Source organism: Pararge aegeria, chromosome 2, assembly GCF_905163445.1.
Source record: "Pararge aegeria chromosome 2, ilParAegt1.1, whole genome shotgun sequence".
In the NCBI taxonomy this organism is placed as follows: Eukaryota; Metazoa; Arthropoda; class Insecta; order Lepidoptera; family Nymphalidae; genus Pararge; species Pararge aegeria.
The window spans coordinates 6,466,768-6,610,946 of record NC_053181.1 but is presented as its reverse complement, the minus strand read 5'-3'; the positions used below and the strand labels follow the sequence as shown (position 1 = coordinate 6,610,946).

Genomic DNA, 144,179 nt, shown 5'->3' with positions numbered 1-144,179 from the left:
CATATCAACTCATTACCGGCCTACCAAACGCTGTCTACACCCATCAGCTCAACTAACGATTTAATAATAAATAAATAATAAATATACTACGACAATACACACATCGCCATCTAGCCCCAAAGTAAGCGTAGCTTATGTTATGGGTACTAAGATGACCGATGAATACCCACATGAATAGGTAATATACATAAAATACTTTTAATATACATATAAACATCCAGACACTGAAAAACATTCACTTTCATCACACAAACATATTTTTGAGTTGTGGGAATCGAACCGGCCTTGGACTCAGAAAGATGGATCTATGAACCCAAAGCTTAACTTTTGACGACCTATCTGGCGCAGCGATAAGCGCTGTAGTTTAATTTCAAATTTCCGGTCCTAGGTTCGATGTCCGGCAAGGGCAATTTGGGAAATCATAATTTCCTCTGGTCTGGTCTGGTGAGAGGCTATGACCGTGTCTGGTTACACAAAGACGTGCCGCTGAGCGATCGAGCGTTCCGGCACGATGTCGCGTAGAAACCGATTAGATGTGTGGGTTTAGTATTGCTACTAGTGTTGCCCAAATGCAAGAACAAGACGAGACTTAGCCAGTCTTGGTCTTGGTCTTGCGCCAATACACCTGGTCTTGGTCTTGGTCTTGGTCTTGCGCTCCCAGTCTTGGTCTTGGTCTTGGTCTTGCAGCAAGAGTCTTGCAAGTCTTGCAATTACCTATTAGTCTATTACTATTTATTAAAGTTTACTTTAAATCTTAGAAAAACGTATTATAATTGGAACATTGTGAGCTTGAATTAACATAGCCATAGTAAAGATCAAGCAGATTAATAAATAACTGAAGATTTGATAAGAAATTCGAAAAATCAACTGACCTATATGTCGTTTTCCATGGAAGTAACTGTTTCTTAGTAAACATTTATGATTTATAAGCTTACATTTGCTAAAACATGTAAAAAAACAAATTAATTACAATAACTTGACTGTATTTTAAAGAACAATACTAATCTGTCTAGAAAGAGATTGAACCCTCAACTTATAAGAAATTTAATAAAAGAGTTTTACGATTTATCATTTATTTGAATAAAAAATAAAATACAACACAAATCAACAGCTTTATCATTAGGTTATGATACTTTATATCAATTCTTTTGACCAAGAATTAATACAAAGTAACCATCTGGCTGACTCATCACTTAACCTATTTCTATGTTTTCTAATTACTAATGATGCTTTAGAAAATAACCTCTCAGCAGGTACTGAAGTTGCAGGTATTGAGAGAAAATCACGGGCCATTTTCGATAAAATCGGATACTCTGTCTCATGCGTCCTCCACCAATCTAAAATCACCAATCTGAAACTTATTTATTCTTTGGAACACCTGTAGGTACTCTTAAAATTCGAAATTATTTTGCATGAATAGTGTCAAATGTTATGATTTCGGCGCGGCGGCAACGATTGTTTTAGATTTCAAAAGAAGCCGCCGGCGCGTGTATCATAACCATGTACTTCCGAAAAGCGGCAAATTTCTTTGAGAAGTAAGTACAAAACCTTTGATGCCGCATTATCAAAGTGCCGATGGTTAAAACATAACTATGCATGCACTCAGTTTGATTTTAATAGATATTTTTTTATTCGCTATGTTTATGGTATTAGTCGTAATGCGCATAGGTCCAGTTTTTCATATTCTTTGATATAGTTTTTTGCGTCTCATAGAATTCCTAAGCGTACCTACCTACCTATACACCGAACTGTTACACCTAACTACTCCGTGAAATAGCGCTAAGTCCTAGCTGCAAGACGCAAGAGTCTTGCAGGCTATGTCTTGTTCTTGCTCAAGTCTTGCACGGTCAGTCTTGGTCTTGGTCTTGCTAAAAATACGCGGTCTTGTTCTTGGTCTTGGTCTTGCAAAAACGCAAGAACAAGACCAAGACTGCAAGACCAAGACTGAATTTGGGCAACACTAATTGCTACCTTACCCCTAAAATGTTAGCCCTGTACTATTTTAGACTGTATCATCACTTACCACCAGGTTAACTTGTAGTGGAAAAAAATAAAGCCGGTTAGACTTTTTTAAGTTGTTACGATACAGAGATTTTGGTATAAAAGATTTAAAGGCTGTTTAAGGGTAATCACATAATCTATCAAAAAATATTTAGTTATTAAGAAAGAATTTGTTAAAAAAAATTAAATTAAAATTTTTCAAATTCAAAAATTCTGTATTCTTAGTAATTGTGAAGTGTTCATACATACATGTTTACATATTTATTGTACGGAGATCGTGACTACGTTCTCCAACTTAAACCAAAAGCTACGAGGGTCCCATATGCGTCCTGGTCTAAGCAGAGCCCACAACAAACTTAGGAAGATATTTTTTATTGTTATCACCATCTCTCAGTCACTTAATATTCAAGCTTTTTTGCCGTTTAAGTTATATCATAATAGGATTTTTCTAGAAGCTAACGTTTTATATAAACTTTAAAAAATATTGAGAGACATTTCAAAGAAATACCGTAATTTGTTTTAAAATATACAATTTCCCTTGAATGAACTACCAATTTTGTATGTAGTGTAGTGAACTTCACAACAAGTTTATTGTAAATACGAGTTCAGTGAGAAAAAAGTTATTTGATAAAAAAGCTATTCCTTGTTTTGGTAGATCTGTATTTTTCCTGCGATAAATGAATAGAATTAATTTTATTCTATACTACGCACGTAACTAACACGTTATAACGGTGTTTTACAAAGCTATTTATCAGATGACCAAACATAAATATCCGCTTTAACAACGTCATATTTGCTGATTCAAAAACCTGTTATGTGCGTATTAAAAACTGGTTTGATCTAATAAAACAATAAAGTGTTAGCGTAGAACCTGGTAGAAACTTAGCAAAAAATCTAGATTACATTATTTTGTATGGAAATTCAAAAAGCTGCGTAGTTAAGTGACGTAGGTACATAATGGAACTTTTAGAAGGTGATTATCTTAAAAAAATAAGTCATAAGTAATTCATTGATTTATTATGTTAGAATTTGTAAGCTCAGACCTCAGTGGTTAAATTACCATCAGACAACAAAGTTACCTACCTACAACGTTGAGCGCAGTGAATTGAAATTAGCAATTTGCAGTTTTGAGAGATTTCAAGAAGTTTCTAGTTTCAATTTAAATTTTTTTTTTTTTATAAAAATTGTTTAGTTGGAAATAAGTTCAAGTAACTAAAATACTCCGTCAACGTAATATATTGCATTTTTATAATAATAACCTAAGAAAAACTCTCTTCCCGTTTTCCGTAACTAAGTATCTTTTTTCTATCGTATTTTTTTTACTACAACAATCTCACCTGGTGATAAGTGATCTAAGATGGTAGCGGGCTAACCTGTTTGGGTGTGTGGTATTCATAGCCCTAATCGGTATCTACGCGACATCGTACTGGAACACTTCGGTAATAGTTGAATCAATTAGATAAATAAAATAATATTTTATTTTCTTTTGTTTTTATGTAACTAATTGATTAAAAAGAAGAAGAAAAATAAAACATAAATTAATAGTAAAATGCAGGATAATTAATGAGTAAAAGGTTCTCACTGAAATTCCCCCTACCCTATAAAGAAACATGTCCCAATTTTAAAAGAGCGTTGTTTTTCACACGTCCCAACGTGCGTAGAAGCGGAGATAGACCAGTGGTTAGGACTTCGAATCCCAGTATGCACCTCTAATTTTAATGAGTTATGTGTGTTTTAACCCATTAAAATATCACTCACTTCAACGAAGAGATTTCGCCATAATGTTATTAAAGGCGTGTGGAGTCCATCAATCCGCACTGGGCCAGCATGGTGGACTACGGCCTAAACCCTTCACTCTGTGGGAAGACACCCATGCCCTGAAGTGGGCCGGTGATGATGATGACGATGACGATGTTATTACGGAACCCTTCCTGTGTAAGACCAAATCGCGCTTAGTATGTTGTATGTTGAATGGTTGACGGCAGACTGGCGCAGTAGGCAGCGACCCTGCTTGCTGAGTCGATGGCCGTGGGTTCGATTCCCACACAGGTTTGTGTGATGAACATAGATGTTTTTTCAGTGCTAGGTGTTTGTCTGTATTTTATAAGTTTTTATATATATTATTCATAAAAATATTCATCAGTCATCTTAGTACCCATAACACAAGCTACGCTTACTTTGGGGCTAGATGGCGATGTATGCACTGTCGTAGTATATTTATTTATTACCCAAAGCTCCATACCAAAGCGATAGTATAAAATTATTGAATATTTATAAACTTATTTATGACAGATGGACAAAGTCACAGTGAAGATTATGATTATGTATGATGAAGATTATGTATAATGCTCATGTTCCGCTTCAACCAGTAATCGTTGAGAGCGTTGCACTCGAAATTGTCGAAGAATACGTACACTCGATCCAGGTAGGTAGGTCCAATTTCGAGAAGCAGGTGAACCGCGGAATCCAATTCGGCGTTCGGGAATGTTCGTGACATCTTTACGTCAAAAATCCCTCAGTGCCTGAAGAGCAAAGTCTTCCAACAGTGCCTGTTGACCACACCTGTGGTTCCGAATCATGGTCGCTAACTATGGGCCTCATAAGAAGGCTAAGAATCACTGAGCGGTTGATGGAGAGAGCGATGCTCTAAGTTTCTCTAGATGATCAAATCTATGAGGATATCCGTTTAAGAACCAGAGTTACCGACATAGCTCAACGAGTCGCGAAACTGAAGTGGCAACGGGCGGGGTACATAGCTCGAAGAATGGATGGACGTTGGGGTCCCAATGTGCTGGAATGGCAGCCCCACACTGGTAAACGTAGCGTTGGTCGACCCCGTACGAGGTAGGTAGTTTGACATAAAACTCGTCGCAGAAAGCCGCTGGACGCGAGCGGCACAAAACCTTGGAATTTTGAACTCCCTACAAAATATCTTTCTCCAGCAGTGGTCGTCTATCGGTTGACATGATGATAATGATGGACAAAGACACACCGTTAGTTTTTACCATTTTGAAAATAGATTCCACAAATGTTCAATATACTCGTATATGCAAGGTTGCATACCCCCCGATGTCGTCGGGCCCCGGGGCTCTTGTCATGGCGAGCTTTCGCACTCGCCCCTCTCATAGGTGTCCCCATAGCAACCCCTCAGGTGGTTATCTGCAAGCGTCCATCCGAATAACAAGGTTACAACCACGCAGTGAAATGTAACAAATACCGCTTAAGACGTAAGTTATAATGATTTCGTTTCCAGAACCGGTTTGTTATGACGTAAATAAAAAAGCTAAATTTCTCAATTCAAGCAGTTTGTCGACTTGAATATATTACAATTACCTATTAAAATCAAGTTGTGATTACAATAAAATATCGCACGTTCTAGCTTTATCTATAAATTAACTTAAATTAAGCATTAGGGAATATCCATCGTTATTTAAGTGCTTTATAACCACTTCAAAGCATGAAATTTACATGTTTATTTTAGGCCTATTAAGTTTGATTAAGCCTAAAATAAACTTATGTAAATTACGTGAAAATTATATGCCGTGTGGTGACGGCAGATCAGCATAAAGTTGTTACTACCCGTCCTCTTCCCGCAGATTTCGTACGAGGCGATTAAGCGAAAATAACGGATAACGGGCTGCAGCTTTCTTTTTGATACTACTACCATCTACTGCGATCACCAACCTGTCTGCCCAGCGTGGTTTTGGGACAACCCCTCCACTGGGAGAGGTCTTTAGCCCAGCAGTGGACTGAAATTGGCTATTGATGAAGTTTAAATAAACGGATAGTTTAGTGGACCTCTCTTTCCGGGAGACCGAGTTAAATCCCCGGCACGCATGCTCACTTTCAGAGTTATGTGCGTTTTTAATGTATGCAATTAAATATAATTTTACCGGTAAAGGAAAACATCGTGTGAAAACCGGCATGCCTGTTTTCTCCATAATGATCACAATGACATGTGAAGTCCACCAATTCTCATTGAAGAGGAGACCTGTGCCCATTGGTGGGCCCGTAATGGGTTCAAAATGATGAAGTTGTTTTTTTAAGAAGTTTATATAAATACATAGCCTATGGTAGTGGATGAAAAAATCTTTATATATATATTTCTTTTGTGCGTGTGTATGTCACTGACCTCCTCCTAGACGGGTGGACCGTTTTGAATGGATTTTTCGGTATGCGTTTGGGTGGCACCCTGGTTTAGATTCACAAATCAGCTCGACAGATGGCGCTGGGGTCAGCTAGTATGTATATAAATACTTGTATGTTACTTGTTTGTTAAAAAAAACTTAGGGTAGGTTTTTATACGATCTACAAAAACCTTTAACTTGCATTGGCGATTTTTTTATCATCTGACCGCTTAGTAAACCTTTTATGCACGCCAATGTCCAATAACCGTGTATTTTCAATCGTTGCTATAGGGATAGGTACAACCACATAGGTTAGTGAATAGCGTCAGCTGCACTAAAAATCGATATACCGTTACGTGGTAAGTTACACCTGGTTTATTATTGCGCGACTTGATTTTATTATATTGGATGTGTTTTAGATGTGTTGTTGATTTTTAATCGCTTGTAATCCCACTAATATTATAAATGCGAAAGTTTATATGGATGGATGGATGGATGTTTGTTACTCTTTCACGGAAAAACTGAAGATTTTGCCCTGGATTAACATATAGGCTGCTTTTTATCACAGTAAAATTTACGGTTCCTGCAGGATTCATGAAAGACCAAAAAACCGCTTACGAAGCCACGGGCAACAGCCGGTGTTACATAAAATACATATTGACTGATGATAAATGAAACTAAATGCTTATTCAGTTTGAATGTAAATATGTCAATAGGAACGAAATACGAACTGAAGCTATGGCATCATCATCACATTCGTCCCATAGGAGAGACGGTTTAAAAGCATAGACCCACCACGTTGCTACAATGTGGGTTGGTGGACTTTAACGATTATTATCACCAGTTATTTATAATAAACATGACCGAAGGCTTAACATGCTTTCCGAGGAAGTTGACACTGTAACTTCTCTTTCTCCGGGCTTGTACTGGAAATAAAATACATACCGAACAATTTTTCGGCTTGACCAAGGAGTCGAACCCAGGGCCTCGAGCAATCCATGGCCTGTGACGAAAGACCGAGAAAGCTAACTAGGTAACTCATGAAACTTATTCTACCTCTTTATTGACAACATCATTCATTATTAAGTATTATGGTTTTTATAATATTTTAAGTCAGTAATACGTGAACTAAATACCGTATACTTTTAAATAGCAATATAATTCTTAAACTTTATTTGAGATAAGACCTTCACGTAAAGTTTTTACTTGTTTACCTGAACCATATTAGGTTCGTATATCGAGCATTAAGTCCTACCTATCATTCAAGGGTTCCGCAACGTTCCTAGATACAACAATTTTTATCTCCGTTTTACTAAATCTAGGCATCGCCTAAATTGAATGCTCAATTTTGTCTATAGAAAAAAAACGTGTAACGAACTCTTAGGTGATAACTATTGGTGAACAGTTGATATAATTATAAAAACACAGATAAAATCTAGCTAGGGTAGCCAGTTCGTCAACTCATTATATGTGCAATTTTGATGAAAGAAATAAACGATATTATTATTATTATTTCTATCATTCATTCTTTTTCTTTTTTTTTTTTTTAATTATTAACAATGCTTAAAAATAAATTAAAAAACACTATTAAAAATTTATAAAAATAAAAAAACTTCCACCCTCCGCTTGCGGGGCTTTTGAATGCCCGGTGGTCATGGCTCCAGAGTGAGGAACCTCCTCACAATACGCGCCGTTTCAAGGACTACTGCCTTCTGTATCCGACCCTTGATCCAACAACCAAGCGAAAGCTCCTTAAGATGTTGGTCGAAGCTTTTCGCGAGAAGACCATTGACTGAAACTTAACTTATTATTATTATTAATTATGCCTAGGAATCGACTGGTCGTTACTTATTTAGGGATTATCTTGTTAGTGAAAACGGGTATTAGATACATAAAAACAGCATAAGTACATGTTTCGAATAGGTGAATAGACAACCGCGACAAGACAATATTACTAATAAAAAAATGTTTTTGGTTTTTCTTATGGAACCCTTGGAAATCCATCTTGTGGTAGCTCTTAACAAAAAATAATAAACAGGTTTTGCAAGCATGTGGTTCATTGCGTCATTAAAATAAATAACAAAATATTAACATATAATATGATAGTATGAAATTATTATTGATTCATTTTAATAATTACTAATTCATTTGAATTAATAAAATCATATTGACGTTTGATGTGTAACCGGGTGAAAAACAAACTAGTCTTCACAAACGCAAACGTAAAATAAGTAAATTGAAATTCTTCAATGTAACACCTATAGCAAATAGCGAATCTAGCAGTATAGCTCATTTATACAATACTAGTTCGGCTTTGCGGTGTTACCCTCGATGAATAAGTCATTTGGTTTTTGGGTATTTTTTTTTTTGTCATTTGTCCAATTCTTAGGACATCAGTAAAGGACGATATTTGGATTTAAAAAACAAATGATCCTGAAAATCCCCTTCGGAATTCCCGTTTTAAAATTACGTTCAGCTGCGGTTTTTAGAATGTAATTCCGTATGGGTTAAAAAAAAATCCGGATAAAACATTATGAGTTACTGTCCAAAATATCTTACATTATTGTATATGAAAAATAGATTTCACAACATTTTTAATTGTTTTTTCGTTAAATTTGATTTAAGATAACATCAATGGCTGAGTTTCTTGCCTGAATCTATCTTCCCAATTGGTAGAGCTCCTACAAACAGACAGAGTTGACAGTATAATAGTGCTTATAACGTAGGCCTACTTGTAGTTCATGTGTGGATATGTAATTTTTAGTAGTTTTAAAGATTCTTGTGACAGCGCTCGTCCAAGGAAGTACTACCACCATGCTTATTTCTGCCGTCGAGCAGCATTGTTGCAATGCTGTATTCCAATCTGAAGGGTGAGGTTTCCGGAGTATTACAGGAGCATGTGGCTTAACACTTACGCTTCGGGTTAATTAATGGACCCAAAATATTAACTATTAACTATTATTCGTTAAACAACGTTCTGCCTTAATATATTATTATTATATTAAGGCAGAACGTTGCAGGACGTGTTCTTTGCAGGCCCTTTAAAGTTTTGCTCTGTTTATAAGCAATGGTTTTTCATAAACCATCAGATGGGCTTGGTCCCTGCAATATTATTAATAAAAAAAAATGTTTTTGGTTTTTTTTACGGAACCCTTGGAATCCATCTTGTGGTAAGCTCTTAACAAAAAATAATAAACTGGTTTTGCGGGCATGTGGTTCATTGCGTCATTAAAATAAATACCAAAATATTGACATAAAATGAAATACGTATGATAATATGAAATTGTTATTGATTCATTTTAATAATTATTAATTAATATGAATATAAAAAATCATGCTGACGTATTGCCGGGTGGTTTTTTTTGCTTGAAAGTAGTAGAAGTCGAATAATGATTACCAACATTATCGAATTCTGAAAAAATATCTACAGTCTTCTCAAACGCAAACGCAAATCAATCATCATCTATCATGAATCTAACAACTGCATCTAGCAAATATTAAATTTAGTATTTCTCATTTATGTAATACTAGCTGGGCCTCGTGGTGTTACCCTCGACGAATAAGTCAATTAGGACTTTCTTAGGACTTTGTTAGGTCGATATTAGGTTTAAAAATACGATTGTTTCTGTAAATCCCCTTGGGAGTTCTATGTTTTTCCAACCAAAAGTAACCCATGATACTCTACTTCTTCTTTTTTGCCAAAATATAAGTTGATTTGTTACGAGTGTAAGTTAGGAGTGTAGGAAGGAAAAACAAAATTTTTCTGTTATAACTTCACTTCAACCGATTGAAGTCCACTGCTGGACATATTTTTAAGGGAATTCCAAAATCCACGTTCCATACTCCTAAACCGCTTGTTTCCAGCGGCTCCCAGGCCCAGCGACTCGTTTGATATCGTCTCTTCACCTCGTTGGAAGCCGACCAACGCTGTGCTTACTTAACGTCGATCGGTTCTCCGAGCTATGTGGCCATTTCCGATTCACATAAATGTGTTCAAACCAATAAATACAGTGCGAACTCTGTCGAAAGATCTAGATTGCACACCGACAATAGCCCGGCGTATCCCTATTAGACAACAATACATCAAATCGTTGCAGATTACGCCTCTGAAGCATCTAGACACATCGTATGATGTCCCGCCTCATATTACATAACCGCTGTCCTCATTTTATAACAATCTCAATTGAGGCGTCATCAGTGAAAAAGTCACGTCAAAACAACTCTAGATTCTCGCGAAGTAGATTTATGATTTCTACAGTTACACAAAAAAACCACAGTTTCCCTGACTGGTTTTCAGCCACGGTGGGCTATCTCCACATATGTTTTCCAACGTGGGAGATATTTGCAAACACAGTTTCACTCTCTATGCAGTGCAGCATGAGACGGCAGCTCTGACTCGTGAAACGTACTCTTCAGGGCACTTGGGTGAATAACCGCCAATTCCCAAACTGCGGGCTGGTAAATAAACTCAACATTATTCACTGGCCCGGCCCGGAACCTAATTAAAATAAACGGAACCCTTGTAGGATCAATTATGTCCGTTTTCACTAAAAACAGACCAGGCAATGCCTAAGTAAATAACGAAGATTCCTACGCACACTTTTAGCTTTCAACATTCAATTTCACTAGGTAAATCATATAACCTAACTTCTCTATGGTTCTTGCCACAAGGTGTCGTATTTTGTGTTTGTATCATTAAGTAATTCATTTTTCTTACGGTTTAAGGTTATCAAAAAAACCAAATTTATATTTTTTTTCATTTGTCAAGTAGGTACCACTCTACGTCAACTAAACTTTACGATCCGCCGAAACTGATGCAAAAATCCGATTAATAGTTTATCAGGAAAATTGTAACGGTGAAAAATTGTAAGTTCAAGCGGTGATACCACAGTAGGTAAGACTTTGACTTCACTTTCGAGTGGCCGAGTTCGAGACCCAGCACGCACCTCTTCTATGTATTTAACTTAATTGTATCACTGTTTGCACTATCCTGTTTTCCCTAACCTAATTCACTACCATAAAGGGTTGTCTGGAGGAGATCGCTTAAAGCGATAAGACCGCCTTTGCGCATCTTATATATATTTTTATTGTTTGGTTAGTTCTTGTATTCGCTTTTAATTTGTGCAATAAAGACTTTATCTATCTATCTATCTCTTCTAACTTGTCTAAGTTATGTGCGTTTTAAGCTATTAAAATATCACTTGCTTCAACGGTGAAGGAAAACCTGCATGCCTGAGAGTTCTCCATAATGTTCTCAAAGGCGTGTCCACAAATCCTCACAGGGCCAGCGTGGAGGACTACGGCCTTTAACGCTTTTCATTGTGGGAGGAGATCCGTGCACTGTAGTTGACCGGTAATGGGTTGATATGATGAAAGTTCCCATAAGTTTACAAAAATATAAACTTTAACTACTCTTACCTTAGTTAAGATATTTAAATTAGCAGGTAGAACATTGTATTTGGTTAAAATATACCGTTACAAACAAATACGCACGTCTTATAGGTACCTCATATCCAAAGGTACATAATAAGACACTGGGTTATCCTGCTTAACAGGTTACCTTAAAAAGGTTAAATAATTCCACGCGACCACAAATAAGTGCGCAGCAGGTATTAAGTTAAAATCTGTGAAAAATTTCGGCGAAACGACGACAAATATTATATTGGTATGGAAAAATATATGGGGCAGGTTAAGCCTCATTGTAAAAGCAAATAAAACAGCTCGCTGGTAAATTCAGCTTGACCCGTCTGGTATCTAGATGAGTGACTTAATTTCAAAGTCTAATTTGGCTTAACCGTTTTCTTTTGCTACACTACAAGTTAGCCCTTGACTGCAATCTCACCTGCTGTGTAAGTGATAACAGTTATATAAATTGCTTTCTACGCGACATCGTCCTGGATGCTAAATTTCTTAGTGGCACGTCTTTGTCGGTAATGTGGTCCGACAAAGACGTCAGAAAATTCGGAAATTATAAATTCTCAGATTGCCCAGCCACAGATTGAACCCTGGTACTCCCACTTAAAAATACAGCGCTCACCACTGCGCCTTTGAAGTCATCAAATTAAAACAGAAAATAAAGCATTTGACAAAGATAGGGCGGGGCGACATTATAAAACATCTCTGATATTCTATACTCTTATCTCTACACGCAATTAGTCTATACTGAAATATTATAAAGAGTGAAGTATTTTTCATATGATTAAGTACTATGTAATGTTCATACACCGAAGAAAGCTAGAGCTAGCTCATATAATATTTTATTTAAGTATTATTCAGATTTTAGCTTGAAATAATGTTTTTGTTATTGTTGTATTTATTTTGATTATTTGTAAAGCAATCCATAGGGAAAAGCATTTACGTATTGCTTTATCCGCGTGCACTTACTATATAATCCGTTATACATAAATATCTTCTATTGCGTAACACATAAATATCTGTCTTTAAAAAAATATCTGCATAGCCATACTATTCGAATTTTATATCGAAAATATGCTTTAAATCCTGGTTATTGGATATATAATAATATATTATTATCGAAAGAACCTAAGTTTCTATTACATAATTCTTTCACGCATAATTTTGGAGATAATATAAAAAAAATGTATATCATCGTATTCAATCTGTAGCGCTGGTGGAGTGGTAAGTTTACGTCTATGAGTACGTGACCCTATAACTATTATATTAAAACAGTATGTTATGACAACGGCTGAAAACAAGGCGAAAAAGTAGTAGGTAGGAAATAAAATAATTACTAATATTATAACTGCGAAAGTTGATTTGTCTGTTTGTCCTTTTTTCACGCCCTAACTTAGCACCCAATAGCCCTAACTTAGTACTATTTAAGCCCAGGAAAAAAGGGTACAGCTTGTAAAATACTAATTTTAAAAGTTACGTGTGCTGTGGTTTTGTTTTCTCCTGCTGCGGTTAATATAAACCGTAACAAATTGCACAACATTTCAATAACAATATAAGTTGAATGAATTCAATGTAGGGAATACCGCAGCTTCAGATTAGGTCCCTCACGTAACTAGTTGCCTACGTTATAGGTACTAACTACTAATGAATAGGTAGGTATGTAGGTATATATGAATGAGGTGTATTCTCAGCAAGGTTTTGTCCATCAATATTGCAAACTATGAATGTATTAATTAACTTCTATGTAATGACTGTATGTAATGTATTATCTACCTTTTAGGTACGTGCTAGAAAGGAAATGTTTGGTATTGTCTTTATAGTAAACTAGATTTTCCCGCTTCAACTTTAAATTACCGTTTGAGTGTTTGGCTATTTGAGTTTTGCATACAAAAATCCGAGTTTTTCAATAGATTTTTTACAAAATGTTTCCATTCGTCTTTTAATTTTTACTGTTCCGTCCCTACCTAGTTAAGAACTCTTCCTTTATAATATCGTCATATGCCCGTCCTTCTTTTTTGTTTTCTTCTCATAAAACCCTTTCATTTCATACCCATATCAAGGGCATGCACATAAAGTAATTAGCCCGCCATATTGGATTTAAAGTAATGTCATTTAGCTACCATGACTTCCATACCACACTTTTCTATCTTCCATAACACATATTATCTTTTAATTAACATGACATGATAATTATTATAAATTCTATTGATAAAAAACATATTTTCGCTTCTGCTAAATTTTGACGACCTCCGTGGTGGCGCAGTGTGCACGCTGTGGGCATGTCAGCGGAGGGCTTGGGTTGGATCCAAGGCAGAGTAAATTTGGGAAATTATAATGTCTGAATTGGCTCTGCTCGATGTCATAACCGATTAGGGTATCAGTGCAATACAACTTACCACCAGGTGAGATTGCAGTCAAGAACCTCTATATATAACAAAAAGATGCACAACCTGTATGTTATCCTTTTGTTTTCCTTATCCTAAGGTTGCCTGGAACAGATCGCTACAAAGCGATAAGGCCGCCTTTTGTATACTTCTTCTGTGTGTTTTTTTTTATTCTTCTTCCGTATTTTTATTTGTGTGCAAATAAAGAGTATAAATAAAAATGTTATGTTACTTTAAGATGCCTGTTAGTACATTTTTATATGCCTACGGTAAGTATGGTTTTGGAAAACCTGTGAAGGAAACCCAGCAATGATTAATGGGATTGTTTGGTTAATCATACCACATTCATGAACATGTGTATACGCACGTAGCTGTTTTATGTTTGGTTTCCAAATATTATCCATTCCAAATATTAACATTTATGGATGTAGGAATTTTTTTTGAACTTTAAACTATTTATTTATTGAAATGTAAATGTAAATATCTTAAAGCTCAAAAACATGCCCGTGATTTCGTTCGCATTCAGTGCGGTTAAATTTTATTTGTTTGTTTATTAAGTTGGAACTTAATCAGCATCATCATCATCATATCAACCCATTACCGACCCACTACAGGGCACGAGACTCCTCCCACAATGAGAAGGGGTTAGGTCTGTAGTCCACCACGCTGGCCCAGTGCGGATTGGTGGACTTCACACACCTTCGAGAACATTATAGAGATGTTTCCTCACGATGTTTTCCTTCCAGTTAATTGATATTTTAATTGCTTAAAACACACATGGGATTCGAACTCGCACCCCCCGAAAGTGAAGTCAAATTCCTCCCCACTGGGCTATCACCGCTTCAAACACGTAAATTTCAAATTTCCTCGCTCGTTTTTCTCGCACTTACGAAGGTTGGCTTTTAGGAAATGCCTTAGCATTTATGCCCCTTTCACTAACGAAAAGAAAAAAAGAAGAAAAGAAAGAAAAAAATTATTTTTACATTGCGCCATACATTACAATATTCACAACACCCCATATTTTATGTCACTAACGACGGACAAGCCAGTGCCTAAATAAGTAACGCCTGATTAGTGGCGTGCACTTCATACATGCACAAAAGCACTGCATAAAATATTTACAAAACTTGTATATATAGGTGGAGGATTCAATGCAATCTTCCTACTTTTTGCCTACCCCAGTCAAAAACCTTATGGACGCCATTGCGCCTAATCTATATAATTTTAATCCTAAAAAAGGTTTGAGAACATAGACCCACCATGCTGTTCAAATGCGGGATGGTGGCATCTTGATAAAACATACCCACGCAGATAAAGTCACGGACAATAGCTCGCTTAAGATAAACAAATCCCTACTAATATTATAAATGTCAATGTAAGTTTGTTTGTTACGCTTTCACGCAAAACTACTCAACCGATCCTCATGAAACTTTGTACACATATTCTTGGTAGTGTTAGAAGTAATATAGGATACTTTTATCCCGACATTAAGCTCGGTTCCTTTGGGAGAGGGGATGAGTGTTTGACGATTTTACACCATAACTCCGACAAATTATAACCGATTTAAATAATTATTTTTGTACTATAAAGGTTATTTTATATGTGTTTAATTTTGCCCAAACTGTGGTTGGAGATAGAAAACAGAACTCATCAGCGGACAGCACCAAACCCCTCATTCAAGTCTTAGCGATACTGAATACTTTATTTTTTTTTAGATCTTCAACTAAATTTAATGTCACATCTAAAAACAAAATCAAACGCAGACGAAGTTGCGGGCAACAGCTAGTAATAATATAACTAAAGGATATATAAAGGGAAAATAGTATAATTACATACCTACTGGTCCATTAGTTTTCCTTTAACGTGACTTTTCCGTTCAGTCATAGCTGAGAAAAAACGTTCATGCATATGAAGTCATGAGAGGAGTGATATAGTGTTAAACTTGAAGTATTGTTTTTTTTTAATGTATTTCCATAACAAGTTAGCGTTCCTCTGCTATTTCACCTGCTAATAAAAGATGATGTCAACCTGGACTAGAGTTCATTCAACCCATAGGTTTCTATTAATTATCATTTAATAGCAGATCGCCGCAACTTCTTTTGGGCGAAAGTTAGTAATTTTTTCCTTACAAACTTTCATCTGGGGTCCTCTCTCCAAAGGGGGTCATTGTGATGGTCTTAATATCCGTAAACCTTCCTCAAGAAACAGGCTATGGAGTACGAAACAGATTTTTTGAATCACACTGATAGTTCCTGAGATAGCCGCGTTCAAACAAACAAAAAAAGAAACTCTTTAGCTTTTCTTCATTTTAAACTGTTTACACCAGTAACAAACATATTGAATCAATTGTGGACACGTATACGTTTACTACCTGATAGAGGATATGAATTTTGTGACATTGAATTTGACAGTAGTAGAAGAACTGACAAGTTTAACAACAACGCAGCAATGAAGATTTCCATGTCAAAGAGAATCCGGGTTTTTGTCGTAAAAAATACTGTATATTAATGTGAATTTAGGAATGTATTCATGAAATTGTAATATTATTATTTTTTTCCCGTATGTTGTGCGTCATGACATGCGTTTGCGTCAGATGCGACTACTTTTGGGATGAAACGAGTTAGGCAGGCAGGCTCGTGAAATGTCGATATTTTACGAGTATCCCCGACGCCCATAAATTAAACATCATCAGTATGTAACCGACGTCGCATTTGAGTAACGTTTTTTAAATACAATTTTCTGAAAAAATGGAATGGCAATAATAGTCTGTTAAAATTTAGCTGTGCTTTTGGTTAAACCATTTAATAAATAATAGAATGATGCCATTAAAACTAAAAAATCGTTTGTCGAAAAGAGTGAAAAATATTTCAAAAGTATGACCCCTGTTTTCGCACATCTTGCGATATTATAGTAGTAGGGGATCGTGGAATTAGAACCATTCCAGGAAGATAAAAAAAACAAGCTAAAATGATATATTTTTTGCACACTATTCATTTATTTTAGTGAAAAAACAATTACAGCAAATAAATTTAGTAAAACGAAAAAATCACTTTTTATATAGAAGATAATTTCGCTAGTATTGGCCTTTTACCCCACATATTGGGTAATGGACCCAAAAGCCCTTGAATGAGTGCTCACTCCCATAATATTGAATGAAATTAAACTATCTTCTATCGGCTTCGCACGCTCAGGTTGCCATTAAAAGAACACTTTTAGTGATAAGGCCGCCTTTGCACCCTAGCACTAAATTTTCTATTGTGTTGTGTTGCAGTAAAATTTTTCTACTCTGTTCTATTCCATATTTGATAACGTATCGGAACTTAAACAGTAGTTTCTCTGGGCTGGCTTCCTGGGAGGTTTCGATCGTGGATAGATATCACCCTACCTGCACAAACGTATCGCAAAGATTAACCCCTTCTGGTATAAAGCCGCGTAGAAACCGATTTGAAGTATAGGTTTAAATATACCTACTAGTCATACAACGAATAGGTCAATTAAGGTTGCAGGCAAGAGCTAACTTGTAATGAAATTTAAAAAAAATCTGATGGAAATGATTACAATACTTATCTATGCCAGTCATCCTTCACCAGATAACATGGCCGTAAACCATTAGACCATAAATATATTTGATAAAGACCTGCTTTAATATCAAAAACTATTTTCTTCTGAGGTAGCCAATTTGGTTAAAGTTATTACTACGAGAACTTTTGAACCATCGTTATCATCATCACATCAACCGTTTAGAGACCCACTAACGGGGCACGGGTCTCCTCCCACAATGAGGAGGGTTTCTGCCGTAGTCCACCCCGCTGACCCAGTGCGGATTGGTGGACCCCACACGCCTTTGAGATCATTTTGGAGAACTCTCAGGCTTGCAGGTTTCTTCAAGACGATAGGTATCATCACGTTCCGTGATAAATATCACTATTACCAACCGTTTAACCCGTTACCGGTGTTCTAAATAATTATCATTCCAGAATGAGAAGGGTTCACAGGATGTCCACAACTACAAGCTAGCTAATTTTGGTGAAATTCACACGCCTTTGCGAACTTTATAATATAGTTTATTTATTTATTTAGATAAACCAACAGCTAGTACATTTTTTCATGTCCAAGTTTCTGCGTTGTGAGCTAAATGAAGTTCAGCTATTACAGGTTTTCACAACGTTTACAAATAATTTCAACATTAATTACATTTTAAATATAACTGCATTACAAAATAAATATCTAAAAATACTAATAATTAATAAGGTTATACCTAATGTTAAAAACTTAAATAGAATTAAAATAACATTAAAAATAAAATAAAATTCTCTCAGGCATGCAGGTTTTGCTAAAAACGCACAAAGCTTCACAAATTACTGGTAGGTACGTGCTGAGGATCGAACTCGATTCCCCCGCAAATGAGGCCGTAATCCACTAGGCATAACATAATCAAGAATGTAGTGAATTGGTGGTACAAAAAATACCTAGAGAAAAACATAGTAATAAGTGATGATCTTAGTCAGTCTCAATCTAAGATTAAAGCGGGCTAACCTGTTAGGGTTAAACCCATACCCAAAAAAGGAAAAGAAAATTAAAAATATAGAAATTAATAAATTTCCAATTTGTACCTGCCAGGGATTAAACCCGCGACCTGGCACTAACATCACCACTGCGCCAGAAGGTCGACGTAAAAATAGGCAAAGTTTTTTTTTTTTAACAACTGTATAACATATATATTACTAATATTCAGGTTGCCTTCAAAAGATCACTTTCAGTGATTAGGCAGCCATTGCACCCTGGCACTACGCACTAATTACTGTTTTTTCCTATTGTGTAGTGTTGCAATTTAATTTTTCTATTCTAATCTATTCTATTATATTGTAAAATATTTGGTATTTGAACTATTGACTTGCGATCGAAGTCCAGTATTAATAATTCCCGCAACTCTATAACATTAACATGACAAAGCAAAAGGGTCAGAAGGTGCGTATTAGCGTAGAATAGACGAAAGGGACCATAGTTCGCCCTATATACCCTTCAAGTAGGGCATACATAATATTCAATTCAATAAACAAAGCAATGTAACTATTAGTGACATAATAAAATTTCACACTATAACCGGGGCTAATAAGTCATAAATTGACAAAACATTTCCTTTAAATGGATTCTCAGTTACGTACAGTAGTATACGAACTACGAGGTTGATACCCATTATTCTTGAATACCACCAACGATTTTCATACCGTATATCAGGTATATTTTGTCATGCCGACGTATTCACAACACACTAGTCTCTACGGTCTTAGGTCTAAGTCGTTGTAAACGGTAATAAAAATAAAAATATCAATATTTCTTTAAAACTTGAAATATGTTATTAAGTAATTTACTAACTAGTTCGAACGGATACCTAACTGACAGTAAACAGAATAAATCTAGAAGGTAGTATCTACTTACGTAAGCGTATGCGTGAAAGTTATCAAAGAGAAGGAATAGACTCCTAGGTAGACTCTTAGTTTATTACTAGGTAGGTATAGGTTTGAATCCTAGGTTGGGCCGATAAATTGCTAAGACAGGCAATCTTCACTCCATCATCGTGCCTCAAAGAGCACGTACGGATTTCTACGGGAAGGCACTAAGAAGGCAGAAGGTATGAAATGAAAAAGAAATAAATAGGCTTTATGAAATCTTTGGGTACAGCTATGCGTTTATGCGTGTATAGAGTGCAAGCTACTAGTAACACACTTGAAATCTGTCAATGATGCGAAATAAAAGTACTAAGATCTCATAAAAAAAACTGATACAAAAATAAAAATTCTATAAGAGAAAATACTGTGGCTTTATACCACTATTTCCTAAAGAATTCTTGATGCGTCAAGAGCGCAGCATGTCCGTTTTTGATTAGTATGACCGTGAAGTGCTTTCATTGAAGTAGGTACAAATTGGAGTGTCATTGAACACTGAGAATCACCTGATGTTCGTTACATCATCGAGTAGGTAGTATTATCTACAATGTACAGACTTCTACAGAGTTGCAGTTGAAACTCTTTTTGCGTCAACTTTTTAATAGCATGCAATATAATATTATATAAATAAGCAAAAAAACCTTAACTTTCATGTGTATAATTCTACAAGTCACACCAATAAGTTGTTATCCGTAAAATATGTAATCCGCCATTTTATAGCGACGGCAAACTTGGACGATACCCGACTAATTCGAATTTCAAACAAAAAAATCAACACTAAAATCGGTTCATCCGTAAGAGAAGTACGATGCCACGGACAGACACGCACACAAGCACACATACACACACCCAAACACATTAAACTTATAACACCCAGTCGTTTTTGGGTCAAACTTCCTAACTCTGACAGGTGGACTGATTCTAAGACCTTGGGAGAAAAACTTAATACTTAACAATTTACCTTGTTTAGCTATATAGATTTTTTAGAAAAATAAAAATTGCTACATCCAAAACCACATAAACTATTTATTGAGGACACTAACAATATACATATTTACCATATAGTAATAAGCTTTTATAATATTCTACACATTCACTTATATGTACATCAATAACTACGTATTAAAAGTGGCCTGTAAAATGAGGAAAACATGGAACAGATCTAAAAAATTGGCAGATGAATTATTACAAGGACACAGATTAAAACAAAAAAACTTAATCTGCAAAAAACGTATATAAAAGTGGCGTGTAACCTTAAGTATATGTAAACACAAAAGAAGTGATAAACAACGTCTGATTTTATAAGCTACTGCCTACTATCAAATTCACATAACGTTACCTATATAATAAACTAGCTGTTGCCCGCGACTTCGTCTGCGTTTGATGTTTTTTGATGTGGCATTATTTAGTTGTAGATCTAAAAAAAATTAAAGTATTTAGTATCGCTAAGCCTTAAATGAGGGGTTTGATGCTGTCCGCTGAGGAGTTCTGTCCTCTATCTCTATCCACAAAATTAAACTATCTTATCTATAGTACCAAAATAATTTTGTAAATCGGTTATAATTTGTCGGAGTTATTGTGTAAAATCGTCAAACACTCATCCCCTCTTCCAAAGGAACCGAGCTTAATGTCGGGATAAAAGTATCCTATATTACTTCTAACACTTCCAAGAATATGTGTACAAATTTCATGAGGATCGTTTAAGTAGTTTTTGCGTGAAAGCGTAACAAACAAACTTACATTCACATTTATAATATTAGTTGGGATTAAATAAATATGTAATAAAACGTGCAGCAAATAACAATATCCATTCATACCAAGATATTAAATACCTATAGTATCAATGAATATTGTAACCTAAGCGTAATGTAGACTAACCTACCTACCGTTATATTATGTATATCTTATAATAATAACAATAATTATGTTAATAACAAATAACCCTATAAGTGACCCATTACACACCAATCGAGTTATTGTGGTAGGTCATTCGAGTATAAACCGACTTATAAGTATATAAATATTATGTTACTAGTTACCTAGATATATATTTAATTATTTACGTGCATTTTATGGCAACATTGTATATCTACAGCAAGATTTGTTCTTAGAAGTATATCCATCAATAGGGCTGTTTTTAATTAAGGAATCTGTAACATCTTCTTAGACAACGGCTTAATATGGATAGCATGTCTCTCGAATTAATCGAATTTGCTTTATAAATTAGATAAGTATATTGCCTTCTAGCAAAATATATAAAACATGTTCTTTTAAAATGGAAGATACGCACGACTAGTCGCGCAGTTGAAGTGACAATGGGCCCGCGATTGGAAAACCAAGAAACGTTTCGGTCCCAAAGTGAGGACTCGCTCCGGCCTCGGACAAGGCGGCCACGACATTAAGAGTTGCCGAAAGCCGCTGGCCACAAGCGGCATACGATCTTGTGCCCCTCACAAAACCTTTTTACAGCAGTGATCGTCAATAGGTTGTCTTGATGATGATATTGTTTATAGTGGCAGTTGTTTATTACTAAACCTTCTATAAAATATCATTCTGAAAATCATATTAATCATAATAAACAAATTTTATTTGAAATTTTGACTGTCGACGGGAGAGTAACGTCTTTTACAGATACTTTTAATGTTTGTTGAGTATTAGGATAGCTTTTCAAATGTAACTAAATTTCAAACCTTAAGGAATCGGGGGTGTAACTCAGTGGTAGAGTGTCTGCTTCGCATGCTGAAAGTCCTGGGTTCAAATCCCAGCTCCTCCAAAATCTTTATTTTATTTTTTTACCGATAACGGTAGCAATACCATGATATTGTTCATTTACTCTATCAACAATATATAAAGTCTAGTTGCTCCCTAAAGTTGAAGTGCTGTTGTTGTATGTTGGAATCGCTATATATTAAAATCCTTAAATATAATTAATCAGTAAGGTCAATGACACATGTTTATCAGAACTTTAAAAACTAAACCGTGAATTTTACATTTCCATCGCGTGGATATTGCAGAGTATTTATAATCAAGCTTTTTGTACAAGCACTTTTGAGGTGCTTGTATGCAATCATAATCTATGGCTAGAGTAAATTCTAGAACATATTATTTTAACAAGCTTTGTAACAAAGATAATAAATGCGTGCCTACCATAAAATCAATACATATTTATATGATTCTAACGCAAAGAAATACATGCCCCGCCACCTACATGTGATCAGAGAAAACATGCAAACAGCGCCATCTACCAGCGCTTGTAAAAAATATTTCATAAACTCATAGAGCAGTGCAGCAGTGTAAACAAGTCTAGAGATTTTATATCTTTCTTATTTAACGATTTTAAGATCTCTTTAATAAAATAGTTACGAACTGTTTAATTTCCGTTATTACAAATATTTTTACCATAACGAGTACCTATATAGATTCTGAGTGGAGTGTGGTGGTTCTGTTCTTCAAAAAAGGTGATAATACCTTGTTGAAGAATTACAGACCCATCTCGCTGCTGAGTCATATTTACAAGCTGTTTTCGAGAGTCATTACGAATCGTCTCGCTCGTAGGTTTGATGACTTCCAGCCTCCCGAACAAGCCGGTTTCCGTAAGGGCTTTAGTACCATAGACCACATTCATACGCTGCGGCAGGTTATACAGAAGACTGAAGAGTATAACCGGCCACTTTGCTTAGCGTTTGTGGACTATGAAAAAGCCTTTGATTCGGTGGAAACTTGGGCTGTGTTTAGGTCACTGCAGAGATGCCGAATTGACTACCGGTATATCCAAGTGTTGCAGTGTTTGTACAAAAACGCCACTATGTCAGTTCGTATACAGGATCAGACTACGAGACCAATCCAATTGCAGCGAGGCGTGCGACAGGGAGATGTTATCTCCCCGAAACTATTTACCGCTGCGTTGGAGGACGTCTTTAAGCTTCAGCAGGGCTAGCATGGGCGGGGGACACTTCTCCACGGGGAAAGGATATAACGTTTATCCCCTCACGCATTTATATCCACCCCCCGAGCATGGGCACACGGGTGGACAATATATCCACGGTGGATATAATAGGGGAAAGACGAACCCCCGGTAAATGTCACAAATTAATTATTCTAATCTGTGCTCATGGTTTTGACAAATAAATTTTTCGTTTTCTGTTTTGTTTTAGTTGTCTAAGTTTTTTATTGTTTTTTTTATCTATAAATGTTCCTCGTCTGCGGCTGTTTGTTTATATTATTTATTCTGGATTTTTCAAAGTGGTATAAAACCTACCTTTCGAGAAAATAAAATGAGTGCTAAAAAGTAAGTCTTCTATTATAAAATGTTTGAAAAAGTGACTACCTATTGATTTAGAAGCGTACCTAATGAATGAATGTTTTACAGTGAAAGTAAACAGAGACGTTAATCATCAAGATCCAATCCTGTTTACATATCAAATTATTGATCTTGTACTATTTTATTTAAAGTTGTGCTTGCCTTTTTCTATGGCCCATTAGTTGACAAATTTGTGTTTATTCAGATCAAGAAGTAATAAAATACAATTGCAAATGTTGGTAGATTTCATGCCAACCCACAACCACCTTGCCACTGGGGAATTCACAGGAACTCTTAGGAGCCAAAAGGGCAGACTCCCAGTGGCAAATCTTAGTCATTACTGAAGGAGCATGGGCCAGACGGGACGGTCAATCAGTGGAAACAGTTAAGTCAATTTTGCGGTAAAGTAAGCAAGTGCAAAAAATTTAAATTATTTATTAGTGTTGTTGGCATCAAACAAGTCTTGCATAATTTTTCTTTTATTTGCAGACGTGGCAGGACATTAAAAAAGCTGCAACCACAGGCAACATATACATGTTGCTGTAAAGTCAACCAAGTGAAGAATTTATTTATTTTCCAGAGTAGGTATAGATGGAAGAATGCAGGATGCTCATTTATCACACAAAAATAAATTAAAAAGGATGAAAAGGTTAATTTAGAAATTTTATTAATTAAAATATGTATTTATAAATCTTTCTCTTTTTTGTCGAGCAACTGTTAACAATCTTGTTTGATCCATATTTGATGTCTGATGTCGTTCTTCGCTCGTATTTACAAAATTTACTGTCATTTGCTCCATTAGAGTTCTGAAATATACAAATTATATTATGCTCAATACTGTTGACCCAAATTAGTAGGGCAAATTGTATGTGAAAATGCAGGATCAATGATTTATAAGGAACCATTATTATAAGATATAATTTTATAATATTACCAAACATTAATGTGCCCAATAATAATAAGTTATGGGAACTTAAATATTATTTAAAGTATATATTTACAATACACGCCTATAATGATGCATAATATTATAAAGTGTTATGCAGGCATATATAAGTGGAGATGCTTTTTCGGGACTGTAATGAAGCACCCAGTCAATCCCCAAGCTGCGAAATGTGTCTTTGAGGTACCTATTGGCCCTTTCCACACAGTTTCTTACTTGGCAGTGCCAGTTTGTGTACTTCTCTGCAGAACTATTTGGTGCAGCTTCTAAATCCGGAGTCATCATCCAAGGCTCTAGAGCATACCCTGAGTCCCCAATAAAATTCTACTTTGTTATTTAAACATGTAAATTAATTCCTACTTGTTTTGCTTTTTCAGATTTTCTCCAAGATTTTAATAAAATGTTGAATAGAAATATATGCACAATCCTACATTGTAATTTGGACGTGATGATTAACCCATGCCCATGTTAAATAATTTATCAGACATTTTTTTTTGTATTTTCTTATATTTCATTACTAAATACAGTATCTACTGCCAAGTTTTTGTACTAATTCCTCAAATAAACAATTTTATTATAATGAGACATTGTTTTTTGTATATTCATATAAATAATTTACCAGACTAGTCGTATACAACATATGCAGCAGAATCCTAGGCATGTAATTTCTAGGTAATTATGAGGAGTATAATAAAATGATATAGGTAGGTGTGTAACTTTTTTTGATTTGCATTGTTTCCCTTTTATACTAGTAAATGGCAACAATAAGTAAAGTTTTGAAAGTTTGCACATTTTATTTAAAACATACATAAGATGTAGTACTGTCCGATTCTACTTTCATACAGCTGTATCTTTTCATATTTTACTTTAGAGTTAATAAATATGAATTGGTCATGGACACACACCACAATCTGTAAAACATATTTTAAAATTATTAACTTACTTGATTGTTTAAGTTTTTGATAAACTCTAGATCTAAATAATTTGTCTTTACCAGTTGAACATCTATCGTGGATCTCCAGAGTCTGTTCCCGGGAATAATATCTACTTTGGCATTAGTCTAAAATGAAATGAAAAATAATTAAAGTACCTAGCATTGAATATCTTTGCTATGTACTTATACTGAAGTACTAAGTACTGACTAATAATTTTATTATTAAAGTAAGTATATCTATATTTGATGAGGGGATGTCTGCCATTGCCAGACGGGTGATCAGTCCTATGTAAGGACCATTCCACCCTATTCCCCATGTTTGAGACAGGTTTTACTGGTGTCCCGGCAGGGTCCCCCCTGTAACCTACCAGTCTCTGTGGTGAACCTAACAATATCCCCTAAGGTGAGGTTTGCTAGGTCTTCTTCACTTATTCTATCCTTACCTTGTAGTTCCCATCTTACCAACACGTACAAGGGGCACTCGGCTATAAAATGAAAACTAGTTATCACATCACTGCACTTTGAACAGGATGGGATTTATATTTACTAAAGAGAATTATTAGGAAGTAAGTACCCATATATACTCACATACTGACAATAGCTCCAGTAATTTGGGCCAGTTATTTGCTGACTGTTGTTTGAGCAACAGCCATGGTCTTGACCTGTCCCCGCTGATAACTACCGTCCGCTAATAGCCTTAAAGATGTGAGAACCTAGACAAAAAGTGATTAGCCATGCTTTTTTTTAAACCTACGTTCATATATAGATGATGTCTTTAAACAAGATGATTTTAGGTACTTAATAACAACTTACTTTTATGTGCACTGGTAGTCCATCGACAGCATTTAGTGGTTAGTGCCTCTTTAAGGTCCTCGCACGAGTACAGCACACAATTTTTACCCATCCGAAACAAGTGTTGGAACTCTGCATCGGGAAATTCGAACGGATTACTGGCGTCACGTATAGATCGCCGGTGTAATTTTCGTTCAGATTTCTCCATTTCACTTGAATTATAAGAGCCCCAGAAAGCACGAGACATGTTTTTTTTCGACTTTAATTCGTTAACAGAATTTTAAACCCACGTCTAAGGACGGGGATAAAATTGTCTCTTTCAAATGTCAAAAAAGGATAGTCTTTCCCCTTTCATTTCTTCCCATGCTATGGGCGGGGGATATATATCCACGAGAAATGTCAAACGGGGATAAATTTATCCTCTCCCCTGTTGCCGTGCTCTGGCAAGGGGAAAAGATAATTATATCCCTTGATAGAGGATATAATCGGGGGATATAATTTATATCTCCTGCCCGTGCTAGCCCTGCTGGATTGGAACGGACTTGGCATCAACATTAACGGCGAGTACATCACTCAACTTCGGTTTGCCGACGATGTAGTCATAATGGCAGAGACTCTGGGAGACCTAAATACGATGCTCAATGGCCTCAGCAGAGCTTCTCAACAGGTTGGCCTACGAATGAACATGAGCAAGACGAAGATTATGTCTAATGCTCATGTTCCGCTTCAACCAGTAATCGTTGAGAACACTGCACTCGAAATTGTTGACGAATACGTATACCTAGGACACACGATCCAGTTAGGTAGGTCCAATTTCGAGAAGGAGGTGAACCGCCGAATCCAACTCGGATGGGCAGCGTTCGGGAAACTTCGTGCCATCTTTTCGTCAAAAATCCCTCAGTGCCTGAAGACGAAAGTCTTCGAACAGTGCGTGTTGCCAGTGATGACCTATGGCTCTGAAACATGGTCGTTAACTATGGGCCTCATAAGACGGCTTAGAGTCACTCAGCGGGCGATGGAGAGAGCTATGCTCGGAGTATCTCTACGCGATCGAATCAGAAATGTGGAGATTCGTAGAAGAACCAAAGTTACCGACATAGCTCAACGAGTCGCGAAGCTTAAGTGGCAATGGGCCGGGCACATAGTTCGGAGAAAGGATGGACGTTGGGGTCCCAAGGTGCTGGAATGGCAGCCCCGTACTGGTAAGCGCAGCGTTGGTCGACCCCCAACGAGGTGGACAGACGACATTAAGCGCGTCGCAGGTAGCCGTTGGATCCAAGCGGCTCAGAATCGTGGAACTTGGAACTCCCTACAAAAGACCTATGTCCAGCAGTGGACGTCTATCGGTTGATGTGATGATGATGATGATATAGATTCTTATTATTTTTTCAAATTTAACTCAACTAAATGAGCAAGTCGCAGAGAAAGATAGCGCTACTATAAACCTGAAACTATAATGAATAAATAAGTACTTTGTTACTAGATTCCTTACAACCTAATTAGCATCCATTTATCGATATAGTCTTACCCATAAGTATTAATTAAATAAGGAAACGGAGGTTAAGAATAAAATTCGCATATTTTTTTTATATTTTAATGAAAATTCAACTAAACGTATAAATCTTATTTATACTTACAATAAACAAGTAAGCCTAGAACTCCACTAGAGACTCTTATGATCACGCGATAATTGTACCATTTATGTGAATGGAAAACTTATAGTAGTGAGACAGCAACATCATCATTCCATAAAAAATAGAAGGGAAATATCTATCACGGTATAATAATAATATCTAACGGTCGCTAGTGGTGTGCCAGGCTAAATGAGTAAATATTTACATTCGGCAGGCGATAGCGTTATATCACGCGTTTCGCCCAATATTGCACTAACAAAAATATGGGACCGACTGAGGGCACCCTTATTACTCGACCGATGATTGCTAAAAGCGAACCATTTTCAATAAATAACATAATAAATATCCATATAATTTAATTTACGACCATCTCTCGGATTCAATTTATTATTCTTATACAATTCATAAAAAACTTAGTATCAAGGTAGTAGCGCGCGTTCTGATATCTTCGAGATGGTAAAGTAAATTTTAGGTATTATTAAATATAATTACAACAATGTGACTAATATTTCTGTTTTAATAATTGAGCTAACACACACACTTAGTGGCCAAATTAATGCAAACACGTAAGTATTAATTTAACAAATATACTTTATACACTATTACATAACGACACTAATATGAATATCGTAATATCAATAGTTATTTGACGAATTTGAATTTACAACAAAAATTAACCTATACGTTTCACTTTTTTTTCTCGTATTTAGTTTTTTTTTTGTTCCTTCTGCTTGAACCATCAGTCGAGTGCCTAAACAGTAAAGCTAAAGACCGTATCACGAATGTAACCGCTACGAGTTAATATAAGATCGTCATAGAACCAAATGCAATTGTGATACGGCCATAGCCCAAATCGTAACGAGTAAACATTGTATATGAAGTAAAGGCAGTCTTACGCCGTGGCCACGGTTGCTTACGCTAGGGAGACCGCTAATACTTGTCTAGTACTACGCTACAATACTTGATACATGTTCTAATGCCCTAAACAGAACGGCTGTTGATGTGATAAAGAGCTATAATGGCACATATTAATGGGCTATATAAAATGCTGTAAATCCTGCCGTTGCTCAAGCCATGGCTCAGTAACAAAAAAATCCACTTGTATGAACAGAGTTTCCAATTTTATTTTATTTGGTAAATCCAAACTTCTGTCAGTACCTACTTTATATCTAGAAAATAATTAAACTTAGGTGTAATTTCAAAATTATATAACTCGTATAAAAGTGTTAAATTTCTCACTAATTTGCAAAAATCTAACAGCCGTTTACAATCTAACTATGAATAAAATGTCACTACAAGTTTTAAGTACCTATTTGCAATAATAATAAAAATGGCCTCGCCTATACGAAACGATAACAACACTACTAACTATTTACTAATAATATGAAGACTAGACTAGATCTTTGGAGGGATTTGTCTAGGAAATATGGAAGAACTACGGACCCCAATAACACTTGCGTACAGAAAACCAACTTGTATGAGATCAACTTTGGTCTATTTCGTCCACTACATAATGAATTATAGTAACATAATGTTAACTTAATCAATGCTTTTATTACGATATCTTCCGTAACTTAAAATCCAGGTCGCATTATTTTAATAAAGTGAAGATTTCAACTGAGAACTGGCAAAACATAATGTTCAAAGGAAATCTATATATATATAAAATAAAGTTGTGTTAGTTCCGCCGTTCTTGAGTTATAAATAGCATACACCATTTATAACTCAAGAACGACTGGACCAATTTTTATGATATTTGATTTTTTTTGATTCCTCTTAGACCGGAATAGGATAATAAGTATTAAAATATAACATTCATCAAAAAATATATAGGTATACTAGCTGTTGCCCGCGACTTCGTCCGCGTTTGATATTGTTTTTAAAGTATTCAGTATCGCTAAGCCTTAAATGAGTATAGTTGTATATATATATAACATGTGACTGTCAATTAATTATAGACAAATAATTTGCAATAAAATAAAATTGCGACTATAATTAAAGATCTAAGCTATCCTATCTCTTAAGTTGGACCAGACTGCTCACGGTGTGTCAATTTAATTTAAAATCGGTTAAGTAGTTTAGGAGTCCATCGCGGACAAACATCGTGACAGGAGATTTATATATATAGGTATATTAGCGGTACGAAGTTCGCCGGGACAGCTAGTGACGAATAAGGCGAAAATAAACTTGTTTATCGCACCCTGTCGTTATGAGAGCTGCTTTCAAGTTTCATGGAAATAATTATGGTTTACCAAAAAAAGTGAATTATAACGGTGAAACTCGTTATTTAAATTGCAGGGTTCAAGTTCTGTATCATCGATCTTTTAGGAAGGAAGTCGTCTGATTGGTTTCCTTGAAAATTTGTAATTTATTGATTTTTACGAAAATATAGCATACCTACTTAATTATTATTCTGACAGAATATTTTCATATTAACAATATGCCTGATATCAATAAAAGCCCATATCCAGTATCTAATTCATGTAGTCACACTTGGGGCTAATTTCACTATTCGCTTTGGAAACCAAGTTGCATAAAACCACGTTTTCCCATATGCAAATATTCAAAATGTAGGCCTGAACCCAACTAGATGCGTAAACTGAGCTTAGCTTTATGGCATCCCACATTTTAGTTATTATTCTTTTGTCGCGTTAGGTAAAAATGACGCGCGCACACCTCATGCTGCTCATTCCGGTGATTTAATTGATTCAATTGTACAAAAATCTCAAATTTTAATGTCGAGTGAAACTTGTTTGTCCGATAATTACTCTATTAGTATTACAATTTTTATTTATGTTGAAATATTTTTTATTTAACAAGATAATTCGTTATAAAAAACTTTCAATCTATGGAATACCTTTTTTCTATTGTTAGTGTCGTTATTTTGCAAACGTAGAATAAGAGGAAAGAAATTTATCTTGCTACGCCAAAGTATAACTTCTAACGAGTGTACATAACACACGTGTTTTTTATTATTACACATCACATCTCCAAGATTCAAGGTCCGATTGACCGTACAAATCGAGGTGAAAGAAAAATGATCTAGGAGACAAACGTCTTGACTAAATTCTTCACAAAAACTGTACTCGAATATTTCGAACATATAGCAGCAGGCAGGAGGTAATATGACCCTAAAATGACGTCTGTCAATGATTGACATTTGTAACATTATCATTGCAGCCCACAACATTATTTATTGTTCCTAGTACGAACACTTTCATGAGTGAACGATTACGAATAAACTAAAGGGTTTTAGCAAACTGTACGCAACTGTGTGGGCTAATAAAGAAGGATATGTAAACATAAGGATCTACTACTATTTGGCAATGAGGGTTATGTACGTTTTGGTAACGCGCGATTGCTGGACCACAATCATCCGAGCGCCACCAAAACATTTCTAATTACTACTTTAGAGGGAGTCAAGACGCGTACGTTGTACTGCTAGTAACGCCGATTGTTGCTGTAAACTTTTCCGCAGACCCTCCAGTGTCTGTAGCACCTGTAAAATAACATTAGTTCACTGTAGAATGTTTTTGCTATATTGCGATTCTTCTTTTGTCTATGATTATTAGTTAAATCCATTTGTTCTTTACAATGGTGAGTCCCTATGTTACTTAAGTACCCATGCAATACTGTTACCCATGCGAGATTGTAATCAAAATTTCGATGCAAAATTAATTTTCTGCCCCCTGTTAAGAATATTGTTCCCGAAGGACCAACGATTGGATTTAGATAATATGGAAAAGATACAATTTTAATTGCTGCTTATGTATCGAGATAATCCATAATGTCATTACGAACAAGGTACGCGGGTTTTTGTCCGGAATAACCTTTTCCTTCCAAGCATTCATGGTTATAAACAATAAATTGAATCAGAACATATTGCTCGGCTCGTTAATTTGCTCTTTCATTAAGTGACAAATTAAAAAACCAATTTAAATCGGTGCCGAGTCGCCGTTGATGCGCAAAAAGAAATTAAGTGTCTAATGTAGAATTCCACTTTGATATTGATACAGTCATTAAGTAATAATAACTAGTAAAAAAATCTATTTATTTTTAAGTGAAATGGCCGCCTACCTTAAGATAAGGTCATACCGACTTAAAATTGTGATGACTGGTCAAATTTATGAAAATTTCTGTAGACCTTCTGTATTACGTAACTTTTAAAGATTATTCAGAAACAATGTTTTACGCAGCAAGTGAAACAACGCTTTCTAAAGATGAATAAAAAGAAGAAACTATAATTTTTTAGATTGTAGGTACCCTAGTTATAAACAGACAAAACAATGCTATCATCGCTTCACAAAGTTTTAGTCATTGTATAGTTTCTAACTGAAAAGAAGAAGAAGTTCACTTTTTTTTAATTTCAAAATTAGGTAAGAAAGATTTTTTAGTTCGTTGCAAACTTCAGCCATCGTATAAGACGCAAATTGTGTGTGAGTTTAGTTTTATTTTTCGGACACCTACCTCATCTCGCGCGTAAGCTTTCCTCTTTGGCGGTTCAGAATGCGGCCTATCGGTTGGTGAGGGAGGTTGTATTTGGGGACGGGTAGGTGGAGGTGCGGCGAGAGGGGAGCGGCGTGCTACTGGTGAGAGACGACGGGGGGGCTCGGGGGAATTAGCTCGGATGAAGTTCGTCACGTGAGTGCGCTCTGGGCTCCGTCGGGGTGCGTCCACCTTTAAATGATGGGAGTTAAGGTTAACTCTGTATAACTTATTAGGTCCAAGGAAATTGATAGAATAAATGAAAGAGTATAATGGAATATTCAAAAATAACATGCTCATTAGAATCGCTACGTTAAAATATAGCTTACAAAAATTATAGGAAAGAAACACGCACACACACATAAAGTAATTTCTTTCTTTCAAATAATTAATCTAAGTTAATCTAAGTAACTAATGAGAATTTTTATATGGCGCTACATTAAATACATTGTCTTTACCGCATGCGTGTTTGTTTTACATTTTCACAACTTAAGTAGTGAACTCGTTTCTTTTCCAACGGACGGAAGTATTTTTATTTTGGAATATTTAAGATCTGCATACCTGCACTTACTAAATTACAACATATAGATAATCTCTCTTATCACCATATAAGTAATATTAAAATGTAACAAAGTTGTCATAACTCGTGTAGACTTAGATATACTACCTCGGTTGCTCTAAGCTCTCTGACTCTAGGATTGTGGGGTGGCTCGAGAGGCGATCGAGAGACGGTGACAAGTAGTTTCTCGGCCTCTCGTATTAGCTCTCGGTACTTCCGTTCCGCTTCCCTATCCGCTTCCAGTAGGGGGTCCCGTTCTCTTACAGGAGGGGCTGAGGGTGCATGGCATCGACGACGCATTCTGGGTGGAGTTGTTCCTGAAAAATTATTGGAATAAATAGAACGTCTTCGGGCTTAGTCTTTGATGCTGTCACGATCATTATAGTACTAATGATCACCGAATGATATAAGATAGTTGATTATTAGGTAAACTAAGGTATTCATTTTACCTGATAGGCAAAGATGTCAGGGTAATTAAACTTTTAATTTCCTTCATATTACTAAATGATTCGATGATATCAGGATCATCTTTATGTCAGTCCTGCATCCATCATCTTCATATCAACCGATAGACGTCCACTGCTGCAAATAGGTTTTTTGTAGGGAGTTTCAAATTACACGGTTTCGTGCCGCTTATGTCCAGCGGCTCCCTGCGGCGCGCTTGATGTCGTCTGTCTACCTCGTTGGCTGTGGGCCCCACCCATTGCCACTTCAGCTTCGCGACTCTTTGTGCTATATCGGTATCTCTGGTTCTTCTACGGATCTCCTCATTTCTGATTTGATCACGTAGAGAAATCCCAAAATCAACTCTCTCCATCGCCTGCTGAGTGACTCTGAACCTTCTTATGAGGCCCATTGTTAGCGACTAGTTTTGGAACATCACTGGCAACCCTGTTCGAATACTTTGGTCTTCATGCACTGAAGGATTTTGGACGAAAAGATGTCACGAAGTTTGCCATGCCACCCGAGTTGGATTCGGCGGTTCACCTCCTACTCTGTATCTAAATAGACTGAATAGTTTGATTTATAATCTCAAAAAACAACTACACCAACCTGCAGATCGTGGAGTTCTTCGAGGAGGCCTTCGTCTTCTTGCCCTCCTTTTTCCAGGTGACGCGGTACTATCAGGTTCATCCTCATCCCCTCCATCCAATCCCGTATCGCCATCTGAATCTACATCCGCATCAGATAAGATGGCCGTCTCACGTCCACGTGGTTTCATGCCACGACACTCTTCATCACTCGACGCACCACCTCTGTAATACGGTGTTCTATAGGGTTCTGGAGAAAGGTGAGGCGAAAGATGTGGTGATAGGTGCGGTGAACAATGCGGTGATCTGGAATTAATAAGTATGATATTTAAATATTAGTTTAAAGAAAAAATAATATACGCAAGGCGCATAGAAAAGAGATCGTTCCATTTGCATTAACTCTCGTGTCTCGAGACTAAAGTCGATTAAGTTTTATTGTAAAAATTCAGCTATAAAAATATTTTAGTTACGATGGAAAGTTGTGTTGAAATTGTATTTTATCAAGGTAGTTAGAATAATAATGGAAATGTGATTTACGTAACGAAAGGAGTTTCAGGCCTGCCTTTTTTTTACTGAACTACTTTCTGAAGTTATACAAATGTTTCCGTAGAAGTGAGATACATGATAACAATATTCGACAACTTATAAGTTAAACAAGCAAGCACGACGACAGGTGTCATTACTCCATTATCCCAAAATTAGAAGACAGTAGACATTCAGAAATTGCAGGTCAATAATGCCCACGACTACACTGACATGAGTTTTCGTACACAGTTCAACTATACGCCTCTTTTCTGCCGTAACACCATATACAACGTGTAACCGAATTACGAAATAATGTTAAAGGGTGCATAAGTATATTTCATACGAACCCTGTAAAAATATTAAACAAAAATACCATACAAACCAATTCAGAACATTCCAAGTGGTTACTTATGACAATTCTATTAGAGATAAAAGTCTGACATGTGCATAGTACCTAAGCTACGCGACGCGTACCTAATAAGGTGACAGGTGTCACTTGATGATAATTTTGCATGTAATGTTAGACCTGCATTTCTTTCAGTACAATTATAGCAATGGTTTACTCAAAAACTATTAGGTTTTCGATTTTACTGATAGGTCTCAGTAACAGTACATAATGTACTACTAAAGCCGGTGAAGTATTATTTCGGTTTTCATTTACACGTTGTATATGAGGTCTCGTGTTCAGATTATACTACTTTGTGATCGCTGTACCTGGACACATATTTAGGGTGGGAATCCAACGAGTAAGGCGCATGATGCAGCGACGGTGCTTGCGGACACTGCAGGGACTGCTGATGTACCACGCTGGGAGCCCTTTTTCTGGCGTTAGGGGACGTCCCTCCCAGCCACGGGTTAGTCCGGATACGACATCGCGGGCGAGGCGAGGGGGTAGCACAAACCGTGGGTTCGGGTACAACTCGACGTACTGCGATACTCGAACGACGCTGAAAACATTTTATTGTAAAACTTTAATACATTCTTTCTCTTAAAAATAAGTAACGGTACTTTCCTGTTTATATATTATATTTGTTTTACTTTGCTTAAATTATATGTGCAATGTCTGAATTCGGCGAAAAGCTAAAAGGTTATGGTTATATTAAGCCATTTAATTGTTATTGCCTTGGAGAGCACGGTAATCCTTGATGTCCTATTATCCAAGTATACTTTATATATAATTTTATAAATGTGAATGTGGACGTTTGTTTATCAATCACGCAAAAATGGCTGAACGGATTTGGATGAAATTTGGCATGCATGTAGCCTTTGATATGGAAAAGAACATAGGCTACCTTTTATCTTGATTCCTTATGTAGTTCCCGAGGGAAAATGGAAAACTGTTAACGAGCGAAGCTTTTTGCCAATTCTGAAGTCACGGGCCGCAGCTAGTATCCAATAAAGTTAAAAAGTAATTCAAAAGTGGCTTGTATATATAACACTAGCGAAAGGTAGGTACTAATGTACGAGCTAAGGCAGGCGATGTACTCAAAATGAAGGAATCAAAATGTAGTTACCGAACTATATTTCTGCTAAGTTCCAGTGTGCAAGCAACTTGAAATAACCCTTGGTCAAGCGAGTTTCGGAACAAAACCTATCTATTCTGTAATAAAAGCTCAGAATAGGTTACCTAGAAACAACTATACGGCTCCCAAGTTTCAATAGATATACTAAACTCAGTTCCTACGTACTGAAATTGCATCCTGACCCCGATTGCCATGTAGGTACGTAGCCATATATATCGATATTAAATTGTAGTTGCAGCTATCTACATGGTTCTGCTATATATATGGTTAAATAGCAGTTTTTGTGACGGCTTAGATAAAAAGTTCGATAAATAGCTTTAAATATACTTATGCGTTGATTTCAAGTTATAGTTACATTTACGTACATTTATATTTTGCATTTTCATCCGATGTGATCCCTACCCAGAACAGACCTCCTCTCCGATAGTAGAGTTTCCGAGTGTTTTAACCCTCCACGCTGTTATAATGTGGGTTGGCGGGCATTACTATTGAAATAAGATGACTTAACGTGCGTTCCGAAGCACATTTTCTATCTCCGAGCTCGTACTTGAAATTATGTGATGTAAGGATATTTTTTGGCCGGACCAGGAATCGAACCCAGTTAGGGTACCGTTGCACTATTATAACTCCCCAGCGCCTTTTTTATTCGTTATTTTGAATATTTCGCATTAAAAGAGCATTAATTTTGGTAGGTTGTAAATCCGCAATGATGGGTATACTTTCAAAGAAATTGTTATATTATAATAATTTGAACCCACAGCTTTTATTTTAAAATACATAGGTAATCCACTTACATTATTAGTGGATTTAAAGTTTAATTTTACGTAACGATTTTAAAATCATAGTAAATGGAGGAAACGCATAAAAATAAAAGTAAAACCAGGAGATAGTAAAAGCATATACTGCGTACGCATCTGGATCTCTGTGCCATAAGACGTACTCGTATCTGTGACATTTATTATTTAATCGACTTGCAAATAAGTCTAAGTTTGGAGAACCGAACTGGAATAAATTTTTTTCTATAAGCGAAATTCGCAAGTTGAACAGTAAGATGGCACCTGCCACCCGTCGAATATGTCGGTTTGTAACTAATAATGAAAATTGGTAGGTTGAAAATCCGCAATGATGGGTATACTTTCAAAGAAATTGTTATATATAATAATTTGAACCAACAGCTTTTATTTTAAAATACATAGGTAATCCACTTTCATTATTAGTTAACCTCATCACCTATTTTTCCATGTTTCAATTAGTAACAACGTGTCAACGTTTCAAGTAGTTCCATGCAATTGCAAGCACTAGGTAGCCCTTTATAAAGTAAAAAGGCCTTTCAAAAATTGCGCTCAGACTCCCTTTACGGCAGCCGGGCGCGGGTATGTTATACAAGTATAACTGGGTGTCAGCATCAGTGCTCTCACTTTACGATCACTGCGCACTATGCTCCCCAAGACAAGGAAGTGTTTAATTCCAGCCGCGGACTGGTCTTATATTTTTCTGCCGTACTAACGATAGCGCGATTCAGCAATTTAGCAGCGCCATCTATTAGCGTGTTCAAAAACTACTTCTTAATATGGCTGCCAGCAAACACGTCACGTTATTATTGTCAATTTTCTGCATATTGGCAATAATATTGTCTGTTTTACTGACGAATTGATGAAGTATTTGTAAAAACTATTGGCAATATTTATATTGTCAATAATATTGACAGTGGATCGGGAGTTGTCGAGCTCCTTGTACCGCATAGCCTACTGTTTCATACACGGTATGTAACCTTAGATTTATCGTCGTTGTATGTAACAATTCTAAATAACATAATTCCGAAAAGATTCACATTCAGTTCGATTTTTTTTATTTAGGACATTATTTATAATTCTTTCTTTTTTACCAACTTATAATTAAAGAAACAGTTTGTTAGCTCAGAACTCTGTCATTTATAACCGATATAAAAATTGATTTTATTCTTTGAGATGGTATATTTCCATTTTCATCAAGTCAAGATCTGTTGAATGGATCCTGGAGAAATTGAGACAACGATTATATTTTAAACTAACTTTAACATTGGCTATCGAAAAGCACCATTTGTTCAAGTGAAACCGATAATGGACCTCGGATGGCAATCTACTACTGAACTACTGAATTTTGATTATGAAGGAGATAAAGGAGCTGATGATGAAGTGCAGGGAGAACTCCTCAAGCATTAATTCCTTCCTTGTAAAATCACAACTTATTCCATATTAGCTATATTCCAATTTTCGGTTTGACCATTGGAAATTTTAAAAAATGTGCAATATAAAATGGAAAGCCTGGTTGGTAACTTATAATGAGAGCTCACGTCCAACGTGCAGCGCTAATGGGCGATCGGGCTTTTTTTAGCTCAGATAAAACTCTCCCCTATTAATCCGTACGCTCCAATTAATTAATAAGCTAAATTCAAAAACCTGTGAATACACGAGCCAGTTATGATAGAGAAAATAAATCTGAATCATTTTCTGAATGGAATTATATTTTTGAATTACATAGCTGTTATCCACGATATCACATACATATCCTGATAGATAAATAAGTTGCAAATACAAATATTCATGCTACGACCTACAACGTAAGGCTCGTGTCGTGTCTCATGGTAAATGAAAAATTGGGTTACAATATTTAAAAAATCTGACTGGTATTTCCAGAGCTTACAGCGTTCAAAAAAACCAAACAAAAGATAGATGAAATAAGAGGCTTTGCTAGTAAGAAAACAATCAGTTTCGCCCATCAACATTAGCATCACCCTCAGATTATAAATTTTAGACTGCTAGGTACGGACCATTGAATTAAGAACATACAGAATACTCATTTAGCCATCCCTCCCTTTACACCCGCGGAATGTTGCTAGCTCACAAACGTTTTCCAATTTTCCTATTTTGTCGTGAAAGTTTAGAATAGTAGAGGTAAAATAATTACTGTCAACTGCTAAATGCTATGAAGTGACTAACTGTTTTTTCGAGAAATCATACTAAAGTGGAGTGGTTTTATGCTTCAATGTTAGTCGTGTTCACGGTTTCTGTATGTTCTTAATTCTTTTGCACGGAGCTCCACTCTACTGGATACTCTCTCTCTCGTAGGAGAGAGAGTTTCTAGTTTGAAACCGATTATTTTCACGTTATGTTAATGAAAGTCAGTATGAAATGGTTCAATTGCAATCAAAATGGTTTATGTGCTAAACGAGAAAACGAGATGAACAGCGATAATTTTGTAACTTCAGTCGGTTCTGATCTAGACAGAAAACCAATTTCGTTACCAGGCCCTGCGTCGTTGCTTTTTTTTTTTGGAAGGCTCTTGTTTTAGTACCATTAAAATATATCGTTATGGTAGCTTTAAGTACATTCAATGATAGGAAGTTAAACGCACAGACTATAGTTAAACCTCTCAGGTTAAACGTGTAGAGTTTGTTACGCGAAAACGACTCCGCTGGGCCAGTTAAAAAATTATAAATTCCCATATTACCCCTATCGCCTTCACTCTTGATTCAACGGGGTGTGATCGACTGTTCCGCGTTGAGCAACAAGCTCTGCTGCGTTTACGCACCTACAAATTACAGCTACCTTCGTCGCCGCAAATTGCTCATTTAGGCGCACTTTGGCGCGCGCTAGCCGCTAGGTCAACCGTACCACGCACTTTGGCTAAGATAAACACGCTGTTGATGGACACCCCTCATTGTGACATATTTGCGGATAAATGGGCTGAGCTTATAGATCATATCACACAGTTTTGTGAGAATTTATAACATACTAGCGGACCCCAGCGCCATCTGTCGGGCTAATTTGTGAATCTAAACCATCCAGGGTGCCACCCAAACGCATACCAAAAAAATCATTCAAATCGGTCCAGCCGTTTAGGAGGAGTTCAGTGACATACACACGCACACAAGAAATATATAAAGATATACCTACATTTTTTCTTTTCTTTCTTAATTTATAAATTTGTTCATCTAATTTATGTTATGCTAATATATGGCATACAATCAATTGGATAAACAAATTTATAAATTGTAAAGTTATAATAACATTAATCAGGTTCAGGCTATTAAATTATGGAACGCCTTGCCGTTAGATATCCGTGAGGCACAATCGATTGGGACCTTCAAGAAACTAGTGAAGGATCATTATTTGTCTCTTTCAGCCGAACATCGCTGAAGCGAATCATTTTAAGTGTGTAATTTGAATTATTTATGTATTTCATACAAATTGAGGATGTTATATGTTATATATTTATGTTATATATTTTATTTGTATTTATATGTAATATATTTATATATATATATATATTATAGTTATATTTATATATATTTTATTTGTATTTATATATTTGTATAATTTTTAAATCTTATTTATTGCACCACCTACCTCTTTTCTATGTTTTTTCCTTTTACGCCATTGGTTGCCTGGAAGAAATCGCTATGTAGCGATAAGGCCACCAAATTGTACTCTCTTGATATGTATTTATATCTTTGTAACTACTTTTTTTTCTTTGGTGTACAATAAAAGTGTATTCATTCATTCATTCATTAATCACTTTACAATTTAGAAATTTAAATTGTATAGTGTAATTCAGAAATTTATAGTTTGTGTCTAATTTAGAAATTTATAAAGTGTTGTATTATCAATTAATTTAATTAGTGTGTTTGGGCTTGGTTCGTTGTAGTGAATAACAATAAATAAATAAAGTGTTATTTGGTTCACACACTGACATAAATAACACTCCACTTGCTCAGTTTATCTCTCGCTAACTCTTTAATCACGCCTAGCTTGAATGACACAAACAGGCCACACACACAATCTTTTCCCGATCCGTCCGTTAATTCACATGGTCATGTCTGAAAATCAGCCTATGATATTTAACGTCCTTATCTTGATGCCTTGGTTAAGGCAGCGCCTAGTTCAGCCAACTTAAAATAAGCTAGAAATAAGTAAAAGGTTGTCTTTATTTTTATAACAAGAGTGAATAGGCATCTTCTAGGCAAGCGCGTTCCATTTTAAGCCACATCTACACTTTTCATCAGGTGAGATTATGGTCAAGCGCTTGTCTATTATAGTTTAAAAAAAAAAACGTGTGTGTACACCCGTAACAAGATAAAAATCGATAAAAATACGTTTAACTTCAGGGAGTCGGTTTTTTGTGACGGCGCATCGTACAAATTTACTCCCATAACTTTTCCCAAACGCGCCAAAAGAAGTATCACTTATATAATTTTTACTAAGTTTTATAGCAGTTATTTCTTTATTTTAGCCAAATGATATTCCATTTTTAAATTAAAAATGCCACAGCGCTACTGCGCCAGGGTCGTCGTCAGAACCATATAATACCTTCGCAGGCTCGTGGTAAAGGTGGGTGGTTGGTGGCGCGGGTGGCGGGGGCGGTGGTACAAGCGGAGCGGCGAGAGTCGAAGGTGGGGCGCCCGGAGACGTGCCATCCGTCGAATAGCCCGTACTGTAGGCGCTCTCGGGGGATGACAGGTGCGGCGGAGGCACGGGCGTACTTGGCGTCGGCTGCCTGCTTTGCTTCTGTTTACGCTTCTTCGCCCGCCCCAGCTGAGCTTCCATCCATGACTTGAGCCGTGCGCCCAGCATGCCGCCTTCGGCACCTGCAGGCGACGTGCGTGCAACAAAGAATACTGAGTCTGAAATGCATTGTTTCTTAAAATATAATAAGGGATTCTCAGCCCTTTATTATGTCTCAGGCAGAATAAAATATGGCGGAAAGATAAACGTCAACGCAACGTGAAGTTAAAATAAGTTCATTGTTATAGAGTTACTAGCTTTTGCCCGCGACTTCGTCTGCGTTTGATTTTGTTTTTAAAGTATTCATTATCGCTAAGCCTTAATGGTTTGCTGTTGTCCGCTGATGAGTTCTGTCCTCTATATCCAACCACATTCATCAGATCTACACAAAGTTTGGGGAATTATAAACACATATTATAACCTACAAAAATAATTATATAAATCGGTTATAATTTGTCGGAGTGATGGTGTAAAATCGTTAAACACTTTCATCCCCTCTCCCAAAGGAACCGAGCTTAACGTCGGGATAAATAGTATCTTATATTACTTCTTACACTTCCAAGAATATGTGTACAAAGTTTCATGAGGATCAGCTAAGTAGTTTTGGCGTGAAAGCGTAACAAACAAACTTACATTGGCATTTATTATATTAGTAGGGAGAGGGATAGGGATAGGGATTATAAACGGACAAAGCAGATTTCCTACTCTATGATAAGTGGAAAACCAAGGCATATAAACAGAGCAACACTTCGCAAAGGCATGCAAAGTGCACGTCTTACATAATGCCGCCCAGTGTCCATAAACCTGCTGCACACTAACTTCTCTTACAACAAAGTAGCTAAGCGGTGGCCATGTTATCCCCATACAAAATATCCGATGAGTTGACAACTGTCAAATTCAAATTCAAATTCAAAAATGTTTTATTCATGTAGACCTTATCATAGGCACTTATGAAGCGTTCATACATTTAACATGTTAACACTTATGTTAGGTGATGGAGATAACTGCATTCGTTAACTTAAAACTAAAGCTATGAGAGCTCCAATCGCGCCCTGGTCTAAGAAGAGCCCACAACAAACTAAGCCGGGTTTTGTTTTGTTATCACCATCTCACAGTCGAATTAATGTTTAGCTGTGAAGTTAGAGCAATTCATACCCTAGCTTTTTTATCATACATGTAATCATTAATATTTCGCCATCTGTATGAAAAACGACAAGTTAGCAACCCGCTGAAAATAAACAATTTTTCAAATAAACACAAATTTTCAGTTCATATTTGCCTCTGAAGTTGAAGGTAAGGAAAATCTTGAGAGATAACCGTAAGAAATACCTATAGTCACCGCAAATGGCAGGGTAACCGTGTAGCGGCGTGAAAGGGGAGAATTTATTTTCATATCAGTCTAAACGAGCGCTTTCATAACCCACAAAGGATTTTCAGAGAACTGTTATGTTAAACACGAGTATAGAGCGGCGCAATTGTTTTCCCTCCCAACATTTCCCTGTCATCGAAACCCTCTCTTTGAAGTAAACAAAAGTACAGTGAAATAAAATGTTTTATCGCCGCTTCGTCATTTGGTTGTGAAGTGCGGGCCCTCCGCTAAAAGTGGAAACCTACCGTGATAATTATCTACGGACCCTTTACTTTTGTCCAGTTGAATATCCCTTATCATCTTAAACCAAATTTTAAAACAAGGCAGGTTCTCTTAAACCATTGTATATAAATCTCTTAATAATACTAAACCAATTTTAAGTTTTATTTTTTAAAATCGTATTTTGTTCCTACTAAAGAGCATCGGCGTGCACTGGGTTTCTTACCAGGGTATGCATACAGCAGGAAAATTGCATAAAACGTTGGATAGAAGCAGGCGTTACTTTGCGGAAATCCATGATATATTATCAAAATTAAGCTTAATTTGCTATACTCCGCGAAAAGCAGGAGAATCTGTGTGGTGTAATTTATAATTTCTTCAATCCTTATACCCCACACCAAACAGATCTTCGGCAATATACCCTCTACGCACGTTTCGCTCCGAAACCGGAGCATCATCAGGAGATGTTGACTTTACAATGAATAATTGTTAAGACTTAATTGCCGAAGATCTGTTTGGTGTGGGGTATAAGGATTGAAGAAATTATAAATTACACCACACAGATTCTCCTGCTTATCGCGGAGTATAGCAAATTAAGCTTAATTTTGATAATATTGCATAAAACGGCCAATATCCTCCTCATATACGAGTTATATTTCAATTTTAGTTAGGCAGTGCTTTCGTGCATGTATGAAGTGCACGCCACTGCTGAAGAGATAGAATATTTTTTTTTTTATATTAATAATTAACGGGCCAAACAGATGGCCCACCTGGTGGTCAGTGGCACACCATCGCCTATAAACAGAGCAACACTTCACAGGGTATGCAAGGAGCACGTCCTGCAACATGCTGTGCCCTGTGCCCATCAATTAGAGGCATAGGTTTTAAGTCTCATGTACCTGTAGTCACATCTGCAACGCCCTTCAGACCAGAACACATCATGGCAACAATGCTGCTTAGCGGCAGAAATGAGTATGGCGGTATCACTTTCCCGGAAGCTCCGTCACAAAAAGCTACTACTATCACTAGTTTATAAGTCAATTAATGATTGCAATATTATTTTATTGCGGATTATTTGTTTTTAACCTAATAAAACGTGAGCATCTCTGTCAGTAATCGAACTGCCTATTTTTATGTCAATACTTCCATATTTAAATTTAAGAATATCCCGCTTTATTTTAAACTAGCTGTTGCTCGCGACTTCGTCTGCGTTTGATTTTGTTTTTTGATGTGGCATTAAATTTATTTGTTGATCTAAAAAAAAGTAAAGTATTCAGTATCGCTAAGCCTTAAATTAGGGGTTTGGTGCTGTCCGCTGAGTAGTTCTGCCCTCTATCTCCAACCACAGTTTGGGCAAAATTGAACACATATTATAAACCTCTATAGTACAAAAATAATTATTTAAATCGGTTATAATTTGTCGGAGTTATGGTGTAAAATCGTCAAACACTCATCCCCTCTCCCAAAGGAACCGAGCTTAATGTCGGGATAGAAAGTATCCTTATATTATTACTATTACTTATATATTATTATATATTACTTCTAGCACTTCCAAGAATATGTGTACAAAGTTTCATGTGTATCAGTTAAGTAGTTTTTGCGTGAAAGCGTAACAAACAAACTTACATTGACATATGTACTATATAATACTACTACCCCTTTACATATAATATTAGTAGGGATTAAAACTTGAAGCCCTTTCATGTCCGGCATAGTTTAGATACGAGATGATTGCTTAATGACGTCGGTGGTTAGCGCAATGTGAAAATCATTCCAAGCCGTGCCCTTAACAAAGTAAAGGATGTGTTCGGCCTTAATCTATGCTAAAGCCTTCCTTATATTCAGGAAGGTTCGTAAACGTTGTTATAGCATACTAATTTGTGAAGGGGTCACTATCTAAACATCGCATAATAATGTATACTAGTGGTCGCCTACGGGTCGCTAATCCAGAATTAATTTAAATTAACAGTTTTGAACATTATTAAGGTTCTATTGTCAAAACTATACTTCTTTAATCACAGATTAAACTAAGGCTAGACTGTCAATTAGCCTGTTTTTTTCAATCAAATTATAATCCAAACAAAAAATTATTAAAAAGAGTATATATGCGTGTATGTGTCAAATACATGGTAGTGTGTGTTAAAAAAAGTATGATCATTCTGCATATATATCCTTCTCTAAATAAACAATCATCATATCAGCCCACTACAGGTCACGGGTCTCCTCCCATTAGTGGCTTGCACTTCATACATGCACAAAAGCACTGCCTACCCAAAAATTGATATATAACTCTTATAAAAGGTCAATTTGGACCGTTTTATTCAACTTACCTGCTGTATGCAAACCCTGGTAAAAAACCCAGTTCACGCCACTGCCTCCCACAATCAGCAGGAGTTAAGGCCGTAGTTCACTACGCTGGCCCAGTGCGGATTGATGGACATATACAAACTTTAAGTGTGGAAATTTCATACTCCTTCGTCCGTGCAATTTTCGTAAAAAGTACGTGTTTTTGCTTTAAGTATTAATAAATAGATACCTTATTTGTAGATATAGAATAAGCTTTAAATGACTTTTCTTCGGTTCTGAATATCGGTATTTTCTGTCAACGTAAAAGCATTTGTTCTTTTTTATTTATGCTCTACATTTGTACACCAAAAGAGTCATCCTACCGTTACCGTTTTTGGACACTCTGGGAATTGAAGAAAGATGTCGTGTCGACTAGACACAGCTACCAATTCATGTCTCAAGGCCAGACACAAAATATGTAATCACATCATCATGATCATATCAACCCTAGCCCAGTTGAACTCCTACCCAATGCACTATCACCGCTTCCTATTTTCTATTATTTATTGCAAAACTTATTGTTTATTTATTTTTATTTTTTTATTAATCGATAGTAAGCATTTTAGACTAAATCTGGGTCGACGTTTTCACATCTGACTAGGCATTTTGTCATGAAGTCTTATTTGATAAGCCTATATTCCAATTTGAAGGATCCTCAACAAGCTGTTGTCAGGCGTTTTGTCGCCGTAACGGAAATTAAAAATCTCTGATGTACCAAACAAATAAAAGCGCGAAAAAAGGGACAATTCGCCGTTATTAAAATACAGTCAATGAAAGCTCTGAACGATATCTTTTATTATATTCCAAGCAAAGTAAAATGGGTATTATATTCTATTCTATTCTATTCTATTCTATAGGTATTCATTCGTACCTACGAATAAACCTACGACCTCACCACAGGCATGTCATGCGACAAAAACATTCATATAGCCCGCATCATTAAAGAATCAGTTTCAAAAAGTATTCGCATAATATTTATATTTGACGGCCGACTGGCGCATTGGGCAGCGAACTGGAAAATTAACATGAATATTTTTCAGTGTCTGAGTGTTACAAAAAGTTTTTAGGTATATTATCCATAAAAATATTCATCAGTACCCATAACACAAGCTACGCTTACTTTGGTGCTAGTTTGTAATTTTCATAGTATATTTATTTATTTATTTATTCGCACACCCGTATTGGAAGCGGTAGAGATGTACGACATTAGCCACATTATAAAATCGAATACTTGCTTATTTAGATAAGCTATTTAAAGCCGCAATCAGTCGTGGTTTTAACTTGTTACATATTTTGTGAGACATGAATTGGAAGCTATGTCTATTCGACACGACATCTGTATAACTCCCAGTGTCCAAAAACGGTGACGACCTGATTAACTATAACTCTTTTGGTGTACAGAAAAAACAGATATTCAGAAACGAATGAAAGCCTTTTACAGCATATTCAATATCTACTCGTACAAATCAAATATTATATTTTATAGATACCTTATCTATAAAAAGTACAAATCTTTCGCTTCATATACGTGAAGCAAAAACTTGGTATTTTTACGAAAATTGCGCGGAAGGAGGAGTATGAAATTTCCCACACTTATAGTCTATATATCAACAAACACGCACTGGGCCAGCGTGGTGGACTACGGCCTTAAACCCTTCTCATTGTAGGAGGAGACCCGTGTCGTTCAGTGCCGGCCGGTAATGGGTTGATATGATGATGATACGAAGATTCATGACAAGTTTCGCTCAGAAACTGACGCGACAAAAGGTTGCAAAGACAAGTGACAGATATGGATATATAGATAAATAAATCTTATATTATTTTCTCATAACATTAAAGTTACTTCACCGAAAATTTTTACCGCCATTAAACAATATAAGCTCATTAAAAGTTATAACCGGCGCGGTGGCCGTGGTTTTGGAAGCAACTACTCTGTCAAAAGGGTCCTCTAGAGCCCGTAGGAGTAAGTAACTTTATCCGTCGTTTAAAAGCCGTCCTGTAAGTTCTTAACTTGAGCTTGAAGATCTAGCAAATAGAATCAACTGTTTCTTAATTTAAATATTTATTCTTCTGCACACAAAAACAAAATACAAAGGGAACACAATAGATAAAATAATAAAAAACCAGTGTAGGTGTGGAAAGGCGGTCTTATCGCTAAAGCGATCTTTCCCAGACAGCCTTTGGCGAACGTAGTTGTTATAAAGTAGTTGTTTATTCTTTTATTACCCGCGTGTGTATAACAAGGGTGACTACCACAAGATAAGAATGTTGGACGAAAGTACTTGAAACAAAAAATCGATAGTGTGATTCCTCACTGCATTGTCCGCCCCAGTAAAAGGTCTCATTTTGACATTCTCATTGTGCACAATGTGCATTTATGCATAGAAAAGAAAATCTGAGACAAAAAGTCTTTAGTGTGAATCAACTTTAAACAAGGCATTGTCCGCCCCAGTGTCATGTTTCAAGAAAAACTGCCGATCGTAAAAGGGCTCCATTTGAGCTGCTCATTCTCATTTACAGCAAAGTCGACGTTAACGAACGAACGACGAACGAAGCCATTGCTAATAATATTGGCTTTGGCACAAGACATACTGGAGTATGAAACTAATTATAAGAACTTGCGGATGGTAGAGTTTTTATTAGACTTTTGTTATGTACCTTTTTTGCCAAAGGTTAGACCTTGACTGCAATCTCATCTGCTGTTAAGTGATGATCCAGTCTAAAATGGTAACGGGCTAACCTGTTAGGAATAAGGCAGTTGTATTAAACCCATTCCCCTTACCGGTTTCTACGCGAAATCGTATCGGAACCTGAAATTATAAATTCCCAAATTTCCTCTGCCGTACCCGAAACCTCACATTTATCCATACACAGCGCTTATCGCTTCGCCACGTAGGTCGTCAAAACATATGATAGGTTTGCGCTTTTATTGAGCTTTTATATCTTACTGTTAGATTTTCAATATATGGAGAAGAAAACCTACCTATAACTTTTATAAAATGTAGAGTTTCTAAACAACCTCGTATGCATTATTACATATAATTGAATATATAATATATTACCTACAGATTCTGAACTTTTCATTTAGGTCCTCAAGTCCATGAGATAAGCCATCCTATTTGAAATTGTTTATAGGTAGACATGTAGGTAAGTACCTGCATATGGTATCAGATGAATAGATGCCTTATCTATTTCTCTACATAATTCTTGTAGAACAATGTCGTTTTAGAACATTTATCTCGTAGGACGGATGAATTTTTAAACAACACCAGATGTATATTTTGTGTAGTAATTGATGATATTTTTTAAGCTCAATCCCAGCAAACCAAAAACAACTAAAAGAGATGTGGAAATAAGCACTCAATGTTTCGACACCCTACGCCCTAACCCGTAAATTTAATAGCTGTAGAAAAGACGAATTCCCGCAAGGGTGCGACGCAGATTTAACTAATATTCCCAATCCATTACCCGAACGCGATTCAACGACTCGTAGTTTGTATTGGAATTGATCTTCACCCTTGAATAATTCAGTAACCAAATAGCAATGCTTCAGCCTTCATAGTTGACTTTCGTTGTATCTATCTAAAGCTAATTTTAGATTTCATTTCATGGGTTTTTTGTATCTATAATAAGTAGGTTCATCAAATCAACCGATTGACGTCCACTCCTGGACATCTGTAAGGCGTTCCAAACTCAACGATTCTGGGCAGCTTGGATCCGGCTTCCCGCGACTCGTTTGATGTCGTCTGCCCAACTGGTTGGGGGTCGACCAACGCTGCGTTTACTGGTTCGGGGTTGCCACTCGAACCCCATCGCCCATCGGTTCTCCGAGCTATGTGGCCCGCCCATTGTCACTTCAGCTTCGCGACTCGTTGAGCTACGTCAGTAACTCTAGTCTTTCTACGGATCATCCTCATTTCTGATTTGATGCCCTAGAGATAGCCAAAGCATAGCTCTTTACATAGCTTGCTGAGTGACTCTGGGCCTTCTTATAAGTCCCATAGTTAGCGACCACGTCTCAAGGTTGTAGGATTACTTGGAATTTCTGATATCCCGTGAGATTAAGAAAATTTCTGCGGTTCCTTTGCTTTCTCTAGAAACTGTAAAATTATCATCATTTTCAATCTCACTACAGAGTCTCCTCTCAGAATTATTAGGCTTTTGGTCCACCACGTTGGCCAAGTGCGGATTAGAGGACTCGCATACACCTTTGAGACCTTTATGTAGATCTCCCAAACATGCACGTTTCCTCTACCGTTCCTAACTTGAGTTTCATTTAAAGTTTTATGATAATGTATAAGTGTAGTAAGTTCACAAAAAATTCCTTTAAATATTATTTGTAAGAATTCAACACTTTGTCGCCTTTATAACCAATCAAATGTGGAAATTTTAAACATGAAACTGAAAAGCGTACTGCTTCTGGAAATATATCACTTATAATGTAACTTCATAAAACGTCGAACCACCACTTCACATTTTAGGGTCAAGTCCTCATGGAACCACGTCTTCAGATGACTAATCTACAAATGTCTAACGGACTGGATGGCATCTCTTTCATCAGTTACCACAACTGACGCACTAAGCCGATATGGTTCAGTACAAACGTAAAACCCTTTTACCTGTGTTTACTTAGTATAAATAACTCCGATACTATAACTCCGATACTACAAAATAAATATGCCTACGATGGTCGATAGACACACACTTCAAACAATGATAAGTACTTCCATTAAAAAGAAAATTATAGAACTGAAGGAAAATATATATTTTTCATTGAGTCTTGAAAACCTTTGATCTCATTGAAACATTGTCAACACCGCAGAAATTATGAGTGAGTTTTAAGTAGCATCTCCTTAACTTTCTCCTACTCTGCTTTTCATCAACCGAAATCAATAAAAAACTCCGTTTGAATGTAAAAAAAATACGCTTGTAAGACCTTATACAAGATATTATCTGGTACAAGAAACTGCCTTGTTTTTTTTAACCATCGACGTAAAAACGACAAGGTGTCCAAGTTTCACCTGTCAATGTGTGTTTGTGTGTGTGTGTGAGAGTGTGTGTGGGTGTGTGTCGGTGGTATAGTATTTCCCGGGGACGCAATATACCTTACGCACGTACCAAGCAATATCAAGATCAATATCGCAATAAAAAGATGCTGCGTAGAAACCCATTAGGGCTATGATTTTTATATATATCTGCTTTATCCCTAACCCGTCAACCCCATTCAATGTAGACTGCATTATCACCTTAGGAAACCTTTGCTTTGAGGCTTAAGCACATTAGTTATTAAAATAAATGCCCTGCCACGTAACGTTGCTAAGTATTAAGTTAGGCTCACGTAAACCGTAATAAGCACATTTTGAGCGTGCCCTGAAATAACACCACTTGGTTCAGCCCATAAAAATCGACAGTAAAACTTTATGTGAGGCTCACAAGCTTCGTGATGTAATCCATCTTAATAGTTCTCTTTGAATTGACAAAAGCTTCGTTAACTTTAACTCCAGTATAATAAAGTTTTAATAGTTAGTCTGTCTTGTTTGTATGCTAATCACAGAGCATTGGAGATAACTATACTTTGAATACGTTATCAAATCAGGAATGTGAAGATCCATAGAATAAACATAGTTACTGACAGATCAGCGAGTCACGAGTAGGGCTGGGGCACATAGCTGGGAAAAAGGGTGGACCTTGAAGTCCCAACTCCCAAGGTAACCTAAACGCAGAGTTGGTAAGCCCCCCACTAGTTGGGCAGAAGACATTAAACGAGTAGCAGGATGTCGTTGGACTTAAGTGAGTTGGAATTTAGATCTTCCTACGTCCAGCAGTGGACGTCCATTTGTAGACATGATCTAACTCATGGAAAAATCACTCGACGAACGCTCATGGATCCAAAGAATAAACTAAGGATTAATAGCAAAGAAACGAGGATCTACCTACTCTAGACACTGCTCGAATCGCCAGCAATTAGCTTACCACATATTTTTAATAAAAAACTACCACGTTGTCGTATAGGCTCGATATTACCCTCTCTTAGAGAAAACCTGTGCCCAGCTTTTGGACATTGTTTATAGGTTGATGTAAAACTATAATGCAAGTACCTCTAACTATGTTTTTAGCAATGAAAACTAACTAGTTATGTTGTGTGTTAAGGTATGTTTTAAAAAAAACCTGACATCAAGTTTCACCCATTAATAAACTAAATGCACGAGAGCATAAAGATCTGTTTCAGTCCTCCAACACCTAGCATAATTATAAAATTTTAAGAACATTATAAGTGAATAAAATATTACGTGATCTCCAGGTACATTTCCGCCCTTTTTACACGCTTTATATTAGCTTTACTTGTATGTATGTTTGTAACCGACTTCTTTAGGCGCGATTTTGACCCACTTTAAAAGGTCAGATTTCTTTCAAACTTTGTAGACATATCGAGGACCGATGACAATACACCAATCTGAAAAGATTATCCCAATTTTCACTATAAAAAATAAGATTTTTTACTAATTATTACAGCGCCATCTAGACCCAAATGTAAAAAACCTATGGCGTTCGCGAACCTAACAAATTCCACAGAAAACATTAAGCTACTAGATGGTAGAGGGCGTTAGCTGTTACTATTTAATGGCCTGTTTTAAATAATAATTAGAACTTGCATTTCGAGAGACGGGCACACTGAATAAAAAAAAAATATTTTATCTATATTTTATCTCTTTAATGGTGGATGGGTTATTATTAATTTTGCTCTAATAAAACCAATAGATCAAGAAAAACAAAAAAAAATCGCTATTATGAATAAACTAAAAGAAAGAAATTAGTTTAGTTTTTTATACCAAGCGTGTTTTTTAGTTTGTTTGAACTATTTAATTTATTAAAAGTATAACAGCTCATTCCTCTTGCGTATATAAACTCAAAAAGATATGAAGTTTTCATAAAATAACATCCATATTTTTTTAAAGTGCCTCGGATCGTGTGGTCGGTACGCGTTAACACTCGTAACCTGCATAAATGTAGGTTAAACTGGCTTCATAAAGCTGCCCGTGGCCTACATAATCAGTAAGAAATTATTACGGCTTAGTGAGTAGAACCTACTTAGTACTTACCCAGTATAGAAACTTATGAACCCTTTTAGAAAACACTAACACAAATTCTTTACCAGTCCCGGGAATTTAACCTCGTGCCCTGTAGCACTAACCACTGGACCACCAAGGCAGTTGCTTGGTCGATTGAACTTAAATATAAAACCTGTAACCGAGTTACGAAACACTGTTGAAAGGTGCATAAATGAAAAAATAAATAAGTATACTATGACTCTGTACACGTCGCCATCTAGCCCCATAGGAAGCGTAGCTTGTGTTATGGGTACTAAAATGACTGATGATTATTTTTTAAGAATAATATAAAAAAATACGTATAGTATACAGATAAACATTTTCCATTTCTGGGAATCGAACCCACTGCCTTGGACTCAGAAAGCAGGGTCTTTGCCCACTGCGCCAAACAGCCGTCATAAGTATGTTGTATAAGGAATCATCCTGTAAAAATATTAAATCAAAAGAAGCATATTTATTTCAGAAGAAGAAGAAGAAGAAACACTTTATTGCACGTATAACATACAGGAAAAGAAACAGTAAGGAGTATTCAGTACACAATATAGACATGCAAAGGCGGCCTTATTGCTGCAAGCAATCTCTTACAGGCAACCTTTGTAGATAGGACTTACAGCAAGAGAACGGGATAGTGCCAAGAGTGTTGATAGATATACATAAATACCAAAATGTAAAGATACAAATACATATATAATTTAAATAAATATACGTAATATATAAATATAAAATATACATGATATATAAACAGAAAATATATATAATATATATAATATATATAATATATATAAATATATTCAGCATACAAACTAATTCAAAACATTCTAAGTGTGTATACACTTCTGACAGCCCTATTGAAGATAAAAGGCCGGCACCTACGAGTCACTTGTTTTTAATTTATATAGGACTGTATCTGATTTCTTTCAGTATAAACGTGGCAGTGGTTTCCTCGAAAATTATAACCGTTTCGGTTTCACAAATAACTCGCAGAGACGGTAAATAATGTAGCTTGTGCATGTGAAGTAATATTTCGGTTTTCGGAAAATTAATAGCATCTCATATGTTTGTTTACAATAATAAATTCCTAAAACCCTTTGAAGGAAGATTTATCCGGATTTCGGAATGCAAATCCTTGTAATATGCAAAAGCGATAATCCGTTACCCTTGTTTATTTTCCTTTAGTGTACACGTCCCTTGAAAACTCGGTGATTTAATATTATTCACACTCGAGCTATACCCAGCTTATGTAACATGCGGAGTCTTGCGACGAATTCAATTTCTCAGTTATAGCTTTCCGAAGTTCTTATGCAAAATCTGCGCGAATACGGATTTAGATTAGGACGTATTCGAGGAGCAACGAATTATTTCCTCGCTGAGTTAAAGCAAAAAAAATTTGATTTAAATTGTTATTATAAAGATCATCATTATCACTAAATAGCTTAAAACAGTCCACTGCGCATATGTTATATATTTAAATTGAAAACTAAAGGCCTCTCCCAATTTAAGGGTTTGCTCATCACGCTTGGCAGACGGGTTGGTAATCGCAGTAGATTACAGTATTAGCACAGAGGTCACTGCTGCCCGTTATCAGTGAATATTCCCTTAATCGCCTCGTACGACACCCGAGGGAAGCAGAGAGCTATAATAAATAGGTATACTTAAATAGGAAAAGCTGGAATCGCAGTTGCGGATTCCACGTCGTGAAGAATTATCAAGCGTATACGAAGCTCAACGCCAACATGCTTTTGTCGACTCACTGTGGCAGTACGGAGCACGGGAGATCTTGTGTAAGTGGTCCCGGATGCCGTTTCCAGGAGTAGTTTGAAAATTTTAATTTCTGAATTTTCTCTGGTTTGGTCCGGCGCGTAGCTAGTTAACATCCTCGGGACAAACCAATAGATTTTATGCATTCCGGTACATTTCCACACCCTTAATATGTTAGGCCCAGTGGCGTGCATAGAGGGTATGCACAGGGTTATGAAGAAAATCTCCAGTACGAGTACTAAATACTTAAGGTGGGCTTTTTATAACTCTTACAATGCCTATTCTTAAGTTTTTTATATATTTATCAATTACCACCATGTGAGATAGCAGTCAAGGGCTAACTTATACTGAAGAAACAACCTTATTTTGATGTTTATCAATGTTGATATTTATGATAGTTTTTTTTTACATTTTTCATCAAAATGTAACCGTTTCTATTTCCGTTAAAATACTAATAAGTAATCTTATTTTATACAAATACGTTATCTTTATTTACATGGTACAGTACGGCGACAAAGTTAAATTACATAATTATTTCCTTACTGGAGTCGAGCCAAAACTACGGAATCCTGATTAAGTCACAGTATAATATTGTTACACTAGGCGCAGACTGCAGGGGCACAATTTTGTCGTAATCTACTTTTACGGTCGTAGAATAGACAGTTTACTCTTACATCCTGCAAGAATTTTGATATCGTATTTCATTCCTACTGGTTTATTCCGAGAGTCAAATCCCTCCGTGAAAAATTTAAAGAAATTGGTATACTTACGGTAGCCTCACAATACATTTATAACAATATAGTATTTGTAAGACAACATATTAGTCTTTATAAACAAAAAGTGGATATAAACAGTCGACTTACAAGAAATGGTCATAAATTAGTGACATCTGCATATCGTCTGCGAAAGGTGCAGAAGTCATTTGTGGGATTGAGTATACGCTTTTATAATATGATTCCTAAGGTAATTTTGGACCTACCAATGCATAAGTTTAAAGAATGTGTTAAAACACATTTATTACAGCGAGGTTATTATACAATTGATGAGTTTCTTAATGACAAGGTTGCTTGGAAGCATCCGGCTCCGCTTTCATCTCTCACAAGATAGAAAAATGAATGTTAAAATATAAAATGTAAATTTTTGATGTTGGAAAAGAGCAACTGCTGAGTTTCTTGCCGGCTTCTTCTCGGTAGAATCTGCCTTCCGAACCGGTGGTAGAGTCACTACACACGGACAGACTTGACGTTTCAAAAGTGCTTGTATTAGGCCTACTTGAAATAAATGAATTTTGAATTTTGAATTTTTGAATTTTGAAATTTTTCAACTTTGCAGATATTTAATTTAAAATTCCATCTGACAAAGTTTATCTTTAAATTTTAACGATCGCTGCGCAGTGCTACGAAAATACTTTTATCTACAAATGAAAACTGCTAGCACCTACTCACTAAATTGCTAGATAGCGGATATGTCTAGCAGGATAAGCTAAAAAGGTTTTCTCCCGTGAGGAATAGTGTAAGGTGCGAAAGGTGCTCGCATGGCAGAAGTGCAGCTGACTCCGGCAAAGCTTAGGTCAACAAGGACAACCTATTTTAGCTCCTTGGTGTGCAATTATAATTCCAGTCGGGTGTAAAGATACGTTCCTCAAGATCCGGAACTGCGTCAAAAAAATCCATCTTAGATTAAATTATTTTTATATCGATGTATTAGTATTTATAAGGTCGTGGTTATTTTTTTTTGTTGCCCGAAATAAAAGATTGTTCTTATAAAAAAAATAAAAAGAGGTTTGACGTAGGTAATACTTTAATTTTTTTTTATTTGTGTGTTTATTTTTACCACACTCGAAACTTATTTGAAATAAACTGTTTCTTTCAAAACGGTGAATTCACCGTATATAATAATTTCGAACTTATGATTTTACACCGGCGTGGAAATAATCAGATAAACCTTCGCGTCGCCTCGTCGAATAAACCCTAATTTTCAGTCCTTATATGTGCGGAATTTGTGTAATAATTTCGGAAAGCTATAACATTGATGTCAAATTCAACGTTAGCATGTCTATATGATACTAGCCTTGCCAAACTAAGGTATGTCGAGTCTCCGAATAATATGTATGCTATGCTATATGTTACATATGTCAATACATATGTTACTTACCTAAGTAATATAATATAATACTTATAATAAATCTGAAGAGTTTGTTTATTTGTTTGAAAAGTGAAAACACTGATTTTTGAAAAATCATTTTTATATTTGATAGCCTAATTCCCGAGGGAGTCTATGTTACTTTATAAAATTTTACCTCAAAGGTTAAAAAGGGGATGAAAATTAATGTTATACTTTTAAATTTTGCACCTAAGCACATTTTTAAAGGTACCTACTTACTTATAATCCGATGTATCAAAATTCGAACCCCAAATTAGTTAAATAGGGGATGAAAGATTATTTGTTAGGACGTCCTAATCTCTGGAAGTACAGTTTTTTTAATACTTTTTAAACCAATTTTTAAGATAATGCTATTTTGTGTAACGCTCTTAGTATCTGGGCAACGGGCGGCCGATCCAACGCGGTGGGTCTTAGATAGAAAGATTGTATGCTACAAATTTACTTTACTTTATCCCGTTTAAGTAGAGCATGAATGGAAATCAGCCCCCTAGTTTTATAATCAGGTGTACTTGTGATAATTCGCGTAACCAAGTGGGAAAGTTCTTTTAATTCCAATTTTTAATAAAAACGCAATTAATTGAAATCGATTTAAAAAGTTTGTACTCGAAGGCGCCTCGCAGTTTTGTGAAGAAAAGAAAAAGAACAAAGTTTGAGCTCAACTCTACAACTCAAACGAGCAGTCTGTAGAACTTTCATATTCTGCCCACAATTTAAAGTTTAATTTGCATTACCGTAGGCTTCAGTGAGCTACTGAATTGGCAGCTATAGAGGCATATCCATTAGTTCTGGGGCTACTCATAAGAAGCTCTGGTTAAGGCACCATTAGTGGTGTAAGTATTCAGACATTTTTAAGTACATAATGCTTTATATCCTTCAAAACGTTTTGTTACGACTGAAACAATTAGTGTAGATATATAATAGTATCTATTTTCAGTATATTTGTTATCTTGGGATAATATTATACTAACCCACGGGGCCACGCCGAAGCGGATACGGCTTCGGGTAAGATACTGTACGGTGTGGGGTTACCCTTTGGGGTAAGAGGTTGTCTGCTATTATAATTCTTGATAACTTATAGACCGTTTGAAGCGGTGATAGCCTAGTGGTTAATAATTTAAAATTACATTGTGAGATGGTGATAACAAAAAAAAATACCCGGCTAAGTTTGTCTTAGACCAGGACGCGTTTGGAACCCTCGTAGCTTTAGTTTTAAGTTTACGAATGTGGTTATCGCCATCATCTCACTACCGTGTAATTCTTATGTACGCATCAAAAAATCCCACCTATGGGCCTACTTGAATAAAGCTATTTTTGACTTTGACTTTGGACTTCGGCTTCACTTTCGGGGGGCCGAGTTAGAATCCCAGCGCGCACCTCTAACTTGCGTTAAAAGTTATGTGCGTTTGAAGCAATTAAAGTATCACTTGCTACAACGGTTAAACAAAACATGGCGAGGAAACCTTTACGACTGTGAGTTCTTTATAATGTTCTCAAAGGCTTGTGGAATCCACACTAAACTAAGCCTGCAACCTTTCCATTGTGGGAGGAGACCCGTGTCCTGTAGTGGGCCTTTAATGGGTTGATATGATGAAGATGATGATGAGTTTTTTTATTACATTGTTATCACTTCAGAACATTTATTAGATACGTTTTACAGATATGTGTGTAAAGCTAGCATTAAAACGGTCGGAGCTTTATATATCTTACTAGCTGTTGCCCGCGACTTCGTCCGCTTTTGTTTTTCGAAAGACATGTGCCTTATAAATGTGGCAGCACTTTATGTATTTAGGATAGCTAAGCCTCGTGTAAAATCGTCAAACACTTTCGTCCCCTCTCCCGAGACAACTGAGCTTAATTTCGTACTAAAAACATCCTATATTACTTCTAATACCTTCAGGAATATGTGTACAAAGTTTCGTGATGATCGGTTTAGTAGTTTTTGCGTGAAAGCGTAACAAACAAACTTACTTTCACATGGTACAGTAGATTTTTATTATATAAATTTTCTATTCTAACTGGGTATTATCTGATATAAATGCAAGCAAACCGACTTTTAAATTCGTATTTCGAGTTTCGACACGAAACCCCGGGCTAATTGCTACCTTTTCGACTGAAACACGCTCACAGTCACCTCGTAAAGACGTGAAAGAAGTAAAATAACTGTAAAGGATCCAACAGCCTCGGGCAATTACGTGGATTTCTAAAAGGCGACCTAAATGAGTAGGTAGTGGGTATTTAAACTATATATTCGCAAGAATTTAAATGCATTTGAGAAATGCAAGTTCTTAATTGAATTCTAAATTAAAGATATACCTAATCAACGTACGAGCGTATTTAATATAGCTATTTTGTGTACTCGTACATTCAGTATGTATTTGAATCTAATTTACAATCGCATTTGCTTCTATTGTTATAGTATCTAAAGTTTAACACTAAATTTATATTATAGGGAAATTTTCATACAGACGTACTTTTAAAATACTAATACTATATAAAAATAAAATACATTATATTATATAGAGATTTGAGAGTTATACATGTGGTACAATAATATAGTACCCAAACTGTAATAATGTACTAACAAGTTTTGAGTTTTCAATTGTAACCTACAGCAAACTAGCAATTGGAAAAAATGCTAATGCTAATCGAGGAATCCCCCACTTCTCAATTGTATCTTAGCTCTTAAAGCTTAGCAGTAATTGAAAAAAAATGCTACAGGAAATCGGCCGCTGGAAACTGAATGATTTTAAGTGCCGCTCCTCATAAATCCTTCAGCGTTTCGTAGGAAGGGCATTTAATACAAATTTAGCACAACCCTTCACAATAGCTCACTTGGAAACCTCTCACAGGGGCAGTGGGCTATCGAACGAACCGTTCATTTGTTAGTGCGTCAGAAGCCTGCCGAATATAGATCCACGTGCGGAAATCAACGTTTCCGGATCGCGAATTTAATAATGTCATGAATTAAAATAGTGTTTTTGGACATGGAAATGGAATAATGTGTGATTATATGCGGTGTTTACTTACAGGGGCGCACGCTGGGATGCAATTCGAGGGTGCAAGCGCGTGGGGAGCGGATGCATGCCGGCGCAAAGCGGCGACACGCGACGGCCGCCGGCTCAGTACTGACGCACGCACGCGCGTCGCGTCGACTGCCGGGTCGCCCGCCCTACACAGCTACAAAGCCACGCGCTACGCGGCTACGGAGGGCGCGATCACACCAATGTGAGGGAACGAATACAACCTTAACCGGCTTGCCTGAGAGCTCTCCATAATGTTTGTGTCCAAAAGTCTGTGGAGTCCACCAATCCGCACTGGGCCAGCGTGGTGGCCACGGTCTTTACCCCTTCTCAATGTGGGAGGAGACGATGATTTGATGATGATGATTCAACAATCGAAAAGTGTAAATAAAAAAACTGTTTTATTGTGGCTAAATGATTACATTTAGTCACAGGGTCTCTGATGCCAAATTTACGTGACCCTTTGCTAAAGGCCTGTGACCTTCCCTCTATCTATCATTAAATTCCTAATTAACGTATTTTTTCAACGATCAAAAACTATATTGAAGTGAAACTATTTGTTTCCCCTTAATAACAGGACCATTCTAACCTCAATATAACAAAACTTGATATAACCAAAACTTGATAAAGAATATATATACTTGTTCCCTTTCGATTTTTCATATCAAGGTTGCGCTATATACTATTTTGGTATAGGTTCCAATAGAGTGTTACAGTGTATTAACGAGTCTACCGAGGGTTTAAGAGCTGGCAGTTACTTTGACTGAAGAATAAGTTAAGGGGCACTGCTGCTGTTATTTTGAGAGTCATCATCATCATATCAACCCATTAACGGCCAACTACAGGGCACGGGTCTCTTCCCACAATGAGAATGGGTTAAGGCCGTAGTCCACCACGCTGACCCAGTGCGGATTGGTGAACTGTATTTTGAGAATACCAATTTTAAAATAACCTGCGCGTGTAACAATTGAAAAAAAACCTAATAATATCAAGAAGCACAATGCAGAAAAAACAAAATTATTAATAAGTATTTTGAAAATCGAACGGGCATAAAAAATAAATGAATTAACAATTTTCTTTTAGTTAGATTTTTTTCGGCGCTCGGTTTTTGAATGTATTTTTTATTTAAAGTAAGATGCGGTGTGATTGCGGCCAACGAGTCGTCGCTCAAGTCTCGTGGCGGCGATTACATTAATATCCGGGGGTAGATTTGACAATAAAAATAAACGTTTATCCACTGCTACCTCGACAAAAACTCCTAAGCTATTCAACCCAGCTATTAATATCTCCTAAATTGCTGACTCATGAGCCCAATCAATAATCAAAAAAAATATATAACTGTATCTTACAGTATCTTGGTATTTTTCTTCTGTCTCTACAATCTAGATGAATAATTATAATTTAAATTCATATACTTCGTTTTCTGTGGTATAAGTTGAGTATCTTCAAATATTTTTTTATGGAAGCTCAACCCAATCCAACACTTAAAATAATAGGCATAATAGTCGCAAAAACTCATTAAAATATGAAGACTCATTAAAATATGTCTTATGTGTTATCTAAGTCAGGAACTCTCAACTTATGTTATTTAAAAAGTTTTAAGGCTCACTCAGCGTGCCATCAACACATACGCAAAATATCTCATTGAAGTATCAAATCAATAGATGCTTAGAATTTACCTTCAAAACTCAATTAGTCGCGAAGCTGAAGTGACAATCGGCGCCGCACAATTCGCTGGGGTCCAAGGTGTTGGAGTCCGCACCGGAAGGTGGTCTGTTAGGAGGCTTTGGCCGTGGCTAGTTACCACCCTACCGATAAAAACGTGCCGCTAAGCGATTTCGCGTAGAAACCGGGTATAGCTACCATACCCCCTAACAAGTTAGCCCGCTACCATCATCACTTATCATCAGGTTAGATTGCAGTCACGGGCTAACTTGTAGTAGAATAAAAATAACGTGTGTACTTATGTACACTCGTTAGAGTTGTTATACTTCTTTGGCGTAACATGATAAAAAAATTCAAAATTTTTATCTTAGGCCTTATTCTACGTTTGTAGAAAAACGTTCACAACATTAACATATACAAAATATAATAAAAACAGAAACAAGAAAGAAGTAGGGTACAAAAGGCGGCTATATCGCTTAATAGCGATCTCTGCCAGGCGACCTTCGAATTAGGAAAAAAAAGAAGAGGAGAATAGACTGCTGGTAGTACAAATTTTAAATACATTGAAAGTTTTATTATGACTAAGTATCTCATTATCGGACAACCACGTTTCATTCAACATTAAAATTTGAGATTTCTTTACAATTTAATCAATTAAATCACCGGAATGGGCCCGCTGGCTTTGACAATTGAAAGTGTACACTGTCAAACTTTTAATAAAGATTTAAAAAAATCCTTCAGTGGAACGTAGACTTCGATTAGTAGACATGATGATGTTATTTATAGAACTATCTAGTCTATGTATGTTATTATATGCACTTAAAAACGATTCGTCTAACTGTCAGTCCATCCGAAGCTTTTAGCTCGGAGGGTGCGATGTAAATAAAGAAATATGATAGCAACTTTTACAAGTAATATTCGTGTAGACTATTTGCCGTGCTTTTATTTTGTTGTCACTGCAAACTTTGGTCTTGAGTAGTTTGTTTTTAGATAATATTTTTGTATATGATTTTAGTTAGGTATATTCTAGGTAAGTAGGTACATAGGTGTAAGTTAGAGCTTTTAGTGACAGACCTCGACCGGGGAAGTACTTTCGCCATGTTTATTTCTGCCGCTAAGCAGCATTGTTGCAACGCCTTTCAGTCTGAAGGGCGTGGTTGCCGGTGTAATTAAAGGCACATGAGGCCTCAAATAGATGGACACAGGATGGCAAGTTACAGGACGGGCTTCTTGCATGCCTTGTGAAGTGTACCACCGTTTATAGTCCATTGTTTTCCACTTGGTGGTTGGCATCACTGTAAAAAAATCGGTTGATGTAACCAACACTGTATTTTTGTTGCATTGTATATTGTTAACAAATTATCAAATATAATTTGTCGACCTATCTTGAAAAGTTTTGGGCATTGTAGTCATCAGTGGGAGTCTCAGGTTCGATCCCCAGTGAGAGCAATAGGGGAGATAATAATTTCGAAATTATGTGGTCCGGTCTGTCAGAAGTGGCTAGTTACCAACCTACCGACAAAGACGTACGATCAAGTGACATAGCGTTCTGGTATGATTCTCCGATTTTCAAACGCAATCTTGCTATTCAGACTAATAGTTGATTTTAGAGTTTGTGGTTTGCTATTTTCTGTTACGGACTTATTACCTCTATTGCCTATATATACCTCTTTCGGAGATAAAGGAATCTGTATGAGATAGAGGAAACAAGTCCACTTACAAATCTCCACTAAATGTGGAGACAGACAACCTTTTCTGTGAAAAAAAAAATCCTTCTGCTTGTTTTTCAGGATAAAAACAGTTCAAAAAGTTAGCTTTTGGTTGACCCAAAGTATAAGTTATTTATATACATTAACTAAATGTGTATAGTAGTTTCCGCGTGATGTCCAGACGGACAGAAAGGTGGACAGACAGACGGTCAAAAAATAGAAATGTAGGTGCTTATCTGTTTTGGGTTTATATTGATATTTATAGCTTCTCCCGCCATCAATTATTATTATTAAAGGATATTTAATTCACATAATATATCGTCCGGTGTTAAGTTAATAAATAAATGAAAAATAGAAATCGTGTTTCATAGAAACACATAGCAATTTTCTCCAAAAGATGAAGACGTGGAAGCATCTCTTTGGTCATAGAAAAATAATGACGCACACGTTTCATTTTTATGGACTAGCGAGCGGTAGGTAAGTGAGTAAGTGCGGAAAAAGGGTAACTGCCAGCTGAGCTCTAAATAACTGAGCTTACTGACACAAATAGGTTACACTCTGATAGAAATATCGTGTTACCCGTAATATTTTTGTTCTGAGCAAAAGAAAAATGTAAACAAAACTTTCGTTTAAGTATTTCTTTTGCTTACATTTTGTAAAATATTAATTATTATGATAATACTAGACTTATTTCAGCTTCTGGCAGTTAATACTAAACAGAAATGTAGTCCAAATAGGTTTATACTACATGTTTAAGTTTGCTCTTTGTACAGAACATTTTTCTTAAAATTTTATTGTATAACAATATTGTTATTCAAATGCATAGTTTTCCACAAGTAAATCATTTATTAAATTTTTATTTACGATAGAATCGGTAACCTTTCGAGTATTTTCATATATTTTTTAATACTTTTCTGATGATTAATGATCCTATTTTTTTATCGACATAATATAAAATTAGCCAGTAACAAGCCCGTAACATAGGTACATGTAATAATATAATATGTCGACAGATGGCGCTCAAATCAAATACCTCAATACTAAATCGCGCTATGTAGATTTTAAACAGTGACTATAAGTAGGGCTGGGGCTCTTCTCATGACGGCTTCTCGCGCTCGCCCCACTCCCTCGTTGACGCCGTAGCAACCTCTCAGGTTATCGGCAAGTCCATCAGAAAAAATTAAAAAAAAGTGCTCTCGCCACCTTCCCCCGATGTCGTCGAGTAGACATGCGCAAAACGGTACGTCAAAAGGTAATGCAACATTACTCATCACTTCCAAAAAGGTGATGTTACACTGTAATATCACTATCACCCCAAACATCACTTGAGATGTTGCATTGCATGTAATGCGGAGACGTCGACTCGACGATTCGAGTAATGCAATGTGTAGGCAATGGGTAATGTAATGAGTAATTTACGACTATGAGCGAAAACACACTGTTGATGTGACTCGAGAATCGAGATGCAATTGTGTGTTATTTTATTACTTTGTTTGTATATACATATATTATGCGTATGCGATTATGTTATCGAATTATTGTGCCTATTTTAAATGTATTTGTATTGTAATAAGTATACTATAGATAGACAAATTAATAAAGCATGAGTATCAAGTTGATTTTCCTTCATACTTGACCCCAGAAAAACTAAATCAAAAAGGGGCTCCAGGCTTAGGACTGGCAATCTTCATTTTATAGAAGACAGGCGTATTTAAAAATCAACTTTATATACAATGATTATTGATAATTATATACATGTTTGCATATTTACATTTATGTACAAATTGTTTTTTTTTATGGTTTTTTAAATTATTTTTTTGCTATTGGCGATTTTGTGAATTTTATTTACACTTTACATCAGTTGCAGCTTATAAACATTAACTGAGATAGTTTTCTCGTTGTTAGGCGCGTTCTTCTATCATTGAGAGTTAAGCCCGCCTTCGAGAAAACCCGCTCACAAGGAACAGACGTAGCTGTTATATGTAAACGTTTAAGCATATAAGTGTAGAGACAGCGATATACAGCTTTTCGTTCCTTCCACCACAACAAAGGATTTTGGTTCCGGTTTATTAGTGGTTCCTGTATATATTTGTCGAATTCCACAATACCTGCGGCAACGGGGTTTTCTGGAACTAAACGCGCGACTTCCTCATCAAACTGTTCCCAAATTGAATTTGCTTTTGAAGGAACTGTACTAGGTTCAGCAGGTTCTGGAATGTTAGAACGTTCGCTGGGCAGGATAATCCTCCCAATTTTTGATTTTAGTTCTGCTGCGGCAGTGTCAAAATTTTTAATATCTCTGAATCCCCTTTGTTTGAAGCGTGGGTCAAGTATTGTGGCTTCTCTGAGCAACACGTTTTTTTCAACGTCGCCGAACCGTTGCATCATTTCATCTTTCAAACGGGTAACAAACGCTTTGATTGGTTCTGTGGTTTCCGCTGAAAACTTTTCAATTTGGTTGCTCATGAGCTTACAAAAAACTATGTATTTTGAAGCAGAGACATAGTTTTCGCCGCTAACCTCATTCGTGACCTCGTAAAATATGGACAAAATTGGGATCGCTTTTTCCACAACTATCCAATCGTTCGGCGATAAGGCCAGGTCTGATCTGATTATTGCTATGGTAGCAATGATAGCGTCTTTTATTTTAAAGAACCTATTGAGCATATCAAATGTAGAATTCCATCTTGTACTGATATCTTGCTTCAATTTGAGTGGTGCGATATTCATTTGCTCTTGAATTTCTTTTAGCTTTCTAGCTCCAGGTAGGCTTCTATTAAAATATTCTACCACATTCTTGACTTTCGTTACTGTCTCTGAGATAGTAGTGAGGCTGTTCTGTACTAATAAATTAATAGAATGTGCGAAACAGCTTACGGAACGCCAACCGCCAATACGAACAGCACCCAGAATATTAGCTGCATTGTCACTGACGACCGCAGTGATTTTATAATCGATGTTCCATTCACAAAACTTCTCGTGCAAAAATTCTGATATATTAACCATGGTGTGACTCTCGTTATAGTTGCAACAACCAATCATCACAGAGCATAACTTGTAAGTGTCTGGGTCGATATAATGAGCTGTTATGGCTATATAATCGTCATTAGTTACTGATCGCCACCCATCCGTAGTTATGCAAACGGCAATTGCTTTTACAATTTCTTTTTTTACCCTTTCGAGCGCTTTATTATATGCTTTGGGTAGTAGACTTTCGGAAAGCGTTTTACGAGTGGGTAATTTATATCCTGGGTTTAACATTTCCACCAATTTCCGGAACTCCTGTTCCTCCACTATTCTTAAAGCATGATAGCCTTTAGCTATCATTTTAAGGAGTTGTTCATCCAGCTGTTGCGATTTAATAAGTGAAAGAGGCTTTTTTATCTCAATGTAATCTTTCATTGAAGTTGAGGCTATCTGCGTACTCCTTCTGACTGTCGTGGCTTTAGTAGAGGTTGTTGCAGTAGATGTTGTTGCAATAGGCGCTGTTGACGTAGATGTTGCAGTGCTTGTAGTTGGCACCTCTTGTACGTTCTGGTCTAAATCTGTACTACTAGCATTTTCTTCATGGTCATCTATACGCTCTAGCCTATTTAATTTAATATTTATGGTGGGGTGAACTTTCTTCATGTGCCTACTCAAAGACCCGATAGAACTCGAAGACATAGCGAGAGTCTTTGAACAGTAATTACACTTAGCTTTTTTTGGCTCCGTACTTTCAAAATGATCCCAGAGTGGACTATATTTACGTTTTGATGCCATTTTTCACTTCATCACAAAGTTCAGTCAAACTCAAAGACTAAAGTTTATTTACAATACTTAAAATAGTTTATTTACACTGAAATATTGGTCATTACTAATTAGGTACACTTAAACAGTACTTATAAAACAAGTTTATACCAGCACTATTTCACTATTATTACTGCGAAACTATTATTATCTCCACTATTTGTACCTAATTAGTACAAATAGTGTAGATATGAGAAATTACTTAGAAGTTGCGGCAAGACGCGTGAAGTATAGCACTAGGTACTAGCGAAACTAAAACAAACAAAATTCTGTTTTGTTTACGTAGGTACGTACTAAACCTTGAACGGCAACAAGTAAGAGTTTGGCGCCTTTCATGAAAATATGGAGAAATTTTAAATGTTGACCTTTAAGTCATTACAATAAACATCAAAATTGCACTAAATGACATATTTGCATTACATACAAACAATTGCCACACCATTTCAGACAAACTGTGAATTATATATTTAGCTCGCTCATTTTTACTAAGAATTTCTTTCTTAGTCGTCTGTCTCTTTCTACGCAGCGCGCGCCGCCGCTCCAGCCAGCCGGCGCCCGGCCGGCCGAGTGTTGCCGAGTGCCGACTTGCCGTGCCGAGTGATATATACACGAGTCGAACCGATACGAAACGAATGCTATGAATGCCGTTCCAAGTGACGTGATTGGAAGCGAGTAATGTGTGATGTGTGATGGCTAGCGCGCTCGTGTAATGAGTGATGTTGCATCACCTCTTCAAGTAACATTACTTCTGTAATATCATACGCATCACTTACCCATCTCTATCGTCGAGCCCTGGGGCTTTTCTCATGGCTAGTTTTCGCACTCGCCCCACTCCCCCGGTGACGCCGTACTCCGTAGCAACCCCTCAGGTGGTTATCGGCAAGTGTCCATCTGAAAATCGAAATCGCTCTCGCCTTATATTAACAATTTCTTCGGTGGCTATCTACTGTATTTCCGCGAAAGGAACAAAACGAAGTATCGATGAGGAAGAGAATGAAGATATCGGATGCCCGGCAAGGGCTAGCGCAGGCAAGAGATAAAAATTATAACCCAAGAAGGGCTAGCACCCCCCCATCTTCTCGACACTGTGACGCTGGCGGCTGTAGAAAATAGTAACCTCCCCTGAGGTGGTTATTGGCTACTGTCCTTCCGAAAAACAAGTGTCTTTTAGATTCCGTAGCTGGAGGGTGCCAACAAGAATCTATTAATGTGGACCGTGGACGGTCCATCCAGTCCATCTGTTATTTTTCAGCGGGCTGTATCTCATGAATGTAAAAACCAAGGTGGTATGTGATACATATGTTATCCTTTAACAGTCCAAAGCTGGCCGGGAGGGTTTTCTCATAATCACCACGCTGGGCAGACCGGTGGTGCTCGCAGATGACGGTAGTAGTAGCACAAAGGGCGCAGTGATGCCCGCTCTCAGTTATATTCCTCTAGTCGCCTTTTGCGACCCGCGGGAAAATAATAGATTCGTTAATAGATTTTTAAAAGCAACTGAATATCACTTAGCAGGTTACCTTTTTACTAACCTTATTTTATAGTTAATAATTGATGGACCAACCAGATGGCTCACCTGAGAGGAAATCCAACTCCTATAAACAGAGCACACTTCTCAGGGAATGTATGGAACACATCCTGCAAAGTGTTGCCTTGTGTCTATTAACCTGAGGCACCAATACTCAGACCGGAACACATCAATGCAACAATGCTGTTTAGCGGCAGAAATAAACATGGTGGTGGTACTTCCCCAACAAGCTCTGTCACAAAAAGCTCTACCACTACTACTAAAATAATATAAATCATTGCCTATTTTATGGCTACCCTATGATAATACGAAATTAATAATACATCATTGGATGATCAGCCTATAATGGAATGCACTAACCTCGCAAATATGTGACATCATACCAACATCCTGCGAAATACTGTCTAGGCATATTACTTATGAAGAAATAATTTGTTTGTAATCGGTAAACTTTAAAACTACTAAACCGATATTAATTCTTTCTCTACCAGCCAACTGTTTTATGCAGAAGTAACAAATATGAACATAAGTTAAAATATGATTACAGCCTAAAATAATGCCATTTGTCAGCCAAGCCAGAATCTACTTTCTTTATATAAGAGCCAAAATAACACATTTTAAAATAATATAAAAATTATAATAGGCCGGGCAGATCCGGGAAGATACATATCTCATAGAATCATTTAAGTTATAAGTAGACTTAAGTTATATATACCGCATCGTAGCATCGAATTGATTTATCAGTACCTACTTAATAAATACGTAGGTGCCATGATATTCAAATCAAAAATTAAAAAAAACACGCATTTCATTGAAAAAGCCCGCCTATAAATAGTTCAAACACAGTCCAGAAATTCTAAAATGCCCTATTTTATTTTACAATCTCATGTTTTTCACATCAATGATGGTGCGGATGAGCAGTAAAACCTCGTCATATAAAAAAACAATGATCCATTTAATATTGACCTACACGTAGATTTAATATTTTACTATGTCATACACGTGTCGCTGCTTCATTATATGAACACAGGCGGTGTTTAATAAGCAACAGAGCATCACTTAACGTCTTTTCTGAGTTCAACGAGGTTACGACCCCCTCACGTTGCAATGTGCACAGCTCCGATCTCTTTTTATTTTGCAGCTTTTCATTCAAAGTAAGAAGATTTACCGTATTATACTAATAATATTATCTTTTGCCCGCGACATAGTACGCCTGGATTTCGTTAACTTCAATATTTTGAAAAATTTCACCAAGATCTATTCAGTTGCAGCTCAAAGGTTTTTTTTTTAAATCACCTTGAAACGGTTCTTCTGTTCCGAGATACTAAATATCCTATGTCCATCTCCAGGAACAAAGCCTACATATTTATATGTGCCGAATTTAATTTCATTCCAAATTTCAATTCAAATTTAAAATTATGAGACCCCAAGGTATTGAAAGAAATGTTCTTGGTCAATCTTTAAAGATTTAAATTTATATCTTCCAACCACTAGCAACGTGTGAATTACCTACCTTGGGTAAAGATAAATATTTCCTTCGACCCCGGTGTGCGTCGACCCTAAGAGCAGACTCTCTCGCTCTCGATAGTCTGAGTGTGTTAAAGATTTACGTATAGGTACTTTCCTAAAGCGTAAGCTGTAAATGAACTAAACACATTATGCGTTAAAGTAAACGAAAGTTTTTCATTCGCTGGTGACAATCAAATTATTCAAACTAACTTCGACGGGCTCAATTTTTTTTTCCTTACTGAGAATCATAAAATTAACTTGAAACTTTTATGTAATGAATATAATTTATTATTATAACTTAAAGCAAAACCCAAGCACAGCTTTTTAATTTCACTAAAAATATCCTCCTCTATAATTCATATATTATTTTCTGAAAGCCTAACTCCTAAACTGTAATCCATAAATCATAGTTCGCTGGATCTATGTTTTCCACCACGACATTCCCAGAGTGATTCTGAAACCTTTTAGTCTAAAGATACTATTGCTGTGAAAAGTGTGATGAGATATTGTTTCTGTGAAATCGATCAAATACCAAGTGATGAGAATTTATCGCGCTTGGAGGAGGAGGCTTGATTACAAAAATAAAAATACTGGGGTCGCTACATTTGCATGGCAATCAGATGAAGGCGCTACTATACAGTAACCTGAAGCTACTGCTGTGGCAATAATGAATACGAAATATATAAGAGTTTCATTTATATCCGCAATATGGTGTGGTTTTTTTATTTGCCAAGTTTTTGTGTCCTCTTTATTAATGTGTCAGACGTCAAACATAACATGCTAGAACCCATAGCCGTAAACCAAGTTAAATAAGAAAAAAACGTCTAACTTAGGAATTTTGTTGTCAAAGTCAAAAGTTTTACAATGTAAAAATTATAAAAAAGAGCGATACAATTTCTAAAAAACGATATATTCACACACTCTTACTCAATACTCATTCAAGCGACAATATTGATCTTTTATTTCTTAAGTATAGCGCAAAACCCGTAAATGAATGACAAATTAATAAACGAGGAAAAACAGTGATCTAAATGTTATAATCACAATGGTATAAATGTATTTAGAGTAGATAATAATAGGTGGTAAGTGTGAAGAATACTAGTGTTCCGGTGTATAGACGAGTGTGTGTTGCCGATATGGGAGACAACGGTCCTTTTGTGGCTAAACCGGCGCGAGGGTGGCTACACCCGGATTGCGTTTTAGCTACTGATGGCATAACTTATGCTGTAAGGGTATGTACAAGAGTTTTTCGTACACATCATAACCATCCACAAGTTATCAAAAGTCAGTCCTCTTTAAAACAGCTAAGGTTTTCTATTCTCCGCCTTTTGTAATCAAAGACAGCCACTTACTGAATATAATCGCTCAAGTTAGGGGGTGTCAAAACTGTTTGCTGAGATCAGATCTTGACTCCAATTTCTATCTGGCAAACATGCCCAGCCCCCATGTAACTTTTTGAACAGTTAACCAGTAAGGGTATGTATATCATCTCCTCAAACAATTGAGATTATTATAGCACCACCTCTGAAATTATGATGTTTTTTATTTGGTTTTACTGTTTGGCTTTGTGTATTTTAGTCAGGAATTTCTGACTTGAGTACAAGGTAGTTAAATGCAGACAAATTTTAGCTATATTTAACAGATTAGTCTGTTAAATATAGCTAAAATTTGCCTGAATTATATCAAGTTATGTTTTGTTTTAATTTTTCCAAAAAGATTACAATAAAATTTTGTCCTATCTATAGACTTAATTTATAAAACTCAGTTTATGTATTTCATATAACAGGTAAAAAGATACATGTTTTCTTGTTACAGTATATAGGATGCATGGAGGTACTTACGTCTATGAAAAAGTTAGATTTTGAGACAAGATCGCAAGTAGCAAAGTAAGTGTAACAGATGCAGTCACATAGTAATTTTTTTTTATCTATATACATGAGAATGAGGAAACATCTTTCTATCCTCAATATTATGTTAAGCTGCAAATTATATGCTTCTAAGAATACAAGCAAATCAAAAAAGAAGAAAACATTTTTGATTCATTTATGAATCATCGTTTCTATTGATTTTGTTTTCTACCCATAGAGAATGCATTGCACGAGTCTGCGCTGCAGCAGGCCTACGTTCCGCAGACAAAAAACGGAGAGTGTGCCAGGCTGCAGCCAATGCCCTTGCAGCTAGACCTAGAATGTCACACTCAGGCTCTAATGTAGCTCTAACAGTGTCTTCAAGAGCTATAACATTAGCAGCTCTAGAAGGTGGGGAAACCATTGCTAGACATGATATGCCTCGTGTCTCTTTTGCATCTGGAGGTGATCAGGTTTGTTAGACTTTATTTTTACCAAAGGGTGGCATCTCAAAGAATATGGTTTTTTTCAATTATTTATAAATGTTATATTTGGAAAATAGCAAGATTAATTTCTATTTCAAAAAAAAATATTAACTTCTAAGCAAATTTAGATAAATTTGCTTAGGGCAGTGAGGAATTTTTGTATGACAAATTACAACGACACGCAACTTTTTGCTGTAATAGTTCAAAAAGGTGTTTAAAAAAAAATAACCTGCTTTATGCAAACAGTAGGTTTGTTTATATCATATAATTTTTTGGTTGGTACACAGTTTTTCTAAATGTTATGTTAGCAAATGAAAATTTAAATTCAGATTTGCAGATTTTTCTGAGTAAACAAATAAACTTTGCTCACAGATTGTAAGCCACATTGGTGCACAAAGTTATAGTTAAATGAAAATTAAAAAAAAAAAAAAGCAAAAGTTCATCATAATCATGAATATTCCAGGATTCCCTCGACTTTGTGGCATACGTGGCCAAGTCCGCGCCACCAACTGAGTGGCGGGCATGCTATGTTCTTGAATGTGGTGGCAGACTCGCTCAAGATGTCATAGCAACCATTGGACAGGCATTTGAACTACGTTTTAAGGAGTTCCTTACCAAACCCCAATCGTGAGTAATTTCTGAATAACAATACATATATAAACAAATACATAAATAGTTTAATATGTATCATATCACTATCATGTCAAGAGTAAAATAAATGATGTTTGCTCTACTAGTGATGTCTAATAATCTATACTACTGACTTTTATTTCACTCACTTTCCACAGGGGTGTTGACTTTTGACATATTTCTTTATCTCTTTTGTTGGATGAATTATTTCTTGATAGTCATGAAAATAATTTTATTATTTTTAGTATATATATTTTATCTTTCTTATAATTTATCTTTGTATTTACTCATAACAAGTTTTTATGTGCAAAATTTTAGAGTTGACAGTCTTAAAAAATAGCTTTTGAATAAATATATTATATGGCCAGACAAACAGATTTCTCACAAAATAAAGTATAAGAATCTGTTGGTTGACTAAAAATTGCCATATTAGTATTATCCCTGAGACATAAATTAGGAAGCTTCTAATTTTACTTGAGACTTGAAAGACTATTTGATACAATTTTCCTCATATGAGTCACAGACTCTGATCAACTTTAAAAATTCCATGAACATGACATGTTCAATATTAGTAAATGTATAAATATAATGTGAACTGCATTATCGTCTCAATTTATTATCACAATAGTTGTTAGAGCCCACCAACCCACAGTGGAGCAGCCTGGTGGGTGTATGCTCTAAACCTCCACTCCTATGAGAGGCCTTTGACCATTATTATTACAATATATTTATGATTACAATATAATAATACTATAACATACATATATATAAAAATAATAATAAAATATATGAATAATAATACTATAATATGCATGTGATAAGTCTATATATTATTTCATTGTTCCTATAGCTATATTTAATTTTTATTGTTTAAACAAAAAAGTCTTTATTATATCCTCTGCAGCTTATTTATCTGGCAGATCCTCGATAGCTGGCTACCAATAAAACCCTCAAAAATTAAAACACTGTCTTTTAGGTATATTAATTCTTAGTCAATTAACATACCTAGCGTTATTAATTTCCCAATAAACTGGATACAGAATCTCTTATAGAAGAAACGCATTGAGAGCTTAGACCTTCACTACTGCTCTGATACGGATTGAAGTGGTATCCTAACTAATATTATAAATGCAAAAGTGTGTTTGTTTGTTTGTCCTTCCTTTACGCCCTAACTCACCAACCAATCGTAGTGATTTTTCGCACAGTTTTAGCTTAAAAGACGGAGAGTAACGTGAACTGTTTGCCTCCACAAAAACGAACAGTTTCCATGGGATTTGTAAAACACCGTCATAAACGCGAACGAAGAACGCGGGCAACAGTGTAGTATACTTTCTTAAAATAATTTCAGATTAAATATAAACGGTTCCCGCGATCTGTGCGGCACGTCGGAAGTCGCGGCCGGTATAGAGGAGCGAGAGAGAGACTACAGAGAATACTACAACGATATGCCCGACAAGATCCCTCCGCCCGAGCCCTTCAGCCACCGGCACCCGCCACCGCCGCCGCTTGCGTCACTCGCGCCTATATCATCGTGAGTAGAACAGAACTTGAGGTTAAACAAACGGTTCGGTCAATTTGTACAAAAGTTACAAACGGTACAGAGAAATTCATGTAGAACCAAATGACAGCCGCCCGTCTTCTCACGTAACTGGGGCTTAATGGACGTCCATAAATCACTTGTTACATTAATTTAAACTGATTTAAGTTGAAATTAATGTAACAAGTGATTTATGGACGTCCATTAAGGTCCCTATAAAATGTCGTAGGATTTACGGACGTCCTGCGACATTTTATAGGGGCGTAAGGGGCGCCCTTAATCGCCTGTGACACAGTCTTAACCAATATGACCACAGACCTTAGTGCCTGATTATGACTTTATGACATGCCAGATATCTTGATTAATTTATACGAAGTGTATGTAATGAGATGTAAGACACCGGAATCACGCTATTTGTGTCATATTTACATATATTTAGTATGAAATTGGAACGCCAAGACGCCATGTCTTTGTGGCATGCGCTTTATTGTACTCCTACATACGTCTTGTCTCCTAATCCTAAGGTTGCCTGACAGAGATAGCATTTAAGCGATAAGGCCGCCTTTTGTATTCTACTGCAGTTTTTGTGTTTCTCTCTATTCGTCCTTTATTTTCCTAACTGTGTAGGTGTAGAAATAAAATAAAAAAATAAATAAAAATAAGCCATTTGATCCCAAGTATAATATAAAACATCGAATGAGAAAAAAAAAGAAATAAACAAAATAAAGATAACTTAATAATAAACAAGCATTAGTTAGTTGGGTACCGATGTTCGGGTAAAGACCTCCTCCATCTTGCCCCACTGCACTCTATTAGTGGCGAGCCTCGTCCAAGGTGCAGAAATAAAGAGTTTAAATAAATAAATAAATACGCCTGATGCCATGACTATGTGGCAGCTTATTGTACCCTTTGATCGTAAAGGTCAGCGAAGTAAAAGATACATAGAGAGATAGATCTTTATTTGCATAATACACACGTTTACATAGATGTCATTTAAATATCAATTACGAAGTGTATTTCCATTAGCTGGCGTGCAAATATTACAAACCATTGGTTGCAATTTAAAAACATGCAATTTTAATACAGTACAATAATACAATAGCGGTAATAATAATTGGAGTAAAAAAAAATTAAAAATCAGAAACATTAATTGAAAGTTCGTGTTCAATGCCAAAATAAAATACATATGTCACAGTTTTTTGTCATATTGGAAAAAATCATCTACGGAGTAGAAATTTTTCCCTTGCCACCAATCTTCAACTTTTGCGTAAAGTGTTACGAGATTGGATGTAAGTTTATTATAGATTTATTTGCTAAATAGTGCGTTTTGATGCACTCTCGTAAAAACCAGTTTATCTTTGTTTCTCAGAGCTTGCAAATGTTAAAAGCCCGGTCATGCACTATTCCGCCGCCTGAGCAGCAGATAAATAATTGTTTCGTTATCAAAAGTACTTTTAAATACTGAGTATGTTGGAAGAAAGTTGGCATATGAAAGTATGTTTGACCCCTAAGCTTGTTTGTCCGAGATAAATACGCAATATGTTTTACTAAAATTACTATTTAAAGAGGATAATTTATTTATTTATTAATTTATTTATTAGGTTCACCAACAGATTATACACTGAAACAAGCTAATTATTGAGAACTGACTAATTATTTATTAGTTGATGTCAAGTTCACATTAAAATTCAATAATAATTTTAAATGGCAATGTGAGATGGTGATAACAAAAAAAAAACGCCCGGCTAAGTTTGTTGAGGGCTTCTTCTTAGAACACGACGCGTTTGAAACCCTCGTAGCTTTAGTTTTAAGTTTACCTCACTACCGTGTAATTCTCATGTAAAGTACGCATCAAAAGTGCCACTACTTGAATAAAGATATTTTTGGCTTTGACTTTGACATCCTATTTTGTTTCAGTTGCGAAGAGAGTGTTCGCCACTACGTTAACCAGACGCCACCGCCGCGTACGCCGCCCACAGCACTTCTGCCCAACCACCACACAGACATTTTTGACATGCGTAAGTCATTACTACAAGGAATAGATGATGACACTTGGATGGTATAGATTTAGCGCAGTGGAAAGCATAAGGTCTTCTAAGAAGCTCCTGGGCTTGACATCGGCAGGGGGTAATTTGGGAATATATAATTTCTGTTTTTGAGAATTTTAGTCAGTGCCTAGTTACTTATACAGCAGAGCGATTTACGGTACTATGCCGCGTATAAACCGATTGGCGGTATGGGTTTAATATAACTAGTGGATGTTATATTAAACCCTTTTAGGGTTATAGACCCTGACTGGTTGAGCAGGTTGCAGTTATTGCTCAGAATAGATAAGTACTAAAATTTAACAAACCTTGGATCTTGATAATAGCTTAAAAATTTGCTGAGTACAGCCTATGACGCAGTGGTAAGCGCTGTGGTTATATCATTGGAGGGTCTCGAGTTCCATTCTCGGCGGAGATTTGGATTCTGAATTTTCTCTACACTGGTCTGGTGCAGCTGCGGCCGTGGTTACTTGCCACTCTACGAACAAAGACGTGCCGCTATTAGCGATTTAGCGTTACGGTGCGATAATGTGTAGAAAACAAAGCGTAATACCGCTAACAGGTTAGCCCACTACCATCTTAGATTCCATTATCACTTTCCATCGGGTGATTGCAGTCTAGGGGTAACTTGTAGTAGAGCAAAAAAAAATCACACCCTATTGCCATACGCATAAGATCGCAATTCATCTGTGTTGAGAATTAACCTGAAACACCCTTTTAGAGCCATTCACCGCGGCGCCAGTGTCATCCGCAACGTCGACGTCGCCCGCCACTTCGTCCTCACCCGCAGAAGAAATCCCTCCAACGTTGTCACCCAGTGCGCAAGCGGCCCTGTTGGCGCGAGAGTCTTGGTACCACGGGCCTATATCCAGAAGTGCTGCTGAGCGGGTATGGCAGCTTTATGGAAAGTTTGATTTAATTTAAACGAAATAAATGTTTATTATCAAAAGTATACAGCCGTTTTTGCGGTTCCCTACCGAAATGGGGACCCTTTAACTAATCTTCCGCTGTCCGTCTATCCGTCCTTCCTTTCGTCTGTCTGTCAACTCAAGTTGAGACCAATAGCTTTTGGTCTAAACTGTAAATTTGAACCTCAGATTTGCGAGCCCTGAAATAACGACATCACACTGCAAAACGCGATAATAACTAAAATAATCTTAAAATAATCTCAAAATAATCTTAAAAAATCTAAAATTATCTTATATCTTTAAACAAGTAATTCTTATATATATCGATAAATCGATCTACCTAGGATTCATTTATTTGGAATCTCGGGCAAAAACTGCAAAAAATATCCTTTTTGAGAGATTCTGATGCGTGCTATTCGTGAACGGTAAACGTTACGTCAAACGTGTAAGTATATCGGAATTGTTATTTTTTAAAGTTGGCGACAACATACGAATATTTTTTTAAGTTGGCTCATTCGCGGGCGAAGTCGCGTGGGTCCGCTAGTATTAGTTAAAGCGTGGTATTTGAAATCCTACCAGACATCTATATAATACCTGTATACATACCTGTATACATACTTGTATACATACCTGTATACATACCTGTATACATACCTGTATACATCTTTGGGCTGAGACAACTTAAATACAGTAAAATTATGATAAAGCTAACTTTTGAAATTGATAAGAATCATCATCATCAATAAACCTATTACCGCCCCACAACAGGCCCAGTGTGGATTGGTGGACTCCAAACACCTTTGAGAACATTATGGAGAACTCTCAGGCATACAATCACGATTTTTTTCCTTCACCGTTGAGGCAACTGATATTTTGAGTGTCTGAAACGCACATAATCAAGAAAAGTTAGTATTGCGTGCTGGGGTTCGAACTCGGCTCCCCGAAACGGAAATCGAAGTCCGACCATTGTCACACCGTTCATCACCGCATTGACTAGAATAATACTAGTAAAACAAACCTTTTTTTCAGTTGGTCGTAGAAGAAGGTGAATTCCTAGTACGGCAGTCGACAGCGTGTCCGGGACAGTTCGTTCTGACGGGAGCGAGGCGCGGGGCTCATAAACACCTGCTTCTAGTCGATCCTAATGGAGTGGTAAGTCACTAATACACAAATATTGCTTAACTAGCGGTTGCTTGCATTTTTTGTACGTGTTTGCTACGGTTCCCGTACCTTTTACTGGCATAAATAGTAGCCTCTGTTACTCTATCCTTCCAACTAACTCTATACCAAAAATCAAAATTAATTGGCTGAGAAGTTAGGGCGTAAAGGACTTACAAACAAACAAAAAAAAAAAACACTTGTGCATTAACATTATTAAAAAGGGTTATTGAAAGTTTTACTGGGACAAATAGGAAGTGAATTTTGTAACTGTCCTTCCTTCCAACTAACTATATACCAAAATTCAAGTTAATTGGTTGCTTAGTTCGGGCGTAAAGGACTAGGACAAAAAACAAAAAAAACACTTTCGCATTAACATTATTAGTAAAGATTATTGAACGTTTTACTGGGATAAGTAGTAGCTTTGTTGCTTTCCATCCTTCAAACTTACTATACACCAAAATTTAAGTTAATTGGTTGCGTAGGGAGGGCGTAAAGGACAAGGACAGTTCTATATTTCATAATAAAGTTATTATTATTTATTACAAATGGGATTGTTATTGTGAGTTCTCCAATCCGATAATGTTTGTTTTCCAAATAAAAATAATAATGAAAATTTGAAACAATTCCAAAAAGATGCTCTCATATAAAAAAAAATAACTCGAAACTGTTTATTTTAATTTACAAGTCCTCGTATATAAATAAAAAAGAAAATGTTAGTGTGATGAACATGAATTCAGTTTCTGGGTATTTATATGTATTTATGTATATTATTCATAAAAATATTCATCAATCATTTTAGTACCTGTAACACAACTTACGCTTTGCTTACTTTGGGGCTAGACGGCGATGTGTGTATTGTATATAGTAGTATATTTATTTATTTATGAATTCAAAAATGATCATACATGTTTATAATTCAACGAAAATTATGTTTGTCCAGGTACGGACAAAAGACCGCGTGTTCGAGAGCGTACCTCACCTAATCAAATACCACTGCAGCAACGAACTGCCCATAGTCTCCGCCGACTCTGCCTTGCTGTTAAGGGCGCCCGTGCCGAGGCCCTCCTGAGAACAGCGCGGCCCGCCCCACGCCCGCCCGCGGTACACACTAACATAGCCGGGCACGAGGTGCAATACGCGGGAGGTATGAAGTGTCAAACCGGAGGGAATTAGCACAGTCACTTTTCTTAAACTATCGGGGTAATTACGAAAACTCGATACTATTAAGTTTAAAAAACTTTGTGAAAAAAAATTAGAAAATGACCTACTAAGTGATCAACGAAACGAGATAATTAATAACATTAATTATCTCGTTTCGTTGACCTTTGTGTAGTTACAATTTCTTTCAAGTACTGGGATGTCATAAAATACCTCTACAGCACAGTCACTTTTCTTAAACTATCGGGGTAATTACGAAAACTCGATACTATTAAGTTTAAAAAACTTTGTGAAATAAAATTAGAAAATGACCTACTAAGTGATCAACGAAACGAGATAATTAATAACATTAATTATCTCGTTTCGTTGACCTTTGTGTAGTTACAATTTCTTTCAAGTACTGGGATGTCATAAAATACCTCTACCTTGCTACTAAGAAATAACGTCTTGCTTGTACATGCATTTAATATACCATTAACTTTTGCATACAATAAGGAAAATTGCACAGCTCCGCTTAAGTGAAAATAATTATTAAATAACCAAGCCAATGTTTTTTTTTTTTTTTATTCAAAGCAGATCATCCGATCATCCGATCTGATCTACGCGGTTATAAAATTTTACTAAAACGTCAGATGCCGTTTTTGTTTCTAGATATTCTGATAAATCCCATTCATAAGTACGAGGGCAACACGAGAGCAATAATAGAGCCGCGATACTTTGTAATTATTGGAAATCGTCGAAAATCAAATCAAAATGTGATTCCGTGAGAAGAATGCTATCATTTCATTTTTCGAAAATTTCACTTTGTAGCCTTAGTACAAGATTTGCTCGCTCGAAATCGCGGAGTCGTTTTCGAATATCGAATTACTTGAACATCGGAGTCAAATTTCTATTCAATACCTCAGCTTGGGCTTTTGACAGAACGTTTGTAAATTAAAAATCAGAGGTACATGATTTGCGACTCTAAACCGAGTGACATTAGGTCAATTTTACTCTGGCGGTTCAGAGTTTGATATGTGAAAACGACTCTTAGTGTCATGCTTACCTTATTATTGTCTAAGATGTCCATTTAATAAAAAATGTTTCACAAACTCTAAGTGATACATATTGGTGAACGGTTGATGCCTAGGAAACTCCTGCTTACCTAGGAACTCTTATTTAGGCATAGCCTTGTTCGTCGTTAGTGAAAACGGAGTTACACATAATATTCACCATCTTCGTAAAGTTGAATGTATGAAATCAAGTATTTAATAATTAATATTAAATATTTAAAAAGAATCTTTCTCGCCGTAAGACTTCGTAGTTACACTTTACGTACACTAAAAATTTTATCCGCATATTCGTTACTTAGAGCGTAGAAATCATTTATTCTGAATATGAAGTTTATATTTAGAAATGTTATAAAATGTTATATCGGGGATCTAAATAAGATACCCCATTTAAATCCTCGACCTGTAGATGTGCCTTTAGAACACCTTATATCCCTATAGATAAAATAAACGCCTTTAAGCAATATTGTACTGAAAAGCAATATTAATAAACTCTTAACTTGTTAGTATTTGAAGCAATATAGTGAGTTAGCGAATAACAATATAAATTATATTTTAGTAGATTTAAATCGTTGCATCTGTGTTGATGTTTCGTGCCATTTATTATCTACTAGCGATTCCCCGTGACGATGTCTGCGTTCAACGTCAGATTGGTATTTTGTTTCCATACAAAATTATATCCACTTTCTTCGTGTCGCCCGTTTGCGCTTTCGCCCGTTTGCTCGGCTCCTAAGGATGTTGAACAACTTATAATCCTCCTAAAATCCCTCCTCGGGATTTGGACCACGAAATGCAAAAAAGATTATTTAAACACAACTGGTAGTTTAGGAGATTTGCCCGTTCAATTAAACAAGTATTAAGTTTTTTGTATATACTAATAATAAAGCTGAAGAGTTTGTTTTTTTACTGGAACGCGCTTATCTCTGAAACTACCAGTCAGATTGCGCTTTGCATATCATAGCCGAATTTCGAGCAAAGAATATTTGTCTTCGTCCCTAAAAAATGATAAAGTTGAACATGAGATGAATGTATATTTGTAAGAAAACGCAAAACTCAGGAGATATCACTCCAATTTCAAAAATCTTACTTGATAGCCGAATTCTTGAAATGGCAGGTGGGCGAGTCGATGCATTCGGTCGGCATTGTTAAGATAGCGAAAGACAGTTTGAATGAGAAACTTATCAGAAGTGCTAGGCGAACAAAGTCGCGGGGGACCGTTTTCAGATTTTAGTATTGATGTAGTGATCATAGAAGGTTTACATAATACGTTTTGTTATATTTGCACCACTAGCTTAACAAGAAATATTAAATAATAAAATTAGTAATATTTATGTATAATGGAGTACATTTTAATACATATTACTACTAGAGTACAGCTTATCTAACACGCCACCATTGATATATAATTCCCGTATATAAACTGGCAATTTAAAAGTAAAACAAGTGTGGTCATATAATTTATCAAAGTTATTCTTGAATTCTTTATTTAAAAAACCTTAGTCATAGAAATTTATCTTTCTTCATCTGTAATATTTGAGACGATTTAGTGACATTTTAATGGTTAAACTGAGGTTTTTAGATTACACTAGCAAAATTCTATTAAAGTTAATAGTTACATCTTAATCTTGCTTACAAGAAAGAAATATTGATCATTCCTATTAATTTTATTGAGTATGGAATTGAAAATGATGGAAATGGAATTTTGAAGGATTTTATATTTGCGTAAGTAATAAAATTTTGAAAACATTGAAAGAATGGAATATCTCTTGATATAATCGAATTTTATGAGAGTGGCTATTTTTATACAGTGATGAAAATACATAAATACATTATTATTATACGTAATATTGTAACATTTTGTCCCACAATGTGATTTTAATTGATAATACGCTTTGCTATCTACCCGCGGGGTTATGCTGTATTTTTGACATTTAAAAAACGAACGGTCCTTCCCTAGTATCGATATAGCCAAAGTAAAATGGACCGAGTGTTATTCGTTTTAAAGTAGTAAATTCTTTTATACTATATAACTTCCATTAGGTTTATAAGTGTAGTTGAATTTGAGCTTTAAAACTTCGGGAAAAAGTTACATTGATACCCAACACAAGACAATAATAGTGTTCCGTTGTCTGTCATCATGACAGTTTTATTATTGATTGTCCATGATTATACATGATTGTTTTGTTCAGATGATTGACTCTCTATTCATCATACTTACGAGAGCATCGCTTTGTTAAAGGTGCCCGAAAAGTATCTCATTAAAACTACTTTTTCAAAATGCTTTGACTTTGACCAAACCGTCAATAAGAAATTTTATTTTTGTTTTGGGATTTCCATGAATAACTACCTGGTCACTTTTCGTTTAATACGCACGGATTCATCTAATCTTCCTTGGGACGTAATGTATCGCCAATCGTTCTAGAAATCTGACCTTACAAAAGTCCTTTGCATAGAGATAATGACATTAAAAATGGAAGGGGTTAAAAATCATTGCTTCAAACTACTACAGCATAACCCCGCCGATTACTTAACTTATTTTTGTATACTATTCAATACTCTATCACTAAGTTTTTTAATACTGTCAATAATTCATAACATTCTTCTATTTTTATTATTCATTATATCGGAAAGTTAATTTCTGACCAAAGGAGCTTCCAATAAAGAGTGGCAGTGATTTTTTTGTATGGATATTTTATAAATTTGCTAGTCTTCACCAAATGTACTGTGAGGGTGGAGGCAGAGTTAGATATTTAAGCATATAAGTTACTGAACTATTTTTTATTATGTTTACTCAGTCAGTAAAGATAAAAGCAGTCAACGCACAAACCGTCTCGAAGCATGAAATTCTACATAAGATTGTCACATATAAAGTTGGTCAACACTTAGAAAGGATTATCACAAACGCCTTCAAAAGTGGTTGAAAATAGGGCTAAAGTTTGTTGTACGATAATGACTTGAGTATTAAACAAGGATTATGGTGAATTTTATATATTTATTTTTACTAACCTTGCCCCTGCGTGACCTCAGGCGTGACCAACTTGTGCGTTTGTGCGTTGTCGTTAATTTCGTTAACGTAATTGTGTCAAAATGCCAATAATCATTTTAGGGCCTAATCATTAATGCAATTTCAATACCAAAATGTCTTTTTTCTGTCAATTATTTTGAAATCTGCATTTCTGAATCCAATGAAATTCTTCCATATTATATTTTTAAGCTTAAATATTAGCTCTCTGGTATAATTAGCTTTATTGTATAAAGTATCTACCTATTGATGATTTTATTGTAATAATGGCAATATGTATTATTATTAATAATGTATAAGAAATATACAACCATAGGTGCTACATTACTTAAATAAACTTTAAAAAAACATTATGATTAAGTATCCATCACAAGAATATATTATTTACTTTGTAAGACTGTATCTAAGGTTCTGTACTGTTGGATAAGGGGTTTGCAGCATCTGGTTTCCTTGAATTAATTCGCGAAATTGTTTCATGTTTTTGTTGGCCAATCACATGTCGCATAGGTTCTTGCAAGAATCTTGCCGTAGTACGTTCATTTGCACGCATGCGTAGTACATCTTAGTTTGGTCTTTGTCTAAGATGCCACAAAAACGTAGTTAAGCCTGAGAAGCTGCATCGTTCCAACTTTAATTCAGAGTGAAATCTTTATGATGAGTTGCGAAAGTAAGTTAACGCACGAGTAACGTAAAACGGGACCAGACAGTTAAATTTAGAATATGACTTACATTCCCACGGTGCGCTGTGCGCAAGTGAGCAGCGTTGCTGTTCGGCACATCTTTGCCCGTATTTGCGTCGAAATCATAGTGGTGCGTCGATGTATCGCACCAGCAACACCTGTGTGACGTCACTCGTAGTCGTGCTCGACTGGGGCTGCCTAACGCCAAGCACAATCTGGTACCTTATTCTCCCATGTCATTCGACCACATAACCTCAAACTTTCTTCATTTCTTCCTAGCGGATTGTTAAATGAAAGCCGCAAAATGTACATTGTCAAGCTTAAAATGTCATGGAGAATCTGAAAAACGTTACGTTCGGCTTGTGCATGTGCGATTAGTATACTTAGTCTTAATACCATTAGTCGATATTGAACGCATTCGTGTTTATGCGAGGATTCTCCTCGCACTTTCTAGTTCGGCTGATTTCTGGGAATCTACGCGTGCGTTATATCGACCAATGATAATGAGCCGTGAAACGAGAGTAAAAACTGAAAGCAATGTATAGATAATCTGGATTAAGCTGTGAAATATTATCTCAAGGTTATTCAAACTGGATAATTCTAATAATATTTTTTCGTTAATAAAAGCGGGTTGGAACTTGATTTTTGAAATGTTGATGTTGCTTTCTCCTTATGCTAGTAGGTATGAGAACTATAATGTTGTGTCATTTATAATGCTTTAAAAAGAATCGACGCCGCCACTTATTATACTTAGTTTATATAGTCTTATGTATAAATTTAAAAAAAATCATGTTCATATTTGTTTCTTTAAAAATTATTGTACTATTTTGGCAAACATATTGAAATTTTTAAATGTTTGTCCAAAATGAACTGTAAAATATAAACAAACTATTTTTCCGTATTCTTATGACGTTTAAAATGAAAACACAGCAAGCCATCAGGGCTTAGTTTATTTTCATTTAGACGATCATATCGATTCTTAAGATTATTATAGATTTTAGTTTGCACTCAAGTTGTAGTTCAACGATCACTTAATAAATATAGCTTAAGACAATAATTGTATTGATAAATTTAATTTTGTGCAATCAGCAGGGAAAAGTTGCTGAATGGTTAAATTTATATGGGTCAGGACCATTTTTTTTTTCTTAGATTTCACAATGGAATTGTATTAGGGACACTAACTAGCAAATTTAGCACAAAAGAATCTTTAAATTAAGCAAGGAATACGGTTCCACAGTTATAAGATATGCTATTTTTAATGTTCTACTTTATTCTGTTATTTCACACACACCTATTTAACAGACTTCAAAGAAGCATGTTCTTTTTTTTTTAAGTATCATTTGTGTCTTTAATTTGTCGGACATTACCTATAATAAATTCGGTTCTGACCCATTTAATATCGGACTCATAAGGCAAGATTGATAAATGAAGATGATTCCACCTGAAGTTCTAGCCAAGTTATTTTTTTATAAACGTCACATGTTCTCCACGTGACATAACTCGTATCTGTAATCTGTTGATAAGTTGATTTCTATAGTTGTAGTTACGGATGGATTGGATATACAAAATGGACATTAAACATTATTATCCATAGTTCTATAAAGTGTTAAGTAAACAATCTTGTGATTACTCGTAAGTGTAAAGTTGCATAAGGAATAAGATCAAATTTAGTTAAGATTTCTGTTCAACAGAAATAACTTTTATGTGCATCGTATCCTGTACATTGTTGTATCATGTATGTTCTTGAAATTCTCCGTATACTACCCGCGCTTTTACAAAAGGATGTGAGATTTTATATCTTCGTTAAAATCACTTTCGATTCCATATAAATCGTAGTTAACTTTTACGCGATTGAGCAAGTAAACGTTGCTAGAAAATCTCACACTAAGCTCTCTGAACGCGGCCGCCACTTCCTCTTTGTCAGAAGTCCTCTCACGATTACAGATCACCACCTTGGTTAAACTTGCAAGTAATTTCCTACGAACTCGAGCGTTCGATTTTGATGCAACTGTTCTTAACTATTGAATTTAAATATCGTCTATGAACGTTAATTTTATAAAAATAAACTAAGTTGAAACCTAAATAAGTTTTATTTCGTAGGAAATTCAACAGTAGGTAAAAAAAATATATTTGTTACAGCATTAATAAATTCATTACAATCAAAGAAAAACTCATGCAGATTATCGCACGAAGCTGACTTCATACGATTTTTTCATTTCATTTTCATTTCATTTATTCAGAATATTGGTAAGGGTACAGAATTGACACAATAAACATGGTGCCACGATAACTGTTGCAGTAGTATAAACTGTGTCGCAACAATTAACGCCCACCTCCAACAATAAATGTATAGCACCAATAAGACAAAAGTAGAACACAGTAAATGCAAATAAAAAAAAAAAAGAGAATAAGAGTCAATTAAAATAATAAAAACATGCAGCGACTTATTTAGTACGGGTGTGTGTGTGTGTGTGTGTGTGTGTGTGTGTGTGTGTGCAATTGTGTGTGTGTTTGTGTGTGTATATGCATGTGTGTTATGTGTATGTCTATAGTTTGGGCCTTTTTTTAAAAAATCTGTTGAAGTAGGAAGAATCATTTTATTATCTTTTCTACATCACTGTAGGATAGATTCCTAAGCCAATGTATAATAGCACTTCTACATTTATGGACAGTTAAAGGATATATATTTAATGTAAAATTAATTTTGTTATAAAGGGTACAGCTAGCATTGTGAAATTGTCTTTTAGCAAGCATAGTGCGGCATGGTTTAATCTGACAGACGCGATCAGATCTTCTCTTTTCCGTATAGACACTTGGATTAAAATGCAATTCACGGTGTTTCCTTAAAATGACATGAAGGATATATATTTTCCGGACTGAAAGTACTTCAGTAATATTGTATAGTTCGACCGATGGGAACCTAACTGGCTTACCTAACATAACTTTTAGAACAGCTTTCTGTGTTCTTTCTAGTCTCAGCAGTAAGGTTTTGCTACAATTACCCCACGAAGTGATACAGTAAGATAAGATTGATTGGGCCAGAGAAAAGAACACCATTTTTAAAATTTTTTAATCAAGAATTGAACGCAGATTCCTAAAAACGAAGATCAATTTTCTGACTTGACCAACGAGTGATTCTATTTGTGGCATCCAAGAAAGTGTACTATCTATTTTAACTCCTAAATACTTTATGACATCAACACGATCCAGGATACAACACCCGCAAGCAATATTATTAACAGACCCACATGAGTGCGCAGTTATCTTAAATAAGTTATGAGGCTGCATTGATTTATTGAAGGAAAAGGCTATGTATTTGGTTTTGGCAACGTTAAGTGATAATAAATTTGAGGACAGCCAAGACAAAATCTTTGTCAATGCGACCTCAGCGTTATGCTGTGTTTCGGACCAACTCTTTCCCTGAACAATTAGTGCCGTATCATCTGCGTAAGAAACTATTCTACAATGAGATAGCGGAATATTACAGAGTGCATTGATATATATTAGGAAAAGAGTTGGTCCGAGGACACTTCCTTGGGGAACGCCATATGTTATAACCGCCTCCTCACTAAAAATACTATCAATTTTGACAATCTGGGTTCTATTCGTTAGATAGCTAATAAAGAGGTCTAGTCCAGAACCTCTTATGCCAATGCGTTCTAGTTTTTGAATAAGAATCGGTATGGACACAGTATCAAAAGCTTTTGACAAATCGAGCAAAAACAGCAATAGTTTTCTCTCTCTTGTCCAAGTTCTGAGTTACTGTTGAGGTAAGCTCCAGAACTGCATCATCGGTTGACCTTCCACTTCGAAAACCATATTGATTATTAGATAGTAAGTTAAATTTATTTAGGTAATGAACGAAACGATTGTTTAAGAGCCTTTCCAGAACCTTCGATATCGCGGGAAGAACAGAAATCGGACGTTAATTGTTGACACTGAGTCTATCTCCACCCTTATAAATTGGATGTATCAATGCTTTTTTAAAGACGGAGGGGAATACTCCTTTTACAAAACAGTTATTAAAAATTTGTGTCAATATCGGTACCAAAACATGTCTGGTATTCCTTAACAGAGCTGTGGAAATACCATCCCAGCCTATTGCTGAGTTACTTTTTAAACCAAGAACAGCTCTTTCTACTTCCAACGCATCACAATTAAGTAATACCATTTATTTCAGTTGAGGCACAGTATATAAGAGTGGATCCTCGTTACTAGTTGTACATGAATTATTTTTTACATTTTCGGCTAAACTTTTCCCCACCCCCACAAAAAAATTATTTACTAAATTAACTGAGGAAGTACTATCATCTGCGATATTTATAAGATGATTTTTATTATGTTTAGTTTGGTCTAGGTTTGCAATTAGTTTTATAGCTTTCCAAGTGTCTCTAAGTTTATCTTTTGCTTTTAGTAGTTCATTATGTTCATAGTCTCTTTTAAGTTTTTTGATCAAGTTATTAAGAAAATTTTTATATCTAGTGTAGATAGTTTTTGGAGTATCGTCGTTGACATGCTTTTTAAATTTTTTATACAATTTATCTCGATGGCGCATACAACGTATAATGCCTTGGGTAATCCATGGCTTTTTAATACGTTTACTGGCTGAAATTGAAACAGTATGTGTATGGTCTTTAATAATCGAGGAAAGAGTATACACAAGTAGTTGTGAAGCTAGCTCAGGATCTTCTGTTTTTAAAACAGGTGAGAAGTCAGCATTTTCTACTTCTTTAACGGTGGCTGGCCAGTCAAGACGAGTGAAGCTGTATTTTTCTTTGTCATTGTTAATTTGTGTTTCACAACAAAGCATAACTGGGGCATGGTCAGTTATAAATGAATCTAACACAAGGGTTGTGCATTGTTTTCTAGTCTTTAAGATGATATGATCCAAGCAACTTAAATCACGTGTGGGAAGGGTATGTGCAGGTAACATTGCATGAGCAGCAGTGACGTTGAGGTATTCATCAAGGTAACAATGTTTGCTGCCACAGCTTATGTTGATGTTAATATCACCAATGATAGCAACAATATTAAAAGATTTTAATTTAGTTAGTGTAACATCAAGATTTTCAATAAAACTAGTGATTGTTTTGTACGCAGGTGACCGGTAAAGAGCAACGATAGAAATTTCATTTTCATATTTTACTATAAGACAATTGGCTTCGAAAAAGTTTGGCTCTTTAACAGTACATTTCAAATAATCTTTAATGTACACTACAATGCCGTCATTTTGATTCCTGTAGCTTGATTTGTAAGATGCGTAGCCCTGCAAACGGATATTATATTGTCTGACTGCTGGGTGCGTTCGTTCAAACTAAATTCGGCGCAAAAGCATGACGCAACGCTAAATTCCTTAAACTAGTATTGAGAAATTCTTGACTAATAACCTATGACTAAAAATGTTAGTCCCGGGAATCGACCTCGGCTTACTACTAGTCTATTGAGACAGTCAGTGTGATACGGTACCCTGATATACTTACTCGTAGATATGTATCATCCTGGGAAATTAGATACACCAATGCACACTAGAAAAACGTTTTATATTTATTATAATCTAGGAAAATTAGCAAAAAGTTAAAATAAAAGGCATTCCGGTATTTTATATCTTTAATAAAAAATTTACGTTACAGTATAAACAGTAAGGTCGTAAATGGCAGTGATGTTACTATAACTTACGAATTAATTTAGTATTCACTATACACGTCCAACACATTCACAATACCTACCTCCCGGCGCCGACCCTCGACACCAGTGCCCTTACAGCCAGTTTTCATGTAAACAAATGTAACATTTTGCATAGGCGATCAGCGTTGTGAATTATGCACATGACCAATATCTTAATCTACAAACTACATGAACAAGGTTTTTAATTTAAGTAAGCAACGCCATTTTACATTTTTGATTTGAAATTTATCACCATAGATTAATGATTGGATACTGACCAACTAGATACCGCTGGTACAACAAACTTTGTACTACTGAAGTACTTTTCCTCTTACCAGATTTAAAATTAATACAATCTTTTCGAAATTTTATTTTCAAAACTTTGTTTTTAAATAATTAAAGAATACAGAGGTTTAAAAAAAACTAATTTTAATAAACCTACTTAAAAAAAACCAAATACGTTTAAATCTAAGACCATAGATTACCAAAGATTGTCTGAATTATAAGACACGTGAGATAAACAGTAAGAGCTGCATTAAAAACTGCACACTGTAGTGCAATCAACTATCTCACACCGGAGGCTGTCAACCTAACGACTTGTACATGTCATGTCATGCCATCAATGAAGAAATTAATTTAATTCAGTATTATTAAAGTTACTGTTATCAGTGTAGCTACGAATATCGCATGATATAGCGATTAAAGTACATCAACTTCAAGCGTATAAGTTAGAAGGAGTTCGAATACCAATCATTAATCCAAGCGTTATTATTTGGAAACTCCGCACAAATATTGCAGATATACGAACACGTCACATTTGCTAAATGAAAAACCGACACTAAGGGCTCACAAAAATAATACAGCCAACATTGAAACCTCACAACATCAATAAAACTTCAGAAATAACCAACGACCTGGTGACCAGAGCGGCGCCACAACTGCCGACCTCTGCCTAACCTTTGCCTAATGGGCCGCACACATTTGCAACACACCACGCGTGTTGAGTCAAATAAAATTGTTCATATAACTTCGATCAACAATATCCCCGATCATCTAAACATTAGTTTAGATGATCGCGCAATCAAAAACCCAGAACAGGGTGGCCAAAAAGTTTGGGGACCACTGTCACAGAAAATCCAATATATCAATGCTGTTTCGAAACAGCATTGTTTCCATACTGCTTTAAAATATTAACTAGCACAGTTAATATTTTATGTCATCAGTGTCTGTGAAAAAACATTTCTCACCCTCGAATCGGCAACCAATTGTCGCTAACAAGTGAGAAAGGCAAGCAACAAAAGTGTTTGAATACTTTTATTTAAAGTAACATTATAGTTATATTACATAAGTTATTTAGTAATATTCATAAGTTATATTACATATTTAGCAATAGAATATAATCAAAAATCACTTTCTCTTTAAGATTTAGTATATTTAGTAAATTATTTATCAAAAGCAACGTGCCACTAACTTGTGACATACAATACTTCAAACGTTTGACGTCGCTGACGCAATTTAACGCAATCAATCACGTTATATTTTCTTAATTGAAGTCAAATTACGATAAGATTTCACTCAACATGCATTAGGTGGTGGGTTCCAAACGCGTGCGCGTCATAACTCATGCCTAACTTTACACCGATACGAGCCAAAAACATTAATTCTAATTTCCTTGCAGTACATTACGCAAGGAAAATAATTCAATTTAGTTGTGTTTACATTCGAATAAATTAATTTAGACGGCTGTAGCACTTAGTGTAAGCTAACGAACGTGACAACTGAGTTCGCTATATTGCTGTCATTTTGTATTGTGATTTGACAGCTTGTCACAAATCGACAGATCTGCGTTCACGCCACTGTCACGTTAGTTTACTTAAAGACTTACACTGGGCCCACAGAACCCAATCGCGATACTAGAACGCGGCGAATGGCTTCGTCCACCTTCAGCTGCGAATTGCCTGCACGAGTTTAACATTCTTTGGGACATAGCACTGTTCACCAGACCCTCCTAAAACGCAGAGCCTCATTCCGTGCCTTACACTTACCGACTATTATTCGCTATGAAGATTTATAATAATACTAAAAAGAACTCAAAAATGAAACTAAGTGGCAGTATGACAAAAATAAATAAATATACTTCTATACAAAAATAATATATCTATTGTGGTGAACACCTGAGCACTTGAGACCAAAGCGGGCCGGCCTCCCCGCGCCCCCCTGCCGCAACACTCCCCTTAGCTATATTACTAAATCTATTCCACTAAATATTGGAGGCCGCCGCCGTTACATTACATTACATATTCGCTACAGTCGGCTAATCTTCGCCGAAAAATTGACTTCACTTTTTATCAATATCTCTCACAATTACAAAAGTGATCGAGGAGAGTGTAAACTGTAAAAGTCCCCGAATTACAAAATTACTCTTAAACACGAAAATATTCGTATCGTACATTTTTATACTTACTCGCAGTGTATTAAAAATAGATCGCGGTTATTTTAAGTCACTTAACGATTTTAACATTTGGTCAAAAATGTGAATTTCAAAGTACAGAAAACTAGCTGGCGACTAACACTTAATTATAAAGTAAGCACCGAATCGAGCCCTAGCGACCCTTCGGCTTCCGACCGTCGCGCGACGTGAGCGAGCGACAGTGGACGATCTCGATAACTGAAAAGCATCTCGTACAACATCATACAACAAAGTAATCATACAACTCTCACACAAAATAAATACAGGTACGTCGACGTCACACGGACCGGATCCTCGCTACGACATCTCGACACAGTCCCACTCGTCGATCTCGGCACCGCCGCCGGCCTCGGCCCAGATCGAGGAGAACGGAAAGCGTAACTCCGAAAGCGAGGCGGACTCGCCTCAGTCGGGCGTGGGCGTTGCGGGTAGCGCGGGCGGCGCGTGCGCGCTGTGCGGCGCGGGCACGGCGTGCGCGGCGTGCGGCGGCGGCGCGGGCCGGTGCAGCGCGAAGGCGTCCAGCACCTGCGCCAGCTCCTCCACGTGGTGCTCCTCCAGGCACAGGAAGCCCTGCAGCGCGGGGCTGGCGCGGCGCGCGCACGCCAGGCAGTGCACCACGTGGCGGCGCTCGTGCTCGCGCACCAGCAGCGCGTGCCACACCTCGCGCTCGCACGCGCCGCAGTAGTGCGACGCCTCGCCGCGCGCGCGCCCGTGGAAGCGCACGGGCACGCCGCGCGCGCGCACGGCCGCCAGCGTGCCGGCCGCCGCGCGCAGCGTCTGCAGCAGGCACGTGCGCATGGCGCGGTGCAGCGCGGGGTCGGACACGCGGATATTGCGCGCCAGGTTCCACGTCAGGTGCACCATGGGCACGATGGACTTGAAGTTCTGCACCTTGTTCCATTCGTAGCGCTCCAGCGCCAGCGAGTACTGGCGCGCCGTGAGCGGGCCCACGTTCCACGCGATGTTGTTGCACCAGCCCGTGGCCTGCACCCAGTGCACGCAGCCCGCGTTCACCCACACCAAGTCGCCGGGCCGCTGCGTGAAGCGGTATACGGGCACGCCATGCGCACGCAGCTCCTCGGGGTCGGGCCACCACGAGCCGTGCAGGTACGACAGGCCGTGGCGGTCGCACAGCTCGCGCACGCCGCCCCAGTAGGCGTCGGGCACGCCGAACCACTCGCAGTCGCCGGGCCCGATATTGATGTTGATGGAGCAGAAGTTGTTGTTCTCCTGGTGGCCGGGCGTGCGGCTGCCCGGCACCTTCATGTACAGCTGCACGGTGTTCATGCCCAGGATCACGTGGCCCACGTGCGACAGCATGTTGGCGGCCGACGCCACGCGCGCGAAGGCCGGCAGCTTCTGCAGCTCGGCCAGCTGCGGCTTCCACTTGCGCTCGTCCGACAGGTCCACGTTGGTGCCGAAGCGGAGCATGCGCGCCGACTTGCGCCGCTTGGCGGGCCCCGAGCCCGACTCGCGTCCGTCCGAGTCGGAAAGCGCGCCGGGCGGCGGCGGGCCCGCGCCGCGCTCGCGCTCCTCTCGCAGCGACTCCTGGAACGAGCCGGCCTGGTACTGCGCGTACTTGCGCACCGTGGTGTGCGAGCGGTGCGAGGCGCAGGCCCACACGCGGCGCCGGCCGCTCGCGTCCCAGTTCTCGTCGGCCGACTGCATGAGCTGCGTGCGCACTTCTACCGCGTGGTCGGGCCACGCTTCCACCAGCGTCTTGGTGGAGAACAGGCCCAGGTCCAACTTGAGCGCGGCCGTGAGCCCGCGCACCACGGCGATGGGGTGCTTGAGGCAGAAGTCCTGCAGCTGCGGCGAGAATGCGTCGCGCTTGGACTCCACGTACACGAACGGCGCCGACGGCGCCAGCTGCTCGGCCGATAGGCGCGGCGGCGGCACCCCGGGCGGCTCGGGCGGCCCGCGCGCGTCCCCCAGCACCGACCACGACGACGGCGGGCCCGCGTGCTCCCTGCGCGGATTGACGGCACGTTACATTTACGATCATGTCATGCTAAGGATATTTAGGCTTCGGACTGCAGCAGTAATACTCACTTGCAAGCGTCGAGTATCTGCTTTGCGGTCATGCCGATGTGGAAGGCGACCGGCTTGAGCGGGTCGGTCTTGAGCGGCTCCAGCTTGACGACGGGCTGCCGACCGCCCAGCACGACCTCGTTGCTGCACTTTTGTGGGCTTTCTGATGACAAACAATAACTAATAAAGTAAACTTATTTCTAAGAAAAACATACACAAATAATATCATGCTTAATATTTTAAACATAAGACCATTTCAAAATTCATCAAATCAATTTTATCCACTTTTATAAAATATACAAAAGATTTCACTGTAACTGCCGGCGAAACCTATTTCAAGATATTAATATTTATCTGTGCTACAAAAACAACCTACATACCCGCTGCAGCCACGTGTACTTCTTGGAGTCCTTGGTACACTCATTATAATACCAAAACAGTGTTTTTCACACTTATTTACGAAAAATAAAGCTATTTTGCTCGTTTGTTATGACTGTTTTCTCTCAAGTTGTTTTAAATAGTAGATAAAGTTTAAAATTAATAAAGCAAAACAAATGCGACTGCGATGGAGCTGCTTTTAACATTGTGTTGTTAGTGAAAAAAAGTCTATCAGAGCTTCATCAAGTTTAAATCTGAACTAACGAGATCGTAACAGGTAACTCTCTTTAAAAACAGATGTAATGAAATCAATTCAGATGTCACGGATATGGTAGTAGTATGTGATGAGCTTAAATAATAAAAAAATACATATGGAATATATAACATCCTTTTTTTGAAAATCTGTTGATAAAATTGAAATTGACTTACGAGATTTTCGAGCTTTATTAGACGCAATTTTATTATACAATCCTTATCTTAACAATATAATGAACACAAAATGCCTTTTTTGTTTTCGTACTTCTTTCATACAACAACCATGCTCGGTTGTTGTATGATCATGCCATATTTAACTATCTGTAAGCTCACTGAGCCATAACATAAGTATAATATAGTAGTTTAGAGTATTCATGTAAATAATTTCTTAAATCAGTAATCATTTTGAGCACCAGCGGGCGAGCAAAACAGAGCTGCAGGCTTCAGAGTTGACTCACTAGACCTCACGACCATTGATTTTATATGGTAATGCTAAGACTTAGCTTACGACCACGCTACTTTACGTTTACTTACGTTGCTTTATTACTTCGCAAAAGAAGGATAAAAAACAAATGCGTTTATATTAGTAGTCATTAAGTTATTCAAAACTTACTTTTCATTATTATTTCCTAATTATTTGCGCACTGCATGCGCATTTACATAAAATAGTACGAAATTAAAACTGATCAACTCTTTGCAATTTGATGATCGAGTTCATTGACATAAGCCAAGTGACATTATATTTTTTCATTAAGTATTTAATGTAATCTTTAATTTCTTTTTTTTTATAGTAGTTTAGAGTATTCATGTAAATAATTTCTTAAATCAGTAATCATTTTGAGCACCAGCGGGCGAGCAAAACAGAGCTGCAGGCTTCAGAGTTGACTCACTAGACCTCACGACCATTGATTTTATATGGTAATGCTAAGACTTAGCTTACGACCACGCTACTTTACGTTTACTTACGTTGCTTTATTACTTCGCAAAAGAAGGATAAAAAACAAATGCGTTTATATTAGTAGTCATTAAGTTATTCAAAACTTACTTTTCATTATTATTTCCTAATTATTTGCGCACTGCATGCGCATTTACATAAAATAGTACGAAATTAAAACTGATCAACTCTTTGCAATTTGATGATCGAGTTCATTGACATAAGCCAAGTGACATTATATTTTTTCATTAAGTATTTAATGTAATCTTTAATTTCTTTTTAAACAAGTTTTTTACCATCCGGCGGAATAATAATTAATTATGATTGTGATAAGATTTGCCAAACAGGAACTGTTAAAAAAAATATACTTAACGACATTTATTTTTTTATCCCACACATAGAACATATAGAGTGAATGTAAAGTTCGAAAATAAAAAAGCCCGTGATGAAAGCTCAAATCAAGACCAAACCGAGTCGCAAACACGACATTTGCTGTATACTGACTAGAAAAAAGGACTGGTTGCAGAATTAGGGCAAGATATATCTAATGAATAAATAAATGAACGACTACACTTATTTTATTGTACATCACAAACAAAAAGAATAAAAATGTAATAACCATAGAGCAGGTAATGCGGAAGGTATAATTTGGCGAAATTATCGCTACAAAGCAATTCCTATATCCAGTTCTGCAGTTTTACAAAATCCCTTTTTTTTCAATTGTTAATTTCGTATGCAATGGTTGGTTTAGATTGCTTTAATTTTGACGACTTTTGGCTTTGTATTATGACATAACATTTTAATACATTGCCAAAAGATTAAAATATACATTGTGTATTTTAATAGGTGCTTTAGCCTTTGAGTAAATGTTATCTTAGATTTTACCTCTTGTGTATTTTGTTTGCATATACGGTTCTGTAAAATGATATTGATCAAAAAGAATTTCTTAAATAAATATTAAAAGTATTGTATTGCGTTTGACATGAAACTTTATTCATATTATAATTCGATTATATTCGATTGGGTCAAAGCGTGTATATAATTCATGTAAACGTTACCATGATGAGTTTCGGAACTCTTAATATCAACCTAATAATTCATTGTGCCGATAACTGAACTAAATTAACCCGAATAAAGTTTGAATTTGTCGATCATGAAATAAAGCAAGCCAAAATTAAGACGAACGATTCGACGAACAATCTTCGAGCGTCACGTTATAGCGCAACATATTCATTGCATACAAATGATTTGCGCATATACTATTGTGCGAATGGGGACACGCCGACATGTTATGAATGAATAAGTTATACTCATTATACTTATAATGTACCCATCCAGTGGATAATTGTATGATTCATTTGGAAAAACCTGTTTAATATCAAACTATATACCTGGCTGATGCGATACTAGCTATATGCCAGAAAACTAGCACCGATAAACACAGCGTTGTAGAATCCCGACAACTGGACAGATGACATCAAACGAATCAAATCGAACCACTGGACTGGCTGACACAAAACTGTGGTAATTGATCCTCCTTACAGAATACCCTTGGCCATCAGTGGACTTACATTGGTTGACATAATGCTTAGTAAACTACCCGCAATTACTATATTCCAAAATTTTAACTTAACTACTACTATTATTCTTTTTTTTTTTTATTGGATTTTTTTTACTAAGAGTAAAACAATTAACGACAACTAGGTCACTCACCTCATCTCAAACCACACAGTGTTTATATGTCTTAAAAGTACTAGTACTCTAACAATGCAAACCTGTGTTGTATTGATTATCTATGTTGTATATGATTTTAACAAGGCTGCTTGGAAGCAGGCTCCGCTCTCATCTCTCACAAGATGGAAAATTTATTATTTTTTTAATTTATAAACTATAAAATGTAAATGTTTAATTGTAAACTATAAAATGATGTTGAAAAAGAGCAATCTGCTGAGTTTCTTGCCGGCTCTTCTCGTTGGAATCTGCCTTCCGAACCGATGGTAGAGTCACTACAAAGACTGACTTGTCGTTTCAAAAGCGCTTATAAACTGGGCCTATTTCAAATAAATTTAATTTTGAATTTGAATTTATCCCGCTATAATTGTATGTGAGTTTTCTTACAATTGCTAATAGTGATAAATAAATGAAGATGAAATAGTCGAACCAAGACAGGAAAACCGAACTGGCCACCTGTCATTTCGAAATAAAATTCACAATACCAGTGCATAACCACAATTGTGAAAAACGGAACGGACAGAAAAGTCAACCTGTCAGAAAAGTCACATAATACGGCAGATAGTGAATTACCACGAAAAACCTGCGACGTAAATGTTTAAGACAGAAAGGCAAAATACTCACTCATGATTGGCTCTTTCTTTATATCGGTCTGCGTGTCCGAGAACTTCTTTAACAAATCTTCTGCAAGCGATTCGGCACTATCGCCACTTGTATTTCCTTCGCTTTTTGCTACCTACACAGAAACAAACAAATAAATTAGTACCCAATATCGCAAACGCTGTCACTACACACATGCAGTTTTGGGGTTGGATAAAAAAAAATTAAAAAACATTTAGTTTTTTAATAACATAAAATATAGCACTTCTAGTCTTGTCAACTTAACTCAGTAAGACACGATAAAACCCGCGCCGTTAAAGAATAGAACCCATTCGCTCAATATTCGCACGCCCGTATATTGCGTGAAAGAGATAGCACGACATCGGCCTTTTATAGATTAATTCTTTAATGACACGTATTATAGAAAACAAAAAAAGATGTTTTATGTTGTGAACAAGTATATAGAAAGCGAGGAGATGCACTAAAAGGTTTGCTTATAATGTAAATTGGGGTAGTAAATCCTAGAACCTGCCGCCGTTAGAATAAGGATTTATGAGGGGGGTGGGTATAAATACAAACCGCACGCACTCGCGCTGCCTGTGATAGACGATACTGGGATAACAGCTGCTGCATCAATGCCTGAAACGTTTAATAATAGTTACAACAAAAATCCATATTCCATTCTATTAAGTGTTATAAGTTTGATTCTTTGGCCAAAATCTTCATACCTTTTGTTATTTTTCTAAATGAGAAGGTAATTAAATAAAAACGGAAACATCGAACAATGAGCGATGAAAGTAAACCAATTTATTATCAATTTAACGTATGTATTTGTATTCAATTTCTCATTATATCAATAAGAATACCTAATTTCGTGACAAGTATAAAGATTTCATTTGAAATTTTCAAATGTTGACTATGGTCGTAGTATGGAATCCATCAGTTTCAGCCGAAACGAATATATAGTCCGAAAATAGTCTCGAAAAAGGAATTTCAGTATACAAATCATGAAAACAAAAAATGTAAGTACTCAATAAAAACAAAGTTATTGTACGTAAACCAATTTATCATCCATTTAATATCGTTTTGACATATTATATTTAAACATTTTATCAATAAACACACCTAATTTTGGGTTACACAGAGAATTTTCTTATATGACTTTCAAAGGTGGTGAAGTTTATTTTAATCGAAATATTGTAATGTCTCAGCCGATACAAGAACAGTCAGTGTGTCCTTACCTTACAATCTTTGGTAAATTGTTGTTTATGCGTACAAATGATATGGGTCCCCTATATGGGTTTTAGCAAAAATCAGTCACAATAGTTTAACCTAATACTTTATAATAATATGTACCAATTCGGTTGTACACATATCTTTATACTGAACGAAATGGACAGATGTAAAAGTAATGCCGACCTTTTCACAATGTTCCTCAAAGAGTAGCACAAATTTTAAAATTTCGCGTACAACGGAATTGGCACTGTTTAGAGCGTTATAAAGTTTTTACCAGAGCAGATATTAATTAAATTAAATTAAATAGAGCAATCTGGTTCAGTCGTGAGTTTCTAACTTAATATTTTATAGTCTTTCTTCAGATCTTTATAGCAGAACAAATATTTTAATGTCATTGTACTTGTTGCTGCGGCGATAGGTTGTGCGAGTTCCTCTGCAAGTATTGCAAGGTCTGCAATTGCTGCTGGGTCAGGGGTGTTGGCTCTTCACGCTTGATGGTCGCCGCGCCCGCACTCCCCGCCCCTCCAGCGCCCGGATAGGGAGGGGGCGCGGCTTTGGGCGCGCGGGACGACATCTCTGCCGAAATAGGCAAGTTCCACGCTTCCTCGATAGATGGCAGCGGACGTCGTCTGCGAATTGTTATATTACGTTAGCGTAAATTGTATTTTGTATTAGAAAACTTGTGGTTGTGTTATATTCAGCAACATTGTGGGCATCATAGCGATTATGCATACTGAGTCAATCTTATTTCTATGTTTATTTGATTAAACGCCATTTTCGCAGCTGACCAAAATACCAAAGCATTTAATAGTTGTTTCGAGTATTCTATACTGCACCGGTGTTAAGACAAAATACCCTCCCATACAAATTATAGACTACTCTACTTTTAAAACTATTCTTGGCAGTAGTTATTCAATTATTTTTTTACATGGAATTTAAAGCGTTTATTGCACCTATATCGTATATGAACGACGCAGGGCAAACACTCTTATAGTATAAACCCTAAGCTAAAATTCCCATTTATCCATTCAGAAAGAGGGTCAATCCATGAGAAGGGTTGGGATTATTGCATTGAACGCAACATTGCATCCAAGGTTGGTAACAATGGGGCTAGAACATTTTGACTAGTAGATTTTTATTTTTTTATTTTGGAAATCAAGTGTATTTCTGAAGTAGACAATCCAAAAATGTATTGAGTGTAGGTGGGTTGATATACAAAACGTACAGTATTTTTACGACTTAGAAATTATCAATTCAACTTCATTTTGAAGTATAAGTACCTATATATATAATATATGTTTGAAACACGCTGATATACTAAAATATTAGTTTTACTCGAATTTCAGTAGTTAGTTATTACTATTTTAAGAAAAACTAAATAAACAACATAATTTATTTCGGATCGATATTGTACAAAAAAACTCAAAATATGGATCTTCTTTTCTTAACTCTGGTGTGGTAGTTGGTGAAATACCCGACATTTTATTCATTGTCTTCCTATAATATGTTTATACACAAGCAAAAGCATGACAACTCAAAGACTTGCATTGATATTTAAAAGTATAATTCATATGAATATTTAATTAGGCAGTGTAGGTACATTAAAGATACTTTCAACGTGACGCCGCGCCAGTGTGATGAAGGATACATCGAATGTTTAAACTATTGTGATACATACCTACCATATTATGGAATGCTCTACTAGTATAGTAATATAATGAATATCATAGCATGATTTATATTTAATTCAATAAATATTAATATTCAGTTCACTAGAAACTGCATTTCGTTAGAAGTTCTAGAAAACGAAATAAATCTTATATTACAAATTGCCGAGTGGTGCGGGCAGATCAGGATACCGTTGTAACAGCACACCTCTTTCGTATGGTGTCCTACGACTAAGCGAATATAACGGAAGACGGGCAGCAACGTCCTCTGTGGTACTACTACCATCTACTTACTGCGCAACCCATCTGCCCAGGGTGGTGATTATAGGCCTAAACCTTTATCCCTTTATTTGCACTGTTATAGGCCTATAGAGGGATATTACAATATGTATTTTTTCAGTCAGCTAAAGATTATTTTAATTCTCGGTTTGACAACCGTATTCACAACTTTTACTATGAAGTCTATACTAAGAAGTTATTGCATTATGGAGATGGACAATATCATTCCATGTTTCTATTATATAATCAGTACAGTTTTTTTACGAATCCCGTGGGAACCGTTTGTATTCCTGGGATAAAAAGTGGCCTATATCTCCGTCTTTTCAACTACTTAGCTCTAAGCAAAAAATCAAGTCGATTGGTTGCGTAAGGGCAAACTAACAAACATACTTTCCCATTTATGATATTAATATAATATGGATAATATTTTAGGTTACATAGAATTTGGGCAGCACCTAAAATATCCGACTCGTTTTCACATAAGGGTGCATATTCATCGGTTGACAGCAATGCAATCACGGTGCGGGTAATTGCAGAAAAGTATGCCGCGGTTACATTGAATGGAACGGAAAACGATTTCCATTGAACGGTTGGAAACGCATTTGGGGTGCGGGAGATGTCTAAAATGCATGCCGAAATATTTATATGCCAATGTACCTACATGTATGAGCGACCGCCCCCAAATTGTATACATTGTGTGAACTTTTTTATTTTAAAGTTTTCCTGTATTTTTATGTTGTGTACAATTCATTCATTCATTCATTTCGTCCTTCATTCGGTTGAATTTCTCTAATCGCGAAACCATTTATAAGAGTTAACAGTACTTAGTTGTAATTTTGTATTTTTGTACTAGGTTTATTTTTTCCCACTGTATTAAGCTGTAGTCTTACGAGTGTAGTGCCGCTAAGCGATTTAGCGTTCACATACGATACCATAGCGGTAAAGGATTAATATAACTGTCATACTTCCAACAGGTTAGACCGCTACCACGTTAGACTGCACCATCACTCACAATAAGATGAGATCGCAGTGAACTTGTAATGAGAAAAAAAATACATATCGCAGTGTTTCCTTACAAAAATGCTTACGTTCTTCGCGTTGTGCTTAGAAAGGGCCGGGCATATGCGGATTATCCTTTGCAACTCACAACAGACCGATCGAAGCGACGGGTTGCACGTACCTATACTATATGGACATAAATATACACGAGCGACCCAACGCTTGCGATGTTGCTTGCGACGGTTTGTCTCGAGTTTGGAAAATTTTAGACGTTATCAATACCACCAAACAATGAAACATCCTACAACATTATAAACAAGAAAAAACATTGCAACCTTAATGCAACAGACCCCAATATAACAACTTCCTTGATTTCAAAAATTCTTCGAAATCCCCTTAAATTAGCCATAGCGAATGTAAAATATACCTTTACACGCAGAATTAAGAACATATGGAACCCTCATTCAGCATTGCATTATCCCTGCATGCAAAAAATTGATATATAACAATTTTTTATATATAACTCGTATAAGTGGAGGATTTTTTCAATTTTCCTGCAGCAATGCATATCCTGGTAAGAAACCGTGCACACCACTGCCTGTATTATAGCATGCATTATAGCATGCAGTGCATTGTGTCCAAAAACAGTGAAAACGACCAGCGCTCGTCGCATTTCACACCTCCGGAATGTTGCTAGGTCGCAAACTTTTTCCTATTTTCCACATTTTGCCGTTTTTTGGTTTTAACATTTAGGACATTAGAGGTTAATTAGTTTTTAGTAATAACATAGAAAGTAAGTTGTAATATTGACAAATTGAGATGCTCGAAATAAAATTATTATTATTATTATTAATTAATGACTGTCAACTGCTAAATAGAATGTTGTGACTAACCGTATGTAATAGAAAAACTACTTTAGTGGAGTGGTTTTGGATGCTTAAATAATAGCAGTGTACACGGTTTCTGTTTGTTCTTTATTCTGTGCCTTCACATTACGAACATTTTTTGCGAACAACCTCTTTATATAACGAATTTTCAGCAATCAATAATATGTATATACCTCTATTTACACTTATTTTCATAGTTAAATTTTTTTAACGAACTCTGCCAACCCAAAAGCTTCTCAACTAAGAAAAACAATGTTGAGCTGAATAAAGATATTTTTTACCTCTTAATAACAAATTTTAGAACAACCTAACCTAAATACAACAATCCTAGATATAATGAATTTTTACATGTTCCCTTACGATTTATTATAACGAGGTCGCACTCTGGTAGGTAAATACTTACAAGTAACATAGCTGTTTGATAGTACTATGGAATGTAGAATCACAAGTAACAAGTGCAGCTTTCATATTATACATTTGAGTACTTGGCCGAGTTCGCTTTTGAGTGTAGCTCAACTAATAAACCCCTGGATAGGCACTTTTACCTTCGTAACTAGATGCTTTCTAATATTATTTGGCGGTCGATTGGCGCAGTGGGCAGCGACCCTGCTTTCTGAGTCGAAGGCCGTGGGTTCGATTCCCACAACCGGAAAATGGTTGTGTGATGAACACGAATGTTTTTCAGTGTCTGGGTGTTTATCTGTATTTATGTATATTAATCATAAAATTATACATCAGTCATCTTTGTACCCATAACACACGCTACGCTTACTTTGGGGCTGGATGGCGATGTGTGTATTGTCGTAGTATTTATTTATCTACAATGCCAAAGTTTTTCCTTTTTAGTCCTAGTTAGTAAAAAGTGCTTTTTTCCACGCAGCGACGGAACACAGATTGGACGTGAATTTTTGCCACGATATTTAAAGAAGTCACGCGCTAAAAACTTGAGTTTATCATTGTTAAATACGAATTAAGCACATTCGAATTGTGAAATAAACCGGAGGAATTAGGTACACCATATTGTATGTTTTTTTTTTTCTACTATCTTCAGGACCCGGTTTAAAACTATGTCCAGCAATGGAGGTGGTGATGATTGGTAGAATACAAGCGGTGATAGCCTAGTGGTTAGGATTTCGGATTCTGTTTCGGGGGACCAAGTACGTACGCACCTCTAAAATACAAGGTTAAATGCGTTTGAAGCAATTAAGGCAAGCAAAGCCATTAAATACCGCTTGCTTTAACGGTGAACGAAAACATCGTGAGCAAACCTGCATGCCTGAGAGTAATCCGTAATGTTCTCAAAGGCTTGTGAAGTCCACCAATCCACATATCCACATAGTGGACTACGGCCTAAACCTTTCTCATTACAGAAGAAGACCCCGTAGTGAGTCAGTAAGTGTTGTTATGATGACGATGGTGATGACAGGTTTAGTCTTAAAATATTCGTCAGATTTTTTCAAAGGCGAAAATATTTTAATTTCTGACCACCACAAACATAAATGAAATGATCAAACATATTTTTTATCATCGTAAAGTGTGTGCTAATTGCGATAAGAATGCATAGAATATTGTGATGTCACCGCATGTAGGGACATGGATACAACTGACCGCATGCTCAAGCGTACGTAAACAATAAAAAATAAACAATGGTACTACCAATTCATACCTACTAGGTAAATATCGAATCAGCCTGCAATAGTTATTGTACAAGAATAGGTAAGATACGAAACGCAAATAAATATTATCTCTTTATTTCCGCCTGGATCTTAGTGGATCTGGATCCAAGTCCCCGATTAGTAGAAAATGGTAGAAAGTATGTTTCCCTTAGAGGACCTAACTACAGGATTGAAGATCTGTCCCGTTCTATTGTCTATTAAGTACATTCCCCAACATAATTAACTTAAAGAAATAGAATAAGTAAAACGTAGGAAAAATTTGTGTTATGTTTTATCTATTTTCGACGCGTCATGATCCAGTTAGTTAGCAGTAATCCTTGTAGCGTTGACTGGGTTGATTGACCGATCGTGTTCGATCTCACTGTATTTTCTAAGACGTGCAAGACACATGATAAGGAGCGGTTCGTTATATCGTTCCTAAACCAATGTGTTCAAAAAAAATATTAGTTATATTGAAAATGGCTTCAATGTACCAGAAATTCTATTTTGAAAATGCTTTTTAAGTCCTGGAATTATCCTAAAGTACGTAAAGAACAGATTAAAAAAGAAAATAAAAAATAAAAAATGCAAAAAAAAAAAGTGTCAGGTATACTCACTTGCCGGTGACGGAAGGCATGGGTGCGTGGGCTAAATGTGCCCGCAGAAATGCCAGTCGCTGCCGCAGCGGTGCATTCGCGAGCGTAGCGCGCGCTCCCCCGTTATTGTAACACGCGAAAGCGTCCCTCGCCATTGAACAGCTCTCATACAGACTTCCTAGGTTGGTCCACGCCGCGGAGTGACCCTTATCCAGCTGCACCGCGCAAATGTATGCTTGTAACGCATCCATTGGTTGGTTTTGTTGTTGGTACAGCACTCTGTACGTGTAAAACAGAAAGTTACTCATCACCCTCCTCAGATTTCTGTAGTCAAAGTCAAAGTCAAATATTTCTTTATTCACATAGGCATATTATACTTTGATGCGTACATTACATGTAAAATATGACATGGAAGTGAGTTGATGGCGATAACTAAATTCGTCAATTTAAAACTAAAGCTACGAGGGTTCAAAACGCGCCCTGGTCTAAGAGGTTTTAAGTTTATTTTTCGTTATCACCATCTCATTTAAAACTGTCATTTAATACCTAAGAGGGTAGGTTAAAAAGGCCAAAAATCCACCCAAAAAAACCCAAAAGACAACCCTAGGTAACGCTAATGTAATCAAATGACACCGCATTTAGAAGTGTACGTGAGTGCCAATGATTGTGTGTAAATTATTTTGTTCATATTATCTAATGACAAATCAACATTTTGGTATTTCTCTAAAAGTGAATTTGGGCCTTTTGTAGATAAACGCCAGCCTCGCAACTCACAGTTTCGCACCTGGACTTCTAATACGCAAAGGACAAAAAGTCGCGTGGGACAAAAGTTCTTCATTAGTATGAACGCTGTAATTACCCCATCAACTTAGTATTTTTTCCTAGTATTATCAAAAAAGCCTTGCATATTTGTCATTGCTGTGCTAAGGCGTGCTCTCTTTTAAAGAAAGGAATTTATAGCTTATGGCCACCATGCTACTGCAATACGGATTATCACATAATATAGGTGATTACTCAAATAATACATATTATATCCATACAATTAAAGGAAATCCCATAAATTATAAGGAAATCCCGTTTACATAATAAAGAACCAACCCGACTTTCAGTATACATGCAAAAAAAATTACATCATTTATGTCTTTGGTAAAAAAAATTGAAAATCTCAATAAGATGCTTTTAAGAAAGCACAAAAACATATCACCTTGATATCCACTCGAGGTATGGCATAGTAAGAACAAAAAAATACGCATATCAGAATAAGAACAGCTGCCGTTTTCTATAACTTCTCTCTGAGGTTGCGAAGCCAGTCTTTATACAAATGGACCGCCGTTGTACAGGGACCCGCTCATCGCATATTTTGTATGCAGATTGAACAGGTTAGAAAAGATACGGTTGACGATCTCCCTGGTGCAGTGGCGAGTGCTGTGGTCTTTTAAGAGGTCCTAGGTTCACCGTTCCATCAACAGCAGTGGAAACATGGGAATTATCGGCAAAAACGTGTCCACGAAGCGATTTAGCGTTCTGGTAAGTTTAATAAAACTGTCATACGCCTTACAGATTAGCCCGCTACCATCTTAAACTGTATCATTACTTACCACCAGACCTTGCTTATTTTCTCCCACAGTTTTACCCAATCTCCGAGCATGGGCGCACGCAAAATAATAACCAACTAATATTCGAGTTATATTAAGCGGGAGAAAACTGAACCTTTTCCCTCTTGCCTACTTTGGCAGGTGAAAAAGTTTTATTCCTTGTCTTTTACCTATTGTAGCCGCTCAGGTTAGATTGCAGTCAAAGGCTAACTTATGGGGGAATAAATAAATATAAAAAAGAATACGGGAGCTAAATATATTATTAATGAACACGAACCCAATAGAGCACCACGTGTCGGCGTTGCCTTCGGACTTTTCGACGGAATTCCTATAGGCAATGAACGCGTCGTGAACCTTCCCTTGCGCTGCAAAGCATCTTCCAAGGAGGTATAGCCCCGCACCCGACTCCGGCTCGGCCACCACAGCTCTCTGGAGACACCAGACCGCGGCTCGGGCGCGGCCTGCGGGCTCGCCGAGTGTCGCGCATCGGTGATATAGCCATCCTATCGGAGAAATCGTACGTAATATCCTGCCTAGTTCACACGACATTGTAACGGAAGTTTTCCTGTGAGAGCTCTTTCTTCTTGTTAGTCAGTTTACTTGGAATATTACGCCGACATTATCTAAAGTAACTAAATTGACGGGTCTCAAAATAGCGCTTTCCTTTTCACACTGTATCCCTTGAAAAAGGATAGCGATAAAGAGATTTATGTACATTTGAATTGGCACCATTACCTACTTAAAAATTATAATAATTTTCCGAGGGAGGTAGAGATTCTGCTAACGTACGGATGCATTCAGTGTAGCATGAATTAACAAGCTCTAGTTTATAATGTTGAAGTGTCTCAAAATTATGAGTTGTAGATAATCTTTATGCAGTGCATATATGCATGGACAAAGTGACTAAAATTTTTGCAGAAAACCAACAATGAATACAGCGTAGGTACACATTTTCCATTATCGCTAATCACAGCCGTGGAAAGTCAATACATATACGTGATTAGGTTATTCTACATAAATGTGGATCATAGACAGAGATCTAATGCAGTATTGAAAGCGCTTTGTGTTAAATGGTGAACATACTTCGCATCCGCAAACTCAGTATCCTATATTGAAAATTTTGCATACTATTAAATTTGTTGAGTGTTTCGAAGTCACAAATAGTTATTGTAATACAAAAATATGTACCTTACCGTACCAAATAAAGTAATTCTATTCTATTCCATAGTGCATAAGGCTCGTGTTCTTTAATGTATAAAAACCTACACTAAAATATAAACTTTATAAAAGAAGACACGAAAAAGCATATGTAAATACGTTGGAGAATATTGAGAATTTAATACTAATGTATGTTCTAACATTTAATTCTCACCATTCTCTAACACATCCGCATTTCGACACATCAATAATGCGACAGAAACTAGCCAAAGATCCTAACACGATAAAAAGTAGGTACTTCCCATATAATCTTAAATAATACACAAAGAAACTATAACTTCAAATACACAAAATGTCCAAATGAGATATTTTCAAACTAAACCGAGTGGAAGTCCGTTTCCGAACATTCGCCTTGCGAAATTACCTGAGACCCGAGAACTAGTTTGGAACCCACTCATTTTCCATTTGCACTAACTTCCATGTTATACATTCTTATAACTCGTATAACCTGTTTGTTATAGCCCGTACTAAACTTTATGTGGAATCACACAACGAATCAACATCCCCATAGAATGACAACGGAAGCGAAAATGAGAACCAATCGGGCATACGAGGAAATGCTACAGGTTTTACTACTATAGACTTAACAGCCACTACTTTGTGGGAAAAGAGCTCAGCAAGGCTATCGGGTATTTTATTTAAAGGTACCTACCCCATATATTTTATTGTTGGAATATGGTCTTTAATATTGCCTAATAATTGTTAGTCTGATTGCTACTTCATCGGAGTCCCTCTAATGCTTTTGTAATGCTTATTTATATTACCAAAAATGTATTTAACAGCATTCCAACTGAGATTGTGACTTTGAGTGACACTTAAGGTTAGTGATAAGAATAAATTTATCGATGCGGTTATCTAGAGGAAATAAATTATGACAGTTTGCTTACCCAGCTGCCGACAGACGTCAGCTTTCAGCATGGAGGACAGCTGAGGCTCTTTTAGGAGTCTCTCGTAAGCGTCTCTCGCTGCTTTCCTCAGTCCTCTGGCTTCGAGCAGATGTGCGGCGTGAAAGCTGAGCTCTAAGCGAGTAAAGGTAGCATCTTGGTGAGGAGCCAGCCTCGCACGCCTGAAGTGCACCGCCGCGGCCCCCCAATGTCTCCTGGCCTTGAACATCAGCGCGAGTCGAAGGTGCGCGTCTGCCGCCCGAGAGAACCCAGGGGACACGTAGAGGGCCATCTGGAGCGCCTTGGTAGCCCTAGTGTGGAATTACCACCACCCAATGTCAAACTATAAATATGGTTACACGATACTATTGTTACGGATTCGAACACATTCCATACAGTAAATAAAAACCCTGTTATTGTCGTTCGTTCTAACAAATTAGCGTTCATTGCATAAGTTGTATTTAAGTTGTCCAGATATGTAAATGACACAAAAGAGCCTTTGTTATAGAGCTACAAAATTTATGTTAAAGATTAAAACAAATATACCTAAATAAGAATCGAACCAAACAAGACAATAAATCTGTCTTGCGTAAAAGCGTGAAAGGTAAACAATATTAACGGCAGCAGAAGGCTAACAATGACCCATTCGATTGTTGTTTTCAAATATTGTGACAAGAACAAAAGTAACATCTAGACGTCCCTCAAGGTCGGTAGACACATTAGAGCAGATAGGAGCAATGATCGTAAAACTACCAAAAAGTGCAAAGACCCTCATAAATACGCCGCATTGACTAAATATCTAAATATAACCGGCTCCAAGAACTTCTCAACGACCTTTTTTTTGTAAATAGGTAGTAGGTACCAAAGATGTTTAGAAATGTCTTTAGAGCACGCATCCGACGCAACTTTTTTATAATATATCGACGTAGCCTCACGAAAACAAACCGGTCGGGGTTTTATAAAAACTCCAAGCACATTGCATTACGTCTCTTTCATTCTGATTCAATGGATGTAATAAACCCCGGATTGCAACCGCTGGCTGCACCTATCCGCATGAATTCACTTAACAAAGCCAGATGTGAACAATAAAATATATCAAAATGTTTCATGTAAAATGGCTCCGAACCGTACTGACGAATATAGTACTGAGATATCAGTAAGTCAAGAAGAGATGCGGAGGAATGCGGACAAAAAGCTGATGGAGCTTAAAACAAGTGGCACGAGTTGGAGCTGACTCGTCCATAACATCCGTAAGGTTATTGAAGAGCGCATCACCGGAGCGTAACGTCACCGATGCGCCCGCGGGGTCGATGACCGTCTGAAGTTCGTTCGTGCAATCGATCGGACGATGCAACGCAACGTCTAGACAGCGATCGCAACCCGAATCGGGCGCGTAGGTATAACGCCTTTATTTAGATGACCTTTGCTGACATTTGCAAAGCCGAAACAAAGGAGCGAGACAGGTGGCGTCCGGTGTTTAACCCGATGCCGAACACTAAAATTTAATGACGATTACACACACACGAAGTTGCGGCGAACCGAAGAAAGCTTTCACCGGCTGCGGCTATGGTAGGCAATCGACATACATCGAACAGCCAGCGTTACTCGCATTTATTGTTCAAAAATGTGAGCCATCATGATTACCCGCTGTCACGCAACATTCAAATATAACAAACCAGTTCGAACACCTCATTCCCTTTATAAGAAGCCCAACAAATGTTTACTTCATCGCAGGCTCGTTATAATTATTCGATAACTTTGTTGTTCTTCCATCTTCCAACGCCATTATGATATCGAATAACAGATTTGGTTACATAAAAGACATTGAATGCAATTAATACATTGTCAAACATGCTGCATGAACGGTGAAAGCCTATTGGTTAGGACTTCGGCTTCGCTTTCGGGGATGGTGTTCGAATCTGGTATTCGAACATCAATGCACCATGCACTTTACTAAATTTTAAGCAAATAAAATATCACTTGCTTCAACGGTGGAGGAAAACAGCTTGAGAATTCTCCATAATATTCTCAAAGGCGTGAGCCATCAATCCGCACTGGGCCATCGTGGTGGACAACGGCTTAAGCCCTTCTAACTGTGGGAAGAGACGCGACCTCTGTAGTGGGCATCTAATGAGTTGATATGTTGATGATGAAACATACTGAATACGGCGCGGCGGTGAAATTTAAAAGAATATAATAGTATATAAACAACGTGGTTTTTGTCCGATATCAACAATACCACGGACACTGGAGGACTCATCCACTCTTTAATGATAACGAAACGTTCATTTGGATGACGATTACAGTAAATATAACTCTAAATAAATATAATTGTTGTTTTAAATTTAACGCATCTAACGAAATAAATATACTGTTTGAGACACTTGTGTACTGTAACAGAACAAAGTTAAATAGTAACAAAGACGAAGTATTTTACATGTGATTTCATGGTAATAAGTATTTAATAAGTAAGATTCCTCAAATCTATAAATGCAATCATGAATTCCAGAGTTCCAGATCTTGAAACGGCTAACAAAGAGTAATAAACAAACAGTACAGTGTAAATAGACCTTTTGGTGAGCGGAAAATTATGGAATTACAATCCATAACTTTTGAATGGAATTCAATGCAGCTGTATTTGCGTCAGAACGTGTTCTAAATGTTTCTTGGTAAATAGCTGAAAATACATATATGATAATATGCATTTACATTTAAGGAGCCATTAAATCTAAGAATGAATGGCGAGTATCATAAAATATTACATATCTTACTCGACCTAAATATAAGTAGGTTCCGTCATACATGTGTGCGTCACTTCATTAAATGATCAAAAGTACATTAATTACTTTAGTACTTTCAGATCAAATATGAGAAAACTAGTAGAAACATCTGTTTTGGGTGAAGCAAAGAGATTAATTCGTCTCAAAAATCGTCAAGATTCCATGTCTCTCGTATCGTCTCCTAACTTGTCAGAGTAGTTCCTGATCTTATTTTTTTGCAAATTAAAGTTGATTCTTGAATAGACGATACTAGTAAAAGGGTACTAACAATATAAATTAAGACTAGAAAATAATGTCTAATATAAAAGAATTCAGTAAAATCAACTGAATTCTTTTATATCAACAAATCTCGAACAAAGCAGTGCAGGGCGACGAATGTAGGTACATACAACAATGTGGACGCTAACATGAACATATGGGAAAAAATGGCCAGATTGAGGCGAGGGACGATTGTAATCCGGCTCTCTACCTGCCCGACAACGCCAACCAGATCCTTTATCAATACACCCAGGTAACAAAATTATGTACACTGCAACCCCTACTTATTTTTATCATTATATATAAACATTTATTTTAAAAGCATGTTCCAGAGTTTCTATTCAAATAAACGATACAGTGCGAATGCACATCTGGCAGGTAATAGTAATAAGTGAAATTTTATACAATTGCTACCTGCTCACAAAAGAGGGTTCAGTCTATGACTAGTTTAATAAATGTTTGAAACTAGAAAGGCGGAAAATAAATAAGGAAGTAAGGAATGCGGCAATTCGATTTCTATTGTGGCCAATCGGTGTTGACGTGAGGACAGAGGGACGGTGAGGCATGAGGGGAAGGGCAACGCCATGAGGCAGTTCGGTCTGACCTAGTTCTGAGCACTCGCGCCGGCTCAAGGACGGATCGACCGCTATTTATAGAGTTCTATCGCCGTTCGTCATAGCACCGCACTCATTTTACATAACTGAAGCAACCCGACGGCGGTCGCTAGGTGCGCGGCGCCCCATGTGCTGCGGCACGTGATTACCGCTCGTCCACAACACAAGTACTCGAGACTTTCCCACGGCGACGCCGACGCTGTTGTGAAGGGGAATGAATGTTAGTTACTCGCAATAATAACCCATTTCCCTATTGGGACCGAGGGACTGACGCCTGAGAGTGACCGGGTCACGTAGAAATTGCAGAGGTCAATGTTTCAGTGCAATGTTAACTTTTTAATTGTGCAACCGACGCTTTCTTGGCAAATATTTCCAAGTTCAATTGCAAATGCCAACTTTATGCTTGTAGCTCATGACTGAGCGTATCGTTATGCAATCATGCGATGCATTCAACATAGCACTACAATTCACCTGACAACTACGTTGCATCACGGCCTTGGTTCCACGGCAACAGAATGCAACTGCATTTGTATAATGTACTCATAAGTAATAGACTTGAGTTTATTTTATGTGTTATGACGTTGTTTTTTTTTACAGCCAACCAAAAGGACCCACTGATGCCTAAACACAAAGAATTATGCTAAAGATACCGAATGATTCTCAAAAAATACGCAGTAGTAGCTGTAATGGCTTTAAAATTAGTATCTATATAAAGTATGTGATACTTTATTACGGTGAGGAAATTAAATGCAGCTAGAAAGTGTGTCAGTAGTTAACATGACTGCTTACAGCATAAATAAGCTAGGTAAATTTAATCGTGCACGCACCAATTGAGAGTTGAAACGGCTAACGCGTATTGCACAAATTGATAATGAACGGGCGAGGACTCGTTTATCGCTGCCGTCATACCAGTTGACCCACTTCCATCCGATTCGATAACTACCACTAATACACTTATTTGTGATGTATTCCTAGTACTTATGCGTATGCTACGTCTATTTCTGATGCTGCCAATAGAAGCTTAGGAATTTCCTCGATTTCAAATTAGTTATTGTTGTTTGGATGCGTGTAAACAATTACTGAAGCGTAAAACTTGGTTGAAAATAATTAGCAGACGTATGCCTTTTAATTTCAGAAGTGCGTAAATTTTTTGTGTGAAATTTTGAAAACGTATTTTTCAATATAAATTGAACTTTGATTCAAGCTTTTATTTTTACTAAATTTTCAAATATTAATTTAGATTACACTCCAATTTCATGCCTATGTCGATTTGATATATTGTTTTTAATTCAATTCAAAATTCTTTTAAAACTACATAATTCGTGCATCTTTCCTTGTATATTTCCTAAAGGTTAGCCTTTGTCATTTATCTAGAACATAATTACATAATTTGGAGACATGAAAACAACTTCACATTTTATGAAATTCCTTAAAAAATACCTCACAATGAATACCGCCATTATTGCATACACAGTGCATTGTGTCCAAAAACTGTTTGAACGCCCTGTCCACGTCTCACTTCACACTCGCTGGAAGTTGCTAGCTCACAAACTTTGCGAATTTTCCCCATTTTATGGTAAACTTTAAGAACATAAGAGGCGAAATGTGTCAGCTGCTAAACTAAACGAGGTGGCTAAACCGCCTGTTCGATGTAATTGATGTAGGAGTGGTTTTTAATGCTTCAATATTAGTCGTGATCACGGTTTCTGTATATTCTTAATTCCAGCAACCTATTTATTTCTAGCGTCAGGGTTACTTCGCAAGTATTTCCATGGCCTGTATCCGATGTTTAAATTTGTTTGCGCGCATTCCTCATATGAAAATAATAATAGTTGCTCGAGTCTGCATCTGCAATATCTTTCTAATTAAAAATAATTTTTATTTTAACCAGCATAGCTAATGGAGGGATTGGTTGAATTTGGAAATAATAGATGATGATAAAACACAATTGTTATGTGAGTAGCATCATACAAGAAATGCAGAAATGGACCTGATACTATAGAAAACGGTGCCATATTAATGAATTCAATGACAAACAAGCAACAATGTAAGGAAATATTAGACATAAGCCGGTTATTCCACTTAAAGTCGCCGAGCAGTGCAGCGGAGCACGTAGTGGCTATAGTTACGGTACTTCAGATCTATAAGTACGTTAGCAACGGTAGATAGTCAAGTATGTAGCTACTTTAAAACTGCAATATGATATTGTACAATTCTAGTGCAACTATGTTCACATAGTCAAGGGTAAACTACTAATAGACTTCTAATCATTAAAGATATAAAGTACGAATCATGTCTTTTAGATAAATTTCATTTCCATGTCACGTTCCATAATCAATTTACTAATATTTATAAAACACTATGCAGGTAGCTGATGGTAAGAATGGATCGGACTGAAAATTGGTCTATGATCTTTACACGACAACCATTCTTTTCTAGCATATTAGCACTTTCTCACATGAACTAGTACAAAGCGTATACATAGTGAAACCTTACAAACTATTAACTAACTCGAAATGAATGCATACAAAAACATTGTGGTTTATAACTAATATAACTCATGAATAACGCATATAATGTACTCGTAGATGCACCGAGGCCAAGTAATGAGGAAGTGAATCGTTCTACGCTCATCGCAGCTGCATTTTGCACTCCTAGAAATGCACACAACGTGCAGCTATAAAAACAGCTTCCATCTGTGAGATCATACGCACACATAGAGATACTGACAATCCTAAACAAGTTTCCTAGCTGCGAAGGATTATTTATGAGTTTTGTTTAACAGTAAGCAGATAATAACAAACGTCAAATGTTTTAATACGTGCGCATAAAGAAAATGGAATAATACGTGCTCTTGAAGCATTTTACGTGATAATTAAACAAGCACGTGAGATCTAAACACGCAAAGATAAAAGGAATGGAATCCTTATATAATTAAGGCACAGCATCAAACTGATGACATCTAAGCTTTCACATGTTCACTAAAGCACGCATAGGATTATGCAAAAACGTAGTTCCCCTAGCGTACAGAAAGCTGAACATTCTGTGCTATTATTACATTACAAAGGAGTGCCCTTGAGAAGTACCCTAACAATTCATGGCACACAAGTGTCGTAACAAGTCCAATACTTATTTACATTCAGCCGAATTAAAAAACTCTGCCCCATCCCTAACATTGCATTTTAGAAGGGTTGAACCCTTTGTGAGAAATTTTGAAGCCATCAACGTCATAGATTTTTTTCAGACAATAGCGAGGGCACTAACACATACGGGGCCGAAAAGTGCGTTCTTTGATATTTGATAAGGTATTGGTATGAGTTGGATATTGGACAGGGCCGTGGGCCGCGGTGAGAGGTTATCGTTCAATGGCTACGTAACACAGTGTCGCAAGCTAGAGGCTCGGCGACTCGAAACGGAGCCCTTTTTGCGGTCACCAGCCGCTTTCTAATGCCCATTGTATATGATGGCTACAATATTAGTGTGCACCGACATCCGTGAGAACGCTTTCCTTGCACTATCATTAGATATGTATAGAATCTTGATTATATCGATTCCGTTACATTCCGTGAACATTTCTGACTCACTGTCTTTAGTATATATTCTGTGCGAATAGGATGCTGTACGTTGTAATACAGAGAATACCTGAGCTGACGCATAATTATTTCATCGTATCATTAATGAAGGCCCCTTGAGTTTATTAAAGATTCACTAAATGCTGAATCACGGGCTTTGCTTTAAAACATTCATTCCTATTTATATATTATATAGATATCTATTAACATATTATTGTCGTTTGACAATAATTATTATTAAGACTTATATAATTATTGTTAAGACTATTTAATTAAAATTAATCAGTCCAATATTCTCATTTAGCAGATTTCGAGAGTCATATGATTTCAAACATTCAAAACTGTTAGCTTCATTTTACTACCATAGTGATATCTACCAGGAAAATATGAACAGGCAGTGCCTAAAATATGGGAGGTACAATAAACGACTAAAACATTATACATACGTATGCCTCCTCATGTGTAATTGATAACCCTATTACTATGCTGACGCAATTCGCCTGTTATCTCATGTTTTAATGAATGAGAATTGGGGATAAGTTGATTAGCAATTTAGCACTTGCGTAGAAATTTCTAGCGAGACCATCACGCTCGACTGATTATTTGTGCATCTATACTACAGTTATATTGCTTATTTGTCGGACAACCTTATTTGTTTACGTGAAAAAATTCTTCTTGATAAATTTTGAGATAAACTTCTAGGATTCTTTTCGCCGTGTTGTGAGAAAATTTAAATCCAAATTTTTATTTCTTTTTCGTGTCCTTTGTAGTGAGATTGATATGACGGTAATTATTATCTGTTTATGTCTCAAATGATCGCATCTTTGGTTATACTTGACCAGTCAGATACCAGCAAGGCGGTATCTACTGCCTCGTGACGTCGCCGACATGCCAGACCCCGATGACGCGATATGTGACGTGCAGTTTTTTTCGCGGAAATTCCACTGCGGCCGTCGCTCGCGGATAACTCCGATCCCCGACTTCCTTCTCTTAGCGCATTACTAATATACAACATGTGATGTAACAGTTTGTTAAGTAACTTTTTCGTCTAGACTTCTTAACTATAAAATTCCATAAAATTCTTCTTCTCGGAAGTACAGATGTTCTTAGTAATTTTCTCATATGAAAACCTATACATATGGAAAACATTGGATAGCAATGAAAAACGCTGAATATTTGGTATCTAAAAAGATACAATAACTAGCCACTAGAGGCGAGCCACGTTATGTACATAATTTCCTTAAATAGTATAACATTAGAATATATAATAATACACGTGTCAAATATTCTTATTAACGCTATCATATCATACATTCGAATATAGCTAATCTACCAGCTATTATTCTCAATGCCGTGAAAAGGCGGACCTATTACGGAAAAGCATACCTCAGCGAGGCTTTCGAAGATTGTATTTGATTTTTACAAATAAATAAAGTTGTATTTAATCTATAATATTATTATAGATAATTTCAAATAATTTAACAGGTAGGTAGACCTGTTAAATTATTTGACCAAGTTGCGAGTTGGCTGTCGTCAACATGTTAGAAACCCATACACATTTCCATAATTAAGGAGAAATCAATTATTATAATACCGACACTAAAATTTTTTTTTTTTTTTTCAATTGATCGAAAGCTTTCTTTCTTAGACACAAGTGGACTTAGAGAAATATTCTAGCCTACACGATGCCATAGAAAACAAGAGTATATCTCATAATATCTTTTTCATAATTAATAAAGGACAAAACGGATCAAAATTAAAGAATACAAAGCTCGATTCATGTTTAATAGTACGCCATTGCTTTAGTATTATACGTAGGTAGGTATTAAGGTTGTCCCATTATCAAAAGAGAGCGCCCATTTTTCAGCGCCTTTGTTTTTAAAAACTAGGCCATGCTGCTTGACACAGATCTTGGTTATTGCTATAAGTACGTAGGTGACTGCCCTACACATGTAGGCGTTTGACGCAACACAAACAAAGACGAAGGGCATTCGATTGCCTCGCGAGCCTTTCGCAACCTAATACCTAAAGCCTTATGAGTGACTAAGTTGAAAATGCCATACTATCCGAAACATCTCATTTAATACTCGCAGGTAATTTAAAACAAAGAAAGTTTCCAACAAACGTTCGAGTCGAGCTAAATGTAGCTTCACTAAACAGTTTAATATTTGATGCAGGAAACGAGTGTTCGAATGCTGAGGAGGTCATTGACAGAGAGGAGACGCTTGCAGCGAGTGCAGCGAGGCGAGTTCCGGTGCACTACGCAGGTATAAATAGCGATCCGTTAGTGTCGACGACCGCGGACCGTCGCCACTATTAGAGACCAGTGTTAATCTTCTGACCTATTTACGGCCGAAAAAACAACCAACTTACTCGTAACTATTACATCAGAGGCCCCAGAAATGCCACACCCGCGTTGTGAGCGAGGGTGGCGGGTCGAGACGGTTTGCCCTAAAAGCAGGATAAAGGGCGAAGATGGTCTGGGAGGGAGGACGCATAGCTAATAACGCGTACTCCCTTCAGCCGACGATTCGATTGAGGTGGAGCGGTGCGCGCGCTGCCCCTACGAAACGGGACCGCATGTAAAGGGCTCGGGCGTACGTGACGCGGCGCACGCTGGGAAGAGGGACGGGGGAAGGGTCCCCGCCCGCACATCTAGCTTTGCTTAAATGCACTCTTTGGCAGGGTCTCCGACCCGACCCGAAAACGCAATGTACACAAGTAACAACGCACTTGCTAGCGAGCTTAAATAATTTACATAAAAAAGTTACCATAGAATGAAAATAAAACGTTACAATAACACGTGAATTGCCGACGAATTCCGGTTGGGCCCCGCTATTCTGTTACTATGCGCAAGGCGACGAGCCATTCCCACAAGCTCACATACCTATTAAATAACGTCGCTATTGTGACGTAAGTTATTATAAGCCTACCTTTATTTTATGGTAGTGGTATTACATTTTAATAAATATGCTGGTATTATTCTAAAAGATTAAGTATTTTTTTGTTATTTTAGAAAACTATACAGGATGAAAAAAACATTGAAAATACTTCGGAGGATGATGCTGAAATAGCATAAGGACATTATAGCGCCCAACAACTAACATTAACACAAAACAATTAAACAATCTAGAAACTTTAACTTTTAGCTAAATGCAAAAAAAAAATGCATTAAAATAGGCCCAATAATTTTAATGTAAAATCTTTATATATATAATTCTTCTGTGCGTGTGTATGTCACTGAACTCCTCCTAAACGGCTGGACCGATTTGAATGAATTTTTTTGTATGCGTTTTGGGTGGCATCCTGGATGGTTTAGATTCACAAATCTGCCCGAAAGATGGCGCTGCAGTCGGTATCTAGGTTATTTACCGATACTGCAACTAAACGGCTGATTTATTCAGGTACGAGTCTGATTTGATAAACTCTTTCAGTGTTGGATAGCTGATCTATCGAGAAAGGCTATAGAGTATATACCATCACGCTAAGACTAAAAGGAGCATAGGACCAATGAAGAATGTTTCAAAATCGGCCACTACGCCATGTGCGCTGCGTAAACGGTTAAAGTTTCGATAAAATCACGCATAAAAAAGTTTCTCCCTTTATAAGTTCTAAAAAAGCCTGGTACAGGCGACAGCATGTCTATCTTTTAAGGTTGACTTTTACGCGGACGACGTCGCGAGGGACCACTAGTATTAACATACAAACGCAGAAATGGACCCTAGGAAGGTCAAACGCATGTTCCTCTGGGCACCCATAGCGAACTGCCACATAGATAGCTGGAGTAGCAAACAACAAAAGTGGGAAAGTTCATCAAGCGAAGTTCTCCAGTACGGAAAACGGCTCCTATACGGCAATGCAACATCACTATTTCAATTACAAATTAAAAGTTTCACAAATATTAACCACCATAGCATTTCTACACTGCGTAAGTAAAGGCATGTGGGTAAAACTTGTTTTGTAGGGCGAAGGTGTCAAAATGTGGCCGTTAAAAAAGAAATATATAATTCTAGAATTGTCGCAAGGTCAGTGCCATTGCATCTGCAAGTTAATTGCCCGCCCACATGAAGCGAACGCGGCACGCGTCGAGGGCCGCGTAAATAATAACCGGTCGTCATAAAACAGGCCATTTGCAAAAACACAGGAACATCTTTACAGAACTTCGACACGAACAAGTGTCTGCCCGGTGGCCGGCGGTAATAAATTCAAAAGAACGAAATAAATTTAAACGTAAATGAAGACAAATCGTTGTTGGTACAAATATAACGATGCATTTAAAAATACACAATAATTAATTATGTTTTCCAAACAGTTTATTAACTACTGTTGTTTATTAAAGTAATGTATCTGTAGAGTTTAGTTTCTATAATAATGGTTGGTACACTGGCACATTCTTTCTATAATGCAATCAGGATATTTGCATTCGGAGAATCTGTATTCTTTTACATTAACTCTAATAGATACCTTGATTTCCGCAATTAAAGCAGTAACTAAGAAAAAAGTACTTACAATAACTACATTAAATAATATTGATACAACAATTACTAATATTTTTACAATAATATTATTACTTTTTGATTACGAAAGAATGGCATAGTATAATAAACCAACAAACGGTCACGAGCAATATCTATTAGCGTTGTTACTATGACCGATAAACTATGTTACAATAAATAAAAATAGCTACTAGATTATGGTTGAGTTGTAAACCATATGTTTTGCAGCTAAGAATTTACAAACAAACTTATATATGATATACTAATAACTTATAACAGATTATACACCAAGCCAAGCGTAGTGTAGGTACGAATGAAGAAATTTCATATTCCGGCCCTTCACTTGTTAAAGCTTTGGTTTTGGCATCATTTTTTATAAATAGATTATTTGAGCTCGCATCTGAACTTTCTAAATAGAAATCAGCCAAGACAACTAAGTAACAAGACAAGTCAACACAACATAAATGCAAGCAGCTGCAAACTCAAAGGTCGCATTTGTTGGTGATTTCTAATAGGCAGCCTGCGGTTAATATAGTCTAGCTTATTCAATGAGGTAATGTGTGGTTACACAAAAGAAGCTGGTGAGACGCAGCTGATGTGGCGACAGGTGCAGTGGCAGCCGGCATACACCTGCCCCGCACGTACTACCGCAAGCTGCCCTAAGAACTAAATAGCCATATTACAGCACATTTCAAAGCTCAATATCCTTAACGTTCTTCTACAAGCAGCTGATTTTTCAGTTGCTTAACCAGTCAAAAGTTACGTTTTACGAAAAATCCATACACCCTCAACAAGAAACAGGCATCAATATTTGGTGCTACTAGAAGAAACGTAAACGACACGCCCTGAATAGCAATCGCTATATGAATAATTCCTTGAAAAATAAAAACCTTACGATTTCTAATTTAGGTGCGCGATTCACTGGAACGGGTATAACAGCTTTGAATTATAAAATAATGATTTCCGAATAAACCTGTCTTCCGAATTTAAAATCTTAAAAACCGTGACTTGATATTTGTGGAATTATCGCAAATATGTGTGTAATAAATAATCTTGTGAATTTATAACGAAAATCAATTAAACACGTAATGAAGAAAATAATACGCATTTCCATGAGGTAGAATCGATTTTTAAAACTAGAGGGGCTTCTAAAGTAGGATTAATGTTAGTTTCAGTAACAAGCTTCCGGTGATTTGATTTGACTGAGATGAATTATTAACAAAGAAAAAAGAGTGTGTAATAATCTTGCGAACTTATTACTAGAATAATGTGAACACATAATGCAGACAATAATGTTATGTATTCTCATCAGGTAGGTACTGACTTATTTGAAACTAGAGGGGCTTCTTAAGTAGGAATCATGTTTCTTTCAGCTTCCGTTGATTAAATTCGACTCAGATAAATTATTAATAAAACATTTCCCTGGATATAAATAATTAATGCTTTATTTAAAGTGTTAGACTCACATAGACCTCGGATTTGCAAACAGGGTTGGTCAGGAATTGTAGATGTAACAAACGAGTTATTCTACTCTTGTGTGCGATGGGAACATTGGGATACCGTTATTGGGAAGCAACAAAACCGGTCGAATCTAATAAATAATCATATAAAATTCTTGTTGCGTAGGTACCGATTCTACAATCATATCGAACTATTTAAAGATAAAGATACTATAGAAAGATACGAGTAGGTACGCATGTTATGTAATGGATAAAAATGTACACGCGTAAAACATTCCGAGGTCAAGTTTAATATTCAGCAATAACTAGGTACATTAAATTTATTTTGACTTTCGGTGTAATCGAGAACTTGTTTCAATATTAAGTGGGTATTGTTCGATTCTTTACTTAACACGTTTCTGACTCTTGAATATAGGTGCCATTCAAATCAACTGCATCATCTTCGTAGGTGCAATTTGTGAAGACACCCCACATTTTTTTTGTTCAAACTGAACATCCTTCCCGAGCACCTACAGGCTGTTGGAATAGATGTGGTGACAAGTACATCAATATATTGTTCAAAGTTACAGTTATTGACTGAGGAACAACTCTACCTAAGTTTTCTAAAATACACTGGGACTTCTTCTCGAATGAAATAGGTAGTAGGTATAAAAGCACTAAATTTCGAACACTTCAGTGTTTTTGGTGCTTCTTAAAAACGCTTTTAAGAAGTTTCGTTACTATTTCTTTTCTCAGATTCAGGGACCAGAACTGAATTACGCAGCAAAAAAGCAATTAGCGGATAACTAGGTAATACCTATGAGGCAAAAAAGCTACCCAAGAAATACCAACTTGACAATTCAAGTTTCGTCAAGCTAGATGTACGGTTTTTCCAGAGCGTAGAGGCAATTACAAATTTCATTGTGATCGGCTACCTCATTAAATTTCCAAGCGTATCGTCACACTAGCACTACCAGATACTACCGGTCTGGCGACCAATGACGCGGGGATATAATTGCGCGAAATTACCGCCGATACAATGACTCAACTTTCTTGAACGCATACGCAACAATTTATGACACCGTCGCGTTCATAGTTTAGCGTATATCCGTTACAAGTAAAACGTTGAAAAAAAAACTGAAGTAATGTTATTTTGTTTTACGTGCAATAAAGAGTTTCTTCTTCATCTAAAAATAATAAATCAGGAGCCTTACCATTCATGATGGAATTTGAAAGTGATTATAGTTTTGTTGTTGTTGTTGTAAGCTGAATTGGCTGGCAGCAGCCAATATCACCAAAGCAGAAGTAATCGGAAAATATTGCTTTATTGGGTACCACAGTACCAGTCTAAAGAGAACTTACCGAAATAGAAAAGAACTGAAACCAAGAAAATATAGGTACAAAGGTTAGTGAAGTCTAGTATATTAGTATAAATTATGAAATATGGGTTTCATAGTGTGTATACCCACCGGCGTGTTTCTTCAACAATAAAGTCGAAGCGGATGTTTGTGCGTCGCATGACGTCGGTGCAGATGAGCTGAGGGAGAATCGTTGGCAGAAGGCATTGCGTGCAGCAGTGTTGCGGCCGCACTCCACCGACCTATATTTTATGCGACGGCGAACCCATTATTTACTAGTCGCGGCCGCACACGCATCGCTCGCCCTCGCAATTTCACCACCCCTCCGCGATCTCTGAACGTTCGAATTTCGACCACTATCACTTTCGATACTGGCTCCCTAAATTAGGGGAAGGACCGCTCGGCTACCTGCGAAAAACACTGCAAAAAATACACCAACCATGCACATAACAAAAATGCGACCTCTCGACGGGACCAGCTCATGGGCCGTCGGCGTAGGCGTCTGCATTTTGGTTACAAAACAAAATAGAAATGAGTCGCGTGCGAACGCGATGTAGGGATACGGGCGGCAGGTTGAGAGAGAGAGAGGTGGCACTAGGGCCGACGTAAACAAACCACGGTCGGGAGCTTCGACCGCACTCACCATTTCGGGGATCCTCGGATCCAAGCTGTGGGGTCTGTGCGGCCGCAGCGGCCCACGTAGTGAAGAGCGGGGATGTCGTCGGAAAAATCAGCACAAGCACTCAGGATGGTTCAAAGCACGCACTCGAGAAATAAAAACATCAAACACGACACGTCCCGTCCTACACTACGTTCGCGGCCCGCGCCGATATGCAGTTTACGTCACCGCATCCCGCTCCCGACTGGCTGAACGCTGCGCGAGCGAGCGACGACCTCGCGCTGCAGCGTGCACCTCCGTCCCGCGCCGCGCCCTACCGCATGGCTCCCCGCGCGGCCCTTCGCCCCACCCCCCCGCGGCATCCTACGTCCGGTGACGGACTTGTGAATCACGAACAGATTGTCCTATCGAGACATCTACACGACGCGCGACATCCTCTTTACACCAAATAACATGTTCTCATGCCTACTGAAACTTTGTCTTGTCTACAAAGCAGAAGTTTAACGAGAGAAGATTTTGAATTAAAGAATTTAAGGTTCGATTTAACATCATATGCGAGGCGATGACAAAGGCGATCAATTTTTTTTAAACTTTACTTGGACATTTTTTAGGGTACCGTCCCTCATAATGGAAAAACAGAACCATTATAAAACTACTTTTTTGTCTGACTGTCACTGTCTCTTTGTGTTCATTTAAATGCCCTTTTCCAAGCAGCACGGAAACAGCTTCAGTTGAGGTACCAATTTCAAATTTTCAGTTTTCAGCAAAATATAAAGATAAGCTTTCATACACCTGGTTATCATATAGTCAGGATTTCAAATAGGCTTGAAAGGAAAGGGATAAATGCTAGTAAAATAATAAATCTAAAGAATGGAAATAATTTCTTAAATGCTGCAGGTAAGGAACCCTTTTAAGTCCCTGCAATTTATAAATACTAGCTCAAGTGCTAGCCGTCTTTTTTACGACCTTTCCGAGTTTATATTTGAAAAAAAATTGACGAGTCTTCGGACCTTGCAAGAATTTTACGTACAAAAACAATAATTGCTTATTTCACGGATCGGGTGTTAACTTTAACGAAGTCAAATATAGATTTGGGTAGACGAGAATAGACGTTTTGTGAGCTCTCTGTATTATAGTCGCAGCCACAAGCCCTTCTAGAAGCTGTTGAAAATATCGACATCAATAAAAACCAATTCAAACTGAAAGGTGAACAACAAAATCTAGCCTAGATCTCTAATTCTCCCATCCACAAGAAAACCTCACTCATGCCTTAGGCAAAAATGTTTCACGAAATCTAGAAGAATGAAAACACAATAAATAAACGAATAACACACAACTAAATAATCCGGCTAAGTGCGAGCTGCACTTGCACACGAAGAGTTCTTTTTTTATAAGCATAGCATTTTATATATATAAGCATTATTAGGATCGAGCAAAAAATACTATAACCTTTTATTGTTTGTTGCTTGAGCGACAATAAAATTCAGCATTCAAAAAAGCTCTATTAATGTAGGCCTTATCACAGGCACTTATGAAGCGTTCATACATTAATAATACATACATCATCTAACATGTTAACACTAATGTTAGGTGATGGTGATAACTGCATTCGTTATCATAAAACTAAAACTAGGAAGGTTCCTAACGCGCCCTGGTCTAAGAGCCCACAACAAACTTAGCCAGGTTACTCCACTTTCAATAGAAATACACATTGTAAAAACTTCAACCCTGTACCTATTACGGTTTATGAGATAAAGTCCGCTAACAGACGGGCAAACGCATAGATAGTTAAACAGCGGAGGCTTAGGAATAGGGTCTCATTGTCACCCTTTAGGTTCAGAACCATAAAAACCACCAAAAACTTTTTGTCGAATCCGATAACAGTCTAACATATACGAACATAAAGTTTCTAGTGATCGAGTAGAAAATATCCAATTGACATTAGTCATGACTAGATTTGGTCAACATTCTTACTTTAAACTACATATATACTTTTCCTTTGTTAAAAACTTATCCCTGTATGCCACTTGATGTGTGTAGATGGATACAAGTAGGTGATGCGATGGCTCATTTATTACACAGAACTAGATATTTAGTTTTTAGAGTTACATAACACCAGCTCCGTGCTTTATAATGAAAGTGCAAATATTTTAAGCACTCTATTTCAGTAAAAAATAATTATGAGGGAGTGCTTCCCTCTTTTCGTAATCCGTGGAAGTAATTCCCTTCCTATATGTAAGAGTCGTTTGAAGGACTACTACCTCTCTTTGTGTGATGGCATATGAAGCTGTTGCTTTATTATTGTTTGTAAATTATGTATTAAATCTACTTTTATATATTATGTATGTTATATTTATTATGTTTATTTATTTAAATTATATATGTATTTGTATACAATATACATTTTTGGTATTTATGTATACCTATATTGGCACACTAACACTCTTGGCACTATCCCGTTCTCTGGCTGTAAGTCCTTTCTACAAAGGTTGCCTGTAAGAGATTGCTTACAGCAATAAGGCCGCCTTTGCATGTCTACATCGTTTACTGTATACTCCTTAATGTTTTGATTCCTGTGTGTTTACGTGCAATAAAGTGTTTCTTCTTCTTCTTTTTCCTTCTGGTGATAATGTAGCACTACCTTACCTACCTCCGCTACAAGGTGTGTAAAAGTTTGAATAAATCCACTAGTGTGCTCTTCGTCGAGTTGTTGTCTCTCGTAGAAATGTTGCTCCATTTTCAAGTAAACACATGTGCAATTATTTCATGGACTTCCAATAAAATTGTGTTGTGTACACCAATCTCGCAAAGCAATAAATAACGGATGGTTAATTTTTCTCCACGGGGAATGCTAAAAATGTTAACTTCTCCCACAGTTTTATCCACTCCCTAAGCATGGGCGCACGAGTGCAAGTAATATCCAAATTATATTCATCATCATCATCATCATATCAACCCATTGCCGGCCCACTACAGGGCACAGGTATCCTCCCACACTGAGCAGGGGTTAAGGTCGTAGTCCACCACACTGGCCCAGTACGGATTTGTGGATTCATCACACCTTTGAGAACATTATCGAGAACTCTCAGGCAAATAATAATTATAATTACTTAAATTTGTATTATATTAGCTGGATATAATTTGCACATAAAATTCTCCAAAAATCCGAAAATGGGGTGGACAAGAAAGTTATTTTCCTTCTTACTAGATATATATATATCCACAAAACACCGGAAACAAAAGTCTTAACCCCCGATTTTAATGAGGGACTTTTGTCTCCTGACCATGTTAGCCGTGCTCAGCCCATTAATTTCCTATTACTTGGTACATGCTTCCTCGAGTCCTATCTCTTTTTAGCGAGGGGAATTAAGATTCTAAACTAAATCCTAAGATTATTATGAAATGATCACAATAAATTATAGGTAAAAACACGAATTTCCTAAGTCTGCACTGGTACTCAGAACTTGACAGGAAAATCCAACAATGTGTTGCACAACCCCGAAATCATAACCTTAAACTATAACCAACACTTGATTGATGAGAGATTAATGTTTAAACATGCTAATCAAAATACCTTTAGGTGTAAAGACAGGCCTACAGATAAGGCAGCTCTTCCTCATATTAAAAAAAGGTCTAATTATCCAATAAATTGTACGAATATTCCTTTAAAAATTACCATAAACATAACAATACGATATATATACTGCTTTTGGAATCTTCAAAAAAACAATAAAATAAGGATAATACAAAAAATAATACTTTAGAATTGAAGCAGAATTACAGAAGACTGTTTAAATTTATTTAGCATACAGGAAATAGATTCAGAGGATGTGTTATTTCTTAATGTTAACATTGTTTCTGTAAACCTATGTCCGGGATTTTCTACTCTTTTTATGTTATATCATGAAATTTATAAAATGTATATGGGTGGAGCCTGAAATAAATGCTTATAATAGTAGACAATCACAGGCAATTATGAAGGTATATGTTATCATAAACAAATAATATTTTCAATTTTGTTTGTGTATTTGAAAGTATATAGTAGTAGATAGGCATAAGAAACAAAAATAATATATTTTAAAGTCACAAATGTAATTTCAAAAACCATGTACCATATAGATGTGTGACGGTTGATATCTTGTTGATCTTGACGTAGATCACTATAAGACCATTATTGTGATGTAAAATTAAATCAATGAATATTATACTATTATGATAAAATGAAATTATTTTGTTGTAATATTGCAATTTTATATTATAATTGTAATGTAGAAAAATGATCTTGAGGTAATATTTGATACATAATCTTTTCCAAAAACAAAACTTAATTAAAGAAAAATTTGAATGTGCTAATCTCTAGAACTAGGTACAAGTTAGATTAAAAAAATCTTCTTCGCATCGCAAGGTTATAGATTATTAAACATCACGCTGCAACCCTAAAGCATTGTCGGGCAAATGAAGTAAGAGCGAGAGTAGGCAATTTCTGAGCTGGATTTGATTCATATCATATCTTCATCAGTAGTTTAATGCAGACAAAGTCGCGGGGTATTGCTATTGTATAATATTATGAAGTGGTTTCCTAACCTAATTCTTAATATAGAACTATTTGAATACTAGTAGTGCCACCTAGTGACAACTATCTAAAGTAAACTAAACGATGGTTCTTGTTACCTTGTTAACTCTTAATAAAACTATATATATATAAACAGTTTTATTAAGAGTTACTGATATTTAATATGTACCGGAAAATTTTATTTTACCAGATCTTAAGTGGCTTGAATAATCATAGCTATGATTGTACATATTACTTTAATGTTGACGATGTTTATTGGGCACAATTTTATGATTCAAGGACATTATTATTTAAAAAATAGTTTTAATTACATTAAGTATTGTTTTATGTAAGTATAGAGGTGATTTTAAAGTTTTTCAATAAAAAAAATGAGTGTCGCCCCCCTGTTGTCTATATAATTCCAACACTACTAGAGAACCATCTAGTGACAATTTAATAAACTAAGGTCACTTATGGTTCTCGTTTGATAATGATAATGAATTTGTTAAATATCCTAATATAGAGTGTACCAGTGTAAGATTATGTAGAACGAACGACAAATTGCGAGAGTGTGCTAAAGCCATAGACTTTAGTATATTACTATGTAATGGACAGGTTCATTAAACGAAAAAAACGCACCAACAAATTGGTGCTTAAACGTAAGGAGGGCTCCTTTTGAACGATTATAAGGTAGTAATTGCCGTACTTATAGCCTGGTGCTTAACGGTTATCAAATGGAAATATTTATCATGTTCATCATGTGCCTAATATTAAAAAAATATTTTTAATGGTTGCCTTAACGTTCTTTGTGTGGAATACGTGGGTGTTTATATATCCCCGTTTCTTTCTATAATAAATTAAAAATATTTTAAAACATAGTTGACATTAAAAATATTGTTTACATAATGAGGCAAGAAAAATATTAGAGTAGGTATACTAAATATATATAGCTATAAGACTAATGAAAAATTCATATAATAATTTCGGCATCCGCGGTACGAGAGCCGTAGCTTAGTTGGTTAAAGCGCTCAGGCCGCGATTGCCAGAGTAGTAAGTTCAAATCGTTTCAGTTCCGACAATTCTTTTATGCATTTCAAATTTATAAAAAGGGATACTGAAGTTGGTCAAAACAAGTGCAATTGTCAGAACTGCCTGTCGTCGGTTCAATTTATTATCACATGTGACAATATGTGCTGTATGTGATAAAACAACAGATACTTTTCAGCCTATGTTAGCTTCAAGCTAAGACCATGTTCTTAAGACCAAATTTAAGAACTTATTTATAGCAGGTACAGGTCTTAATCACTCTCTTGTATAAAGAAGATGGCCTTTGCTCAGCAGTGGGACATTGAAAATCTGAGGATTATGATGAACGAGCCCACCCTACCCTTAAATAATAAATAAATAAAATTACATACCAATCAAAGGCATTGTAGTGGTAGTAGCAAAGGCCCAGCCCATATAGAAACAGTGGATCTTTCCAGTTGTCCTGTTCCAGTGCATAGAATTTTTGATATGCGGACATTGCTGCAAGAAACAAATAATGGTGATTATAAAAATAATACCCCGTTAAGAATGTTGTGGATTTCCTGTTACACTAGGGCACATTTAAAACGCTTGTAGTTGTAGTTTATTTGTTACTTATTATTAATTATATTAATATTAATCAATTGCATTTGTGTTGTAAAACTTGAAACTGGCTCAACCAATTTTAATTTACATTTGACAAAATGGACAACAAATAAAATGGATTAAATCACCCAGATTTAGCCCACTTTATTCTTAACTGTCTTCTAATGTAAACAATTGTCTGAAAATTTTTATGTTACTTTATAGTGTAGTGTTTAGAAATGAATAAAAGCATTTATACATATACCTTTAAAAATTACTTTTGTGTTTGCATAAAATATACAATTAAGTCTACAAAACTATGCAAAGATTGTTTAGAATAACAAGTAAGAGAAACTTGTGTATCCCAGATATGCATTTCATAGAATTCTGTGTTTAGATGTACATGAGTACATCTCATTTCATCAATTGTATAGTATGTTTGTTGAAACAGATGCATTTAATGATTAAATGCATCTGTTTCAACAAACAATCTATACAATTGATCAATTTCCTAACAAAAAGGTTGATTGGAGGCACACCACTCTGCTTTCATCTCCCGCAAGACAGAGTTATAAAGGATTCTTATATCTTAATATATATAAATCTCCTGTCACGATGTTTGTCCGCGATGGACTCCTAAACTACTTAACCGATTTTAAATTAAATTGGCACACCGTGAGCAGTCTGGTCCAACTTAAGAGATAGGATTGCTTAGATCTTTAATTATAGTCGCAATTTTATTTTATAGCAAATTATTTGTCTTCAATTAATTGACAGTAACATGTTATATATATATATATACTACTATACTCATTTAAGGCTAAGCGATACTGAATACTTTAAAAACAAAATCAAACGCAGACGAAGTCGCGGGCAACAGCTAGTATATATATATTTTTTATATTCTATGTGCACAGTTATGATGTAAGTATATTTAAGTATTATTTTGTGTACACCCTAACCCTTCTTCTTAACTTCATGTACTTTGGTAGGTTGCCTGGTAGAGATTGCTTTAAGCGATAAGGCCACCTATAGTTCTTTGTATTTGGTGTACTATAAAGTGTATTGATTTGATTTGATTCTTGCCCGTTTGTTATTGGTAGAAACTGCCTTCTGATGACAGACCTGATTCTACAGATTCTACCAAATTGACCATTTCAAAAGTGCTTTTATTACGCCTACTTGAAATAAATCTTAATTTACCTTTAGCATAATCTTCAAGTAATAAATGAAAGTGCCCCAGTTTGCAGTATGTCTTAGGGTCAATACATATATCCCTTCGAGCACCGGGAGAGCATGCTCTCTCCTCTTCCTGCAAATAGAAAGAAGTTTACTAAAATATGTCAAATAAGATATATCATGATTTTTATTTATTCGGTCCTTTGTAGGTTGGATATTAGTGGTCATTAATGTGAGGATGAACATAGTTTGAAGGGTAACTGCAATGCTAATTATATAGTGTTTCTGGTAATACTGGCCATATTCAAAGTGTTAGTCAGACCAGCAAAACAATATAAACTTGTCAATTATTTTGCGTGGCAATGGTTATTGAAAAATAATAAAATTAAAATTGACTGGAACTAGGAATCCAACGTCCTGATAACAGCTGTGGTGATGCATAAAGAATTTTATCTAAATACCTATAACTAATAAAATCTAAAATTACCTTGACTTGCACCAGCATTCCTTCCAAATACTTGACAGCTTTGAGAACGAGAGCTCGTGTTCTACCATGTTCACTGCCATGAAGTTTCAAAAATCCAAACTGGCGACTGCAAGTAATAAAACATAGATATTTTATAAATACTTCACATTTATTATGTACATTATATACTCACCATCATCATGATTTTTGATAGGCCTTCTCTTCATAAGAGTGAGGATTTTAAAGCACAGACCCACCACAAAGTTCAGATGCAGGTTTGCTAACTCAATAGATTGTTATCACATATTAGTGATGAAAACGAAACTTAACAACTCAACCTGATCTTGAAGACAGAGGTGGACAGTGGCGTGCATAGTATGCAGATGATAGGCATTGTACGAGTTATAAAAACCCTCCCCTTAAGTATTTATAACTCCAACATATATATGGGGATATTCTTCATTGCAGTTAGTGACAATCATATAACTACTCCTGTGCATTCATATGGTTTATTCAAAAGATTCATAATACAGTAGTTAAGATAAAACAAAATAAGTTTGACTAAACCAGAATCAAACTTGACCCCTCTGGATTACTAACAGAAGTATATTTGCACCACTGCACCAGAAAGGTATTCTCGTACAGATAGTGTATATTATTTGGGTATAAAATATATTATAAAATTAATTTTTCAGTTATTCTCTGAATACAACCAGGAGACTTCTGAATGTTAACCAGCAATCGTTTCTATTTAAATAAATAATGCTCACTAAATCCAAGACTTAAATGTTGTGTTTTAAATGTTTGTTTGGCTCTAAATACCTGTCAAGTTCTGATAAAACTTGTAACTCCTGAGAGGTTAGATGCAACTCTTCCTTTTCATCCATTTTTGACAGAATTCTTCAGATTTCTCTACTTTTATGAGATTCTAGGGTAGGATATGTTTATTTGTGTAAACAAGAAATCACTTTTATATCATTTTACGTAGTAATTTGTCTCTAATTTATTAATTTCAGTAAAATCGTAATAATAACCACAAATCACAATAACCATAGAGTTTGTCATTTTTTTTTTAATTTGGCTCTGAGGTGGGTCTGAGTTCTATAATCAAAGACTATAATATTATTAAACTTCTTGTGTCGTAAAGCCCAAATTCCGAGTATATAATTGCGCCAAATTATAATAACTATGATACAATAGATGATGCGATGTCTAAGGAGAAGTCTGTAGTTAATTAATTGTAGAAAGTCCTTTAAAAATTTTAACTCTTAAATATTCGGTGCAGGTTTTTGGCACATGTATTCTATTGTTGCATACTCCTAACTTATGGAGGGTAGAGGTAAGGAGAGTCATCTGTGTATATGAAAAAGTGTCTTCAAAATGTATTAAATTAGGATGGCGCCACATTTGCATCAGGGTAATTCTTAGAAGAAGCGCCAAATATTAATATTGTTAGAGTAGGCTTGAAAAATAAACAAGGAAGTATGGAGATACAAGGAAGTAAGGTTATATTTACCACAATATTTTGTACAACGTAAGTTGTTGAAATTCTCAATAATTAACTACTTTAGTCGATAATGACATAAAAAATTTTAACTCGGCATACTTCAATTCATCTACGATTGCTACATTCATACCATACCCTGTGCATCCACCAGCGCCATTGTGGAGGATTTTTGAACTGTTATTTAGCGCATACACTGGACACTTTTTCAACTTTTCTCCCATATAAGATGACTCTCCTTACCTCTACCCTCCATATCCTAACTTTAGTACGTTCAATTCAATTCAATTCTTGTTTATGGCTTTTGTCTGTGCCAACTGGGCACAAGGTACTTCGCCAGTGTCTTGTAGATGAAGAAGGCACGAAGGAGATTGATCGGTGAAACTAATGAAAAGTTAATTTTGAATTTGTACCAAGAAATAGTTGTTATTAGCTAGTTAGCTCTTTAACCTAAGGCAGCACAGACAACACATGCATATATATCTAACACGGATATTTTTTGTACATTATACTTTAATTTTATTACTTACTATATATTTACATAAAAATCTACAATAAGGACTGAAAACAAACATTAAAAAACATTTAACACTCAAAGGACGGGGGACTTTGGGAGGAAGAACGTCATAGAGGGGATAGGTAAGTTTGGGACAGTTAAAAATAATATGAGTTATAGTGCCCTCATCCAAGCCACACTCACAGATGGAGTTGTCCCTTATCCGGAGTTTGGCCAGATGTACAGGTGTGCTAGCATGACCAAGACGCAATCGGGAAATTGTGGATGAAGTCCAGCGATTTGTACTCCGAGAGTGACAAAACCAGGGTTGTCTTGGTATGTTTTGTTGGATGGTAGCGTAAAACTTACCCTTAACCAATTTGGAATCATTCCAAAAAATTTTCCAGGCTGTTTCCATATATGTTTTGGCAAGAGTACATAGGTCCTGCGATGAATTTTTAAAATGATCTAGAGAACCTGACTCAACAGCTGTTTTGGCACATGAGTCAGCAGTCTCGTTTCCTGGAATACCTGAGTGGCTTGGAATCCAAACCAGTAAGATGAATAGTCCTTTTTGATTGCAAGAGAGCAGAGCCTTCCGGATTTTTAAGATAATGGGAAATCGTGATTTGCTGCGAAAGGGGTTTTCTTTAATAGACATTAAACAGCTTAAAGAGTCAGTCAGAATAACCGTCTGTTGTACGTTATGGGACAGTGCAAACAGGATTGCTTCCAAAAGAGCAATGGCCTCTCCGGTAAACACAGAAGACTCGGGAGGGCATTTAAATTTTAAAACAATTCTGTAAACAGGAACCCAACATGCAGCACCAACACAACCTTCTGGAGACAGCTTTGAAGCATCAGTATATAAAATAAGATGATTTGACCAATTTTGACTAATATGCTTTTGTAGTTTGATATTGGTATCTGGGGATCCTTTACTCAGACCTAGATCTGTGATGATGGAAGGGTTGTATATTAATGCTTTAAATGGGGTTGAATATAGTGGGTTGATTGTGAAAGATGTCAGGGGATTAGGAAGGCTGGTATACTTTAGGAAACTATCTAGCAAGTAGGAAGACGAGTTACGGGAGCAAGGTGCGTGTGATAGTTGGCTTAGTCGGCGCCAAAGAGGATGGGATGACAGCTGTAACATCTTGCTGATAAAGCGGTCACATAGATATTGTCGACGGATGGATAGAGGAGGGTCAACGCATTCTACCTGCAAAGCATTAGTGGGGGAGGATTTCATTGCACCTAGAATAATTCTAAGGCATCTATACTGAATTTTATTTAACTTTTCAGCAGCTGATTTATTAAAAGGCTCTAAAACAAACATACAGTAATCCATGTGGCTACGTACTAAGGCATTATATAATAATTTTAAAGTATAGGGGTGAGCACCCCACCAAACTCCCGCTATTGCTCGTAGTACATTGATGCCTTTTTCACATTTTTTGATAATGTGTTCAGAATGAGCAATTCCATTCAGTCGTGTGTCTAAATAAACACCTAAAAATTTAGCTTTAACTGCAAGGTTGATTGCTTGACCTTCAAATGAGATGTTGAGGTTCGGGAGGTATCTCTTCCTTGTAAATACCACTGCCTGACATTTGCCCACTGATAGGGACAAGCCATGGTCAGACAGCCACTGGCCTAGATAATACAAAGCAGAATTGATACGACAGGATACTTCCTCTATACTGCCTGAGCTGTGATAGAGGACAATATCATCAGCATATTGTAAAATGGTACAAAAACTAGAAACAGACAATTCGAGGTCGTGGGTATATATGCTATAGAGCAGAGGACTGAGAACAGAGCCTTGAGGGAGGCCTTTCCAGATTAATCTGGGGGGAAGAGAATTATTCTGATGCTTTACCAGAACATATCTGCAAAACAGCAGATTACATATGAAATGAACCATCCTCGAGGGAACACTCAGCTTAAGTAGTTTCTGCCTGAGCACCGGAAGTAGGACATTATCATATGCAGAAGCAATATCAAGAAAAGCACCCACAAGGTACTCTCCTTTTGTAAAGGCTAATCTAATATCTGTTGTTAATACACTGAGACTGTCTGTTGTACTCATACCCTTCCGAAACCCAAATTGGGAGGAGGGGAGAATATTTCTACTTTGCATTAACCATTCCAGTCGGTTTTTAAGGAGATGTTCTGTAACTTTAGCTAAAGTAGATGACAAAGCTATGGGTCTATATGAATTTGAATTAAGGGGATTTTTATAAGGTTTAAGGATAGGAATAACAATTTGAGATTTCCAGGAGTTTGGGATAGAACCAGTTTCCAAACATTTATTGATTATTTTAAGGTAATAAATTTTAGCTTTGTCATTTAAGTTAGCCAGGAAAGAATATGGAACGCCATCTTCCCCTGGAGCTGTATCTTTTAGACCATTGAGAGCAATTTGAAGCTCAGAAAAGGAAAAGGGGGCATCCATTTCATCCGTAGCTGGAGCTGGCGTAGTAGTTAGAAATGAGTCCACATAGGGAACATAAGGTGGAGCTAATTTGTCTGCAAAGTTGTTAAGCCAGTCAGAAGGATTATTAGAGGAAGGATCAACGTGGCTCAGGGAGCGACGGAATCTCCTCATATTTTCCCACACAATGGTGGAGGGTGAACGAGGGCTAAGCGATTCACAGAACTGCGTCCAACTTGCTCTTTTCTTTTTGAAGACTAATCTTTTAATTTTAGCATCTAGTTTTTGGTAACTATTAAAGTTATCCTGAGTCATGCAGGCTGAGTATAATTCTTCTGCAGCAGATCTTTTACCAAATAAATCGCTGCATTCATCATCCCACCAAGGAGAGGAAAGCAGCGGATTTTTCACAGGGTGTTTTTTTGGAATATGGGAATCGGCCGAAGATATAAGAGATTTTAAAAAGAGATCATAGCATACCAGAATGTTTCCATCACTTTCCAAATCGGGCAGAGTGTCTACAATGCAATCAACGGATAGGGCATAATCTTCCCAATTTGCTTTTTTAAGTTTATACTTTAAAAGGGGATCATAGTTAGGGGTAGGTAAGGATTTATTATTTAATGTAACAATTATAGGAAAATGATCACTGCCACAGGTTGACTGTAGCACGTTCCAAGTCAGGCGCGATGCTAGGTTAGCCGAACATAGGGTGAGATCAACCGCTGATTTAGGGTTCTGATTGGGGTATACCCTTCGAGTAGGAGAACCGTCATTGAGGATGCAAAGACTGACATCATCAAGTAAATCAATCAGCAATGGAGAAAACCCGTCACTAGCATGGCACCCCCACATCGTGTGGTGAGTGTTAAAATCACCCATGGTTATGATAGGGCTGGGAAGGGACGACAAGATTGCTTGTAATTCGGGAATAATAGAAGATGAGGGATGAGGAATATACAGAGATACAAAAGATATGTCTAGGGTACGGACAGCAACAGCATTGATATGTTGACTGTGGGAAGGAAGAGCGATTTGGGTGTAGGGGAGGGAGTGCCGTAGAAATACAGCACTGCCTGCATACCCATCACTCCTGTCATCCCTCAAACAAGAGAAGCCCGGCACCCGTAATCGTGAACCAGGCCTCAACCATGTCTCCGAGATGGCAAGAATGGTGGGATTATGAAGGTTAATCAGAGAGATTAACTCATGTTTCTTGGGACGTAAACTTTTACAGTTCCACTGTAGCAGGGTTATTGGGCCCATTTTGGAGTAGTTTAAAAAGTTGGCTTAAGTTTTTGGCAACGTTGGGCGGTAAGGGAATTTCACTACATGGAGCGACAATACTAAGTAGAAATTCGGAGATAAACTCAAGCATTTTACCTTGGGAGGGAGGGTTCTCAACATTGTTGTTGAGAGCGCATCCATTAGGAAGGGATGAGGAGTAATCACCGACAATAGTCTGAACAGCTTTTTTATCGTAGCCCTTTGCTAGAGGAGCTCGGGGACGAGGAGAGCGGAAAACTGTTTGCCGGTAGGAGGTTTTGGTGGAAGTTACATTAGTAGGAGTAAACATTTCTTTTGTTATCTCAGCATAGGACCTGCGGACAGGAGGAAACTGAGATGATGCTTCAATGTAAGATTTATTATTCTGAGACATGACCATTTTAATAGATTGCTGCCTGGAGAATTCTGGGCAGTCTTTATCAGTAGCAAAATGACTACCAGAGCAGTGTAAACATGTAGATAATTCCTTGATGACCAAACATGAGTCACCTGTATGGGGCTGAGCACATCTGTAGCATCTGGGCTTAGATCTGCAGATTGTTTTAATGTGGCCAAAACGGCAGCAGTTCTGGCACTGTATTGTTGGAAGTTTATATGTTTCAACTGGCAGTGAGGTGTGGTATGAATATACCTTAGCAGGAAGCATTTGCCCCCTGAAGGTTAGGACAACAGATTGGGTAGGCACCCAAGTGATGACACCCTCTGTGACAGATTTTCTGTTCAGTCGCCTTGATTTCAGAACCTCACCACAGCCAGGCGGGAGCTCTAGCGAATCAACAAGCTCGTCCATCGACCAGTCCACGGGAACTCCTTTCACCAGCCCCATTCTGGTTATGTTGTATGTGGGAATTATAGCTCTATATTTGCATAACTTCAAAACTGGACTAACCAGAAAGTTGTTGGCAGCTTGGGCAGAAGTAAACTCTACAGTAATTTTGTTGCGGCCTATATTTTTGACGCCGTCGTGGATAATTGAACCAATTTTGTGTTTGTGCAAGAATTGACCGAAATTTATAGCCCGTAATGACGCTCCAGAGGATGGGTCCTCCACTTCCCGTGAGACTTGGACGATAAAAGGCCCATTATCATCGTCAGAGTATGACTTGGCGCCTTCGGTGAAGGAAGGATGTATGTAAAGGCTTTGAACGGATGGGTTTACCTGAGTAGGATCAGTTATAGTTTTTTTGGCCGCATATACGTTGGTATCCTCTCCTTGTCGTTTGCGAGACGAGGCTGATGCCCCCGGGTCGGGCGGCTCAGGAGGTGTATCTAGATCCATTTTACTGGAAACACTATAACTACAGACACATAATAAATATTTAACCAACACCAAATACGGTTAGATTTATACGAATATCACCAATGACAACTATTTCTGCTGCTGTGTAAATTCACATAAAACACCGAAATTACACCGGAATCTCACTAACACGTGTGCACAAATTGACAGGCCAAGTTACAGTTCAATATAAACAACACCAAATCCTTTTCAAGACGAGTTTACAATAAAATCAAAGGAAAATTTGAAAAAACCGCGTCCGCCATGTACGAAGTTTCCCGCCGAAAAAAAACAACTTTAGTACGTTATGATGACATTTGACATTTGACATGATAAATGACATTTGACAACTCTGGCATTTCTATTTTCCAATTTTCTTTTCTGTCTAGACTTCATTTTCATTCGTTTCCTATTCGCCTGAAAAGTGAAAACAGTATATTAGTAAATTGAGAATTCAAGTACATTATTTATTGAATAATAGGTGAAAGTTCTCGTTTTTTTGCTATAAGTTTAGTTTTAATTTTATTGAACCTATGAGTTTTATGCCGGTGAAACTATAATTTGAAAAATAAAATGAGCTACAGGGATTCTGTAAGTTAACCATGTTATTTTCTATTTTTAACTATAAGCTATTAGGCGTTATTGGATCGATAGTGCTATTTCTACATAAAATTGGTTGATGCAGTGAAAACATAAATAGAATTGGATGGCCTAGTCCTATTTTTGAATCTTCGGTTAGTCACGTCAAGGTCGACGCTGTTCGTTTATAAGAGGTATCGTTTTCGTTACTGAGACGTAATATAATATGGGTATTGCCATTCATGCATAGTTTAAGCCCTTACTTATTTAGATATGTCAATTCTTATTTCTTATTATAAGATTAACATAATGCGTTGGCGCTTGTTAATTCCATATAATATGAACAACTCAAGATAATACTTTAACTATGATCTCATGCAATGATACAATTATTCTTGTGTAATATGCTAGACTGGTATATTGTCTTTCTGTTTTATAGACAAGACAACTTTTTGGGAGCAGAGGCTGTGTGTAGTACCTTAATATATAGAAACCTGCTATATTATTTTTGAAACTGAAAATCAGAATGGATAATCCTTATATCCTGACCTTAACATAGTATAGACTACATTAATTTTATATCTTCAGTTCTTGCTATCTATAATCAAATTCATTTAATTCAGAGACATGAACAGTATGTTCATGTCTCTGCAGACTACAGTTCCTCTACTGACAGATGCCAGATTCTATAGGCTATATTCCTTATAAGTTTCTAAACTCCTGGCTGAGTTGTTACAGTTGCTGGCTGGTTAGGTAACCAACTCTGACCTTTTGGTTTCATTGTCCATGATAAATGAAACCCTAGAGTTATATTCTACAATAATACAACAAAATACGAATTAGTTTGGCCATCCAAAGGGGCAATGCTGCCAGCATCTTGGGAACTGTGCCTCGCTGCGGTGGTTTCGAGGACGTTTTGGATTTTATTTAGTTTTTAAATAGTTTATTTTAGGTTATAGTTATGTATTAATAAAAATTATATTTTATTTAATAAATACATCAAAAGTCAATTGTCAATAATACAACTTATGTCTGTTATATTGACAGTACTCACTCTACCCGAGGTCTCATTCATACAGTGCAGCTAATGAACAGCGTGTAGGATCCCACTTGAGAACGCTAATGGTATTTATAATGAACATAAAGTTTTAGCTCACTACACTGTTATATGAGACAGCCGGGCAAAAATTTTAAGCAAATTCTCTATAATACCAATGAACAATAAATACCAATATGAAAGTTTGTAATTATTGTATTATAAGGGAGTATATTAAGTCTTTATGCCTGTATTTGTCTTTATGTATGTAATCTGTACTTATTTTATGTTGCTTGATTAACAAGTTTTGCACAAGATCATTTGTCATCTGCAATAGCTATTTATTTCACAAGTAATGTAATCTCTATTATTTTCATATGTAAAAAATAATCGGTTTATAATTTGTTTCAATTATTTACATGAAACTTTCACAGTTTGCAAGCATATATTTGAAATTGAATATAACAGTAGCTACTACTTTGAATTGAAAAATATAATATATAAAAACTGCTCTAACTTTGATTAAAATTGGTCTAGTACACCTAACCTGTACTTCAAATAGGCAAAATCCAAAGCAAAAGCTAGTTACTATATGAGAAAGAACAATGTGTGTTATCGGAAACTTAATATTTCATAGACTTGCAACACAGGTATTTGATGTAATGTTGCAATATATAATTATAATTGATAAATATTAACCTAGTAAATGGAGCAGTAATATTACAGATTACTGTGTTATAAATTATTATATTTTGCTGGGATTGAACACCTAACCTTATGAACCCAATTAATGTTTGTATACTCATAAATAATGTTGTTAGATGGTACTGTTATCAAGACCTAACATCATAATTAAAACTAACTGTTTATTATATGTTCAATAATAAAACGAGAGGATCCTTTTGCAATGACTTTTAGATTTATGCTTCTATAATATGCCATCTTATTAAGAACATACTAAAATAATTTCTAACTTACCAGTGCAAAAACTGATGAACATAAGTCTTTGTAAACTGAAATCTACTTACAGTATCAGTAGCAGTAGTAGTAGTAGTAGTTTAATTCTGACAATTAAAAAAGAACAGCACACACAACCCCATTACAGTTTTAAATATTATATAGATTGATAAGATTCAGTTGAATGTCTTTATAATGTCATAATGATAAGATTAACTTATAGACGGCAGAATACCGCTTTGAGACTAACATGCACTTTGGATATGTAAACGTTGTGAATTAGTACTATGTGTGTTTTTAGTTGATCTAACCATAATGGGTCAGTATTTGTGTGGGTGTGTTTCAAGAAAGTGTTCTGTGCAGAGTTACGGGTCAACACCCTCATCGGTGTTGAGCTCGCTGTCATCATTTCGGTCCAGACCACCTTACACTGGAGTGAGCAGCCTCGGTGTTGGTGTAACTTACAGCCCTACCCCTGATGTCAATGAAGTTTATCCTGGACTTTTTGTTGGAGATGCGTAAGTTGTATTTACATATCACAAGTTCGGTATTCGTTAGCCAGGTCCTAAATAAAAAAATCAACAAAGCACAACATGTATCATCAATCTCCCTCAAATATTAAATGGTTTTTAGCCCGCCCGGCTGCGCTATATTAACTTAACACTATATTATAGTTATTTGATACTCTGACCTAATGTTTCAAAGAGGTACATTCCGAAGTTATACAGTTTATTTTATTGATCCCTCCACGCATTTCCGGGAGTGCCGGTTTTAACGATTATTGTCATGTTAGTGATAGAATAGAATAGAATAGAATTACTTTATTTGCTGGGAAGTGGTACATATTTTGGGCTTGCAATAACAAGGGTAAGAACCAGGTTTAACGTGCTCTCCGAAGCGCAGAACAGGCAGGATCTCTTGACCTGTTCTCGATAAACTACTGGACAAACCAGGCAGTTACTACAGAAACTTGGAATACATCACGCTAAAACTATTTTATATAACATTTCTAGCACCATAAAGACAAGTCCATGTACAAGTTGAATTTCGAACAGAAAATATCACATCGATAATACCAATGAACTATTCAATCACAAACAAAAACCTCTCTGCTTTGTTTCCTAAAGGGTCGCAGCGAAAGACAAGGCATTCCTTCGTAGAATGGGCATCAACTACGTTCTGAACACTGCAGAGGGCAAGCGCTACACGCAAGTTGATACAGACCACATGTACTATAGAGACTGCCCTGGGTTGCATTACAAAGGCTTCCAGTTGATGGACCTTCCGTCTACCGATATATCTAAGTACTTCCACATCGCTGCCAATTTTATCGATGAGGGGATTTCTAGAGGAAGTAAGTAAACTATTTTTTATATCTTTGTATGGTAAATATCTTCTTTTCTTGCCTATGACTTTCTATTACTGGAGGTTGGAGCTCTGCGAACGTCCCACCGTCTTGCGCCAAGTTAAATTGACAATATGTCTGTGCTTAACTGAAAACCCAATTCTACTTAAAATATTTGACTTCTTGCTTGCTCCGATTCTAAATTTGGGCTTTACCGATTTTAATTAAATCCCACTAATAATAACTGAGACTGACAGCTCAGGCTCTGATAATTAGTTGATTATGTGTGCTTCGGCTGAAATCTTTGTAATTTCAAACACTCAGCGGAGCGCTGTCGCCTGCTGGTCTATTTTAAACCTACTACATAACAGGATTATCTCAAAACATTGAAATTGTGTTACATATGTCATCATGTAACATGTCGCACGTGTTTATTTTTATTTTATTTTTAGCTTGAAAACAACCGCATTTCAGAACGAGAACATTTAATACGCCCCGCGCACCCGTTGACGCGACGCACACTTGCACACACACACACACACACACACAAACACACACACGAACTCAAACGTGCGCGAACGCACTCACTCGCACATACAAACATTTTAGTTTTAGTCAGCCTTCTGTAATCACTTAAAATAGCTATTAGAAAACTCAATACACTATTGTATTATTATTATTGCCCGTATAATACGGACTTTCCTGCTTTAGGTGTCAGGATTCCAAAGAATTATTGGACTCATAATAATGATTTTGTTTTTCTATTTCTTATATCCTTTACAGGTCGCGTGCTTGTTCACTGTATGATGGGGGTTTCCCGATCGGCCACTTGCGCCATCGCATTCCTCATGATCAAACGTGGTATGTCTTTGACGGAGGCTCTTGCT

At 36.7% G+C, this 144,179-nt stretch overlaps 5 protein-coding genes and 2 non-coding genes across 10 annotated transcripts in view; 3 read left to right on the top strand and 4 right to left on the bottom strand.

Moving 5' to 3' along the window:
- The first annotated feature begins 22,075 nt into the window (after window positions 1-22,075).
- Window positions 22,076-22,147, top strand: Trnaa-cgc. The gene has a single exon. It is a non-coding gene; the product is annotated as a tRNA-Ala (tRNA).
- A 9,187-nt stretch (window positions 22,148-31,334) lies between these two features.
- Window positions 31,335-59,676, bottom strand: LOC120633629 (serine/arginine repetitive matrix protein 1-like). The gene is made up of 7 exons (XM_039903904.1): window positions 59,635-59,676; window positions 41,449-41,726; window positions 35,292-35,524; window positions 34,075-34,358; window positions 33,130-33,338; window positions 32,445-32,654; window positions 31,335-31,476 (listed from the first exon to the last, which is right to left on the bottom strand). The coding sequence occupies exons 2-7, from the start codon at window positions 41,710-41,712 to the stop codon at window positions 31,387-31,389; spliced, it is 1,290 nt and encodes a 429-aa protein (XP_039759838.1). The 5' UTR covers window positions 41,713-41,726; window positions 59,635-59,676; the 3' UTR covers window positions 31,335-31,386.
- On the bottom strand, window positions 37,427-37,560 carry LOC120635318. Its single transcript, XR_005659277.1, has one exon. It is a non-coding gene; the product is annotated as a U4atac minor spliceosomal RNA (small nuclear RNA).
- A 5,182-nt stretch (window positions 59,677-64,858) lies between the features above and the next one.
- Window positions 64,859-66,763, bottom strand: LOC120630278 (E3 SUMO-protein ligase ZBED1-like). Its single transcript, XM_039899455.1, has one exon. It carries the CDS (start codon window positions 66,761-66,763, stop codon window positions 64,859-64,861), a length of 1,905 nt encoding a protein of 634 aa, XP_039755389.1.
- Window positions 66,764-70,707: 3,944 nt separating this feature from the next.
- LOC120629532 (SHC-transforming protein 2) lies at window positions 70,708-85,173 on the top strand. Its single transcript, XM_039898492.1, has 9 exons — window positions 70,708-71,059; window positions 71,643-71,713; window positions 71,913-72,147; window positions 72,623-72,786; window positions 74,138-74,320; window positions 76,244-76,344; window positions 77,093-77,259; window positions 78,309-78,431; window positions 79,381-85,173. Exons 1-9 carry the CDS (start codon window positions 70,964-70,966, stop codon window positions 79,507-79,509), a joined length of 1,269 nt encoding a protein of 422 aa, XP_039754426.1. The 5' UTR covers window positions 70,708-70,963; the 3' UTR covers window positions 79,510-85,173.
- A 4,769-nt stretch (window positions 85,174-89,942) lies between these two features.
- Window positions 89,943-133,404, bottom strand: LOC120633609 (lysine-specific demethylase 6A). Of its 3 annotated transcripts, none has more exons than XM_039903848.1 (12): window positions 133,195-133,404; window positions 132,394-132,499; window positions 131,931-132,039; window positions 130,535-130,643; window positions 109,432-109,739; window positions 107,604-107,829; window positions 105,753-106,010; window positions 100,049-100,277; window positions 98,992-99,051; window positions 98,437-98,548; window positions 94,536-94,677; window positions 89,943-94,452 (listed from the first exon to the last, which is right to left on the bottom strand). In XM_039903848.1, exons 1-12 carry the CDS (start codon window positions 133,257-133,259, stop codon window positions 92,889-92,891), a joined length of 3,288 nt encoding a protein of 1,095 aa, XP_039759782.1. In that variant the 5' UTR covers window positions 133,260-133,404; the 3' UTR covers window positions 89,943-92,888. The 3 variants fall into 3 exon arrangements, with proteins under 3 accessions (XP_039759782.1, XP_039759791.1, XP_039759800.1); XM_039903857.1 differs by having other exon boundaries at window positions 99,001-99,051; XM_039903866.1 differs by lacking the exons at window positions 130,535-130,643; window positions 131,931-132,039; window positions 132,394-132,499; window positions 133,195-133,404 and adding an exon at window positions 124,589-124,839.
- Window positions 133,405-139,754: 6,350 nt separating this feature from the next.
- LOC120629826 (dual specificity protein phosphatase 13-like) overlaps window positions 139,755-144,179 on the top strand; it is a 5,609-nt gene continuing 1,184 nt past the window's right edge. Inside the window, exons 1-5 of one of the 2 annotated variants that reach the window (XM_039898886.1) lie at window positions 139,755-139,966; window positions 141,002-141,079; window positions 142,311-142,465; window positions 143,075-143,301; window positions 144,076-144,179. The exon at window positions 144,076-144,179 is cut by the window's right edge and continues 1,184 nt beyond it. In XM_039898886.1, the coding sequence (XP_039754820.1) occupies window positions 139,949-139,966; window positions 141,002-141,079; window positions 142,311-142,465; window positions 143,075-143,301; window positions 144,076-144,179 (582 nt within the window). In that variant the 5' untranslated portion in view covers window positions 139,755-139,948. The remainder of the gene's footprint in view (window positions 139,967-141,001; window positions 141,080-142,310; window positions 142,466-143,074; window positions 143,302-144,075) is intronic. The other variant, XM_039898893.1, reaches the window with a different exon arrangement.

Bases quoted from the DNA above. Each gene is read 5' to 3' on its own strand.
- LOC120633629 (XM_039903904.1), bottom strand. From the start codon at position 41,712: ATGCTGGGCGCACGGCTCAAGTCATGGATGGAAGCTCAGCTGGGGCGG. The intron at 34,359-35,291 runs GTACAGCGATCA...TATTAATTCCAG, and splicing joins CACCCTAAATATGTGTCCAG to ATCACCGCATTGTTCACCGC. The intron at 31,477-32,444 runs GTAGGTGTCCGA...GTTATTTTACAG, and splicing joins AAGCTTACGCGCGAGATGAG to GTGCTACAGACACTGGAGGG.
- LOC120630278 (XM_039899455.1), bottom strand. From the start codon at position 66,763: ATGGCATCAAAACGTAAATATAGTCCACTCTGGGATCATTTTGAAAGT.
- LOC120629532 (XM_039898492.1), top strand. From the start codon at position 70,964: ATGGGAGACAACGGTCCTTTTGTGGCTAAACCGGCGCGAGGGTGGCTA. The intron at 72,787-74,137 runs GTGAGTAATTTC...AAATAATTTCAG, and splicing joins TTCCTTACCAAACCCCAATC to ATTAAATATAAACGGTTCCC. The intron at 74,321-76,243 runs GTGAGTAGAACA...ATTTTGTTTCAG, and splicing joins TCACTCGCGCCTATATCATC to TTGCGAAGAGAGTGTTCGCC.
- LOC120633609 (XM_039903848.1), bottom strand. From the start codon at position 133,259: ATGGATGAAAAGGAAGAGTTGCATCTAACCTCTCAGGAGTTACAAGTT. The intron at 132,500-133,194 runs GTATTTAGAGCC...TATTACTTGCAG, and splicing joins GTTTTATCAGAACTTGACAG to TCGCCAGTTTGGATTTTTGA. The intron at 94,453-94,535 runs GTGAGTATTACT...CAATCCGCGCAG, and splicing joins CAGATACTCGACGCTTGCAA to GGAGCACGCGGGCCCGCCGT.